The following is a 121,896-nucleotide window of genomic DNA, read 5'->3' as shown; positions in this document are numbered from 1 at the left end:
GTTGCTCTCAACTCTCTCTGACAAACAAATATACCTGTGAGTAATCTCTGACTTGTCTCCATGACCCTTCAATCTCTAACTGCTTCTTTACACCAGAATCGGCACAGATAGAAAAATCGATTATGGAATTGATGAATTCTTTGTTGAAATGTTCAAAACCTTTGGGCAAGTTGATAGAAGTTAGAAATACATTTTCATTACATAAACACACAGAATTGCAGTATTTGAAGTAGAGGAAGCGTGATGCGATGAGAGCACATGCTCAAATAAGTTAAAGGGTTCTTTAGGAAATAGTACTAAGCGCAGATGTGATTAAATATTGATGTTTTCATGTGCAGGCTCTGCAGTTTCATTTATGTGAATAAGTAAATATTGAGCTGTGATGTAGATCAGTAAAACCATATTTTATTTTGAATAGCTTGTGCTTTCATTTATGTCAAATTACCTGCCAACCTACATCTGAAATGATACCTAACACTTTAGTATATAAAAGTATATAAACACAGGCATGCTTAGGTGTATTCTACATTTACACATCATCTAGACTCTAGAGATTCTCCCCATTTACAGAAATTAATTGAGAATTTAAAACAACGAAACATGTTACAGACATTTGAACACGGATATTCAATCTAATAACAGAGCAAAGAAAGAAGAATTTTTTTTACAACAAACAGTAATCTCTTGAATTTAAATAGAACATTTAAGAGAATTCTTGAAATAGACATATCTTCTGATTAGCAAACTCAGATATGATTGTTGCCTCAATGATGTAAAGGAACATTTTTTAAAAGCATAAAGGAGTACCAACTTAAGGTTTAACATGTGTTGAGGTAATCGAGTTGATCGGCTTAATGAGTTTAATAAGTCTGTAGAATTATGGAATACGTTTTCATATCTATCCATTGCCTTGTCTAATGATTCGTAATGTTGTAAGCTCTCGGACTGATTTACAATAACTAGTAATCACAGTAATAGGGGTATAATGTGAGTAATCTTTGCTACTCTCGCAGCTGGTAGGTTTTTGTAACATTTTTTCTTGGCTTGCGTTATCCAACAACTTTGCATGTTTCTCTAGTTTGTCTGTCAAGGTTTTCAACACTAACACCATGAAGTAAGGTACATACTTGGTAGCCATCCCATCATAACAATAACAAACATGTCAGGTGTTGCTCTATCTGCCAGCAATAACTGGGACATGATTTGCTATTAAAGCTTGTGCTTGACACTATTTTTGTATAGCCTATTTTAGTCCGATTTTAGTGTGCTGTTAGACCTTTTAAATTTCCCCTTTGTTTTTAGACTATACAAACTACTGCTGTACGTTTAAAATTTTTGCACAAATGATGTTGAGGGAGTTGTCTATTTAGAAAAACAAAGCAAAGAAAGTAACTCCTTATGTGTTGGCTTTGCTTTCTATTACCGTATATATACAACTGAGCGAACTTCACGTGTCTATGTTTGTATAACCTAAGGCCGTTATTATTCGAGCCAACAGGAGAATTATATATTCTATGTGTGGACCAATGGAGCATTTGGTTTTACGACGACGCATGTGGTTCGCTGATAATTTAGGATCTGACCTTTAGGTTTCATAATAAACAGTTTAGGTCAATCGGCCCTTGTGGGAATTTTGTTATTTCGAGTTTGATCAACAACCGTTCCATCGCAATTATTGTATGTTAACAGTGGTTATGCATTTCAAAGCTCTATGTTATAAAAAAATTATCAACAATAATCGTTATTCATTTTTTTAGTACACTAACAGCTGTTAAAAGCCGATAAAACGTTTGAATATGTTTGAAAAATATAAGATAGTTACTTTTAATTTTTGTTTATTTAAATGCTTGTTTGTTGCTGTGTCTCATATAAATATTTTTTTACGAAAATTAAAACTGCCAGTCATCTTGGCCCACTACCAGGTTGCCTCGACGATAACTCATCCTACTCAGGATTAGCCAATTTAAGTCAGCATATTCATACAATGCATATAACCTGTTATTAAACGTTGTAACTTTATAGCAGCTAGTTTTTAAAACTTCTAGATGCTTCAACATAATGTCAGCCCCTTATTGAAAGATTTATCAAAATAGCAGTGTTATGGGTTGATATGGGAGGATTATGTTATGCATAATTTATTCTAATCCACACACAACATCAGTGTCATACCTGCCAACTCTCACGCATTGGGTGTGAGACTCACGCAATCACCCCAAAGAAAAAATGAAAATGCGTGAGAACTGCGTGAGATTTTTGCCCCATTTTCCGCAATTTTATATATACTATCATTGATACATCAATTGCCCCAAAACAAAACCTCACGCATTGCCCCACTCTTGAGTTGGCAGGTCTAATCAGTGTTGAATTTGTTTTGTCATTTTATTGTGAATATGCTCAATTTTTGCACTTTTGATTAGCTTGTGGGAACTAATTTGATTTTTACTAGTTCAGATACTGGTGAAGGTGTTACGCCATTGTAAGCAATACTAATATTTACCATGAAAAGTTGCTTATTTATTCTATAAGTCAAACAATTACAATTCACAACTAACAGAATTCTAAAAAATAATATTAAAGACAAAAGGTTAAAATAGCCAATAAAAATTACCCCCCCCCCCCCTCGAACAATTATCCATGATTGTTGCTCGGTCCCATAAGGCTGTGAGTCTTGACAGTCAAACGAGGGCCATAACAGTCCATTGATAGAGGGGCTCAGCAGTTGAGATAGTCAAGTAGAAGAAGCTTAGCTGATGATGGAAAAGGAGGCTCCGTAGGTAGGGGAAGGAGAGGCTCTACAGGCAAGGGAAAGAGAGAGGCACAGGAATGTGCCTCAGCAGGCAGTGGAAGAGAAGCAGCCTCTGCAGGTTTTTGGAAACAAGAGAAAGATGCTGAGTCATTGGAGCTGTTCCCTTTTATATATGTCTCTGTTAGCCTGTGAGAATGTGTTTATGTGAGGTTTAGGTGCTCAGGTTCTGCTCGTTATGTAAGCAGAAGGTTAGCGATGAGTGGACATGTCATGAGAGTGTACTGATTGGAAAAGATGACTATGTTTTGGTCATTTTTGGCAGTTCTAATTTCTTTTTGATGGTTTTGTGGCTCTTTCCTCATGAGTTACTTCTTTTGGAGGTTTCTAATCTGCTTGTAGATGAGTATATGATGACTGTCTTTATTGCTCGTCCCCTGTTGTATTAGGTGTCATGTTCATTGTAATATTGCGTATGTCTCCAGTGTTTAGGCATTTATCAATTATGCCAGGGGTTCCCAACCAGAGAGAAATTCCCCCCTAGGGGGAGTTTTGAATATACAAGAGGAAACAGAGAATGTCTGATTTGTTAAATTTTTAAGTTATGTCCTGCAGTCCCGTTGAGTCTGGGTTTCTTGCTTTAACCTTTTGGTTTTATCTATAGCACTAGTTGGTAATAGTGAGCTACTAGTCAGAACCCAGATATACGTGAACACATTCATCCTGATTTTGATTGGATAGTAAGTTAACCTAGTCATAAACCAAGTCACCGCCATGCCGAAGGTCATGTATTGTTGTGTGTTGTATGTGTGCTGTATAAAAATTAATAATATGTTGTTATATGTTTAGATATGTACAATAAAATGGGATTCTAATTTCTATCGGTTGTTTTAAGTCATGCGAGTTCAAAGTGCATGAAGAATCGAATTTATGAAAAGGCATGAGGGGAACTGCATGAAAAAGGTTGGAAACTCCTGCATTATGCTATTTGCTTTTGCTAATACTTCTATACCACAGCAGTAATAAAATGAAATAATAAAACTTGATAACGAAAACATTTTTAGTTGGCAGTAAGTGTGCCTTATGATATCTATTTAGAATATAGAATTCAAGTTTAAAATTGACAAAAATATGCTAAATTGAAACTTAATTTTCTCATTACCTCGTGAAGCATTGAACACTCTGATAACACTGATGGTGTAAAGGTGTCTCGTATGGTAAATGATTTGAGACAGTGTGAGACAGCAATACAGCATGCTTGCTGAGGTTATTTTTGATTAGATGTCACAATCCTCATTTCTCTAACATGCTTGAGAGAAAGCTGTAATAGTATTCAAGGTTGGATGCATATATGGAAGTTAGTTCACCCTTGTAGCTAAAAGGGTTGTCAAGGTTGTGTTGTTTCTGTTTTTAAGCAGTTCATCATAAGCTGAGGAGAGGATGTTAAGCCTATCTTCATCATAGAATATTCTCATCGGTAAGGCTATTCGGTGTGATTTACGTCTATCACCTAGTGATAACAGTTGTAGTTGAGCTTGCGCTTCTGTCAGACTGTAACGTCCTTTAATGTTTTTGATAAAACGGACGGCTTTGTTTTGCACTAATTCTAGCAATTCAACAGTAGTTTTGTTTGCAAGATTCCATAGAGTGTCTTCATACTCAAGAGTAGGTCTGCATAAACTGGTGAGGTCTGCATAAACCGGTGTATCCTAACAGTTTGTGCTTTTCAGGTGCTTTGTGGAGTTAGTACTTAATAGAGCCTAGAACCTTGGAGATGGAGCCAACCTTCTTGTCTATGGGTTTGTCCTATCTCAGGTTTGATTGCATTTGATTACCAAGATATCTAGCTTCTGTTACTACACGGAGTGCCGACTCGCCCAAAGTATAAGTTGGCTTATCAGTTGATTCCTTCCAGAAAACCATAACTACTTATTCATCAACATTGAAGGACATTTTCCATCTAACAGACCTTTTATAGAGCTGATCAATGTCATTTTGAAGGCGTTGCGATTCTCTGTCACTGTTGACATTCGAATAAAGAAACTTATCATCTGCATACAGGCTTTACACGACACAGCATTTGGGAAATCATTTATATATGTGAGAAATAATGTTGGCCCCGGTACCAAGCCTTGTGGGACTCCAGAACTCACTGCCATGCTATGAGATAGCGTCCCTTAAATATCCACTTTTTGACTGTAAGAAAAATTCGTATCTAATTGCATATGATCTTCTCTATACCATCAATCTGTCTAATTTTTTGGATAAGAATTCTATGTAGTACCTTGTCAGAGGCTTTCTTGAAATCAAGAATTACGCTGTGATAAGTTGAGCTTTTTCAAATCTTTTTACTAGATCATAGTAAGTAGCGCTCAGTTGAGTTTTACAGCCAAGACCACTTCTGAATCTGTGTTGCCTTTTATATAGCACTTCATTTTGAGTTTGGTCGAGGTTTGGTCTGCTGTCTATTGATGCCTGGAATATATATGCTAAACATTCAGCTGTTAGTGCAGGGTCTGTTAGGAGTTCTCACTTTCATATCCAGTCAGGTCTGGGAGATTTGTTCTCCATTCAATTATGCAAATAATCTATTAGTAAGCACCTTATATTGATTATCGTCTGCGTTGTTACCTGAATAGCCTTGGCTTTATCTATATGATTTCAAGCTTTTGAAGCATGGTATGTCTGCAAGCTTCTCATCTTTAAAATTAATTTATTAATAACTTCATCGCAAGCTAAATGTATATACTAGATTAACTATAGGCGCTATTAATTTTATCTTGACATATTTTTATTAGTTATTGTTGTATTTAAACTGTTTTGAGCCATGCTTGAGTTGCTGGCTTGATCTTCGAGCTGCATAGAGTTTGCTACTTTCTGATACATTATTCTAATCTAAAGAGAGATAGACTGTCAGGCCAGAGTGTTTTAAGACTGCATTCATTAAATGCAAGGCAAGTATAACAAACTTTAAGAATAGAAATGTTTCTCCAGTGTTTAAGAGCTATTGGGAGCAGACATGTCTCGCCAAGGTATTACTAATGTTTGATGCTGCAGCATAGCTAGGCTAGTTCATTCAAGTCTTTGTTAGTTTTAACAGCACCATCGCGTGTTTAGCCTAGTTCAGATACCGAACATATTAAAATATTTTCGACAGCTTTTTCATATTTTTAAAAAATATATTGACCAATAGTGACAATATAGAAAAGTTGCTTTTTGGCCTGTTACCTAAATATTTATTAGAGTACGGTTAAAAATGAACAAGCCACTTCAACCGAATTTTTTTTCAAGCAGCACATCAACGCAAAGGTCAGTCATACGCAACAAGAAATAATAGTCGCAGTAGTTACACTGCAAGGCTGTAAAATTTCTCCATTATAAAAATATAAACAACTTCAATATGTTCCAAGACTAGAAAACTGTCTCTTAAAAAATTTTACATTATTTTCTACAATCAACCACGAAGAAAGCAGATAATATATAAACCACATTGAATTTCTCATCACTAAACAAAACCAGGCTTTGGAATTTATTGCCTTATCTCTAGCATCCCTAGTATCTCATTTTACCCCAGTATCTCTTTGTACCCCAGTATCTCTTTGTACCCCAGCATCTCTTTGTACCCTAGTATCTCTTTTTACCCTAGTATCTCTTTGTACCCTAGTATCTCTTTGTACCCTAGTATCTCTTTGTACCCTAGTATCTCTTTGTACCCTAGTATCTCTTTGTACCCCAGCATCTCTTTGTACCCCAGCATCTCTTTGTACCCCAGCATCTCTTTGTACCCCAGCATCTCTTTGTACCCCAGTATCTCTTTGTACCCCAGCATCTCTTTGTACCCTAGTATCTCTTTGTACCCTAGTATCTCTTTGTACCCCAGCATCTCTTTGTACCCCAGCATCTCTTTGTACCCTAGTATCTCTTTGTACCCTAGTATCTCTTTGTACCCCAGCATCTCTTTGTACCCTAGTATCTCTTTGTACCCTAGTATCTCTTTGTACCCTAGTATCTCTTTGTACCCCAGCATCTCTTTGTACCCCAGTATCTCTTTGTACCCTAGTATCTCTTTGTACCCTAGTATCTCTTTGTACCCTAGTATCTCTTTGTACCCCAGTATCTCTTTGTACCCTAGTATCTCTTTGTACCCCAGCATCTCTTTGTACCCTAGTATCTCTTTGTACCCCAGCATCTCTTTGTACCCTAGTATCTCTTTGTACCCTAGTATCTCTTTGTACCCTAGTATCTCTTTGTACCCCAGCATCTCTTTGTACCCTAGTATCTCTTTGTACCCTAGTATCTCTTTGTACCCCAGCATCTCTTTGTACCCCAGCATCTCTTTGTACCCTAGTATCTCTTTGTACCCTAGTATCTCTTTGTACCCTAGTATCTCTTTGTACCCCAGTATCTCTTTGTACCCTAGTATCTCTTTGTACCCCAGCATCTCTTTGTACCCTAGTATCTCTTTGTACCCCAGCATCTCTTTGTACCCTAGTATCTCTTTGTACCCTAGTATCTCTTTGTACCCTAGTATCTCTTTGTACCCCAGCATCTCTTTGTACCCTAGTATCTCTTTGTACCCCAGCATCTCTTTGTACCCTAGTATCTCTTTGTACCCTAGTATCTCTTTGTACCCTAGTATCTCTTTGTACCCCAGCATCTCTTTGTACCCCAGTATCTCTTTGTACCCTAGTATCTCTTTGTACCCTAGTATCTCTTTGTACCCTAGTATCTCTTTGTACCCCAGTATCTCTTTGTACCCTAGTATCTCTTTGTACCCCAGCATCTCTTTGTACCCTAGTATCTCTTTGTACCCCAGCATCTCTTTGTACCCTAGTATCTCTTTGTACCCTAGTATCTCTTTGTACCCTAGTATCTCTTTGTACCCCAGCATCTCTTTGTACCCTAGTATCTCTTTGTACCCTAGTATCTCTTTGTACCCCAGCATCTCTTTGTACCCCAGCATCTCTTTGTACCCTAGTATCTCTTTGTACCCTAGTATCTCTTTGTACCCTAGTATCTCTTTGTACCCCAGTATCTCTTTGTACCCTAGTATCTCTTTGTACCCCAGCATCTCTTTGTACCCTAGTATCTCTTTGTACCCCAGCATCTCTTTGTACCCTAGTATCTCTTTGTACCCTAGTATCTCTTTGTACCCTAGTATCTCTTTGTACCCCAGCATCTCTTTGTACCCCAGCATCTCTTTGTACCCTAGTATCTCTTTGTACCCTAGTATCTCTTTGTACCCTAGTATCTCTTTGTACCCCAGCATCTCTTTGTACCCTAGTATCTCTTTGTACCCTAGTATCTCTTTGTACCCCAGCATCTCTTTGTACCCCAGTATCTCTTTGTACCCCAGCATCTCTTTGTACCCTAGTATCTCTTTGTACCCTAGTATCTCTTTGTACCCCAGTATCTCTTTGTACCCCAGTATCTCTTTGTACCCCAGCATCTCTTTGTACCCTAGTATCTCTTTGTACCCTAGCATCTCTTTGTACCCCAGCATCTCTTTGTACCCTAGTATCTCTTTGTACCCCAGCATCTCTTTGTACCCCAGCATCTCTTTGTACCCCAGTATCTCTTTGTACCCTAGTATCTCTTTGTACCCTAGTATCTCTTTGTACCCTAGTATCTCTTTGTACCCCAGCATCTCTTTGTACCCCAGCATCTCTTTGTACCCTAGTATCTCTTTGTACCCCAGTATCTCTTTGTACCCTAGTATCTCTTTGTACCCTAGTATCTCTTTGTACCCTAGTATCTCTTTGTACCCCAGCATCTCTTTGTACCCTAGTATCTCTTTGTACCCCAGTATCTCTTTGTACCCTAGTATCTCTTTGTACCCTAGTATCTCTTTGTACCCCAGTATCTCTTTGTACCCTAGTATCTCTTTGTACCCTAGTATCTCTTTGTACCCTAGTATCTCTTTGTACCCCAGCATCTCTTTGTACCCCAGCATCTCTTTGTACCCTAGTATCTCTTTGTACCCTAGTATCTCTTTGTACCCCAGTATCTCTTTGTACCCCAGTATCTCTTTGTACCCCAGCATCTCTTTGTACCCTAGTATCTCTTTGTACCCTAGCATCTCTTTGTACCCCAGCATCTCTTTGTACCCCAGTATCTCTTTGTACCCCAGCATCTCTTTGTACCCTAGTATCTCTTTGTACCCTAGTATCTCTTTGTACCCCAGTATCTCTTTGTACCCCAGTATCTCTTTGTACCCCAGCATCTCTTTGTACCCTAGTATCTCTTTGTACCCTAGCATCTCTTTGTACCCCAGCATCTCTTTGTACCCTAGTATCTCTTTGTACCCCAGCATCTCTTTGTACCCCAGCATCTCTTTGTACCCCAGTATCTCTTTGTACCCTAGTATCTCTTTGTACCCTAGTATCTCTTTGTACCCTAGTATCTCTTTGTACCCCAGCATCTCTTTGTACCCTAGTATCTCTTTGTACCCTAGTATCTCTTTGTACCCTAGTATCTCTTTGTACCCTAGTATCTCTTTGTACCCTAGTATCTCTTTGTACCCTAGCATCTCTTTGTACCCCAGCATCTCTTTGTACCCTAGTATCTCTTTGTACCCTAGTATCTCTTTGTACCCCAGTATCTCTTTGTACCCCAGTATCTCTTTGTACCCCAGCATCTCTTTGTACCCTAGTATCTCTTTGTACCCTAGTATCTCTTTGTACCCCAGTATCTCTTTGTACCCTAGTATCTCTTTGTACCCTAGTATCTCTTTGTACCCTAGTATCTCTTTGTACCCTAGTATCTCTTTGTACCCCAGTATCTCTTTGTACCCCAGCATCTCTTTGTACCCTAGTATCTCTTTGTACCCTAGTATCTCTTTGTACCCCAGCATCTCTTTGTACCCCAGCATCTCTTTGTACCCTAGTATCTCTTTGTACCCCAGCATCTCTTTGTACCCCAGCATCTCTTTGTACCCCAGTATCTCTTTGTACCCTAGTATCTCTTTGTACCCTAGTATCTCTTTGTACCCTAGTATCTCTTTGTACCCTAGTATCTCTTTGTACCCTAGTATCTCTTTGTACCCCAGCATCTCTTTGTACCCTAGTATCTCTTTGTACCCTAGTATCTCTTTGTACCCTAGTATCTCTTTGTACCCCAGCATCTCTTTGTACCCTAGTATCTCTTTGTACCCCAGCATCTCTTTGTACCCTAGTATCTCTTTGTACCCTAGTATCTCTTTGTACCCTAGTATCTCTTTGTACCCCAGTATCTCTTTGTACCCCAGCATCTCTTTGTACCCCAGTATCTCTTTGTACCCCAGCATCTCTTTGTACCCTAGTATCTCTTTGTACCCTAGTATCTCTTTGTACCCCAGTATCTCTTTGTACCCCAGTATCTCTTTGTACCCCAGCATCTCTTTGTACCCTAGTATCTCTTTGTACCCTAGCATCTCTTTGTACCCCAGCATCTCTTTGTACCCTAGTATCTCTTTGTACCCCAGCATCTCTTTGTACCCCAGCATCTCTTTGTACCCCAGTATCTCTTTGTACCCCAGTATCTCTTTGTACCCTAGTATCTCTTTGTACCCTAGTATCTCTTTGTACCCTAGTATCTCTTTGTACCCTAGTATCTCTTTGTACCCCAGTATCTCTTTGTACCCTAGTATCTCTTTGTACCCTAGTATCTCTTTGTACCCCAGCATCTCTTTGTACCCCAGCATCTCTTTGTACCCTAGTATCTCTTTGTACCCTAGTATCTCTTTGTACCCCAGTATCTCTTTGTACCCCAGTATCTCTTTGTACCCCAGCATCTCTTTGTACCCTAGTATCTTTTTGTACCCTAGCATCTCTTTGTACCCCAGCATCTCTTTGTACCCTAGTATCTCTTTGTACCCCAGCATCTCTTTGTACCCCAGCATCTCTTTGTACCCCAGTATCTCTTTGTACCCTAGTATCTCTTTGTACCCTAGTATCTCTTTGTACCCTAGTATCTCTTTGTACCCCAGCATCTCTTTGTACCCCAGCATCTCTTTGTACCCTAGTATCTCTTTGTACCCTAGTATCTCTTTGTACCCCAGTATCTCTTTGTACCCCAGTATCTCTTTGTACCCCAGCATCTCTTTGTACCCTAGTATCTCTTTGTACCCTAGCATCTCTTTGTACCCCAGCATCTCTTTGTACCCTAGTATCTCTTTGTACCCCAGCATCTCTTTGTACCCCAGCATCTCTTTGTACCCCAGTATCTCTTTGTACCCTAGTATCTCTTTGTACCCTAGTATCTCTTTGTACCCTAGTATCTCTTTGTACCCTAGTATCTCTTTGTACCCCAGTATCTCTTTGTACCCTAGTATCTCTTTGTACCCCAGCATCTCTTTGTACCCTAGTATCTCTTTGTACCCTAGTATCTCTTTGTACCCTAGTATCTCTTTGTACCCCAGCATCTCTTTGTACCCTAGTATCTCTTTGTACCCTAGTATCTCTTTGTACCCTAGTATCTCTTTGTACCCTAGTATCTCTTTGTACCCTAGTATCTCTTTGTACCCTAGTATCTCTTTGTACCCTAGTATCTCTTTGTACCCCAGCATCTCTTTGTACCCTAGTATCTCTTTGTACCCTAGTATCTCTTTGTACCCTAGTATCTCTTTGTACCCTAGCATCTCTTTGTACCCTAGTATCTCTTTGTACCCTAGTATCTCTTTGTACCCCAGTATCTCTTTGTACCCCAGTATCTCTTTGTACCCCAGCATCTCTTTGTACCCTAGTATCTCTTTGTACCCCAATATCTCTTTGTACCCTAGTATCTCTTTGTACCCCAGCATCTCTTTGTACCCTAGTATCTCTTTGTACCCCAGCATCTCTTTGTACCCTAGTATCTCTTTGTACCCTAGTATCTCTTTGTACCCTAGTATCTCTTTGTACCCCAGCATCTCTTTGTACCCTAGTATCTCTTTGTACCCTAGTATCTCTTTGTACCCTAGTATCTCTTTGTACCCCAGCATCTCTTTGTACCCTAGCATCTCTTTGTACCCTAGTATCTCTTTGTACCCCAGCATCTCTTTGTACCCTAGTATCTCTTTGTACCCCAGCATCTCTTTGTACCCTAGTATCTCTTTGTACCCCAGTATCTCTTTGTACCCCAGCATCTCTTTGTACCCTAGTATCTCTTTGTACCCCAGCATCTCTTTGTACCCCAGCATCTCTTTGTACCCTAGCATCTCTTTGTACCCCAGTATCTCTTTGTACCCTAGTATCTCTTTGTACCCTAGTATCTCTTTGTACCCTAGTATCTCTTTGTACCCCAGCATCTCTTTGTACCCTAGTATCTCTTTGTACCCTAGTATCTCTTTGTACCCTAGTATCTCTTTGTACCCCAGTATCTCTTTGTACCCTAGTATCTCTTTGTACCCTAGTATCTCTTTGTACCCTAGTATCTCTTTGTACCCTAGTATCTCTTTGTACCCCAGCATCTCTTTGTACCCTAGTATCTCTTTGTACCCCAGTATCTCTTTGTACCCTAGTATCTCTTTGTACCCTAGTATCTCTTTGTACCCTAGTATCTCTTTGTACCCTAGTATCTCTTTGTACCCTAGTATCTCTTTGTACCCTAGTATCTCTTTGTACCCTAGTATCTCTTTGTACCCCAGTATCTCTTTGTACCCTAGTATCTCTTTGTACCCTAGTATCTCTTTGTACCCTAGTATCTCTTTGTACCCTAGTATCTCTTTGTACCCCAGCATCTCTTTGTACCCTAGTATCTCTTTGTACCCCAGCATCTCTTTGTACCCCAGCATCTCTTTGTACCCTAGTATCTCTTTGTACCCTAGTATCTCTTTGTACCCTAGTATCTCTTTGTACCCCAGCATCTCTTTGTACCCCAGCATCTCTTTGTACCCTAGTATCTCTTTGTACCCTAGTATCTCTTTGTACCCCAGCATCTCTTTGTACCCCAGCATCTCTTTGTACCCTAGTATCTCTTTGTACCCTAGTATCTCTTTGTACCCCAGCATCTCTTTGTACCCTAGTATCTCTTTGTACCCCAGTATCTCTTTGTACCCTAGTATCTCTTTGTACCCTAGTATCTCTTTGTACCCCAGCATCTCTTTGTACCCTAGTATCTCTTTGTACCCCAGTATCTCTTTGTACCCCAGTATCTCTTTGTACCCCAGCATCTCTTTGTACCCTAGTATCTCTTTGTACCCCAGCATCTCTTTGTACCCCAGCATCTCTTTGTACCCCAGCATCTCTTTGTACCCCAGCATCTCTTTGTACCCTAGTATCTCTTTGTACCCCAGCATCTCTTTGTACCCCAGTATCTCTTTGTACCCTAGTATCTCTTTGTACCCTAGTATCTCTTTGTACCCCAGCATCTCTTTGTACCCCAGTATCTCTTTGTACCCCAGTATCTCTTTGTACCCTAGTATCTCTTTGTACCCCAGCATCTCTTTGTACCCCAGTATCTCTTTGTACCCTAGTATCTCTTTGTACCCTAGTATCTCTTTGTACCCCAGCATCTCTTTGTACCCTAGTATCTCTTTGTACCCTAGTATCTCTTTGTACCCCAGCATCTCTTTGTACCCCAGCATCTCTTTGTACCCTAGTATCTCTTTGTACCCCAGCATCTCTTTGTACCCCAGCATCTCTTTGTACCCTAGTATCTCTTTGTACCCTAGTATCTCTTTGTACCCCAGCATCTCTTTGTACCCTAGTATCTCTTTGTACCCTAGTATCTCTTTGTACCCTAGCATCTCTTTGTACCCCAGCATCTCTTTGTACCCTAGTATCTCTTTGTACCCCAGTATCTCTTTGTACCCCAGCATCTCTTTGTACCCCAGCATCTCTTTGTACCCCAGTATCTCTTTGTACCCTAGTATCTCTTTGTACCCTAGTATCTCTTTGTACCCTAGTATCTCTTTGTACCCCAGCATCTCTTTGTACCCCAGCATCTCTTTGTACCCTAGTATCTCTTTGTACCCCAGCATCTCTTTGTACCCCAGCATCTCTTTGTACCCTAGTATCTCTTTGTACCCTAGTATCTCTTTGTACCCCAGCATCTCTTTGTACCCTAGTATCTCTTTGTACCCTAGTATCTCTTTGTACCCTAGCATCTCTTTGTACCCCAGCATCTCTTTGTACCCTAGTATCTCTTTGTACCCCAGTATCTCTTTGTACCCCAGCATCTCTTTGTACCCCAGCATCTCTTTGTACCCCAGTATCTCTTTGTACCCTAGTATCTCTTTGTACCCTAGTATCTCTTTGTACCCCAGCATCTCTTTGTACCCTAGTATCTCTTTGTACCCCAGCATCTCTTTGTACCCTAGTATCTCTTTGTACCCTAGTATCTCTTTGTACCCCAGCATCTCTTTGTACCCCAGTATCTCTTTGTACCCTAATATCTCTTTGTACCCTAGTATCTCTTTGTACCCCAGCATCTCTTTGTACCCTAGCATCTCTTTGTACCCTAGTATCTCTTTGTACCCTAGTATCTCTTTGTACCCCAGTATCTCTTTGTACCCTAGTATCTCTTTGTACCCTAGTATCTCTTTGTACCCCAGTATCTCTTTGTACCCTAGTATCTCTTTGTACCCTAGTATCTCTTTGTACCCTAGTATCTCTTTGTACCCCAGCATCTCTTTGTACCCTAGTATCTCTTTGTACCCTAGTATCTCTTTGTACCCCAGCATCTCTTTGTACCCCAGTATCTCTTTGTACCCTAGTATCTCTTTGTACCCTAGTATCTCTTTGTACCCTAGTATCTCTTTGTACCCTAGCATCTCTTTGTACCCTAGTATCTCTTTGTACCCTAGTATCTCTTTGTACCCCAGTATCTCTTTGTACCCTAGTATCTCTTTGTACCCTAGTATCTCTTTGTACCCTAGTATCTCTTTGTACCCCAGCATCTCTTTGTACCCTAGTATCTCTTTGTACCCTAGTATCTCTTTGTACCCTAGTATCTCTTTGTACCCCAGCATCTCTTTGTACCCTAGTATCTCTTTGTACCCTAGTATCTCTTTGTACCCTAGTATCTCTTTGTACCCTAGTATCTCTTTGTACCCTAGTATCTCTTTGTACCCTAGTATCTCTTTGTACCCTAGTATCTCTTTGTACCCTAGTATCTCTTTGTACCCCAGTATCTCTTTGTACCCTAGTATCTCTTTGTACCCTAGTATCTCTTTGTACCCTAGTATCTCTTTGTACCCCAGCATCTCTTTGTACCCTAGTATCTCTTTGTACCCTAGTATCTCTTTGTACCCCAGTATCTCTTTGTACCCTAGTATCTCTTTGTACCCTAGTATCTCTTTGTACCCTAGTATCTCTTTGTACCCTAGTATCTCTTTGTACCCCAGCATCTCTTTGTACCCTAGTATCTCTTTGTACCCTAGTATCTCTTTGTACCCTAGTATCTCTTTGTACCCCAGCATCTCTTTGTACCCTAGTATCTCTTTGTACCCTAGTATCTCTTTGTACCCCAGCATCTCTTTGTACCCTAGTATCTCTTTGTACCCTAGTATCTCTTTGTACCCTAGTATCTCTTTGTACCCCAGCATCTCTTTGTACCCCAGTATCTCTTTGTACCCCAGCATCTCTTTGTACCCTAGTATCTCTTTGTACCCTAGTATCTCTTTGTACCCCAGTATCTCTTTGTACCCTAGTATCTCTTTGTACCCTAGTATCTCTTTGTACCCCAGCATCTCTTTGTACCCTAGTATCTCTTTGTACCCTAGTATCTCTTTGTACCCTAGTATCTCTTTGTACCCTAGTATCTCTTTGTACCCCAGTATCTCTTTGTACCCCAGTATCTCTTTGTACCCTAGTATCTCTTTGTACCCCAGTATCTCTTTGTACCCCAGCATCTCTTTGTACCCCAGTATCTCTTTGTACCCTAGTATCTCTTTGTACCCTAGTATCTCTTTGTACCCCAGCATCTCTTTGTACCCTAGTATCTCTTTGTACCCTAGTATCTCTTTGTACCCTAGTATCTCTTTGTACCCCAGCATCTCTTTGTACCCTAGTATCTCTTTGTACCCCAGCATCTCTTTGTACCCCAGTATCTCTTTGTACCCTAGTATCTCTTTGTACCCTAGTATCTCTTTGTACCCCAGCATCTCTTTGTACCCTAGTATCTCTTTGTACCCCAGTATCTCTTTGTACCCTAGTATCTCTTTGTACCCTAGTATCTCTTTGTACCCCAGCATCTCTTTGTACCCTAGTATCTCTTTGTACCCCAGCATCTCTTTGTACCCTAGTATCTCTTTGTACCCTAGTATCTCTTTGTACCCTAGTATCTCTTTGTACCCTAGTATCTCTTTGTACCCCAGCATCTCTTTGTACCCCAGCATCTCTTTGTACCCCAGCATCTCTTTGTACCCTAGTATCTCTTTGTACCCCAGCATCTCTTTGTACCCTAGTATCTCTTTGTACCCTAGTATCTCTTTGTACCCCAGTATCTCTTTGTACCCCAGTATCTCTTTGTACACTAGTATCTCTTTGTACCCCAGCATCTCTTTGTACCCTAGCATCTCTTTGTACCCTAGCATCTCTTTGTACCCTAGTATCTCTTTGTACCCTAGTATCTCTTTGTACCCCAGTATCTCTTTGTACCCCAGCATCTCTTTGTACCCTAGTATCTCTTTGTACCCTAGTATCTCTTTGTACCCTAGTATCTCTTTGTACCCCAGCATCTCTTTGTACCCTAGTATCTCTTTGTACCCCAGCATCTCTTTGTACCCCAGTATCTCTTTGTACCCTAGTATCTCTTTGTACCCTAGTATCTCTTTGTACCCCAGCATCTCTTTGTACCCTAGTATCTCTTTGTACCCTAGTATCTCTTTGTACCCTAGTATCTCTTTGTACCCCAGCATCTCTTTGTACCCTAGTATCTCTTTGTACCCCAGCATCTCTTTGTACCCCAGTATCTCTTTGTACCCTAGTATCTCTTTGTACCCTAGTATCTCTTTGTACCCCAGCATCTCTTTGTACCCTAGTATCTCTTTGTACCCTAGTATCTCTTTGTACCCCAGCATCTCTTTGTACCCTAGTATCTCTTTGTACCCCAGCATCTCTTTGTACCCCAGTATCTCTTTGTACCCTAGTATCTCTTTGTACCCTAGTATCTCTTTGTACCCCAGCATCTCTTTGTACCCTAGTATCTCTTTGTACCCTAGTATCTCTTTGTACCCTAGTATCTCTTTGTACCCCAGCATCTCTTTGTACCCTAGTATCTCTTTGTACCCTAGTATCTCTTTGTACCCCAGCATCTCTTTGTACCCTAGTATCTCTTTGTACCCCAGCATCTCTTTGTACCCTAGTATCTCTTTGTACCCTAGTATCTCTTTGTACCCCAGCATCTCTTTGTACCCTAGTATCTCTTTGTACCCTAGTATCTCTTTGTACCCTAGTATCTCTTTGTACCCCAGCATCTCTTTGTACCCTAGTATCTCTTTGTACCCCAGCATCTCTTTGTACCCTAGTATCTCTTTGTACCCTAGTATCTCTTTGTACCCTAGTATCTCTTTGTACCCCAGCATCTCTTTGTACCCTAGTATCTCTTTGTACCCTAGTATCTCTTTGTACCCTAGCATCTCTTTGTACCCCAGCATCTCTTTGTACCCTAGTATCTCTTTGTACCCCAGCATCTCTTTGTACCCCAGTATCTCTTTGTACCCTAGTATCTCTTTGTACCCTAGTATCTCTTTGTACCCCAGCATCTCTTTGTACCCCAGCATCTCTTTGTACCCTAGTATCTCTTTGTACCCTAGTATCTCTTTGTACCCTAGTATCTCTTTGTACCCCAGCATCTCTTTGTACCCTAGTATCTCTTTGTACCCCAGCATCTCTTTGTACCCTAGTATCTCTTTGTACCCCAGCATCTCTTTGTACCCTAGTATCTCTTTGTACCCCAGCATCTCTTTGTACCCCAGTATCTCTTTGTACCCTAGTATCTCTTTGTACCCTAGTATCTCTTTGTACCCTAGTATCTCTTTGTACCCTAGTATCTCTTTGTACCCTAGTATCTCTTTGTACCCTAGTATCTCTTTGTACCCCAGTATCTCTTTGTACCCCAGCATCTCTTTGTACCCTAGTATCTCTTTGTACCCCAGCATCTCTTTGTACCCCAGTATCTCTTTGTACCCTAGTATCTCTTTGTACCCTAGTATCTCTTTGTACCCTAGTATCTCTTTGTACCCTAGTATCTCTTTGTACCCTAGTATCTCTTTGTACCCTAGTATCTCTTTGTACCCCAGTATCTCTTTGTACCCCAGCATCTCTTTGTACCCTAGTATCTCTTTGTACCCTAGTATCTCTTTGTACCCTAGTATCTCTTTGTACCCTAGTATCTCTTTGTACCCTAGTATCTCTTTGTACCCTAGTATCTCTTTGTACCCTAGTATCTCTTTGTACCCCAGCATCTCTTTGTACCCTAGTATCTCTTTGTACCCCAGCATCTCTTTGTACCCTAGTATCTCTTTGTACCCTAGTATCTCTTTGTACCCTAGTATCTCTTTGTACCCCAGCATCTCTTTGTACCCTAGTATCTCTTTGTACCCTAGTATCTCTTTGTACCCTAGTATCTCTTTGTACCCTAGTATCTCTTTGTACCCTAGTATCTCTTTGTACCCTAGTATCTCTTTGTACCCCAGTATCTCTTTGTACCCCAGCATCTCTTTGTACCCTAGTATCTCTTTGTACCCCAGCATCTCTTTGTACCCTAGTATCTCTTTGTACCCTAGTATCTCTTTGTACCCTAGTATCTCTTTGTACCCCAGCATCTCTTTGTACCCTAGTATCTCTTTGTACCCCAGCATCTCTTTGTACCCCAGTATCTCTTTGTACCCTAGTATCTCTTTGTACCCTAGTATCTCTTTGTACCCCAGCATCTCTTTGTACCCTAGTATCTCTTTGTACCCTAGTATCTCTTTGTACCCTAGTATCTCTTTGTACCCTAGTATCTCTTTGTACCCTAGTATCTCTTTGTACCCTAGTATCTCTTTGTACCCCAGTATCTCTTTGTACCCCAGCATCTCTTTGTACCCTAGTATCTCTTTGTACCCTAGTATCTCTTTGTACCCCAGTATCTCTTTGTACCCCAGCATCTCTTTGTACCCTAGTATCTCTTTGTACCCTAGTATCTCTTTGTACCCTAGTATCTCTTTGTACCCTAGTATCTCTTTGTACCCTAGTATCTCTTTGTACCCCAGTATCTCTTTGTACCCCAGCATCTCTTTGTACCCTAGTATCTCTTTGTACCCTAGTATCTCTTTGTACCCCAGTATCTCTTTGTACCCTAGTATCTCTTTGTACCCTAGTATCTCTTTGTACCCTAGTATCTCTTTGTACCCTAGTATCTCTTTGTACCCCAGCATCTCTTTGTACCCCAGCATCTCTTTGTACCCTAGTATCTCTTTGTACCCTAGTATCTCTTTGTACCCTAGTATCTCTTTGTACCCTAGTATCTCTTTGTACCCTAGTATCTCTTTGTACCCCAGTATCTCTTTGTACCCTAGTATCTCTTTGTACCCTAGTATCTCTTTGTACCCTAGTATCTCTTTGTACCCTAGTATCTCTTTGTACCCTAGTATCTCTTTGTACCCTAGTATCTCTTTGTACCCTAGTATCTCTTTGTACCCTAGTATCTCTTTGTACCCTAGTATCTCTTTGTACCCTAGTATCTCTTTGTACCCTAGTATCTCTTTGTACCCCAGTATCTCTTTGTACCCCAGCATCTCTTTGTACCCTAGTATCTCTTTGTACCCCAGTATCTCTTTGTACCCCAGCATCTCTTTGTACCCCAGTATCTCTTTGTACCCTAGTATCTCTTTGTACCCTAGTATCTCTTTGTACCCCAGCATCTCTTTGTACCCTAGTATCTCTTTGTACCCTAGTATCTCTTTGTACCCCAGCATCTCTTTGTACCCTAGTATCTCTTTGTACCCCAGTATCTCTTTGTACCCCAGTATCTCTTTGTACCCTAGTATCTCTTTGTACCCTAGTATCTCTTTGTACCCTAGTATCTCTTTGTACCCTAGTATCTCTTTGTACCCTAGTATCTCTTTGTACCCCAGCATCTCTTTGTACCCTAGTATCTCTTTGTACCCCAGCATCTCTTTGTACCCCAGTATCTCTTTGTACCCTAGTATCTCTTTGTACCCCAGTATCTCTTTGTACCCTAGTATCTCTTTGTACCCTAGTATCTCTTTGTACCCTAGTATCTCTTTGTACCCTAGTATCTCTTTGTACCCCAGCATCTCTTTGTACCCCAGCATCTCTTTGTACCCTAGTATCTCTTTGTACCCCAGTATCTCTTTGTACCCCAGTATCTCTTTGTACCCTAGTATCTCTTTGTACCCTAGTATCTCTTTGTACCCTAGTATCTCTTTGTACCCTAGTATCTCTTTGTACCCTAGTATCTCTTTGTACCCTAGTATCTCTTTGTACCCTAGTATCTCTTTGTACCCCAGTATCTCTTTGTACCCTAGTATCTCTTTGTACCCTAGCATCTCTTTGTACCCTAGTATCTCTTTGTACCCTAGTATCTCTTTGTACCCTAGTATCTCTTTGTACCCTAGTATCTCTTTGTACCCCAGCATCTCTTTGTACCCTAGTATCTCTTTGTACCCCAGCATCTCTTTGTACCCCAGTATCTCTTTGTACCCTAGTATCTCTTTGTACCCTAGTATCTCTTTGTACCCCAGCATCTCTTTGTACCCTAGTATCTCTTTGTACCCTAGTATCTCTTTGTACCCTAGTATCTCTTTGTACCCTAGTATCTCTTTGTACCCTAGTATCTCTTTGTACCCTAGTATCTCTTTGTACCCCAGTATCTCTTTGTACCCCAGCATCTCTTTGTACCCTAGTATCTCTTTGTACCCTAGTATCTCTTTGTACCCTAGTATCTCTTTGTACCCCAGTATCTCTTTGTACCCCAGTATCTCTTTGTACCCCAGCATCTCTTTGTACCCCAGTATCTCTTTGTACCCTAGTATCTCTTTGTACCCTAGTATCTCTTTGTACCCCAGCATCTCTTTGTACCCTAGTATCTCTTTGTACCCTAGTATCTCTTTGTACCCTAGTATCTCTTTGTACCCTAGTATCTCTTTGTACCCCAGCATCTCTTTGTACCCTAGTATCTCTTTGTACCCCAGCATCTCTTTGTACCCTAGTATCTCTTTGTACCCTAGTATCTCTTTGTACCCCAGCATCTCTTTGTACCCTAGTATCTCTTTGTACCCTAGTATCTCTTTGTACCCTAGTATCTCTTTGTACCCCAGCATCTCTTTGTACCCTAGTATCTCTTTGTACCCCAGCATCTCTTTGTACCCCAGTATCTCTTTGTACCCTAGTATCTCTTTGTACCCTAGTATCTCTTTGTACCCCAGCATCTCTTTGTACCCTAGTATCTCTTTGTACCCTAGTATCTCTTTGTACCCTAGTATCTCTTTGTACCCTAGTATCTCTTTGTACCCTAGTATCTCTTTGTACCCTAGTATCTCTTTGTACCCCAGTATCTCTTTGTACCCTAGCATCTCTTTGTACCCCAGCATCTCTTTGTACCCTAGTATCTCTTTGTACCCCAGCATCTCTTTGTACCCTAGTATCTCTTTGTACCCCAGCATCTCTTTGTACCCTAGCATCTCTTTGTACCCCAGCATTTCTTTGTACCCTAGTATCTCTTTGTACCCTAGTATCTCTTTGTACCCTAGTATCTCTTTGTACCCCAGCATCTCTTTGTACCCCAGTATCTCTTTGTACCCTAGTATCTCTTTGTACCCTAGTATCTCTTTGTACCCTAGTATCTCTTTGTACCCTAGTATCTCTTTGTACCCTAGTATCTCTTTGTACCCTAGTATCTCTTTGTACCCCAGTATCTCTTTGTACCCCAGCATCTCTTTGTACCCTAGCATCTCTTTGTACCCTAGTATCTCTTTGTACCCTAGTATCTCTTTGTACCCTAGTATCTCTTTGTACCCTAGTATCTCTTTGTACCCCAGCATCTCTTTGTACCCTAGTATCTCTTTGTACCCCAGCATCTCTTTGTACCCTAGTATCTCTTTGTACCCTAGTATCTCTTTGTACCCCAGCATCTCTTTGTACCCTAGTATCTCTTTGTACCCTAGTATCTCTTTGTACCCCAGCATCTCTTTGTACCCCAGCATCTCTTTGTACCCCAGCATCTCTTTGTACCCTAGTATCTCTTTGTACCCCAGCATCTCTTTGTACCCTAGTATCTCTTTGTACCCTAGTATCTCTTTGTACCCTAGTATCTCTTTGTACCCTAGTATCTCTTTGTACCCTAGTATCTCTTTGTACCCCAGCATCTCTTTGTACCCCAGTATCTCTTTGTACCCCAGCATCTCTTTGTACCCTAGTATCTCTTTGTACCCTAGTATCTCTTTGTACCCTAGTATCTCTTTGTACCCTAGTATCTCTTTGTACCCTAGTATCTCTTTGTACCCCAGCATCTCTTTGTACCCTAGTATCTCTTTGTACCCTAGTATCTCTTTGTACCCTAGTATCTCTTTGTACCCTAGTATCTCTTTGTACCCTAGTATCTCTTTGTACCCCAGTATCTCTTTGTACCCCAGTATCTCTTTGTACCCCAGCATCTCTTTGTACCCTAGTATCTCTTTGTACCCCAGCATCTCTTTGTACCCTAGTATCTCTTTGTACCCTAGTATCTCTTTGTACCCTAGTATCTCTTTGTACCCTAGTATCTCTTTGTACCCTAGTATCTCTTTGTACCCCAGCATCTCTTTGTACCCCAGTATCTCTTTGTACCCTAGTATCTCTTTGTACCCTAGTATCTCTTTGTACCCTAGTATCTCTTTGTACCCCAGCATCTCTTTGTACCCTAGTATCTCTTTGTACCCCAGTATCTCTTTGTACCCTAGTATCTCTTTGTACCCTAGTATCTCTTTGTACCCTAGTATCTCTTTGTACCCTAGTATCTCTTTGTACCCTAGTATCTCTTTGTACCCTAGTATCTCTTTGTACCCCAGCATCTCTTTGTACCCCAGCATCTCTTTGTACCCCAGTATCTCTTTGTACCCTAGTATCTCTTTGTACCCCAGCATCTCTTTGTACCCTAGTATCTCTTTGTACCCTAGTATCTCTTTGTACCCTAGTATCTCTTTGTACCCTAGTATCTCTTTGTACCCTAGTATCTCTTTGTACCCCAGCATCTCTTTGTACCCCAGCATCTCTTTGTACCCCAGTATCTCTTTGTACCCTAGTATCTCTTTGTACCCTAGTATCTCTTTGTACCCCAGCATCTCTTTGTACCCCAGTATCTCTTTGTACCCTAGTATCTCTTTGTACCCTAGTATCTCTTTGTACCCTAGTATCTCTTTGTACCCCAGCATCTCTTTGTACCCCAGCATCTCTTTGTACCCCAGCATCTCTTTGTACCCTAGTATCTCTTTGTACCCTAGTATCTCTTTGTACCCTAGTATCTCTTTGTACCCCAGCATCTCTTTGTACCCTAGTATCTCTTTGTACCCTAGTATCTCTTTGTACCCTAGTATCTCTTTGTACCCCAGTATCTCTTTGTACCCCAGCATCTCTTTGTACCCCAGTATCTCTTTGTACCCTAGTATCTCTTTGTACCCTAGTATCTCTTTGTACCCCAGCATCTCTTTGTACCCTAGTATCTCTTTGTACCCCAGCATCTCTTTGTACCCCAGCATCTCTTTGTACCCCAGTATCTCTTTGTACCCTAGTATCTCTTTGTACCCTAGTATCTCTTTGTACCCTAGTATCTCTTTGTACCCCAGCATCTCTTTGTACCCCAGCATCTCTTTGTACCCTAGTATCTCTTTGTACCCCAGCATCTCTTTGTACCCCAGTATCTCTTTGTACCCTAGTATCTCTTTGTACCCTAGTATCTCTTTGTACCCCAGCATCTCTTTGTACCCCAGTATCTCTTTGTACCCCAGCATCTCTTTGTACCCCAGCATCTCTTTGTACCCCAGCATCTCTTTGTACCCTAGTATCTCTTTGTACCCTAGTATCTCTTTGTACCCTAGTATCTCTTTGTACCCTAGTATCTCTTTGTACCCTAGTATCTCTTTGTACCCCAGCATCTCTTTGTACCCTAGTATCTCTTTGTACCCTAGTATCTCTTTGTACCCTAGTATCTCTTTGTACCCCAGTATCTCTTTGTACCCCAGTATCTCTTTGTACCCTAGTATCTCTTTGTACCCCAGCATCTCTTTGTACCCCAGCATCTCTTTGTACCCCAGTATCTCTTTGTACCCTAGTATCTCTTTGTACCCTAGTATCTCTTTGTACCCCAGCATCTCTTTGTACCCCAGTATCTCTTTGTACCCTAGTATCTCTTTGTACCCTAGTATCTCTTTGTACCCTAGTATCTCTTTGTACCCCAGCATCTCTTTGTACCCCAGCATCTCTTTGTACCCCAGCATCTCTTTGTACCCTAGTATCTCTTTGTACCCTAGTATCTCTTTGTACCCTAGTATCTCTTTGTACCCCAGCATCTCTTTGTACCCTAGTATCTCTTTGTACCCTAGTATCTCTTTGTACCCTAGTATCTCTTTGTACCCTAGTATCTCTTTGTACCCCAGCATCTCTTTGTACCCTAGTATCTCTTTGTACCCTAGTATCTCTTTGTACCCTAGTATCTCTTTGTACCCCAGTATCTCTTTGTACCCCAGTATCTCTTTGTACCCTAGTATCTCTTTGTACCCCAGCATCTCTTTGTACCCCAGCATCTCTTTGTACCCCAGTATCTCTTTGTACCCTAGTATCTCTTTGTACCCTAGTATCTCTTTGTACCCCAGCATCTCTTTGTACCCTAGTATCTCTTTGTACCCCAGCATCTCTTTGTACCCCAGCATCTCTTTGTACCCCAGTATCTCTTTGTACCCTAGTATCTCTTTGTACCCTAGTATCTCTTTGTACCCTAGTATCTCTTTGTACCCCAGCATCTCTTTGTACCCCAGTATCTCTTTGTACCCTAGTATCTCTTTGTACCCTAGTATCTCTTTGTACCCCAGCATCTCTTTGTACCCCAGCATCTCTTTGTACCCTAGTATCTCTTTGTACCCTAGTATCTCTTTGTACCCTAGTATCTCTTTGTACCCTAGTATCTCTTTGTACCCCAGCATCTCTTTGTACCCTAGTATCTCTTTGTACCCCAGCATCTCTTTGTACCCCAGCATCTCTTTGTACCCCAGTATCTCTTTGTACCCCAGTATCTCTTTGTACCCTAGTATCTCTTTGTACCCCAGCATCTCTTTGTACCCCAGCATCTCTTTGTACCCCAGTATCTCTTTGTACCCTAGTATCTCTTTGTACCCTAGTATCTCTTTGTACCCTAGTATCTCTTTGTACCCCAGTATCTCTTTGTACCCCAGTATCTCTTTGTACCCTAGTATCTCTTTGTACCCCAGCATCTCTTTGTACCCCAGCATCTCTTTGTACCCCAGTATCTCTTTGTACCCTAGTATCTCTTTGTACCCCAGTATCTCTTTGTACCCCAGTATCTCTTTGTACCCCAGCATCTCTTTGTACCCTAGCATCTCTTTGTACCCCAGTATCTCTTTGTACCCTAGTATCTCTTTGTACCCTAGTATCTCTTTGTACCCCAGCATCTCTTTGTACCCTAGTATCTCTTTGTACCCCAGCATCTCTTTGTACCCCAGCATCTCTTTGTACCCCAGTATCTCTTTGTACCCTAGTATCTCTTTGTACCCTAGTATCTCTTTGTACCCTAGTATCTCTTTGTACCCTAGCATCTCTTTGTACCCCAGTATCTCTTTGTACCCTAGTATCTCTTTGTACCCCAGTATCTCTTTGTACCCCAGTATCTCTTTGTACCCTAGTATCTCTTTGTACCCCAGCATCTCTTTGTACCCTAGTATCTCTTTGTACCCCAGCATCTCTTTGTACCCCAGCATCTCTTTGTACCCCAGTATCTCTTTGTACCCTAGTATCTCTTTGTACCCTAGTATCTCTTTGTACCCTAGTATCTCTTTGTACCCTAGCATCTCTTTGTACCCCAGTATCTCTTTGTACCCTAGTATCTCTTTGTACCCCAGTATCTCTTTGTACCCCAGTATCTCTTTGTACCCCAGCATCTCTTTGTACCCCAGTATCTCTTTGTACCCTAGTATCTCTTTGTACCCTAGTATCTCTTTGTACCCTAGTATCTCTTTGTACCCTAGTATCTCTTTGTACCCCAGCATCTCTTTGTACCCCAGTATCTCTTTGTACCCTAGTATCTCTTTGTACCCTAGTATCTCTTTGTACCCCAGCATCTCTTTGTACCCCAGCATCTCTTTGTACCCTAGTATCTCTTTGTACCCTAGTATCTCTTTGTACCCTAGTATCTCTTTGTACCCTAGTATCTCTTTGTACCCCAGCATCTCTTTGTACCCTAGTATCTCTTTGTACCCTAGTATCTCTTTGTACCCTAGTATCTCTTTGTACCCTAGTATCTCTTTGTACCCCAGCATCTCTTTGTACCCTAGTATCTCTTTGTACCCTAGTATCTCTTTGTACCCTAGTATCTCTTTGTACCCTAGTATCTCTTTGTACCCTAGTATCTCTTTGTACCCCAGTATCTCTTTGTACCCTAGCATCTCTTTGTACCCTAGTATCACTTTGTACCCCAGTATCTCTTTGTACCCTAGTATCTCTTTGTACCCCAGCATCTCTTTGTACCCTAGTATCTCTTTGTACCCCAGCATCTCTTTGTACCCCAGCATCTCTTTGTACCCTAGTATCTCTTTGTACCCTAGTATCTCTTTGTACCCTAGTATCTCTTTGTACCCCAGTATCTCTTTGTACCCCAGTATCTCTTTGTACCCTAGCATCTCTTTGTACCCTAGTATCTCTTTGTACCCCAGTATCTCTTTGTACCCTAGCATCTCTTTGTACCCCAGCATCTCTTTGTACCCTAGTATCTCTTTGTACCCTAGTATCTCTTTGTACCCCAGTATCTCTTTGTACCCTAGTATCTCTTTGTACCCCAGTATCTCTTTGTACCCTAGTATCTCTTTGTACCCTAGTATCTCTTTGTACCCCAGCATCTCTTTGTACCCTAGTATCTCTTTGTACCCCAGTATCTCTTTGTACCCCAGCATCTCTTTGTACCCTAGTATCTCTTTGTACCCCAGCATCTCTTTGTACCCCAGCATCTCTTTGTACCCTAGTATCTCTTTGTACCCTAGTATCTCTTTGTACCCTAGTATCTCTTTGTACCCCAGTATCTCTTTGTACCCCAGTATCTCTTTGTACCCTAGCATCTCTTTGTACCCTAGTATCTCTTTGTACCCCAGCATCTCTTTGTACCCTAGTATCTCTTTGTACCCTAGTATCTCTTTGTACCCCAGTATCTCTTTGTACCCTAGTATCTCTTTGTACCCTAGTATCTCTTTGTACCCTAGTATCTCTTTGTACCCTAGTATCTCTTTGTACCCCAGCATCTCTTTGTACCCTAGTATCTCTTTGTACCCTAGTATCTCTTTGTACCCCAGTATCTCTTTGTACCCCAGTATCTCTTTGTACCCCAGCATCTCTTTGTACCCCAGTATCTCTTTGTACCCCAGTATCTCTTTGTACCCTAGTATCTCTTTGTACCCTAGTATCTCTTTGTACCCTAGTATCTCTTTGTACCCTAGTATCTCTTTGTACCCTAGTATCTCTTTGTACCCCAGCATCTCTTTGTACCCCAGCATCTCTTTGTACCCCAGTATCTCTTTGTACCCCAGCATCTCTTTGTACCCCAGCATCTCTTTGTACCCTAGTATCTCTTTGTACCCCAGCATCTCTTTGTACCCCAGCATCTCTTTGTACCCCAGCATCTCTTTGTACCCTAGTATCTCTTTGTACCCTAGTATCTCTTTGTACCCTAGTATCTCTTTGTACCCTAGTATCTCTTTGTACCCTAGTATCTCTTTGTACCCTAGTATCTCTTTGTACCCCAGTATCTCTTTGTACCCTAGTATCTCTTTGTACCCTAGTATCTCTTTGTACCCTAGTATCTCTTTGTACCCTAGTATCTCTTTGTACCCCAGCATCTCTTTGTACCCTAGTATCTCTTTGTACCCTAGTATCTCTTTGTACCCCAGTATCTCTTTGTACCCTAGTATCTCTTTGTACCCTAGTATCTCTTTGTACCCTAGTATCTCTTTGTACCCCAGCATCTCTTTGTACCCTAGTATCTCTTTGTACCCTAGTATCTCTTTGTACCCTAGTATCTCTTTGTACCCCAGTATCTCTTTGTACCCCAGTATCTCTTTGTACCCTAGTATCTCTTTGTACCCCAGCATCTCTTTGTACCCCAGCATCTCTTTGTACCCCAGTATCTCTTTGTACCCTAGTATCTCTTTGTACCCTAGTATCTCTTTGTACCCCAGCATCTCTTTGTACCCTAGTATCTCTTTGTACCCTAGTATCTCTTTGTACCCTAGTATCTCTTTGTACCCTAGTATCTCTTTGTACCCTAGTATCTCTTTGTACCCCAGCATCTCTTTGTACCCCAGTATCTCTTTGTACCCTAGTATCTCTTTGTACCCTAGTATCTCTTTGTACCCCAGCATCTCTTTGTACCCTAGTATCTCTTTGTACCCTAGTATCTCTTTGTACCCTAGTATCTCTTTGTACCCTAGTATCTCTTTGTACCCTAGTATCTCTTTGTACCCCAGCATCTCTTTGTACCCTAGTATCTCTTTGTACCCTAGTATCTCTTTGTACCCCAGCATCTCTTTGTACCCTAGTATCTCTTTGTACCCCAGCATCTCTTTGTACCCTAGTATCTCTTTGTACCCCAGCATCTCTTTGTACCCTAGTATCTCTTTGTACCCTAGTATCTCTTTGTACCCTAGTATCTCTTTGTACCCTAGTATCTCTTTGTACCCCAGTATCTCTTTGTACCCCAGCATCTCTTTGTACCCTAGTATCTCTTTGTACCCTAGTATCTCTTTGTACCCTAGTATCTCTTTGTACCCTAGTATCTCTTTGTACCCCAGTATCTCTTTGTACCCTAGTATCTCTTTGTACCCTAGTATCTCTTTGTACCCTAGTATCTCTTTGTACCCTAGTATCTCTTTGTACCCCAGCATCTCTTTGTACCCTAGTATCTCTTTGTACCCTAGTATCTCTTTGTACCCTAGTATCTCTTTGTACCCCAGTATCTCTTTGTACCCCAGCATCTCTTTGTACCCCAGTATCTCTTTGTACCCTAGTATCTCTTTGTACCCTAGTATCTCTTTGTACCCCAGCATCTCTTTGTACCCCAGCATCTCTTTGTACCCTAGTATCTCTTTGTACCCCAGTATCTCTTTGTACCCTAGTATCTCTTTGTACCCTAGTATCTCTTTGTACCCCAGCATCTCTTTGTACCCCAGCATCTCTTTGTACCCCAGTATCTCTTTGTACCCTAGTATCTCTTTGTACCCTAGTATCTCTTTGTACCCTAGTATCTCTTTGTACCCCAGTATCTCTTTGTACCCTAGTATCTCTTTGTACCCTAGTATCTCTTTGTACCCTAGTATCTCTTTGTACCCTAGTATCTCTTTGTACCCTAGTATCTCTTTGTACCCTAGTATCTCTTTGTACCCTAGTATCTCTTTGTACCCTAGTATCTCTTTGTACCCTAGTATCTCTTTGTACCCTAGTATCTCTTTGTACCCTAGTATCTCTTTGTACCCCAGTATCTCTTTGTACCCCAGCATCTCTTTGTACCCTAGTATCTCTTTGTACCCCAGTATCTCTTTGTACCCCAGCATCTCTTTGTACCCCAGTATCTCTTTGTACCCTAGTATCTCTTTGTACCCTAGTATCTCTTTGTACCCCAGCATCTCTTTGTACCCTAGTATCTCTTTGTACCCTAGTATCTCTTTGTACCCCAGCATCTCTTTGTACCCTAGTATCTCTTTGTACCCCAGTATCTCTTTGTACCCCAGTATCTCTTTGTACCCTAGTATCTCTTTGTACCCTAGTATCTCTTTGTACCCTAGTATCTCTTTGTACCCTAGTATCTCTTTGTACCCTAGTATCTCTTTGTACCCCAGCATCTCTTTGTACCCTAGTATCTCTTTGTACCCCAGCATCTCTTTGTACCCCAGTATCTCTTTGTACCCTAGTATCTCTTTGTACCCCAGTATCTCTTTGTACCCTAGTATCTCTTTGTACCCTAGTATCTCTTTGTACCCTAGTATCTCTTTGTACCCTAGTATCTCTTTGTACCCCAGCATCTCTTTGTACCCCAGCATCTCTTTGTACCCTAGTATCTCTTTGTACCCCAGTATCTCTTTGTACCCCAGTATCTCTTTGTACCCTAGTATCTCTTTGTACCCTAGTATCTCTTTGTACCCTAGTATCTCTTTGTACCCTAGTATCTCTTTGTACCCTAGTATCTCTTTGTACCCTAGTATCTCTTTGTACCCTAGTATCTCTTTGTACCCCAGTATCTCTTTGTACCCTAGTATCTCTTTGTACCCTAGCATCTCTTTGTACCCTAGTATCTCTTTGTACCCTAGTATCTCTTTGTACCCTAGTATCTCTTTGTACCCTAGTATCTCTTTGTACCCCAGCATCTCTTTGTACCCTAGTATCTCTTTGTACCCCAGCATCTCTTTGTACCCCAGTATCTCTTTGTACCCTAGTATCTCTTTGTACCCTAGTATCTCTTTGTACCCCAGCATCTCTTTGTACCCTAGTATCTCTTTGTACCCTAGTATCTCTTTGTACCCTAGTATCTCTTTGTACCCTAGTATCTCTTTGTACCCTAGTATCTCTTTGTACCCTAGTATCTCTTTGTACCCCAGTATCTCTTTGTACCCCAGCATCTCTTTGTACCCTAGTATCTCTTTGTACCCTAGTATCTCTTTGTACCCTAGTATCTCTTTGTACCCCAGTATCTCTTTGTACCCCAGTATCTCTTTGTACCCCAGCATCTCTTTGTACCCCAGTATCTCTTTGTACCCTAGTATCTCTTTGTACCCTAGTATCTCTTTGTACCCCAGCATCTCTTTGTACCCTAGTATCTCTTTGTACCCTAGTATCTCTTTGTACCCTAGTATCTCTTTGTACCCTAGTATCTCTTTGTACCCCAGCATCTCTTTGTACCCTAGTATCTCTTTGTACCCCAGCATCTCTTTGTACCCTAGTATCTCTTTGTACCCTAGTATCTCTTTGTACCCCAGCATCTCTTTGTACCCTAGTATCTCTTTGTACCCTAGTATCTCTTTGTACCCTAGTATCTCTTTGTACCCCAGCATCTCTTTGTACCCTAGTATCTCTTTGTACCCCAGCATCTCTTTGTACCCCAGTATCTCTTTGTACCCTAGTATCTCTTTGTACCCTAGTATCTCTTTGTACCCCAGCATCTCTTTGTACCCTAGTATCTCTTTGTACCCTAGTATCTCTTTGTACCCTAGTATCTCTTTGTACCCTAGTATCTCTTTGTACCCTAGTATCTCTTTGTACCCTAGTATCTCTTTGTACCCCAGTATCTCTTTGTACCCTAGCATCTCTTTGTACCCCAGCATCTCTTTGTACCCTAGTATCTCTTTGTACCCCAGCATCTCTTTGTACCCTAGTATCTCTTTGTACCCCAGCATCTCTTTGTACCCTAGCATCTCTTTGTACCCCAGCATTTCTTTGTACCCTAGTATCTCTTTGTACCCTAGTATCTCTTTGTACCCTAGTATCTCTTTGTACCCCAGCATCTCTTTGTACCCCAGTATCTCTTTGTACCCTAGTATCTCTTTGTACCCTAGTATCTCTTTGTACCCTAGTATCTCTTTGTACCCTAGTATCTCTTTGTACCCTAGTATCTCTTTGTACCCTAGTATCTCTTTGTACCCCAGTATCTCTTTGTACCCCAGCATCTCTTTGTACCCTAGCATCTCTTTGTACCCTAGTATCTCTTTGTACCCTAGTATCTCTTTGTACCCTAGTATCTCTTTGTACCCTAGTATCTCTTTGTACCCCAGCATCTCTTTGTACCCTAGTATCTCTTTGTACCCCAGCATCTCTTTGTACCCTAGTATCTCTTTGTACCCTAGTATCTCTTTGTACCCCAGCATCTCTTTGTACCCTAGTATCTCTTTGTACCCTAGTATCTCTTTGTACCCCAGCATCTCTTTGTACCCCAGCATCTCTTTGTACCCCAGCATCTCTTTGTACCCTAGTATCTCTTTGTACCCCAGCATCTCTTTGTACCCTAGTATCTCTTTGTACCCTAGTATCTCTTTGTACCCTAGTATCTCTTTGTACCCTAGTATCTCTTTGTACCCTAGTATCTCTTTGTACCCCAGCATCTCTTTGTACCCCAGTATCTCTTTGTACCCCAGCATCTCTTTGTACCCTAGTATCTCTTTGTACCCTAGTATCTCTTTGTACCCTAGTATCTCTTTGTACCCTAGTATCTCTTTGTACCCTAGTATCTCTTTGTACCCCAGCATCTCTTTGTACCCTAGTATCTCTTTGTACCCTAGTATCTCTTTGTACCCTAGTATCTCTTTGTACCCTAGTATCTCTTTGTACCCTAGTATCTCTTTGTACCCCAGTATCTCTTTGTACCCCAGTATCTCTTTGTACCCCAGCATCTCTTTGTACCCTAGTATCTCTTTGTACCCCAGCATCTCTTTGTACCCTAGTATCTCTTTGTACCCTAGTATCTCTTTGTACCCTAGTATCTCTTTGTACCCTAGTATCTCTTTGTACCCTAGTATCTCTTTGTACCCCAGCATCTCTTTGTACCCCAGTATCTCTTTGTACCCTAGTATCTCTTTGTACCCTAGTATCTCTTTGTACCCTAGTATCTCTTTGTACCCCAGCATCTCTTTGTACCCTAGTATCTCTTTGTACCCCAGTATCTCTTTGTACCCTAGTATCTCTTTGTACCCTAGTATCTCTTTGTACCCTAGTATCTCTTTGTACCCTAGTATCTCTTTGTACCCTAGTATCTCTTTGTACCCTAGTATCTCTTTGTACCCCAGCATCTCTTTGTACCCCAGCATCTCTTTGTACCCCAGTATCTCTTTGTACCCTAGTATCTCTTTGTACCCCAGCATCTCTTTGTACCCTAGTATCTCTTTGTACCCTAGTATCTCTTTGTACCCTAGTATCTCTTTGTACCCTAGTATCTCTTTGTACCCTAGTATCTCTTTGTACCCCAGCATCTCTTTGTACCCCAGCATCTCTTTGTACCCCAGTATCTCTTTGTACCCTAGTATCTCTTTGTACCCTAGTATCTCTTTGTACCCCAGCATCTCTTTGTACCCCAGTATCTCTTTGTACCCTAGTATCTCTTTGTACCCTAGTATCTCTTTGTACCCTAGTATCTCTTTGTACCCCAGCATCTCTTTGTACCCCAGCATCTCTTTGTACCCCAGCATCTCTTTGTACCCTAGTATCTCTTTGTACCCTAGTATCTCTTTGTACCCTAGTATCTCTTTGTACCCCAGCATCTCTTTGTACCCTAGTATCTCTTTGTACCCTAGTATCTCTTTGTACCCTAGTATCTCTTTGTACCCCAGTATCTCTTTGTACCCCAGCATCTCTTTGTACCCCAGTATCTCTTTGTACCCTAGTATCTCTTTGTACCCTAGTATCTCTTTGTACCCCAGCATCTCTTTGTACCCTAGTATCTCTTTGTACCCCAGCATCTCTTTGTACCCCAGCATCTCTTTGTACCCCAGTATCTCTTTGTACCCTAGTATCTCTTTGTACCCTAGTATCTCTTTGTACCCTAGTATCTCTTTGTACCCCAGCATCTCTTTGTACCCCAGCATCTCTTTGTACCCTAGTATCTCTTTGTACCCCAGCATCTCTTTGTACCCCAGTATCTCTTTGTACCCTAGTATCTCTTTGTACCCTAGTATCTCTTTGTACCCCAGCATCTCTTTGTACCCCAGTATCTCTTTGTACCCCAGCATCTCTTTGTACCCCAGCATCTCTTTGTACCCCAGCATCTCTTTGTACCCTAGTATCTCTTTGTACCCTAGTATCTCTTTGTACCCTAGTATCTCTTTGTACCCTAGTATCTCTTTGTACCCTAGTATCTCTTTGTACCCCAGCATCTCTTTGTACCCTAGTATCTCTTTGTACCCTAGTATCTCTTTGTACCCTAGTATCTCTTTGTACCCCAGTATCTCTTTGTACCCCAGTATCTCTTTGTACCCTAGTATCTCTTTGTACCCCAGCATCTCTTTGTACCCCAGCATCTCTTTGTACCCCAGTATCTCTTTGTACCCTAGTATCTCTTTGTACCCTAGTATCTCTTTGTACCCCAGCATCTCTTTGTACCCCAGTATCTCTTTGTACCCTAGTATCTCTTTGTACCCTAGTATCTCTTTGTACCCTAGTATCTCTTTGTACCCCAGCATCTCTTTGTACCCCAGCATCTCTTTGTACCCCAGCATCTCTTTGTACCCTAGTATCTCTTTGTACCCTAGTATCTCTTTGTACCCTAGTATCTCTTTGTACCCCAGCATCTCTTTGTACCCTAGTATCTCTTTGTACCCTAGTATCTCTTTGTACCCTAGTATCTCTTTGTACCCTAGTATCTCTTTGTACCCCAGCATCTCTTTGTACCCTAGTATCTCTTTGTACCCTAGTATCTCTTTGTACCCTAGTATCTCTTTGTACCCCAGTATCTCTTTGTACCCCAGTATCTCTTTGTACCCTAGTATCTCTTTGTACCCCAGCATCTCTTTGTACCCCAGCATCTCTTTGTACCCCAGTATCTCTTTGTACCCTAGTATCTCTTTGTACCCTAGTATCTCTTTGTACCCCAGCATCTCTTTGTACCCTAGTATCTCTTTGTACCCCAGCATCTCTTTGTACCCCAGCATCTCTTTGTACCCCAGTATCTCTTTGTACCCTAGTATCTCTTTGTACCCTAGTATCTCTTTGTACCCTAGTATCTCTTTGTACCCCAGCATCTCTTTGTACCCCAGTATCTCTTTGTACCCTAGTATCTCTTTGTACCCTAGTATCTCTTTGTACCCCAGCATCTCTTTGTACCCCAGCATCTCTTTGTACCCTAGTATCTCTTTGTACCCTAGTATCTCTTTGTACCCTAGTATCTCTTTGTACCCTAGTATCTCTTTGTACCCCAGCATCTCTTTGTACCCTAGTATCTCTTTGTACCCCAGCATCTCTTTGTACCCCAGCATCTCTTTGTACCCCAGTATCTCTTTGTACCCCAGTATCTCTTTGTACCCTAGTATCTCTTTGTACCCCAGCATCTCTTTGTACCCCAGCATCTCTTTGTACCCCAGTATCTCTTTGTACCCTAGTATCTCTTTGTACCCTAGTATCTCTTTGTACCCTAGTATCTCTTTGTACCCCAGTATCTCTTTGTACCCCAGTATCTCTTTGTACCCTAGTATCTCTTTGTACCCCAGCATCTCTTTGTACCCCAGCATCTCTTTGTACCCCAGTATCTCTTTGTACCCTAGTATCTCTTTGTACCCCAGTATCTCTTTGTACCCCAGTATCTCTTTGTACCCCAGCATCTCTTTGTACCCTAGCATCTCTTTGTACCCCAGTATCTCTTTGTACCCTAGTATCTCTTTGTACCCTAGTATCTCTTTGTACCCCAGCATCTCTTTGTACCCTAGTATCTCTTTGTACCCCAGCATCTCTTTGTACCCCAGCATCTCTTTGTACCCCAGTATCTCTTTGTACCCTAGTATCTCTTTGTACCCTAGTATCTCTTTGTACCCTAGTATCTCTTTGTACCCTAGCATCTCTTTGTACCCCAGTATCTCTTTGTACCCTAGTATCTCTTTGTACCCCAGTATCTCTTTGTACCCCAGTATCTCTTTGTACCCTAGTATCTCTTTGTACCCCAGCATCTCTTTGTACCCTAGTATCTCTTTGTACCCCAGCATCTCTTTGTACCCCAGCATCTCTTTGTACCCCAGTATCTCTTTGTACCCTAGTATCTCTTTGTACCCTAGTATCTCTTTGTACCCTAGTATCTCTTTGTACCCTAGCATCTCTTTGTACCCCAGTATCTCTTTGTACCCTAGTATCTCTTTGTACCCCAGTATCTCTTTGTACCCCAGTATCTCTTTGTACCCCAGCATCTCTTTGTACCCCAGTATCTCTTTGTACCCTAGTATCTCTTTGTACCCTAGTATCTCTTTGTACCCTAGTATCTCTTTGTACCCTAGTATCTCTTTGTACCCCAGCATCTCTTTGTACCCCAGTATCTCTTTGTACCCTAGTATCTCTTTGTACCCTAGTATCTCTTTGTACCCCAGCATCTCTTTGTACCCCAGCATCTCTTTGTACCCTAGTATCTCTTTGTACCCTAGTATCTCTTTGTACCCTAGTATCTCTTTGTACCCTAGTATCTCTTTGTACCCCAGCATCTCTTTGTACCCTAGTATCTCTTTGTACCCTAGTATCTCTTTGTACCCTAGTATCTCTTTGTACCCTAGTATCTCTTTGTACCCCAGCATCTCTTTGTACCCTAGTATCTCTTTGTACCCTAGTATCTCTTTGTACCCTAGTATCTCTTTGTACCCTAGTATCTCTTTGTACCCTAGTATCTCTTTGTACCCCAGTATCTCTTTGTACCCTAGCATCTCTTTGTACCCTAGTATCACTTTGTACCCCAGTATCTCTTTGTACCCTAGTATCTCTTTGTACCCCAGCATCTCTTTGTACCCTAGTATCTCTTTGTACCCCAGCATCTCTTTGTACCCCAGCATCTCTTTGTACCCTAGTATCTCTTTGTACCCTAGTATCTCTTTGTACCCTAGTATCTCTTTGTACCCCAGTATCTCTTTGTACCCCAGTATCTCTTTGTACCCTAGCATCTCTTTGTACCCTAGTATCTCTTTGTACCCCAGTATCTCTTTGTACCCTAGCATCTCTTTGTACCCCAGCATCTCTTTGTACCCTAGTATCTCTTTGTACCCTAGTATCTCTTTGTACCCCAGTATCTCTTTGTACCCTAGTATCTCTTTGTACCCCAGTATCTCTTTGTACCCTAGTATCTCTTTGTACCCTAGTATCTCTTTGTACCCCAGCATCTCTTTGTACCCTAGTATCTCTTTGTACCCCAGTATCTCTTTGTACCCCAGCATCTCTTTGTACCCTAGTATCTCTTTGTACCCCAGCATCTCTTTGTACCCCAGCATCTCTTTGTACCCTAGTATCTCTTTGTACCCTAGTATCTCTTTGTACCCTAGTATCTCTTTGTACCCCAGTATCTCTTTGTACCCCAGTATCTCTTTGTACCCTAGCATCTCTTTGTACCCTAGTATCTCTTTGTACCCCAGCATCTCTTTGTACCCTAGTATCTCTTTGTACCCTAGTATCTCTTTGTACCCCAGTATCTCTTTGTACCCTAGTATCTCTTTGTACCCTAGTATCTCTTTGTACCCTAGTATCTCTTTGTACCCTAGTATCTCTTTGTACCCCAGCATCTCTTTGTACCCTAGTATCTCTTTGTACCCTAGTATCTCTTTGTACCCCAGTATCTCTTTGTACCCCAGTATCTCTTTGTACCCCAGCATCTCTTTGTACCCCAGTATCTCTTTGTACCCCAGTATCTCTTTGTACCCTAGTATCTCTTTGTACCCTAGTATCTCTTTGTACCCTAGTATCTCTTTGTACCCTAGTATCTCTTTGTACCCTAGTATCTCTTTGTACCCCAGCATCTCTTTGTACCCCAGCATCTCTTTGTACCCCAGTATCTCTTTGTACCCCAGCATCTCTTTGTACCCCAGCATCTCTTTGTACCCTAGTATCTCTTTGTACCCCAGCATCTCTTTGTACCCCAGCATCTCTTTGTACCCCAGCATCTCTTTGTACCCTAGTATCTCTTTGTACCCTAGTATCTCTTTGTACCCTAGTATCTCTTTGTACCCTAGTATCTCTTTGTACCCTAGTATCTCTTTGTACCCTAGTATCTCTTTGTACCCCAGTATCTCTTTGTACCCTAGTATCTCTTTGTACCCTAGTATCTCTTTGTACCCTAGTATCTCTTTGTACCCTAGTATCTCTTTGTACCCCAGCATCTCTTTGTACCCTAGTATCTCTTTGTACCCTAGTATCTCTTTGTACCCCAGTATCTCTTTGTACCCTAGTATCTCTTTGTACCCTAGTATCTCTTTGTACCCTAGTATCTCTTTGTACCCCAGCATCTCTTTGTACCCTAGTATCTCTTTGTACCCTAGTATCTCTTTGTACCCTAGTATCTCTTTGTACCCCAGTATCTCTTTGTACCCCAGTATCTCTTTGTACCCTAGTATCTCTTTGTACCCCAGCATCTCTTTGTACCCCAGCATCTCTTTGTACCCCAGTATCTCTTTGTACCCTAGTATCTCTTTGTACCCTAGTATCTCTTTGTACCCCAGCATCTCTTTGTACCCTAGTATCTCTTTGTACCCTAGTATCTCTTTGTACCCTAGTATCTCTTTGTACCCTAGTATCTCTTTGTACCCTAGTATCTCTTTGTACCCCAGCATCTCTTTGTACCCCAGTATCTCTTTGTACCCTAGTATCTCTTTGTACCCTAGTATCTCTTTGTACCCCAGCATCTCTTTGTACCCTAGTATCTCTTTGTACCCTAGTATCTCTTTGTACCCTAGTATCTCTTTGTACCCTAGTATCTCTTTGTACCCTAGTATCTCTTTGTACCCCAGCATCTCTTTGTACCCTAGTATCTCTTTGTACCCTAGTATCTCTTTGTACCCCAGCATCTCTTTGTACCCTAGTATCTCTTTGTACCCCAGCATCTCTTTGTACCCTAGTATCTCTTTGTACCCCAGCATCTCTTTGTACCCTAGTATCTCTTTGTACCCTAGTATCTCTTTGTACCCTAGTATCTCTTTGTACCCTAGTATCTCTTTGTACCCCAGTATCTCTTTGTACCCCAGCATCTCTTTGTACCCTAGTATCTCTTTGTACCCTAGTATCTCTTTGTACCCTAGTATCTCTTTGTACCCTAGTATCTCTTTGTACCCCAGTATCTCTTTGTACCCTAGTATCTCTTTGTACCCTAGTATCTCTTTGTACCCTAGTATCTCTTTGTACCCTAGTATCTCTTTGTACCCCAGCATCTCTTTGTACCCTAGTATCTCTTTGTACCCTAGTATCTCTTTGTACCCTAGTATCTCTTTGTACCCCAGTATCTCTTTGTACCCCAGCATCTCTTTGTACCCCAGTATCTCTTTGTACCCTAGTATCTCTTTGTACCCTAGTATCTCTTTGTACCCCAGCATCTCTTTGTACCCCAGCATCTCTTTGTACCCTAGTATCTCTTTGTACCCCAGTATCTCTTTGTACCCTAGTATCTCTTTGTACCCTAGTATCTCTTTGTACCCCAGCATCTCTTTGTACCCCAGCATCTCTTTGTACCCCAGTATCTCTTTGTACCCTAGTATCTCTTTGTACCCTAGTATCTCTTTGTACCCTAGTATCTCTTTGTACCCTAGTATCTCTTTGTACCCTAGTATCTCTTTGTACCCTAGTATCTCTTTGTACCCTAGTATCTCTTTGTACCCCAGCATCTCTTTGTACCCCAGCATCTCTTTGTACCCCAGCATCTCTTTGTACCCCAGCATCTCTTTGTACCCCAGTATCTCTTTGTACCCTAGTATCTCTTTGTACCCCAGTATCTCTTTGTACCCTAGTATCTCTTTGTACCCTAGTATCTCTTTGTACCCCAGCATCTCTTTGTACCCTAGTATCTCTTTGTACCCCAGCATCTCTTTGTACCCCAGTATCTCTTTGTACCCTAGTATCTCTTTGTACCCTAGTATCTCTTTGTACCCTAGTATCTCTTTGTACCCCAGTATCTCTTTGTACCCTAGTATCTCTTTGTACCCCAGCATCTCTTTGTACCCCAGTATCTCTTTGTACCCTAGTATCTCTTTGTACCCTAGTATCTCTTTGTACCCTAGTATCTCTTTGTACCCCAGCATCTCTTTGTACCCTAGTATCTCTTTGTACCCTAGTATCTCTTTGTACCCTAGTATCTCTTTGTACCCTAGTATCTCTTTGTACCCTAGTATCTCTTTGTACCCCAGCATCTCTTTGTACCCCAGCATCTCTTTGTACCCCAGTATCTCTTTGTACCCTAGTATCTCTTTTTACCCTAGTATCTCTTTGTACCCTAGTATCTCTTTGTACCCCAGCATCTCTTTGTACCCCAGTATCTCTTTGTACCCTAGTATCTCTTTGTACCCTAGTATCTCTTTGTACCCTAGTATCTCTTTGTACCCCAGCATCTCTTTGTACCCTAGTATCTCTTTGTACCCTAGTATCTCTTTGTACCCTAGTATCTCTTTGTACCCTAGTATCTCTTTGTACCCTAGTATCTCTTTGTACCCTAGTATCTCTTTGTACCCCAGCATCTCTTTGTACCCCAGCATCTCTTTGTACCCCAGTATCTCTTTGTACCCTAGTATCTCTTTTTACCCTAGTATCTCTTTGTACCCTAGTATCTCTTTGTACCCTAGTATCTCTTTCTACCCTAGTATCTCTTTGTACCCTAGTATCTCTTTGTACCCCAGCATCTCTTTGTACCCCAGCATCTCTTTGTACCCCAGCATCTCTTTGTACCCCAGCATCTCTTTGTACCCCAGTATCTCTTTGTACCCCAGCATCTCTTTGTACCCCAGTATCTCTTTGTACCCTAGTATCTCTTTGTACCCTAGTATCTCTTTGTACCCTAGTATCTCTTTGTACCCCAGTATCTCTTTGTACCCTAGTATCTCTTTGTACCCCAGCATCTCTTTGTACCCCAGTATCTCTTTGTACCCTAGTATCTCTTTGTACCCTAGTATCTCTTTGTACCCTAGTATCTCTTTGTACCCCAGCATCTCTTTGTACCCTAGTATCTCTTTGTACCCTAGTATCTCTTTGTACCCTAGCATCTCTTTGTACCCTAGTATCTCTTTGTACCCCAGTATCTCTTTGTACCCTAGTATCTCTTTGTACCCTAGTATCTCTTTGTACCCTAGTATCTCTTTGTACCCCAGCATCTCTTTGTACCCTAGTATCTCTTTGTACCCTAGTATCTCTTTGTACCCTAGCATCTCTTTGTACCCTAGTATCTCTTTGTACCCCAGTATCTCTTTGTACCCTAGTATCTCTTTGTACCCTAGTATCTCTTTGTACCCTAGTATCTCTTTGTACCCCAGCATCTCTTTGTACCCCAGCATCTCTTTGTACCCCAGTATCTCTTTGTACCCTAGTATCTCTTTTTACCCTAGTATCTCTTTGTACCCTAGTATCTCTTTGTACCCCAGCATCTCTTTGTACCCCAGTATCTCTTTGTACCCTAGTATCTCTTTGTACCCTAGTATCTCTTTGTACCCTAGTATCTCTTTGTACCCCAGCATCTCTTTGTACCCTAGTATCTCTTTGTACCCTAGTATCTCTTTGTACCCTAGTATCTCTTTGTACCCTAGTATCTCTTTGTACCCTAGTATCTCTTTGTACCCTAGTATCTCTTTGTACCCCAGCATCTCTTTGTACCCCAGCATCTCTTTGTACCCCAGTATCTCTTTGTACCCTAGTATCTCTTTTTACCCTAGTATCTCTTTGTACCCTAGTATCTCTTTGTACCCTAGTATCTCTTTGTACCCTAGTATCTCTTTGTACCCTAGTATCTCTTTGTACCCCAGCATCTCTTTGTACCCCAGCATCTCTTTGTACCCCAGCATCTCTTTGTACCCCAGCATCTCTTTGTACCCCAGTATCTCTTTGTACCCCAGCATCTCTTTGTACCCCAGTATCTCTTTGTACCCTAGTATCTCTTTGTACCCTAGTATCTCTTTGTACCCTAGTATCTCTTTGTACCCCAGTATCTCTTTGTACCCTAGTATCTCTTTGTACCCCAGCATCTCTTTGTACCCCAGTATATCTTTGTACCCTAGTATCTCTTTGTACCCTAGTATCTCTTTGTACCCTAGTATCTCTTTGTACCCCAGCATCTCTTTGTACCCTAGTATCTCTTTGTACCCTAGTATCTCTTTGTACCCTAGTATCTCTTTGTACCCTAGTATCTCTTTGTACCCTAGTATCTCTTTGTACCCTAGTATCTCTTTGTACCCTAGTATCTCTTTGTACCCTAGTATCTCTTTGTACCCTAGTATCTCTTTGTACCCTAGTATCTCTTTGTACCCTAGTATCTCTTTGTACCCTAGTATCTCTTTGTACCCCAGTATCTCTTTGTACCCCAGTATCTCTTTGTACCCCAGCATCTCTTTGTACCCCAGTATCTCTTTGTACCCCAGTATCTCTTTGTACCCTAGTATCTCTTTGTACCCTAGTATCTCTTTGTACCCTAGTATCTCATTTTACCCTAGTATCTCTTTGTACCCTAGTATCTCTTTGTACCCCAGTATCTCTTTGTACCCCAGCATCTCTTTGTACCCTAGTATCTCTTTGTACCCCAGCATCTCTTTGTACCCTAGTATCTCTTTGTACCCTAGTATCTCTTTGTACCCTAGTATCTCTTTGTACCCTAGTATCTCTTTGTACCCTAGTATCTCTTTGTACCCCAGTATCTCTTTGTACCCCAGTATCTCTTTGTACCCTAGCATCTTTTTGTACCCCAGCATCTCTTTGTACCCCAGCATCTCTTTGTACCCTAGTATCTCTTTGTACCCCAGCATCTCTTTGTACCCTAGTATCTCTTTGTACCCTAGTATCTCTTTGTACCCTAGTATCTCTTTGTACCCTAGTATCTCTTTGTACCCTAGCATCTCTTTGTACCCTAGTATCTCTTTGTACCCTAGTATCTCTTTGTACCCCAGCATCTCTTTGTACCCCAGCATCTCTTTGTACCCTAGTATCTCTTTGTACCCTAGTATCTCTTTGTACCCTAGTATCTCTTTGTACCCCAGCATCTCTTTGTACCCTAGTATCTCTTTGTACCCTAGTATCTCTTTGTACCCTAGTATCTCTTTGTACCCTAGTATCTCTTTGTACCCTAGTATCTCTTTGTACCCCAGTATCTCTTTGTACCCCAGCATCTCTTTGTACCCTAGTATCTCTTTGTACCCCAGCATCTCTTTGTACCCTAGTATCTCTTTGTACCCCAGCATCTCTTTGTACCCTAGTATCTCTTTGTACCCTAGTATCTCTTTGTACCCCAGCATCTCTTTGTACCCTAGTATCTCTTTGTACCCTAGTATCTCTTTGTACCCCAGCATCTCTTTGTACCCCAGTATCTCTTTGTACCCTAGTATCTCTTTGTACCCTAGTATCTCTTTGTACCCTAGTATCTCTTTGTACCCTAGCATCTCTTTGTACCCTAGTATCTCTTTGTACCCTAGTATCTCTTTGTACCCTAGTATCTCTTTGTACCCTAGTATCTCTTTGTACCCTAGTATCTCTTTGTACCCTAGTATCTCTTTGTACCCCAGCATCTCTTTGTACCCTAGTATCTCTTTGTACCCTAGTATCTCTTTGTACCCTAGTATCTCTTTGTACCCTAGTATCTCTTTGTACCCTAGTATCTCTTTGTACCCTAGTATCTCTTTGTACCCCAGTATCTCTTTGTACCCTAGTATCTCTTTGTACCCTAGTATCTCTTTGTACCCCAGCATCTCTTTGTACCCTAGTATCTCTTTGTACCCTAGTATCTCTTTGTACCCTAGTATCTCTTTGTACCCTAGTATCTCTTTGTACCCTAGTATCTCTTTGTACCCTAGTATCTCTTTGTACCCCAGTATCTCTTTGTACCCTAGTATCTCTTTGTACCCTAGTATCTCTTTGTACCCTAGTATCTCTTTGTACCCCAGCATCTCTTTGTACCCTAGTATCTCTTTGTACCCTAGTATCTCTTTGTACCCTAGTATCTCTTTGTACCCTAGTATCTCTTTGTACCCTAGTATCTCTTTGTACCCCAGCATCTCTTTGTACCCTAGTATCTCTTTGTACCCTAGTATCTCTTTGTACCCTAGTATCTCTTTGTACCCTAGTATCTCTTTGTACCCTAGTATCTCTTTGTACCCTAGTATCTCTTTGTACCCCAGCATCTCTTTGTACCCCAGTATCTCTTTGTACCCTAGTATCTCTTTGTACCCTAGTATCTCTTTGTACCCTAGTATCTCTTTGTACCCTAGTATCTCTTTGTACCCTAGTATCTCTTTGTACCCTAGCATCTCTTTGTACCCTAGTATCTCTTTGTACCCTAGTATCTCTTTGTACCCCAGCATCTCTTTGTACCCCAGTATCTCTTTGTACCCCAGCATCTCTTTGTACCCTAGTATCTCTTTGTACCCTAGTATCTCTTTGTACCCTAGTATCTCTTTGTACCCCAGTATCTCTTTGTACCCTAGTATCTCTTTGTACCCTAGTATCTCTTTGTACCCCAGCATCTCTTTGTACCCTAGTATCTCTTTGTACCCTAGTATCTCTTTGTACCCCAGTATCTCTTTGTACCCCAGTATCTCTTTGTACCCTAGTATCTCTTTGTACCCTAGTATCTCTTTGTACCCTAGTATCTCTTTGTACCCTAGTATCTCTTTGTACCCTAGTATCTCTTTGTACCCTAGTATCTCTTTGTACCCTAGCATCTCTTTGTACCCTAGTATCTCTTTGTACCCTAGTATCTCTTTGTACCCCAGCATCTCTTTGTACCCCAGTATCTCTTTGTACCCCAGCATCTCTTTGTACCCTAGTATCTCTTTGTACCCTAGTATCTCTTTGTACCCCAGTATCTCTTTGTACCCCAGCATCTCTTTGTACCCTAGTATCTCTTTGTACCCTAGTATCTCTTTGTACCCCAGCATCTCTTTGTACCCTAGTATCTCTTTGTACCCTAGTATCTCTTTGTACCCCAGTATCTCTTTGTACCCTAGTATCTCTTTGTACCCTAGTATCTCTTTGTACCCTAGTATCTCTTTGTACCCTAGTATCTCTTTGTACCCCAGTATCTCTTTGTACCCTAGTATCTCTTTGTACCCCAGTATCTCTTTGTACCCCAGCATCTCTTTGTACCCCAGTATCTCTTTGTACCCCAGCATCTCTTTGTACCCCAGCATCTCTTTGTACCCCAGCATCTTTTTCTCAGAATTTTGTGTAAAGTAAATGTGTAGTAATTTTAGGTCTTATTTTATCCTAGAATAAAAATAAAATATTACACTGATACACTACGCAAAACACAAGATATAGTCAATATGTCGTAAACTAAAGCAAACTCTTCTGGCTATAATGGTTAAATACCAAAGGAGAGAGAATGTGAGTAGGCAACTGAGCGTCATCTGGGTTTCTCAGCTTATCTCCGGAGTTGGGCGTAGTGTGTTTGAGGCCCGAGTTTTTTTGCATGTGAAGCATCTATTCTAACTTCTGCTTCAATTTGTTTGAGATCTGAGATATTCAGAAACTGGGGTTGATCCAAACTTATTGCTTCAAGCTGCATACAGTTATAATAAATAAAAATTAAAAATTAAGGTTTTTACAAAATTTGTTCCATTTTGCATAGACATTTAATTTATCATCTACGGATTTTGCATAGACATTTAATTTATCATCTACGGATTTTGCATAGACATTTAATTTATCATCTACGGATTTCATGTCCGTAACCACTCTATTGCCTTCATTTTGTTACCCATTTTCAGGTCTTTGATTCACACATCTCTACTCGTTGTTGTACCGCTACTATTTATCTTGTTGTAGATGTTTGCTAGAGTTGCTCACCAGCTGGTAAAATCCATTGGACCAGACATCTACTTCCCCAGTCCAAGCATCGGGTCTGCTACTAACATTGCTCCTCTTTCTTTGGTCGTGAGGAAGTCTAGCAAATGGTGGCTGGTTGAGGATAGTCATTACCCAACCAATTTTTCTCTGCAGGATGTTCTTGAGGGTAGCCCCCTTTCCGTAAGTTTTGTTAGCTTGTCATTCCTCGAGCCTGAGGCTAACCAATCAGATGATTATTTCATAGTGCAGCACAATGTTCTAGAGACCGACATATTTTAGAGTAACTAATTCCCTGCCTCGCTTTCCAGAAGTTTATATAGTAACTTTATGTACCACAGGCTTTGCCTCTCCGAGGCTCTTCATCTGATGCTTTGAGGAGTATTCAACTAGGAAGTAGTTGTTGAGACATGCATTGATAGTTTGGTATATTTGACTACTGCAAATAAAACTATAAAATTGGTAAAATAATTGAGTAAATATTGTGATTAGTTTGTTATTTGATTATGTTGACTTCTCGTTATTTGTATTGCAGAGACAACTCCCGAATCATTAAGCTTACTTGCCGGTGATCTAATTTCATTTAGCTTTTACCTTCACTTTATAAGTTTCTCTTGTGAGACATCTTCTCACTCCTTATTGTTTCAGACTTACCTTCTGTTTGGCTTTTTTTATTACTTTTTTATTCTTCATCTCCATTCATTTAGAAATATTTCATTTAGAAATATAAAATTTCTTTAATTTGATAGAAATATTTTCTAGGTACATGTCAATAATTCAAGAGAAAGGCTGTGCCCTTCTCAGCTATGCAAGCGTTCTAAGTGCATATCCCATGTAGCTTTTGTGCTTGTTATCATATTTGAAGAGTCCATTCACTCTGATCTTACACGCTGTTAAAGTTCATTTATCACTTGCCCTGTTCAACCTTACCGCAGGTTGATATGGAGGAGGAGAAAGACTTGGTTTCATTTAACGCGTCATCTACAATAAAAATCACGGCCTCTTTGTCAGCTCAGCTCAAGTCCTTTTTTGAATCAGAGCTTAAAGATGTGGATAACATCGGACTGGAAGCTAAGCTCGGAGACCTACACATTTCCCAGGTCAATGAGCAGTCTCTCATTGACCAGCTGCGTACTAGGTAACTCTATGTATGATGAAGATGTGACTCCCTCTATTGTTTTGTCGTTAGCCTCTTTACTATTCTCGCAATAGTTATGCAAATATTTCAATTAGTCTAGAAGTGTCTTTGTCACACTGCAAAATTATCATGTGAACGCCGTTGACACACATAAAACTCCGTGTAGTTGCATTCTAATGACGCTGGTTTACTGCATCTTTAGTTATGAGATTGATTTATGGTAACATTCTTCGATGCATAAAAATCCAGAGATCTATGACTATATGACCCTTTGAAGCCCAAAAAATTGTTTCACTACTGAAAAATGTAATCATCAAAGATTTTAACTGTTGCTCGCAATATCCTGTTTGTCTTCAACATCATGCATTGTAATTTCTACAGTGGACGTTCAGCTCAGTTCACTATTAAAATGAATTATTTTAGTTTTAAATTAAGATCAGTTTGTGAAGACCTGATGACTACTAAACTTTTAAATGTAAATAAGCTAATATAAAGAGCTCACCCACTTTTATATTGATAAACAATCAAAATAGGTTGTTGGCCGTTGTTAGTTTGCCTACCAAGTTTGGTTTCAGAGCAAAAATCCTCGGAAAGCTAGGAAATTTAGTTACACATGATATTTTTGACCGTATGGCCCACCTGCAGGTATTTCTTCAAAGGAATAATGACTCATGATGGATATCTCTGTAGTGCGGAGGTTTAGTGATTGTGGTGTTGTCTTTGCTATATTCTCTTATTCTAGCATATCTCTAGCCTGTTGTGTTGGGTATTGTAGAAAATTGAACATGAATCATGAGTTGGTGAAGGAGCTGGCTGGAAAGGATAGAAGGGCTCTTTGCATAGTGACTGCTGTCGTTAAGACTGCAGCTCCTGCTTCCATCAATAGCACGTTGAACATTGACGTGAGCGGAGATGAGGATGTATGTATATAGTGTTAGAGACATACTCTCTCTTTGTGTATGTAAGAGGCCAGTTTTCTATTAAGCAAAATTAGGTCAACCTTAAAGATTTAATCCTGCTGAAGCTGATAATCAAGCACATTGTTAAAACTGTATCAGCCGATCTGCCAAATCAATTTTGGATTATTGGCCAATTACAAGCTGGCCAAATTACCATTCTTAATTCAGATTTTTTATGGTTCATTTTCATATAATCATTTGTAAATCTGGTTTCATTCAATCGCATACAGACAGCTTCACTTTAAAATACTTTCAGTTGTATTTTTGAAATTTATGTAGAAAGTACCACAAAGTACTTGAGATCTTTATGATTACGAACAACTATTGCAATTACCAAATTATAACATTTGTCTTTTAAACATCATCTGGACTAAAAATACTTTATGCAACTCAGAGCTCTGTCATATGCTACAAGATTTGATCTGACATTACATTTAATTGTTACCTTCTAGGTAAAGGTAAATGTTCCAGTAAAAGTAATCACCGTAGTTGGCATTTTCAAGTAAACATTGGATGAGTACATAACACAAAGCTTGCAAAAATTACAGTTTTATTCTAATGTATCTTAATACTACTGAATGCCCGGTGGCGCAATAAAAAAGTTATTGCATAAAATTTTTTATGTTTAATCAAAATATACAGCAACATTTACCATCCCAACTTTTAAATGAAGGTATTTGTTTATTTCTTTGTGTCTCTGGCCAATGTAACATTTGTCATACTCGAGGCATAGCTAAAACAGATCGTTACAAAACATTTCTTACTTTGTTATGCTACACTTTTGCTCAAGATTTAAAACAGATGGCGGGTAATTTAGTTGCCATTGGCTAAGTTCTCTTACCCAATGAATTGGAGTAACTTAAGCTAGTAACTCAAGCTAGTCTAAATCTTTACTATAATAAGAGCTGTGACTGTCCAAGCCAGCTACAAGCATTAGAAAAAATATTGCATCTGAACCCGTACAGTTGGATGTAAAGCCAAGCGCACTACCAATAAACTATGCAGCCACCTTGCCGCATTGCGGAATAATTATGAATGGAATCATTATACATGATCTCTCACCGTGCACGGCACTGCAAGCGTGCAAGGGTGTGTATTTTAACCAATTGCGACTAACTGAATATGTGAATGACAACAGGCTGACAAATACTTGATTTTATAAATATTTAGATGGCCGTAGCTTTGCTAATGGAAAATGGCTGCCAGCATAATTGGCTGTTTTCGCATGTCTTTGATGTGGACCAGTTCAAAAATCCCTGACTCATATAAGACTGGTTATTCGTAAATTTTTAAGTAAATATTTGCTAAAAGGTTAAAAGCTATAAATTCAGAGTGACAGTTTTCATTGTAAGAGAAGCTGATTATTCTATCGATTATTCTCTTGCAGCAATAATCTAAAGATATTTAGTAGGTTCCAGGCATTGAAAACAATTTCAAAGGTATTTTCACTCATTTTTACACTGTATGCTGAGAAGAGGTAATATAAAATATAAAAAATACCTTCTCATGCATACTCTATTAATCAAGTAGTCTAGGGCGGCTAGTGTTGTATCTGTAGTAGTCTATGGCAGTTAGTGTTGTATACGTAGTAGGCTATGGCAGTTAGTGTTGTATATGTAGTAGGCTATGGCAGTTAGTGTTGTATCTGTAGTAGGCTAGGGCGGCTAGTGTTGTATCTGTAGTAGGCTATGGCAGTTAGTGTTGTATCTGTAGTAGGCTATGGCAGTTAGTGTTGTATCTGTAGTAGTCTATGGCAGTTAGTGTTGTATATGTAGTAGGCTAGGGCAGTTAGTGTTGTATCTGTAGTAGTCTATGGCAGTTAGTGTTGTATATGTAGTAGGCTAGGGCAGTTAGTGTTGTATCTGTAGTAGGCTATGGCAGTTAGTGTTGTATCTGTAGTAGTCTATGGCAGTTAGTGTTGTATATGTAGTAGGCTATGGCAGTTAGTGTTGTATCTGTAGTAGGCTATGGCAGTTAGTGTTGTATCTGTAGTAGGCTATGGCAGTTAGTGTTGTATCTGTAGTAGTCTAGAGCGGTTAGTGTTGTATCTGTAGTAGGCCATGGCAGTTAGTGTTGTATCTGTAGTAGGCCATGGCAGTTAGTGTTGTATCTGTAGTAGGCCATGGCAGTTAGTGTTGTATACGTAGTAGGCTATGGCAGTTAGTGTTGTATCTGTAGTAGTCTAGAGCGGTTAGTGTTGTATCTGTAGTAGGCCATGGCAGTTAGTGTTGTATCTGTAGTAGGCCATGGCAGTTAGTGTTGTATCTGTAGTAGGCCATGGCAGTTAGTGTTGTATCTGTAGTAGGCTATGGCAGTTAGTGTTGTATCTGTAGTAGGCTATGGCAGTTAGTGTTGTATCTGTAGTAGTCTAGGGCAGTTAGTGTTGTATCTGTAGTAGGCTAGGGCGGCTAGTGTTGTATCTGTAGTAGGCCATGGCAGTTAGTGTTGTATCTGTAGTAGGCCATGGCAGTTAGTGTTGTATCTGTAGTCGGCCATGGCAGTTAGTGTTGTATCTGTAGTAGTCTAGGGCGGTTAGTGTTGTATCTGTAGTAGGCCATGGCAGTTAGTGTTGTATCTGTAGTAGGCCATGGCAGTTAGTGTTGTATCTGTAGTAGGCTATGGCAGTTAGTGTTGTATCTGTAGTAGGCTATGGCAGTTAGGGTTGTATCTGTAGTAGTCTAGGGCAGTTAGTGTTGTATCTGTAGTAGGCTATGGCAGTTAGTGTTGTATCTGTAGTAGGCCATGGCAGTTAGTGTTGTATCTGTAGTAGGCCATGGCAGTTAGTGTTGTATCTGTAGTAGGCTATGGCAGTTAGTGTTGTATCTGTAGTAGGCCATGGCAGTTAGTGTTGTATCTGTAGTAGTCTAGTGCGGTTAGTGTTGTATCTGTAGTAGGCCATGGCAGTTAGTGTTGTATCTGTAGTAGTCTATGGCAGTTAGTGTTGTATCTGTAGTAAGCTATGGCAGTTAGTGTTGTATACGTAGTAGGCTATGGCAGTTAGTGTTGTATCTGTAGTAGGCCATGGCAGTTAGTGTTGTATCTGTAGTAGTCTATGGCAGTTAGTGTTGTATCTGTAGTAGGCTATGGCAGTTAGTGTTGTATGTGTAGTAGGCTATGGCAGTTAGTGTTGTATCTGTAGTAGGCCATGGCAGTTAGTGTTGTATCTGTAGTAGTCTAGTGCGGTTAGTGTTGTATCTGTAGTAGGCCATGGCAGTTAGTGTTGTATCTGTAGTAGTCTATGGCAGTTAGTGTTGTATCTGTAGTAGGCTATGGCAGTTAGTGTTGTATCTGTAGTAGGCCATGGCAGTTAGTGTTGTATCTGTAGTAGTCTATGGCAGTTAGTGTTGTATCTGTAGTAGGCTATGGCAGTTAGTGTTGTATCTGTAGTAGTCTATGGCAGTTAGTGTTGTATATGTAGTAGGCTAGGGCAGTTAGTGTTGTATCTGTAGTAGTCTATGGCAGTTAGTGTTGTATATGTAGTAGGCTAGGGCAGTTAGTGTTATATCTGTAGTAGGCTATGGCAGTTAGTGTTGTATCTGTAGTAGTCTATGGCAGTTAGTGTTGTATCTGTAGTAGGCTATGGCAGTTAGTGTTGTATCTGTAGTAGGCTATGGCAGTTAGTGTTGTATCTGTAGTAGGCTAGGGCCACTAGTGTTATATCTGTAGCATCTCATACCCCAACTTTGTTTTCTTAGATTTTCTTGTAAAGAAAGTGTGGAAATGGCTTGTGTAATTTTCAAGATATCCTATCAAAAATTGTGTAATATACTATTTTTTTATTTGTAACATCAAAATCATTAACACGCTACAGATTGTTTATCTTAAAGGAGTGCTTGCTGTTAGTTGAACAGCTGATTTGAGTAGAGGGATCCGGGTGTCAGCCTTAGCCCAATATATTTGATCTCCTCAAGTCATTCATAGCCTGTTAGAACTAGTATTTAGTTTACAGTGGGAAACAAAAGAAAAGAACACTTGATGTTTTTAAAATGCTAACAAATACATTGAAAACCTTAAAATAGTTTGAATCTTAGACAAATAGCCCAGATTTCTTTTGCTAAAACTTCTCGTTTAGTGAATTCCAAGTTTTCATATTGTAAGGAGATAATATTATATATGTACCATTGTCCTTTTATTCTAGTACTAGAAACATTAAATTCATTTCCTGTTGTTGAAAATGGAGGTACCGCTATGAACATTTTATTTTTAAACATAACTCATATGGTAAATGTTCATGTAGACAATACACATTTATTGGTCAGTTATACCCAATGAGCTTTTATGCTTAAAACATAAAATGGTTAAATTATGTAATCTTTAAACAATACCCTAGTCCAACAGATGGAAGCGTGTAAGTATGTTTTTAGAAAACGTTTTCTCAACAACTGCTTTGACAATATCTTAATTCTATTGTCAATACGGACATTAAATGAGATGGCAAAGTGTAGCCTATACTGATGTCTCATGCAGGTGAAACTGCCTGCAGTTGGTGAGGAGGGAAAAGGAGAGGTAACTAAAGGTCGTACTAGGGCTCTCATTCTACCTGTAGGCACAGTTCTGGCCTATGAAATCGTTGAGCTAGCTGTCAGCTCGCAAGGTACATACCTCACAGGTCTTTGTAGCCACCTAGACATTGTTTTCATCTCCCGGATGTGTCATCAAGAAGATTTTCGTGTAGCTGAATGGCTAACTTAGCCTGTGAGCATAACTAACATAGCCTGTGAGCATGACTAATATAGCCTGTGAGCATGGCTAACATAGCCCGTGAGCATGGTTAACATAGCCTGTGAACGTGGCTAACTTAGCCTGTGAGCATGGCTAACATAGTCTGTGAGCTTTGCTAACATAGCCTGAGAGCATGACTAACATAGCCTGTGAGCATGCTAACATAGCCTGTGGGCATGGCTAACATAGCCTGTGAGCATGACTAACTAGCCTGTGAGCATGACTAACATAGCCTGTGAGCATAGCTAACATAGCCTGTGAGCATGGCTAACTTGGCCTGTGAGCGTGGCTAACATAGCTTGTGAGCATGGCTAACATAGCCTGTGGGCATGGCTAACATAGCCTGTGAGCATGGCTAACATAGCCTGTCAGCATGACTAACACTGCCTGTCAGCATGGCTAACATAGACTGTGAGCATGGCTAACATAGACTGTGAGCATGGCTAACATAGCCTGTGAACATGGCTAACATAGCCTGTGAGCATGACTAACATAGCCTATGAACATGGCTAACATAGCCTATGAGTATACTCAGACAACTTCAATCATTATTGTTGTCTTTCATTACTCATCGGGATATCTAAGTGTAATGGTAGTTGTCTGTCTACTGTAGTTTTCGGTTAGTTGTTAAACGTGTAGTCAGTCACAAGTTTCAAGCTAGTAATGTGAGGCAGGGATTAAAGAACTGGTCACACACTCATAAAAACTAGCAAGAAACGCAAAGAAGCTGTCAGATGAAGAGGTGCAAGGTGTAAATAACTCCTACGTCATTTGTCCCTCGCTCATCTTGTCGGGTTGGCAGCTCACTAATTGGTTGACTAGTCCATTTGCTGTTATCAGTGATAGTACACTGTGCTAATAAATTAATTTTAAATAAATAAGTTGAACCAAATTCAATTAAATTATGTTATAAAATGGTATGTGATATGATTTATTAAACTATTCAAGTGACTAGATATGGATTGACAATCATTGTTAGAACAACGCAATAAGCTGTGAGAGCAAAGACTACCTCATTTGGCTGACATCTGAGGTTCTCATTTCTTCATGGTTCTCTTATTGCTTAGTACATCAGTAAACATTGAGGTAATCTCCGAGCTAGTTTTTGCTTGACCAATTGAATTTCTAGCGCCTAAAGAAACAATTTCATGACTTCCTGGATTTACATCATTGTGTTTTATGTCTATAAAGGTCAGAGATATGTAATTGGTGACAAGACAAGGTAAGCTTACAGGACAAGTGACTTAACAGGGCACTCATCAATCACAAGCAGTACACAAAGTCATTGAAATATGCAACATAACATAATGTATATCTTAGATTCGTTGGTGTAATACAGCTTGTCTAACTCAGCTATTTTTTTAGACTATTTTCCTGACCTATTTTAAACTTTCTTCCTATTGTACCTTCAGCTATATTTATCATCAAGCGTTAATTTACTATGTTGTATAGGCGCTTCTCGATTGAAAGGGCCTTTCTTGCTGCAAAACTAGACATCAGCTCAATACTTTAAATTGAGAGTTGTCTTACTACTAAAATTATCTAAGTTTTTTCACTACATAGTTTATTTATGTTCATAATCTAATTTTACCTTTTCCATAAATAGACTCGCCTGACATCTTGACGGATATCTGCAAATGAGTCTGTGCAGTTACCATTTGCAGATTCCTAGGGTTTTTCAAATGTAAAACAAACAGCTATCCATAAGACTGAACATGTGACATCACAGTCATGTGACTTCATGCAGTCCTGTAGAAACAATTGCTGTTCGACTTTTTTGTTTCATCATCTCACATTAACATCAAACAAATCTGTGATTACTGCGAAGCTCCATTGAACTGCAGGTGCCATGAGAGTTATGGTTGCGCGAAGTGGGAAAGGAGGTTTCAATTCTGAACTGCTAGATGAGAGTGACAGCGTTGCGAGTACATCGGTCAGCACCGAGTCTCTGGCGAATAAGCTTGAAGGTGAGTCTGTGCATGAGATGCCAGCAGTTATGCGAGTGTTTGAGAAAATCAAACAAGCGTACAGATAGAAAGAACAAAAGTGTGTTGAGATCTGAGTTGAAATGTAGCGCACTTCGTGCTTATCGCTTGGCTTGTCAACTAGCTAGGCAGTGCTGTATTTACTGTATCAGACACTGCCTTTCTACCAGCATTCAATTTTCAGAAAAAACCCAAGCAGTCACTATTCCCAGGCTGCTAGCTCTGAGGAAATTAAGCATCAACCACAATTGGTCAATGCGCAGCTGCGAGTCTCTATTCAGTGTGGTAATTTATTCAGCCTTAAGCTGTGCTTATTTCAGGTAATTTATAATACTACACACCTTACTTTCTTGAAAGCTTCGCATCACTATTGTTATCTATAAATTGTGAGATAACTTACCAGACACTGTATTATCTAATAATTGATCCTTACTTTGGTTCTCAAAATACTGAAGTTTCCAAAACCTCTCACATAACCTTTACTCTCAAACTGCAAAAAATACTGTTGAATTCGGTGAAACATTTCTGGCAGTGGACAAGAGGTGAAAAATATATAACGAGACAGGAAGGCTGTATATTTTGTTCTTTAAATGTGATACATTTGAAAGAAAATACATTTAGCAATTTGATAAAGATATTTTTTATCGGCTTTCAGAGATAAATACTTAGTGCTTCTCCTAGAATTTAATTCTAGGAGAAGCACTAAGTATTTATCTCCGAAAGCTTTATGAAAAGTTTGACAGTATGTATGAGGCATCATTGCAATGGCACCGATAGAGTTAACATCTTGTACTATCACAACAGCTTACTTTGCTCTGCGATTAATATATTATTATGCTGTTATAGTCCCAGACAGACAAGTCCTGTTTGAGAGAGTGCTGAGCTAACTTTTACTGATCTTCATACTAGATACTGATATAAGTGGTTATATACTGATATAAGTGACTAGATACTGATATAAGTGGTTATATACTGATATAAGTGACTAAATACTGATATAAGTGACTACGTACTGATTTAGGTGATTCACTGGGACTCATCTCCACCCATTGCATAAATTCCAGGTCTTTCTCTCCTGAACGAAGCTTCAAGAAAGGCCCTCGTGGTACACCTGCTTGAACTCTGTGCTGACCCTCTGCTCCTTAAGCAGCTGTCAAAAGCTTTAAAGGGTGCTGCAGGAGACTCTGTAGACAGCGCAGTTGAGAGAGTGTTGGCCTGCTTGAATGGCGCTAAAGGGGATGAGACTGCTAACTCCCTGCAATTCCTCTGTAAACTCCTCAGATCTTTACCTCTAGATGTGAGTTTCTGTTTGAGCATTGCTCTAAATGCTCTTGCTTTTCTCTCTAGTCTACAGGTATTTGATAGTCACATTTTAGTTTATACTATAAATGTGACTATCCTTATGATATTAAAGTTATTCCTTATGATATTAAAGTTATTCCTTATGATATTATAGTAAGTTATTCCTCATAATATTATAGTAAGTTATTCCTAGGTCAATGATCTCAAGCACTCATCTACTCTTGCTATTCTATGCTTTCAATTGCTTAGTTTATTCTGTTTATGTTGGTTATTTTGTCTTGGAAGGCTTCAACCAGGATTCAAACAGAGAATGTCTCTCTCATATCTTGTCAGCCCATTTGGTAATATTATGGCGCTGTTCCTGATGCTGACTTTTTGACTAGCAGATCAAAGAGCAGCGGGTGCTGAACTCTGATACAAGAGTAGGCCTAAATTGAATGCTTATCTATTGTATGCATTGCTGAAATTGTTTACCAGTACAGACGGTTCCCTACTTACGAACAGTCGAGTTACAAACAACGGTACATACCAACGTATGTACCGTTGTTCGTAACTCGAATAACTTTCGAGTTATTTGTTTGAACTTTGTTTGAACTTTACATACGTATTGTAAAGGGATTTTCCGACCTTTACTTGGCACGATCTATACTAATAAATAAAGAGAAGAGAGTGCATGTAGTTTCATTCAGCTTTTAATTAGCGAAGGAAATTTCACTAGCCGAGGAGCGTAGGGCTATCTGCTCTGCTCAACTAAATGAGCGCACTCATTTATATACAATAATATCAACCGTTCCGGCTAACGGTAAAAACATCGGCTAACAAGGTGAATAAATAGGACTGCTAGCCGTTGGTATGACAACCATAAAAGTGACGATAAGTGATAGTGTTATGACAGTATATCAGATATAACAATAGCATAACGAGTGAAACAACGATATAATAAACGGACAACACATGCAAAAATTAAGGCATTAACCATAAGTGATAGCATAACGATTAAAACAACAATATAATAAAAAGGACAAGACATACAATAAATAAGAAATGCAGTGTCATGGCCCGGCGTCCACCAAAGTATTATCTCCATTTTGTTAAATATTTTTTCAGTACAAACCAATACAGGTTACTTATACAAGCCTTAAACATACTTATATAAACCTTCAATATACTTATATAGGCCTTAAACATAAATTATAATACAAAATATAGCACTGAAGCAACTTACGAACAAATTCACCTTACGAACAATCGTTCGGAACGTAACTCATTTGTAGGTTGGGAACCGTCTGTAATATTATACATAATTGGATGAGAGAGGCTTTCAGTCGACTTCGCTTAGTCTAAGCCTTGCTCTCTGAATAGCTTGTTGCCATTTGGTTTCATCAAACGATGGTTGTCATTTGTCATTTTTTTCTGGCAGCAAATTGATGCGTTGTCGAAGCTTGAACCTACTGACCTGCCCATTCTCTCTGCTGTTCTTGAGAGAACATATACTGGGAGTTGTCTCGCTTACACCCGAGGCAAAACTCAGCAATTCGTTACTGATAAAGGATCTGCGCTTGACTTCCTCATCGCTGGTTTGGGATACACACTCGGCGAGGAGGGGATTACTCCGCCGGACTACTCCGTTCACCTTCTCCAAACAGTCTTTGCTGTCATCTTTGCACTCTCCACTTGCTACGACAGTGACAATGACTTTGTATTCGAATAGTAAGCAAGGTCATCACGATGTTAACTCTTTAATTCGGTTTATTATAAATTAGTAAGCTGTTTGCTCACCTGTAGTTGACCTTCAACTTCTGTTGCCCTTGATACTTAAATTTATTTTGATGGATAAAGGCAATCTACAAGAATATATATTTTCTTATGTTGGTAGATGCCTTTTTTGTTAGTAGCGATCTGGTTATTACATGTCTATGCTAACTAGTCTAAGCATATTGTATGTTTATTATATTTGTTTGATGTTAGACCTCAGATAACTTTCCTTCCAAGAGCTTATAAATTGCAGACTAACATAATTTTTATAGGACTCTATTAGCTCTATTACAAGGTAGTGTATTATGTTCTGCATTCGCTGTTATACATCTAATAAGATGATTAATATATCAAAAACTATAATATATTACAGCAAACTGCTTTAATTTGAGTTTGTTTTGCAGACACACTCGATTGGTTCTTCTGGCTTCTTTCATCTGTTTCTAAAATCCTCTGTGATATTTTATAAACCTCTATCTGCTCACGCAGTGTTTTTTCAAGCATCTGCAACTCGATGTCACATTTGTTCTGTGTAGCTGCATGGTCATCAAGTGTCATGCCAGCCATCGCTTTATTGAAGATTGGAACGGTGGAACCGTCAGAGCTGAGCTTATGCTGATGATCGCCACTCGTCTTACTCATAGGCTCGCCTGTATGATAATCCACCTTGTCACACACACCTAAGGCATTGTTATTGTGTTGCAGTATGATTGTCTGATGTTCATTCTCCATCTTCTTGCTCTGGACATTTTTATCAAAGTTTTTTTCAGTTTGTAAATGAGTCACTTGTAAGGCATTCTGTACTTCTCGCACCAGTTCCTCTGTTCTTATCCTTCCTTCAACCTGCAATTCTTCTCGGGCAGCGCTGACATCTGTCAAAGGCCTGCTCTGGTTTGTGAAGCTTGAATGGAGGCTGGATACCACGCTGTCGATCCAGGAGAACTGTGCAGGCTTTTGGTAACTGCTGTCAGCATATTCATCGATGCCAAATGGCCTTTCTGGTTTCTCATCTTCATTTGCTGATGCTACTTCCAATTTCTCTTGAACTTTTTGCTGTTCGTAGATGGCTTGTAACTGCAAAATTTCCGCTACCCTCGATTTCTTCTGCCTCTCTGCATATTGTTTGTGCTGCTGTAGTTCAACATCTCGTTTCCACCGGTCATCATCATTTTCTAAACCCTCCCTCTGCATCTCGCCTGCTTTTGTGTCAGGGTTTGAAGATCTCGTTGCACTAGTGGTTCTGTGACAACTGATTTTTGTATCCTTTCCCATACCTTAAACATACATTAAAAACAAAAATGTACAAATCTAAAAGTTTCTATGCATTTAGTAACATCAGTTAGTAATTATTAGTTAGCATGTGTGTGCTCAGCATTTAGACCAGGCACATGTTTATACTACACAAAACTCACCTCGACTTTTTATGAAATTTTGATAAAAGATGAAATGGAACAAAGCTATAGCTCTTACTGATTATTTAGCTATTCCTACCTTCAACGCTTGAACTAGAAACAGAGAATGACAAGTCTACGCCTATAGTTACTATTCTAATCACTTCTTAATCCTACAAGATCCTCACGTCAATGAACAGCTAGCTCTTCCCTTCAACAACAATTGGTTGCATTATTTGACATGCTAACACTGTCCAGGTACGTATTGCTACATGCTTTCTCATGAAAAACTGATTCTGTACAGGCTTTTGTTTCGCTAAGCCGTATTATTGTGCACAAATATGTTGACAAGTTCCGCTACTTGTTTCCTATTGTCAAACGTATTAATAAAACGGTTTTGTTTTAGCTTTTCATACCGCTCGTCAGATATTAACAATTGAACGACTCCATATGTGGGCCAGGGATAGACAAGTGGAATGACCATCTATCATTAAGTCTTTCAGTATCTGTGACAGCTGTCATGCTCTCAAACTGAAGTGTTCCATGATTTTCGGAACAACTGCCTGGTTCTCAAGCAAGCACCGACTTGTGCTGCTCCTGCACAGTTAGGGCACCTTGAAGCAGCGATATATCTCACAAGAGCTGTAATGTTAGTCAGATAAGAAAGGAATTCTTAGGCTTAAGTAGAAGGACGTGGTCTGGCAGCGTGTGAGATGATATATAAAGGCAGCGCTCAGGTATCTTAAACTACAATCAGGATTCAATTCTAGTTCAAGATGTTGGCTTTTGCTCTTCTTTCCGTTCTCGCAGTGCAAGGAGTATTTGGTAAGCAAATGGATTAAATATTGTGCATGTGATAAGGTATAGTAGGAGGTAGCAGCTAACAGGAATACTCCTAATGCGACAAAAGATTTCAAAGTTTTAGTATATGATACCGATTTAAACTTGAATAAAAATTTCAAATTTGATCTGACTTTTGAAGTCTGGTATCGCATCATAACTTCCAAGTTAACTTGAATGCTGTTATGAAAGATGTGTACTTTAGCTAGTTGCATTCTCCTGTCTCATATTCATAGACTGTGAACTCACAGACAACATGTATATGTTCATGCAGGTAGCTGTGGTCAACGTGGAAGCTCCACTCGCATCGTCGGAGGACGCGAGGCAGATCCACACAACTGGCCATGGCAGGCTTCACTCAGGTCAACTAGCTGGTTTGGAAGTTCTCACATCTGTGGTGCAACTATCATCAGCGAAAGATATCTTGTTACCGCTTCGCACTGTGTTGATGGGTATGTCTATGAATAACTCTAGTAAAACTTTCAGACATCATCTGTCGCATTAGGCCTTTCTGAGTCATCTTAACTTTGTTGAGCAAAATTGAAATTGAGACATTAAAATACTGCAGTGAACTACCCTAGTAGGTACCTAGAATTAAAAATAAACTGCACGTATACCTCCCTCTCACTGGTTAGCGATATCTACGACTATTTGTCACCTTGTGTTGTCATACACTGTCGATGCAAAGTTTAATAGTCTTGCTATTTGGCTCTTGGTCCGTGTCTTGTTTTTGATGTAGGCTCTATGAACCTCATGCTATATAATATACAGTATTTTATGTTTCGTACCCTCTATGTTTTGTTCGTACTGGTTGCTATGTATCCTTCAGTCTCTCTCTTATATGATGTTTCTATTGCATATATAGTGTACAATGTTTCGTATACCTTACGTAGTTGATTTCTTCTTTGTATTTTAACATTGTGTTTTTACTCTTTATGTATGAAGTATATATTATCTGGTTCTTTACGTTTAAATAAATCATGCTCTTTATTAAGTGTTTGAATTCATTTTCGGAAGTATGTGTATCTTATGCGTTATATATTGTACACTTTGTGTATCACTCAGATGTCTTGTACATTTTCTGTATCAATCATGTGTCTTGTACACTTTCTGTATCATATATTTTGTGTATTGTACACTCCGTTGCACACTTCTTGAAGGCTCTTTTTCAGGTTACATTCTTTGTTGTATTGTTGTGTTCCTCATGTGTCTACGTTTGCATTTTAAATATAGTAAATCTATATACACAGACTGACTGCATCTATATAAGTGTTTTAAGGTGTCTATATGTTGCACAATCTATACACCCTTCGTCTTATTCGTAGAGTTGTTGCTAGTGTGCTGTACATATTTTAGTATATTTGCGTTATGTTGTATATTATAAGATATTCCATAGCTGTACACCATAATTTTTGTGTAGAGAATACTATATGCACATTTCTTCTGCCGCAGCTCTTCAACAAGAAGCTTGACCATTGTGGTTGGTGACCACCACAAGGGCAATACCCAGGCATCTGAAGTGACTCACACCCTCGCCAGGATTGTCATGGTGAGCAATAAACCCTTAGTAAGAGGATTACCTATAGTCGGGATTAAGTCATTATTACCTCCCCAGTCGGAGAGTATTATCACATACTTTGGCTTAAGTGTTTGTAAAGTCAAAATTGTCAGTCTGTCTATTTCAGCATCTTACAGTTAGACTGAGTGGAAAGCGTTTGCTAGAGACGATATCAAATAATCTAGTAAAATCTCAGTCTAGTTAAATATAAGATAATATAGGTAATCTATATCTTCTTGTTGAACTGTTGAAGAAATTGTTTTGTCTTAATTTCATAGCGGAGTTCATCGTAGAGAAATGGCTGCTGAGTCTTGATATTCGATGTTATAAATGATAGTCTTGTAAAAGCTCAGTGAAGAATGCATTGCTGATATTTGAAACAGAGCATTAGTTAGACACAGACAACATTGCATAGGAGTGACAACTTCAAAATTGTGCTGATCAGCAATGTATTTGAGTTTTTGTTAAATCAAGATGATTTCTCTATTATTATGGTGCTCAAGTCTTTAGTAAACAGTATATTATTTTGTATTATTTTAGAAATATTCTGTCAACATGAATTCAGTTTACACTATGTTGCTAAAGCCTGTGCCTTGTTTCCAACATCTCTAACCTGCTGCTTAGACAATAGAAGATATTGTGGCTATTTGTTTGTTAATAATTATAGCTAAAGTTCTTAACTTTTAATTTAGCATGAGCTCTATGATGGCAATAGTCTGTCCACTGAAGGACTTCCCTACGACATTGCCTTGCTCGAGGTGCAGTCTCCAATGGAATTCAATGAGTATGTCCAGCCCGCTTGTCTTCCTGGAAGTGAGAATCTTGACCTTGTAGGCAATGATGATTGTTGGATCACCGGCTGGGGACTGACCAAAGGTGAGCAACATGCACAGCTTTTTAGCAAAAACATCAGCTTTATCCTTGGCTATAGTTTTGCTTTTTGTTTTTGTTTGTTTAACAATTGCTGTTATATTTAGAATAGCAAACTACAGAGTAGCGCTTGCCTGGTAGACATGTACAGTATATGCCACACTCAGGGATCAGAGAAATAGTTTTAAAATGTGTCCAGCCATTGCAGTCATTTTTAAGACACTCAAAGCTTTTAACAGTCCATGAGTCTTTTAGCCAAATACCTCATGAGCGTACTTCTGCACAGCATTCATTTATTCATGCTGCAGGAAGTAACATTGCTAAATTTAAAAACTAAAGATTTAAACTAAAACTAAAAACGTGCAGCAATAGTATGTTACAACAATTGCTCCGTGTAAGAAGAACAGATGTGCTAGTCAATACATACATGTAGATATCCGTGTAAGAAGAACAGATGTGCTAGTCAATACATACATGCAGATATCCGTGTAAGAAGAACAGATGTGCTAGTCAATACATACATGTAGATATCCGTGTAAGAAGAACAGATGTGCTAGTCAATACATACATGCAGATATCCGTGTAAGAAGAACAGATGTGCTAGTCAATACATACATGTAGATATCTTAGCACCTTGCTTAGATTGTTTTCTCTTTTTATCTAAACTTTTTGGCTATTCATTTGAGTTATTTTACATCCAAAAAGACTAAAGATTGTTTACTGATAGTACAATGTTTTGTCATTGCAAATTTAAATCTAACCACAACTTTATTAATTTCATTTATTTTAATTTTATTTATGTATGCAATACTATCACCACTCATGGCTCAGCTTACTGTTAGATTAACATGAAATTCAACAGGATCACAGGATGAGAATGTGCTGCAAGAGTTGAACATTGAGGTGAGGACCAATAGTGACTGCGCCAACATTTGGGGACAAGAAATGATCCATGACAGCCATGTCTGCCTTGGGCATGGTCAGACAGGTGCTTGCAACGTAAGTGTTTTCACCTACTAGTCATGACACCTATGACCATTGGAGTGTACAGTATATGGCAGGAGCTAGAGAAATCCATCATATTACTCATCAAGCAAACTTAAAATGTGATGAGTTCATAAAACTAATGTTCATTTGAAAATGTATATTGAAGTTTAAAAAACTTTGAAATATTTTTAAATTGCTCGCATCACTAAGAAAACGAAGTGTCTCTTTGATGCAAACTTTGCTAAAAAACATTTTTCCTGCAGCCAAGCAAAATTTTTCCACAATTGTTTGTATGTTAGGCTATACATATTGTATTGATATTTCATAGATGGTTAGCTTACCCAGTCGTATCACGGACTAGCAAAAGCTATGGAAGTGATGGCAGCAGCGCGTTACAGAAAATAATAGTCTTTGTAATGCTTATGTAGATGCTAATGTTTTAATTTAAGGAAATAAATTCATTATCTCATCTTTTCAAATTTTTCAGTTTCCTGAGTTGCATCAGATACTGCGCCTAATTATTATACTACATATATAATAATATATATTATATTATAATATATACGGTATATACTGGTTAAATATGGCGGCTCCAAAATGTATTACAGAACCCAACTGTGGTATTTTTTAAAAACATGGGTCTGGATAATAGTCTAATTTTGGTGATAGCATAAGAGAAGTGAGATGTCACAAAGGGTATTTTATTACAATTAACTGCTTTCCTAAAATCTCTGACAAATATTACAACTAACTCAATAAGAAAAAATGGCTATACCAAGCTTCATCTTTAATAGAATACTCGCTGCTTCTTTACTTAAGAAATGCTTAAAAAATTGGAACAGTTGTTAAGTGAGCTAGATTAAAATACACCATGGACAATTGTCAACTTGTACACACTAAATTAAGAATTGTATTTTCTATTATCCTAACAAGGAGATAAAAAGTAGACAACTCTTTATATTAAATAACCTATTTCAAATACTTGCCCCAGTCCGATTCTAGCATTCAATGATCAAGTAACTAAGTTGAGGTCTGCCAGCTATACATTGCGTAGTAATGGCTATCGATAGAGGGATGTTCCTCAATGGTCTAAGGAGCTTCTATAGCACAATTGGGACATCTTAAAGATAGGCATGGCACCGTATTAGCTGTGCAAATTAGCAAGTGAACCACCACAGCTAATTAATTTGTGTACATTTCTAAAAACCTTCAAGCTTTTTCATTTTTTCGTTTTATAGTCAGCAACTGCAAAAAAAACATTTCCAGCTTTTTATTTAATTTGGTTGTAATGAATCATTGCAGTCGCTGTCTTATAAATGGCTGACAGCATCAATGTCCCACCTAAACTTACATTGAATTGCTGGTTTGTTAACAATAAAATATTTGTGATTAAAAACCTTTCTGACAGTCTTTATGATTCAGAGTTTGAGAAGGATTTTAAGTGTTTTTTATCTCTAGTCTCCTTAGCAGTTCATGCAACGCAGTGTTGATGTGAGTCAATTTATTCTGCAGGGTGACTCTGGTGGACCTCTGGTGTGCCGAGTAAATGGAAGATTTGTCCTTGCCGGAGCAACCAGCTGGGGAAGGTCTGGATGCCAGACAGCCGGTTACCCAAGTGTCTACACAAGGGTATCCAAATACATCGACTGGATCGCCGACAACGCCAACTAACTAACTAACAGAAAATATTTTTCGGTTCTTTGTTGTGCCTTTTGCTTTCATGGACATCATTTTGACTTTTGGGCAATAATAAATAAACGCATGACTCAATGATTTCTGAAGTGGGATCTTTATTAGCGTAGTAATGGTAGAATCATGGCCACCATAAGGGAGTCAATCAGCTCATGTTAAGAGACAACCTCATCAGTGAAACCGCTTGGTTTAGCCATGAGAAGTGAAAGATGGGAAGCATCGTTTGACTGCTGAAGTTTTAGTGAACACCCTCCATTAGATATACAGTTTGTGCTGGATTAGAGCTGGCAAAGTAATCTTGCTGAGATGTGCCGATAGGTAGCAATTGTTTTTAACATTAAATATAAAGTCCAGCTCTAACAACATATAAAACAGGAGATAATTAAAAACATTTTAATGAGTAAAGCTGATTAATGATTAGTATAAAAACTTTGATGCTTATTGTGTATGTAGGCACAAGAGATCGGGATGAAACAATCCTCCGCTTCTCTAGTCAGCTGTGTCACTAATAAAGACCTAAGACTAGGGCTTTTATAATTTGGTGCAGTTCATGTAGAGATGTTGGATATATCACACACTTTATGAGATATTTTGACAATACTCTGGTGAAACAGAACACAGAAAAATTACTTACATGTATATATGATGATTAAGTACTATGTTAATACCAAGTCTAGCAATCGCACGCAAGTAGACAGTTGTCTACTGAGATACTATCCTAAGGTACCAAGTCTAGCAATCGCACGCAAGTAGACAGTTGTCTACCGAGATACCATCCTAAGATACCAAGTCTAGCAATCGCACGCAAGTAGACAGTTATCTACTGAGATACCATCCTCAGATACCAAGTCTAGCAATCGCACGCAAGTAGACAGTTATCTACTGAGATACCATCCTAAGATACCAAGTCTAGCAATCGCACGCAAGTAGACAGTTATCTACTGAGATACCATCCTAAGATACCAAGTCTAGCAATCGCACGCAAGTAGACAGTTGTCTACTGAGATACCATCCTAAGATACCAAGTCTAGCAATCGCACGCAAGTAGACAGTTATCTACTGAGATACCATCCTAAAGTACCAAGTCTAGCAATCACACGCAAGTAGACAGTTATCTACTGAGATACCATCCTAAGATACCAAGTCTAGCAATCGCACGCAAGTAGACAGTTGTCTACTGAGATACCATCCTCAGATACCAAGTCTAGCAATCGCACGCAAGTAGACAGTTGTCTACTGAGATACCATCCTAAGATACCAAGTCTAGCAATCGCACACAAGTAGACAGTTGTCTACTGAGACACCATCCTAAGATACCAAGTCTAGCAATCGCACGCAAGTAGACAGTTGTCTACTGAGATACCATCCTAAGATACCAAGTCTAGCAATCGCACGCAAGTAGACAGTTGTCTACTGAGATACCATCCTAAGATACCAAGTCTAGCAATCGCACACAAGTAGACAGTTATCTACTACCATCAGATACCATCCTAAGTTACGCAGGATAAGAGGAAACAATTTAAATTAATTTTAAGCATTAATCTGCAAAAGAAATCTTGCTTCCCAAACGCTGTAAACATCTCTTTAAATTTTGTAATTATGCAGAAGAAGCCTTCGCAAGCTTTTCTGTTCAACATTTCAAACTGGTGCTCTCTTCTCCATTGTTAATAACCTGAAATTTGTTCAAGTTGGGGCAATGGGAATTGGCATAATGGTTGTGTTTACAAATTTAATCCAAACAGATAAAGCTCTGAGATCCTTTGGCAGGTACCTACTTGGATATATAACACCGCAGACCTCACTGTCAACTGTTACATGAGGAAAGCTATTTTCGTATAAATACATCTAGCGATTCTCAGCTACCAAAACCGCCTCTGGTTATCATGAATTACGCTGTATACCAACTCTTCTCTAACAAATTATAAGAAATGCTGCTTGTTAATGATATCTTTACAAACATCATTTCTGGAATGAAATATATGCATGTAATCACATTATCATTCATGAATGACTTCTACTGACTTCTACTGAACTGTAAGAAAGTTTACATAATCAGATGTCAAGACATCAGAGGAGACACGAGAATATAGCCTCAGCTACAAAGGTCACATTTTACCCAAAGCCACTAGTATAAACCTGAGCCTACCTCGTCATCTGCTTTAGCTTTCCATGAAATGAAAACAAGCATTTGTGAAATAAACAATCCGGCATGACTATTGTGTGACACACCGCACTCTAGCAATAGTAAAACATTGCTATTGATCAGCCAGTGGGTTTTGCATGTTGTTTACATCAATAGGTTTGCTGTTGCGTTACCTAGTTGGTAATTATGAAATGGAACTCTCAATAAATAACAAAGTATTTGCAATTTATTTGTGGCATTACTCAAACTTCTAGGAATTTTCATAATGAGGACGCATGATCCAGAAGAGAATCTGTGCTTAGAAGTATACATTCAGCTATATGAATATTATTTGGTGTCTGAGAAGTACACAAACGAGATAAGATGGCTGCAGTGGCCCAGCACTTATATTACTGCCTATGCTGGCCAATCATTCGCTATCCAGGGAACAGTTTCTCTTTGACTGTACAGGGAAAAATGTTTCTTGGACTGCAAAGGGAACAGTTTCTCTTCAACTGTACAGGGAACAGTTTCTCTTTGGCTCTAAAGAGAATGGTTTACATTATGAGATCACTTTGGTTAATAGAGATTGCAACAAAAAGGTGATTTTACTAGAAAAAAGGCAAAAGGTGTTATTTTGCATATCTAACTATATGCTTGAAATTTGATTCAAATTGCAGTAAGTAGTTATTTTCAGGCTATAACTTAAGACCTCAAGTAATTGTTGGCTACAGTTGGTGATGTACTCAAAGGTTTAGCACTAGTAAACTAGGACCACTAGAGAGAGCGGCTATAAAAGTTTAGGGTATTGTTCAAACTATTGTAATACATAGTTCAATCCTATTTGGTTATTTCAACGTCAGGTGACAACTTGCTGTGTTTATGATTTGTGTTCAACTGTGTTCTTCTATTGCCTCAAATTGCAACTGTTATATACGTGTACATGTAACAGTAAACTGGGTAGATTATGAGTGAGTTTTTGTATACAGTCTCACCTCGACATAGAAGTACCCCAACATACGAAAATAGAGTTACGAACAAAATTTTGAGCAAGTTACTGCTTTGAGATATGAGAAACCTTTGAGATATGAGTATACAAGCAAGCCAGTTATCGGTGGCTACTAAATGGCCAAGTAAGCGATAGGCCTCTTTCGAGAACAGCATCACTCGGTCTTTTTTATCGAATCAGTTTGAAAGAAGTTTTACAAAGGTCGGCTAAAGTGAAAGCGCAGCAAAAAGCCCCAAGCCAGAATCTGATAATGAAAAATTAAGACGAAAACAAAATTACAGTCAAGTTTAGTAAAGGATCTAAACTTAGCTTTAAGTGTGTGTTCAGTTAGCTAAATTAATTTAAGTTGAATTCAAAGTTTATGTTGAGCATCTCTCACCTAACAGCGTTGCTGTTAAGTATCTCTCACAACACCACTTTGAGCCACTGCGTCTGTCTCTAAGGTAGGAACTCCATACAGTACTGTACATAATAATGTTACATTTTATTGCATATCACAACCACTAAATAGGTATTTGTTACTTTGTGATCGTAAGTACTGAATTACAACAATTAAAAACATGGTTCTTCATCATAATATCCTGTTTTATGTGGTTTTTCATTGAATGGAAATGGATTAATTTGTATTTAGTTATTTTATATAGAAAATATCGCATTGAGATGCGAGGGTATTGACATCCGAGCTTCGTCCTTGAACACATTAAGCTCGTATCTCGAGGTGTGACTGTAGTATGATCATGCTCAAACGAGCTGTTTACCCACTTGGTGTAACCCAAGTTCAACTAGTTGTAAAGAGTGCTCCTGTACCCGTACTATGGCAAGTGTGAACGGACCAGAGGTGACAATATTGTTGTTGATATTATGGCCCAATCAGAAGTCTCTACTTAGGAAAAGACTGAACTAAGCTCCGCCTCCCTCATATGGACAAATGCCAACACTAAAGTTGTCCGTTGGGAGGTAATGGAAACTACATAATGCGTAGAATTGTTGTCGGTACGTTAGATAAATATTGCACAGCAAGGAAAGAATAGGTGCTCGTGAGTTTAAGGTAAGTGATTATTAGCCAACTAGAATAGTTTGAAGCCTCTCATGCCATCTGTATATCTACATGTTTTACTAAATATGTTTGTTGAAATCATTTTAGATAAGAAAACTGCAACTCATTGACATCTTGTTTATGGTATATTGCCACAAACATATCAGACAACAAAATAATGCTGAAAAAGTTTTTGCTAAGTTTTATGCTTCAAAAAACTAAACTTGGAATTCATTAGAAATGAACAAAGGCAATTTATTTCTGTTCAAAACAGAATTGCATACAACCACTAACAATTATTTTGAAAATATTACTGCCAGCTGCTTAGAGAAAGGCATTTTAAACACTATTTGTTAAACTAGTTATTCGATTGTAATGGCTAATTGTTGCCCTTTTTTTACTATTGTTGTATGGCCTAATTTGAACAACATTTATATTTTTGAAATGAAATAATTGCCAATAAAGTATATATATATATATATATATATATATATATATATATATATATATATATATATATATATATATATATATATATATATATATATATATATATATATAATATATATATATAATAAACAGATGCCACACAGTCCTGTTTTTTTAAATTTATTAAAGGATGTTTAATGTTGCCGTGAATAACCTAGTGGAGAGTATTGGAGCAGATGTATATTTACCCAGTCCTAGCACAGCTGCCTCCAAGAACTTAGCTCCGCTCTCATTGGTCGAGAGAAAGCAAGGAATCCTCCCATTCAGCCGCTACACTGACTACCACACGACTGATTTCACTCTAAACGATGTGCTCACTGACCAAAGTGTAGAGGTGGGCAAAAGTAATACCTTTTCTTCTAAGTTATGAAATGATCCATATGCACATAAGAATAGATGGTATTTGACCTTTGACCTGAGTACTTACTAGGAGGTGCATGCATATAGGTCTGGATGTTTGGCAAATGAAGGTTATCATAGGTTCTGAGGTTATCATCTCTAAATAATCGCTCTATACCTAGTTAGTCAATAGTACACAGTGTCTAGCTGGTTAGTCTCACTCTATACCTAGTTAGTCAGTAGTACACAGTGTCTAGCTGGTTAGTCTCACTCTATACCTAGTTAGTCAGTAGTACACAGTGTCTATCTGGTTAGTCTCACTCTATACCTAGTTAGTCAGTAGTGCACAGTGTCTAGTTGGTTAGTCTCACTCTATACCTAGTTAGTCAGTAGTACACAGTGTCTAGTTGGTTAGTCTCACTCTATACCTAGTTAGTCAGTAGTGCACAGTGTCTAGCTGGTTAGTCTCACTCTATACCTAGTTAGTCAGTAGTGCACAGTGTCTAGTTGGTTAGTCTCACTCTATACCTAGTTAGTCAGTAGTGCACAGTGTCTAGTTGGTTAGTCTCACTCTATACTTAGTCAGTACTGCGCAGTGCTTAGCACCTACTTGGTCTACCGTGTTTGAGAACATTCCGATGTGGTGTCAGTACAAACATATATGCCATATCTCGTCTACAGATGTTTTTCTGACAGTCTTGAAAGTTTGAAAAATTCGCCCAACTCCTAACTGAGACAAACACTAGGGAACATAGTGTTGCTGTTTCAACACAAAAATGTGTACTAAGTTATAGTTCTATAAATCATTTGTAGCGATTCATTAGATGGTGCATCATACGGACATGTGTTATTCAGTATTAACAAATATCGACGTGTGTGCTTGGCTTGCATAGCCATGAAGAACGTGATCCTGGACTCTTTGTCGAACAGCCGTGTCTGACAAAATCGACTTGCCTTTACTTGGTGTAAACCAACATCCTTCATGTACATGCCTTAAAGGATGATAATGCCTCAGCTAAAACTTCTATTGAGAACAAGTGATTTTCTAATCTCAAAGATATCTGGATATAACTTTATTGTAATACAGCATTTTTATAATAAAAGCGCTTCATCTTTTAGTTCAAACTAGAACCAGACCAGCCTTTTTGCACGTTCAACAGAGAGTCAACAGTCAAAGTTGATGGAGAGCTGCAAGGCTCTCTCAAGGGAATATTTGATGCCGGTGTACAGCTAGTAGATTCTATCACCATCAAAGCCATGTTTGGAGCACTCAGTATTACCGAAGTTGATCTGCAGTTCCTTCTCAACGAACTTGCTAACAGGTAGTTTTGGCTTACATGGCGCAGCTTTAGTGAAACAATGTTTAATCAAAGGAGCTAGTACTGCTGAGCTTGTAGAGGGATGAGTCAGTATAAGAACCTGCCAAAACTTGTCATACTCTGTTATCGCAATGAAGCGCCAGTATCATTTTCAGGCACCTACTTTACTGTTAACTTATCTCTGAAAGACGTGTCTACTACCATTATTGCTATGCTCCTGTTTTGACCTGGGATGGCATCGAAGGTTTGAGTCATTGTACTTCTACATATAATTCTTGTTTATTGCCGCAGGAAACTAAATATGAGCCATGGACTCGTAAGCCAGCTCGCCTCTAAAAAGAGAAAGGCTCTCTGTGTGGTCACTGGGGTGGTGAAGACAATCGCGGATACGTCCATCACAGCTCAGCTCAACCAATCAGTTCATATGCATTTGGCTGACTCTGACAATGAGGAAGAAGAGGTAGGAATGAGCAGAACATGCACTCCATATGCGTGATCGTATGTGAATGCGATTATTGCGTGTTTTTGCTGCAACAGATTTGATGAATAACAATTACTATTTATATACTGGAACCCTTGTGACAAAGTTTTTTTTGCTTTCATAGTTCTAATTTCTAGTGTTGTGGTGTATGAGTGGGACTGACATGTGAAGATTACATTTAATGTTATTGTTTTCCATGAAGGCAAAAGGCGCACCTGAGAAAAAGAGCCCTTTAACAGATATATTGTCATCCGACATAGTAGAGGGAGAGCTGAGGGGAGTTCACGAGGAGGAAGGTACTCGATCATTGAGTCTACCGGCAGGCACTGTGGTGGCCTACGAGATTGCAGAGTTGGCTGTCAGCGAAAGCGGTAGGAAGTTATGCCACAGTCACTTATATTTTATTCATTTTCTCAAATGCTGGCACAGGCCAAATTTAACTGCCAAAATGCTAGTACTATCTTGTACACATTAAAGTTAATATGTCAGGCGTTGAGCATCAACTATTATAGAAAGGCGTTTCTTAGTACTTAAATTTAGCTAGATTAATTTGAATCATCTAAAATATTTCAAACTAAATTACATTGTATATTATAGAAAGAGCATGAGTTGTATCACCCTTGCAATATTATTGCAATTCATCACATAACTATACAATCACTGAGTTATGAATAATAATTAGCGGTAATGCATTGAATTAAAACAGAAAACTAAAGTAAAATTACATAGTCTAATGTAACTATGTACAATATCTATTAAAGTTTTTAATAAACCAACTTGGTAATAAAATAATTCAGAATAAACTTTTTTTGTTTAAAGCTAAATCAATTAAACTTAAGATCATATGTATATTTGTCAATAACACTGTATTGATGATGTAGAGTGAAAGGTCTCTATGTATTAATAGCGTAAATTGAAAATATTAAATGGTCACATAGAATAATTCTCTTTTCCCCTTCTCAGCTGCTGTGCTCTAAAAAGTTATGCATTCACTTGCATTGCTGAAACTGTAAAACGTACATGACACTTTACGGTAGCTGAAAAATAGTAAACTATTTTACATTTGATTATATTTATAATAATCTTTACTATAATAAGAGCTGTGTCCGTCTGTCTGTCCAAAGCTGTGCTAAGTGCGTTAGAAAAATTATGTGTCTTACGAGAATTCAACTCCGATACTCCATTTTGCTGACTAATGTGCTAGCCACTGTGCTAGCATGCGGAATAATTATGCTCATACTTCTTACACATGATGATCTTTTACAGCGCATGAGACTGGAAGTGTTGTGGTACAATATAATAATAATATGGATGTTACAATGTTAAATATGACCACTGGTTTGCTATTTACATATTATTAAAGATTATCGAATATAAGGGTTACTTATTAATAATCAATAACTTTGTATCTTTTCCCGATAGTATATAGGATATAACAATACAAACAGGTTCAACTGCTCTTGACCTGGTAAACAAACTCTCTTGTTTTTGTTAACTGCTTCTCAGATATGTTGCACTGTTTCACAGGAGCTCTTCAACTTATGCTGTCTCATGGTTCCAAGGGAGGATTCCACAAAAAGTTGCTAGGAAATAAATTATCTAATACTTCTTCCTCTGTCAAGAAATCTTTGAAACATGGTATATAGCACTAGTATTTCATTGTATTGCAAAGAGCAGCGTCTCTGCTTTTTATAAGCCATTAAAACATGAGAATCACCGCAGGTTGTGGATTGGTTGGTCAGACACACTTCTATACATATATTTTTCTATAACTTCTAATTGATATTGTATTTTGTATCAGTGCCCTTCACTTGATCGACAAGAAGTGGACTGATCGTGTGACTAATTATGTGATGTACGTTATGCCAAAGAATTATTCTCCTCAATGCTGTTTCTTTACATCTATTTCTTCTTTACATTCTATTTCTATTACATCTTTACATCTATCACCATACTTTGCATATTCACACTAGAAATAGATGTAATACATGCGTAATACACTAATCGTATACAATGCATAATGCGGTTAATAATGTCTCTGCTAAAATAATCCTATGATTAAACTGCGTGTCTCAACGCTAGCTCTATATGTGTCATGTTGTTCCATATTTGCTCACGATGTATTTTTATCTGCTGACTTAAAATGGTAGCACAAGTAACTATTATCTATTTGACATAAGATGACCATATTTTATTTGTTATTAAGCTTTTTATTATTCACTGATATTGTTTTCTATATCATATTCTATATTCTACTTGGTAACACTCTTGTGTATGTGAAAGTAATTTTTGAGAGTTTTGAGATTGGTTCTTCAAGATGATAATTTGACAATATATTATATAATTATTGTGAAACGCACATCGAGTTGATGCCTTTATGACTGTGGTCTTGACTCTCCAGTACGCCTGCCCAATTTCATCTTGCTGACACCACGCAAAATCATAATGGACGTCACCGTTCAGGCTACAGCAGAAAAAGGCCATCCAAATTGATTAGCTTAGAATCCAAATAGATTTCAAACAGATTCTTAGAATACAAATAGATTTGATTAAAATCCTTTCAAACCGCAAGCCACATTTTCCAAAAGCTGAGACAGTTTGAAAATGGATCTGTTCAAAGAAGACACTTGGAAACACTGATACAGAAAATTGAATATATAAAAACTAGCGGAGATCTGCCACAATAGGTGTTAATGAAATTCTTGCAGCAAAACTCTGATGACGATATTGATAAATTCTCTGGTTGCACAAATAATCTATAGCAGAAACAGTTTCATAGTGCCCTGTTCAACACAGACAGTCTCCATGTGCTTTGTTCAACACAAACAGTCTCCATGTGCTCTGTTTAACAGGCGCAGTCTCCATGTGTTCAGTTCAACACAGACAATCTCCATGTGCTCTGTTTAACACAGACAGTCTCCATGTGCTCTGTTTAACACACAGTCTCCAAGTGTTCTGTTCAACAGGCGCAGTCTCTATGTGTTCAGTTCAACACAGACAATCTCCATGTGCTCTGTTCAACACAGACAGTCTCCATGTACTCTGTTTAACACACAGTCTCCATGTGCTCTGTTCAACACGCACAGTCTCTGTGTTCAGTTCAACACAGACAATCTCCATGTGCTCTGTTCAACACGCACAGTCTCTATGTGTTCAGTTCAACACAGACAGTATACTTTTTGTAGTCAATACTTTTTGTAGCCAAGCATTTAGTTATATTAATTTTGTTGATTTGGTGAACATTCTCTCTATATGTAATATTTGTTTACTTTTATTAACAAAGTGAAGGCATAGAGCATACAGATCTACTGTTTACAACTATTCATCTGCCAGGACTTTCTAGGCTGCCAAGCTCTGTGTGTTTATGGAAATGAGTTAGTAAAATTTCTAGCAAAATTAATTCATACCTTTAGCACTAATAATAATTTCAGAATGGGGAAAAAAGTACATGTACATTAGAAAATAATATTATGAGAAGTTGCATTTCCACTGTGAGATATGATTAAATATGTTATTAATTTGAGTTAGCCACCTGACAACTGGTTGTATTCCTCACTTAGCTGAATGCCTGGCGTTGCACAGGTGTTAAAATAATTACCCAATAAATTTGAGTAACCTGAGCTAGTAACTTACTAAAATAAGAGTTGTGTCATACGTCTAAAGCCAGCTTGTTACGTGACGCGTAATGATCTATCACACAATCATGATTTTCAAGCGCGCTAGTCGTAACCAACAATATTTTCGCAAGAGCTGCGTATGTGCACAATTACTCCATTGTACAACAATGTAGCTGCTTGGTCTAGTGGATAGACTCGCCTGTTTGCAGACTTGGAGGTTCTGAGTTCAAATCCAGCGTGAAGTAGATTTTTTGTAGCTATAAATTTATCGCCGTAACTGAACACGCACACAGAAAACAATCAATGACAAACACTGAGATTTATATATATATAGATAAACCAGTTCTATTCTCTAGTTTAATTGCTGTAAGTTATATCTTCTAAAAAAACACAACTTACAATACAACAAATTTTTTTCATATCATTGATTTCAGATTGCGGTAAAGTGTGTATTATCTCACAAAGTAAAAAAAGAATTAATTGGATAGAAAGATGAGAGAAACTATTTCAGTTGATTTTTGTAATTTTGATTTGATCAGTAAAGGATCGGATGATTACAGAATAATGTTAGGAAGTTGATGTCACGGGAGATTGTTGAAACAATCTACAGAACAATAGTTTAGGTCAGTCTTGAGTTGAATAACTAAAGAAATGATCTATATTTGCAGCCTCAGACCATTCTTTAAGTGTTGTACTATGGAGATCATGCATAGCAACTAGGGCTTATTTCCTTTGAAATCTTTTAACCCTTTTTGGCCTCTCAAGCTGCAACATAACCTAGTGTATGTATTGTAGATTAATTGAAATTTAACTTAGTGTATATATTGCAAGTTAAGTGCAATGTAATGCGGTGTGTATAATTATTGCAAGTTTAGGCAATTCACAAGTTTCTGCAATTCATAAACTACAACAGCTTAAACTGGAGCCTTTGACCTACTTTAAAATTCACACGGCAGCTATTTCACCTACTCAGTCTTTTCAGAAATGCAAGTATATCTAATTTCTAGTCTACAATCAAAGAGAAGTCTAAACCAGCCAGCAACAAGTGTACAAGGAAACTCTTCTTAGTGTTGACGCTCAAGAAGAGCATCATTGCAAAGGTTCACACGCAGCTTTTTTTAGAAAAGTTAAAGTGAGCAGTGATAAAATGAGAAATTTTTATAAAACTTTTTATTACCGCCTTTTCTATTATACATACATGCTGGCTGAAATGTTTAGCATGAAGCCATGAAAGAGTGTAATGTGTACGGAGCATGTGCACAATTTATTCCATAGTATAGCCAGTTGAACAGTTGCAATGGCAACTGCCAATTACAGTTGCCATTTGGATAACTGCACGATTGCAGAACTAGAGTTTAAAGTCCGAATCCAGAGCACAGTAGATTTTTTAGTCCTAAAACTTTGTTGCTATAACTGGACACACGGACAGACAAACCAACAAAAGAGAAATATTGAGATTTATATGTATGGATGTATATAAATTTACCATTTGCTATAAATTAGCATTTAGATAACATATAAGGTCCTTTGTCCTGCTTTAGTTTTACTTTGTTCTTGTCACTTGTTTTTATTAAATAACCATATCTAAAATCAATAAAAGCCATTTTATGAACTCTTGACTGTTTCGACATGTTGTCCGTGTTGTTCTATGTGGCTACTTTAATAATTTATTCAATGTTTCCTCGAAGATTTACATTTCAATTGAAGCCTTAAACCTTTGCAAAAAGAGTAATTGCATTTTTATATTATATGAAGTAGCAAATTGATGAATGTTTTTAACTGAAGCTCCACAAAAAGCTATAATTGGCCACATTCATTGAAAAATACATGTATGCAACATAGGGCCTTGCATAATCGAAACTAATTTCTGTTTCTCCTAAGCATGATGATTACTTTTTCATGCTATTTTTTCTCCCTTTTTTCTATCATCCATGAAAACCGCTTTAGCAATCACTATTTCTCAAACGACATTTGAAAAACAATTGTTGCGTCATTAGGCAAATAGGATGCTATCATTTTGTGAGTAAACATCGTTTGTACTGAATAACACAATTTTGTGTGGTACTACAAAGTACAAACACAGAACAATGAAGGGCTGTTGCTCAAGTTGGCATTTTATGTCGCAATAGATTTCCATGTTTGCGCTTGTGGCTAGATCTATGCAGCGTATTAATAATTCCTTATAAAGTACGAATTAGGCATACGAAAGCGTCAACACGGATGTCAAGAACCTGCTGGAAGTTTTGCGTACAACGATCGCTCGACCAATTAAACAAGCTTCGATCGAGCTAATTATTTTTTGCAACGCTGTAACGGGGCGTGATGGCTGCACAGTATATATGGCTGCGCAGGCTATGCGCGAAGACCGGAAAACACATGCGAATTCCCACAAAAACTTACTGCTATAAAGTACGATAAACAACTCGTTACTGACCATATACAGTTTGTGTATTTATAGTACCATCGTGCAGTGGCGCTAAAGGCAAATAAAGAGATAAACATAGTATAAAAACGTAAGAAGTCTAAAGCAAAACACTAAATAGTTACATGAAAAGGTAAGGCTCATAACGAATCCAGTCGATATCTAGCCAAAAACAGATATCAATAAGGTAAGTGGGGAGTAGGTAGTATGCGGTCATTTTTTTTAGTTCAATTACCTAAAAAAGTGTCGCTTATTTTATATCTGCGTGGTGTATATGTACTAAATTGTACCGATGTGCTGTGTACTCTTTGCTGATGATTTTTAGTCATCAGTAAATAGTTAGGCTATGAAGGCCATGAAGGCTGCCCTTTATTGTTCATTTGCTAACTTTAGCAACCGTCATCAAAAAGTCAAATGAAATTAGTGTGATAGTTCAATGAGTTTGTATTAATATAGATTCTGCTTTCATCGGTCAGAAAATGCCGTATCCGACCATCTACTTTGTGGAATTGAACTTCATTGGTTCACAAAATTGGTGATGTTTTGCTGTTTTCAATTGCAGATGTTTAATATAGCAGTGAACAACTTGGTCCAGAGTATTGGGGGAAACGTTTATATACCCAGTCTAAGCTTGGCTGCCTCTAAAAACTTGGCTCCTCTCTCATTGGTTGAAAGAGAAAGTGGCTACCTACCTCTAAGCACTTTTCGAGACTACTATACGACAGAATTTAATTTGAACGATGTATTACAAGATAAGGGTGTTAAGGTTAGTGAGTGTAGGTTCAGATTGTACAGTAAAATATTTTAAGTTGATCTAGTTCTTAAACTTGGCAGGTAAGTTTGTGAGTTTTCTCAAAATATTCAGGCACATCATAATTCTTACTAAATAAAACTTACTCGAGGTAGAACTTACTCACTGCTGTGGTTGCGGAGCAAGAGCTGTCAATTACAGATGAATTGAGTACACGATAACAAGTGAGTAGACTGATGCCACAGCTAGTTGCGTAGCGGGTGGAGATACTCAGCCTCCAATGATTTACATGTTGGTAGGATTTGTATGTTAGCCGTTTATAACCTACAACTAATGTTTCAGCTATTCTAATTGGAAGCGTTTTATAAAATATTAATTACATATATGTCATTATAAGTCAATAGCATATTTCTCATTTTCCTTATGCATTCACTCAATCAAAAAACCGAAGTAATTTTTATCATAGTCTTATAGAATCACACTTGTTCTATGCTTATAGTTTGATATCGAGGCAGATCAGCCATTCTGTACATTCAAGAGAACATCAACAGTTAAAACTGGCAGGAAACTTGAAGGCTCGCTCACAAGACTTTTTGATGCTGGCGTGAAAAGTGAGAGTGAAGTGATAATTAATGCTCCATTTGGTGCAATCAGCAGCTCAGAAGTGAACCTGCAATCTCTTTTGTCTAAAATTCGTCTACAGTAAGTTTCTTTAGTGATGTTCACAAGGATTTTTATATAATCAACTAGCTAAGTTTTGTATATATGTAAATATATAGGTCAGTTTAATAAAATTTTATTTTTTAATTCATAATACTTGCTAGAAGAAAAGGCAAACACTTCATTGTTCTGGCTCTTCATTGATGTAAGCAAGGACTGTAATAACAAATTCCTATCCGAAACTAAGCTGCTGAAAACTCTTTCTAAGAATAATAGATTTTTTGTGAGATATTATGGCAGTCATCAGTACATTTAGAAATGGTAACTCTTTCCATAATTGTGGTTATATGAAATGGCTTTTTGCTCTAGACTCTTACAAAGAGAAGTCTAAGTTGCTCAGACTAATGTGATGCCCTGTTTCTAAGGCTACAAAAAAGCTAAAGCTTGAGGAATGTTTTGCGTCAAATTTACAAAGTTTGTCACTCATCGCTACATAGAATTCCACAGTTTACTAATTTTCTGAATAGCGTGCGCGCTATTGGCCAGTGTTTATTTAATGAGCGCGCTATTGACCAGTGTTTATTTAATGAGCACGCTATTGGCCAGTGTTTATTTAATGAGCCCAAATACATGGTTCAAGTATTCAGCTAGCACCATTTGCTTAGTTTATGCTTTGAAATTATAAACAACATGTTTAGGGTGAAAATTTTAGTTTGTTGTTTTCGTAATTGGATTTGGATATCTTTGACGCACATGCTTTGAAATAAAACTGACTTATCAATTATTCTTTATGGTAGCCTGTTTGTATACGATGACATATGTTTGTGTATGATGACATATGTTTGTGTATGATGACATATGTTTGTGTACGATGACATATGTTTGTATACGATGACATATGTTTGTGTACTATGTCATGTTTGTGTATGATGACATATGTTTGTGTATGATGACATATGTTTGTGTACAATGACATATGTTTGTGTAAGATGACATATGTTTGTGTACGATGACATGTGTTTGTGTACGATGACAAGTTTGTGTGCGATGACATATGTTTGTGCATGATGACATATGTTTGTGTACGATGATATGTTTGTGTACGATGACATATGTTTGTGTATGATGACATATGTTTGTGTACGATGATATATGTTTGTGTACGATGACATATGTTTGTGTATGATGACATATGTTTGTGTATGATGACATATGTTTGTGTATGATGACATATGTTTGTGTACGATGACAAGTTTGTGTGCGATGACATATGTTTGTGCATGATGACATATGTTTGTGTACGATGATATATGTTTGTATTCGATGACATATGTTTGTGTATGATGATATATGTTTGTGTACGATGACATATGTTTGTGTATGATGACATATGTTTGTCATTTGCTTCAAAATACTTCATTTTAGCAAATTGAACATGTGTCATGAGCTCATTGGAGAACTTTCAGGCAATAAATGGAAGGCGCTGTGCGTGGTTACAGGAGTGATCAAGACTACTACGGATACAGTCATAACCGCTAATCTTAACAACTCTAGAGACCTTGACCTCGGCGAGGATGATAGTGACGAAGGCGAGTCTGATGATCGCAAGGTTTGTCAATTGATTTGAGCTTCGGGTTACACTGTAACTTAGTTCGGAGTAGTCCTACTGCTTTTGGTGTGCCAGGAATTTCAAACCAAAATTTTCCTAATTATAAAAAGCAAAGCTTTCTAAAGGTACTATTTTCAACTTCTATTAAATTGTAAGGACCGTGGCTTGGTATTTCTGTGATGCAATAGCTGGGAAATAGATTTGATAAACAAAAAGACGATTATGTAGTTTGGTTATTTAAGTGTAAATGTATAGCTTTTATTTATTTTAGTTTTTCGTTAGTGATAAGATTCAGCGAAAAGAAGGCAAGAAATATGAAAAAACAGTAGTACATTTGAGATAGGCAACATTTCTTTGGTGAGTTAGATCGGACAATTCAACTACAGTCATACCTCGACATATGAGTTTAATGCATTTTTAGACCGAGCTCATATATCAATTCTTTCGTGTATTATTGTAGAGATATATGAGTCTTAGTTCCACTTGTCATGTGAATACAAGTGTGTCATATCTGAACCTGCTAATTATTGTAGAGATATAAGTACCTCAGTTCCACTTGTCACATGGATACAAGAGTGTCATATCTGAACCTGCTGATTATTGTAGAAAATCTCAACCATAGGGACTGTAGTGGAAGCAATAGTTGGAAGTGTGGCTGATGCAGGTATATCAACTGATCATGAGACAACTAGTGAGAGGACTCTGCAGTTACCTGCAGGCACTGTTCTGGGCTATCAGGTGATGGAGTTGGCCATTACTGATGAAGGTTAGAGATTAGGAATATTAGAGATGAGATAGTTCTCTGGCTTCAGTTACATAACATGTCTCCGTGTAGGTCATTAATCCTCTCATATTATCTGATGACTATACACACACATGTGTCTAGTTCTTTATTCATGTCAACATTGCCATCAAAGTTGTCCTTCATCATTGCTATCATTGATTAGCTAATGCTTGAAAACTTAACCGTGTAGATTTTACTATTAGAAATTTTACCGCGGCTTCCTTATTTTTTCAAGGTAGACCAAAGATTTGTTAATTTTTCAAGTTAGCCCTAGAACCTGTAGAGCTTGTAGAGTAGCCCTAGAGTCTGTTGAGTTGGAAAGGTAGCTTTAGGGTAAATGGTTTGAATTTTGTTTATCCATCAAATTTATATATATGAGTAGAAGCATATTAGAGGATATAGATATTCTCTCTGACTGTTCATTAATATATGTTGATCCTTTAGTTTTTAATTGTTAAATATGTGGCAAATAGATTGAGTTCTTAAATGGCAAGGAGGCTCGAAAAGTAAAATTAAGGCATTCAATAGATGGAAACTAGACAGAGGGCAACTACCTGATGATCACTGGTATCCTTATGACTGCTGATGCCTCCTAATGTAACAGTAGTTAGTGCTGCCGTAATGCTGATCTTTGTAACTGCAGCAAACAGATCTCGATATGTTTTATCCTTCAGCAAATATATCTTGTATTTCATTTAGGTGCTGCTAGACTAAGAGTTTCACATGGATTGAAGGGTGGCTTTCACCTCAAGTCTTTAGCCGTTCAGCAGGTATGTAGCAGTAGCTGAACTATCTTGAGAAGGCATGCTAGACATAAGCCTGTGTACCCACTGCTTGATCAATTATTGCCAACAAATAATATATTAATAAAGTATACATACATATATATACATAGTATATACATTATTATATATATTATAATATATAATATAATATTATATATAATATATATAGTTAGGATCATTTTTATACTTCAAGTTTTCAGCTTTTTGATGTTTGTTAACATTATTGCAGGCTAACAGCTCATACTCAGTGAAATCGTACCTCGCCATGCTCATCTTAAGTATGGGCTTGACACTGATCGCAGCAGGGTATTCGTCAGGCAAACTCAAGTGGAAAGAACCATAACAGTTTCTCTGGCTGCATTTATTCTGGTGCTTATCAAGATGGTCTCCATATCTTAGCGCTGACTCAGCACAATCGAATGGCAAAAAAAACTATGCTTAGTCTATCTCTTTACCTATTGTTGAGATATTGCTAGTTGGAGTCTGCTAATCTAAAGATGTACTCACTTCATGAGTGTCCTTTGATAATCTTTTGTTATATTTTATCACCGTGTCAAAACCACCTTTATTTTCATCCATAGTCTTGACCCTCTCTATTCTTAGTTGTATACTCTTACTTCTGTTATGATTTTGCATTTTTTTATATTTGTAGTTTTTTTTGTAAAACTGTGATGGTAGAGATTTATTTATGGGTTTTGCTCAGCAACTTTTTCAATGTTTGATTATGGTGTATTGATTTCAATTTTAGCAAAGCAATTATTATCCTTAGTATTCTACATGTACTATGGTATATTTTTGATGGTGTTTCAACTGATGAACAATAACATAATCGAGCGTAATCTAGGTTCTTTTACCATTTGGGGTACAAAGGTTTTTATATCATGTTTACAATCTATGACTCTCTGCTCTCAGCGATTGTTCATTAGTCACATATAGAATAGCCAAGCCTTTTGCTCTTCCTGTTGTCCTTTGCACTCTGATTATTTTTCACTGACTCAGTTATATGTTGACAACAAAGATGACGCACGATTGTTTGGAGTCGTGTATAATACGTTGTGTCCATATGTTATCTCATTTGGAAGTTCCATGATGAAATACAAATAGATACTCATCACAATTATTAGCAGTCTTGTTGAAGTTTGAACATTGAAAGTCCATCCATAGATGCATTCATGGTGGTATTATAAGGACAACGATCAGTAAGTGATTATAATCAGCTTTGCTGCCCTTTATAAGGGAAAACAACTACTAATCTGTGGAGAGTGTGTGCAGCAGTAGCTCATTTGGTTTTTCAAATTTATTTTGCATCACGTTTATGAGCATTCTGACTAATTGCAAATCTAAACCATATTCTAGCATATATTATTCCAGTAAATGTTCCTTCCAAATCTTTGCATCTTCTCACACTGCCTGTGCTAAATGCTTATTTTACTTCAATTAAAGGTTTCAAGATTTTTCATGGTTTGTGTCCTCATTTTTACACGACAGTTACAGGTTCTCAACTCATTTCAACTTACGTGATATGAACTAATTGCATACACCATCTAACTATTATTTTGAAAATATCATTGCTAGAGCCTTTAACAATCTTCCACCTAATATCAGTTCTCTTAGCAGAGAAATGTATTTTAAACACCATTTGTCAAACTGTTTATGTGATTTTTGTGGCCTAATGTTACCCTTTATTGTTTTATGGTTCTTGTAAAGCGTAATTTGAAAAACATTTTTGTTTGAAATTATATATAAATTATTAGAAAATTAAATAGTGTGCTTATCTTTTGTCAGCTACTGGCAGTTTCTTGTCCACACAGTATTGTGGTTAATTAATAAACCACAATACTGTGTGGGAAGCTCCTGATAAGGTCAATGAGAATGATTGCCCACTAAGGTTTTCTGGGACTTTTACATCCGGACTGACAAGCATGTCCTAGCGAACCAATCAGATATAGTGGTGGTGGACAAGGAGAACAAGAGAGCTACTATAATAGATATAGCAGTACCCAATGACTACAATATAGCCAGCAAAGAAAAAGAAATACTGGAGAAACATCTCCCTCTTGGAGAAGAAACTGAAAAACGCTGGGATGTAAGAACAACTGTAATTCCAGTAGTCAGTGGGGCACTGGGCGCAATAACACCTGTGCATAAAATGTGGCTTGCCCAGATACCGGCAGCAATAAACTCAAGGGAGTTGCAGAAAAGTGTGCTATTGAGAACAGCTAAGATCTTGAGGTGAGTGCTCAAACTCCCAGGTCTCTGGTAGACCACAGTTAGAGCAGAAATTATCATCTATATGGATTAACCTATATATATATATGTATATATATATATATACATATATATATATCTGATGAAACTTAATATCAGATTGCCTTTGCGAGGCAATCTGATGATTGCCTCGCAAAGGCATGAAACTATTTAGTAATAAATTGATTTGAACTCAGACACATGTTTTTACGGTAATATTTTAGTTAGAGCTCTGCTTTATGCATTGAGCACTCTGATTTCAGTTGCACAAGTTTACTGTATTTATATATATATATTTAATATATATATATATTTAATATATATATTTAATATATATATTTAATATATATATTTAATATATATTAAATTATATATTTATATATATATTTATATATATATTTAATATATATTGAATTATATATTTATATATATATAAACATTTATATGCTGTTTATATACTATATTTACTACTTTTTACTGTGAAAGCCTGAGAAAAAATGCCTTTATACTTATTTTATTGCCAGAATATTTGCAAAGGTGGGTAGACATTTGCTTCATATTTTTTGCAATTGTTAGTGACCTGTAGCAGGTACTTGTTGCAGGTACTTGTAGTAGATACTTCAAGGTAGACCTTGACCAATGAATCCGTCAGTATCTGTTAAATGTAAACAAGAATGTACATAGTTAGCAGGTGGCATGTGATGCTTGTATGAGATTGCTTGTTCTGCATCAGCCAGTCATGTTCAAATACCACTGCACCATGTTTCAATTATTTTGTACTAAGAAAAAGTTACAAAATCCAAAAATGATATAGCAAGGTTGTGTAATCACAAAAGCGTGACAACAAATGCCTCAATATTTCAGAATATGCACTTACATTTACACCAATATTTGCAACTTCCCGGTTTCTTCATTGCTTATGCATGATTGCCTTGGTAAACAAAGCAATGCTATAACATGACTGATGTATCATGCCACTGCTTCACCAACCACAAGCATGGTGGTGCAACGCAGAGATGTTCCTCATTTAAAACCTTGTTTTACTTGTGCTTATCAAACAACAATAATGCCAGTTATGCTACAAATAATATTTTTGTACAATGTTGTTGTTCTAGCTCAGGTTTTTTTTTGTCAAAACAGTCATGATGCAACAAACTATATGACCCAGCTGTTATGTAGTCAGCAACCTTCACGAAAAATTAATGTTAAAAACTTAGTTCACTAGAATAAGTCATGTTTACTACTGTTACAAATATTCGAGGCATTTATTCCATAGCTTAAAGGTTGACTTGCTACAAAATTCACATTACTGTTATTTGGTATCAAAAGGTTCACCATGTCTTACTCTTCTGTGTTGTAGGTGCAAAATATGTGGAAATGTGATTACAAGCTCTTAAAAGCTAAAAAACGAACAGTTAATCGCAGCCATCATGAGAACGCCGTAGGTTAGAATTCCTCTCCCAAACAGCTCAAATTGAACATAGTTCAACACGATGTGCTTCTGTTTACACTTTCAAGCAACCTCATTCGTCGAAATATTTTTACAAATATACTTCACGCGTTTAATAAAACCATGTCTATTGTCTTTACGCACCCATTTCATCATCGTTGTAAGGCTGTCACTTTGAGCACTGATATCAAAAGCTAGACTAAAAATTAGTTTAATTTTTTAACCTCAGCTTGAAGGAGTGCATATATCATCTTCTGATAAACATGATGAGCTTGTTGGTCACCTGTGATAGTCGAAAAATGCTGCAGAAATTGTTTGCGCTATTTGGCAGGAAGTATGGTTCCAGGATTAGACCAACCTGAAACGAAACTATAAAGTAGCGAGCGCACATATTTGATAAGGGCTTTCCGGTAGAACCCGAAGTGTTTGTCATAAACTAGTGCGATGAGACATTTTATATTGAGCCTTTTATTGGCCTTTCAATTCACGTGATAACATCACATGTCAAAACAATAACGACGTAATCACAATAATACAATTGTCACATGACAGGTTGAAAGTCTTGTAATTACATGAACAGGCATTTACTGAATGGACATTTCCACAAATTCAAATTTTAGATTTGAAATTGAATATTTTAGCCAATGTGGCATAAAAAATGAATTTTCAGTCACTATTTATTTATTGACTTAATGAAAGGTGACTTTTCCTCACACCATCCCAAATTGACACTTGTTGCAGGTATGTGCTATAGTCCTATATAGAAATTATAGATTTTAATCATCGCTTACTGAATTGAATGACAGGTGGATAATTTTAATAAATTCTCATGTCAGGCTACACGTATATTGATACTTGCAGCAGGTACTTCGATACGCAGCCTCTAGCTTACAAGCCAAATGAGCTAGCATAGATAACGGCAATGTTTCAACGAGGCTCTATAAGTAATGCTTTGCTCAAAAAGAATGCAGAAAGTTTCTTTTGCAAATTTTTATAGTTTTTATAAAACACTCCATAAATGCTAAATTATCAAAAGAGAAATTTTCATTTGCATTTTGATATTTTTAGCCATACTACCATAGCACTAATACTATCAAACCATTGTAATACATGCCTGCTTATTGTACAGTAAATGCATCCGTTTAACTGTAGATTGTTTGTTGTATCTTTGGGGTAAACACCAGCATCAAGTTTTGCAATTTTGTCATTGAGGTACATCCTGTTTATTTGGCTTCTCTCCAACAAAATGTCACAGTAGCACTAGAATCTCATTGGCCAGTGTACTGAGTACATCGCATCTTCATTTGCGCATATAAATTGCATGGTTAGCTTTTAGGACTTCATACAAGATAACAAGTAATAACGAGTTACACTTTTATACTTATTGGTTGGTTTACACTTTATAGTTTTTTAAATGCTACTTTATACGTATACCATTACACGCAAGTATTATTTAATCTTCACTGTAATATTCTGTTGCAGGATGTTTAAGATCGCAGTGAATAACCTGGTGCAGAGTATTGGTGGAGATGTTTACCTACCGAGTCCCAGCACAGCCGCTTCAAAAAATTTGGCACCTCTCTCATTGGTTGAAAGAAAAAACAGTGTTTTACCATTAAAGCAAAGCCACTACTATACAACAGACTTCATTCTGCAAGATATAGTAACTGGCAAGCATGTTGAAGTGAGTTTTTGAATGAGAGGTAAGAGTGATGCAAGCAGGCCTAATGGGTCAGGTTTAGGCGCTCCAATAACGAGTTTGTAGGTTCAACACCAGAAGAAATGTGCCTTATTATGAGGGTGTTCATTTCAGCCTTGCTCAAGCACCTGCTGGTTTTTTAAAAGAAATTGGAACTAAGTTGAAACATCTGAAACCAGTCAAACTTTCTTTTGCCTCTAGATAGAAATTTACAATAGAGTTATCTAATCAAGATATGAACTGCTTGTTTCATTTCAGCATTTTTTGTGGGTGATGCATAAGCTCTATGAGCAGAAGCGATAGGAATTTTTCTAGTAAGTCATGCCATTACAACTACGAGATCTGAAGCCATCTTGTCATAAATGTTTCATTATCAATGTGTGAAATGCTTGGACTGTTATAATTGTTCTAAGTCTTGCCAGTAGCAACTACAGTAGTTACTAGAGATATGTCTTTGTCCCAACAACACTGTATATTAACTACAAAATATTTGCTGTTCTTTCAGGTAGAGGCTCAAAAAGCGGAAAAGTTTTGTACTTTTAACAGAGAGTCTAGAGTCAAGGTTGAAGGAATGTTACAAGGGCATATCAAAGGCATATTTGATGCTGGTGTACGTCTGGTAGACTCGGTGGCAATAAAGACAGAACTAGGGGAACTTATCATAGAGGAAGTTGATATTCAGTCTCTACTTAATGACTTGAATGACAGGTGAGTCTTTTACTGAAGTCTCATATCTATATACATATATAAATCTCAAAGTGAGTCTGTCTGTCATTCGTCTGTCCAGTTATTGTGATAAAGTTTTAGCAACGAAAAATTGTCTTCCGAGTGGATTTGAACTCCCGACATTCAAACCACAAGTTTACAATCAAGTGAGCGTAACCACAAGATTAAGCTATTCTTATCATATGGAAAGAGCTCTTACCATATACTGTACATTTTTCACAATTGCACCCGCTAAATGTGCACATATTAATTAAATATGCACCCTCAGGTTGTGATGACCACGTTATACGATTCTTTTTGCCTTACAAAGTGGAACACGATGTATTTCGTCCTCGGCAAAACTTCAAAACGAAGACAAAACTTTTTTTGACTTTTTCCACCATGCGACATCAACAAAAATTTATCTCGAAATTAAAGATTTGGCAGTCGGTGGCTGATTACGTCGTAATAAAGAAGATGCCGATATGTTATTTTTCAAAATCCTTCTCACATTGCTTGAAAGAAATATTTATCTTTCATAAATTTTCGCTCTTTATCTCAGTGAAAATGAAACCAAAACAGATAGGCTATAAAATTGTAGCTGATATATGTGCAACATTTATTGTGGTAAGCAATAGTCATATTTTACAAGGTGTTTTCTGCAAATGACAAAGTTGAAGTTTAGTTTAGTAAAATACAAACTAAAACTTAGGTTTAAGTCTGTTTAGTAAGTTAAATTCATTTAAGTTAAATTTAACATTTATGTTATACGTCTGTCTCAAAGGTAAGAACTCCCTATGGTATATACTGCACGTAGTACATTGTAATGTTACATTTTATTGCAGGTCATAACTACTAAATACACTAAAGTTCCTGTATAGTAACTTTTTTCTTACACACACTTCTATGCACTAAATTGTTATTATTAATTCAACAAACTCAATGTTTTTTTATTTTGTTTTCTCAGTTTGTATTAATTGTATCATTACCAAAAAACTTTTCATTGTAATTGTAGCAAAACAGACTTTATTTAGCCAGTACTCTCTACTTGCTAATCATGTTACATTTAAACATCTTTACAGTCATTTTATTTTTTCCCTAATTTATTTCAACTGCACAAAACAATTTTTTCATAATACAAAACTTAAAAGTTACAGCTGTTTGAAAAAGTTAAAAAACCTTTACAGTTGTTTTATTTTTTCTCTTAATTTATTGAAACTGCACAAAACACTTTTTCCATGATATTAATTTTGAAAGTTACAATGGCAAATGTTGTTATATATTAAATAAAAATAAATTTTCTGTTCAGACTTTTATTCCCCGGGCAACGCTGGGCATTCACCTAGTCATACTGTATAAATACTTATAACGGGTTGGCGTTTCTGTTTTGTAGTAGTGGCATCTACAGGCATTAACTGTTCTCTCACAGAATAATTGCTTGCATGTGTCATGCAATTCAAATCTTTTTTGTAATCTCCGCTGATAGCAGTTAGAGATCCTTTTGTTGCTTTTAAGGTCGAGGCTAAACTGATCCAAGTTTTATTTTCCCTTTTTCAGTTTTTTCATGTTCGTTACGTCTAATTCCACTGTTTTCCAGAGTTTTCTTGATGATTAACCTACTGCTGTGTTTACGTAGAGAGCTAAAAATGTGCCATGAACTGGTGAGAGAAATATCAGCTGGTAAGCGGAAGGCATTGTGTGTTGTGACAGGTGTGGTGAAGACAACTTCTTCTGCTTCCATTTCTGCTAAACTTGGAACTGAAGCTGCAGGTCATTTAGAGGTATGCTAAGTGTTTGCTAATATTTTGAAATCAGTAAGTTTTAAACTTATGTACTAAGTAATGTTATATTCTAATGGTCTGATAAATCTTACCCAGCGCCTTGACTTTTATTAGCTGGAAAGAGACGCTTAAAGTTGGAGTGACCTTGAATCTTTAACGATAACGATTTTGTTGAGATTGTTTGTTTTACCTACAGATTAGTCAGACCTCATCATTCCTATCTAAAGGTCGTATAGTTAGTGGACGATTAAAGGGCAGTCACGAAACTGACAGCACTAGAGAGCTTAACCTACCCGCTGGTACTGTGCTAGCTTACCAGCTGTCCGAGCTTGCAGTAAACAAACAAGGTATGGAAAAATCTGTCAATCCAGTTTGAAGCTTTTATCGTATTATTATATGTATATATAATATTATTATCATATTATTATCATTTGCTATTGCTACTTTTTACTGCCAACTGTCTAGTGAGTCACACCAATGATATAAAGCCTTGTATATCATTGGTCACACAATGAAATTCCTCGAGTTACATATACATATATAAGTACATATATATATATATATATATATATATATATATATATATATATATATATATATATATATATATATATATATATATATATATTTATTTATTATTATATTTATATATATATATATAAATATAATATTATTATTGTATTACTATTATTTGCTACTTTTACTGCCAACAGATATCAGCCCTAGTGAGTCACACAATGAAATTCCTCAAGTTATGTAGCACTCAACATGCTTTCATACTTGACCAAACAGTTTGAAAAAGTATTACAATTGCAATATAAAATATTACAAAAATACCTTGTATATAGCATAATATATTGCAATATAATGCTATATTAATATAATATGATATAATACAGAACACTTTCATTAAAAATAATAATATAGGTTAATACAGTGCATTATAATGTAATATAATACAGCATAATCAAATTTAATGCAGTATGTTAAAATATTATGCAACACTGATAAAATATATGACATTATTTATTATGTTATGATTAGAATTTGAATATATTTTTAAATGTATGTAATATATTAATGTGTAATATATAAAGCGAAACATAAGATCTCACCAAATGGCATAGCATTGTAAAGTAACAGTAATCAAATATCATAAAGTGCATAAGGTAATATGTAATGTAATAAAGGTAATATATAATGTAATAAAGGTAATATATAATATAATAAAGGTAATAATTAAAATTATAAGGAACATTCCAGTTTATAAATTGTAATAAACTCCCAGATGTCACAAAATATACAACTCGTATTATATTATCTCACATGCCGTATAACATTTTTCTTGTTGCAGGTAAAGTGCAGATAATGGTAGCCCATGGCTCGAAAGGAGGATTCCACTTAGCTTTTTAGTCTCTAAACTTGTCGTGATGACGTTATGTCACAACCCCGCACATCTTTATATCCTTTGTCGTTTATCCACAATTTATTTCTACCTCAGACCTTTGTGCTATGAAATTTAGCTTTCTTCTTAACTGCATATTTATTGTGCTTTCTTGTCTTGTCTGATTTATGAGACTATTGTGCTTTCTTGTCTTGTCTGATTTATGAGACTATTGTGCTTACCCTTGAAATAAAACTTGCTACAACTAATAATAAACAATGTTTATTATTTGTGTAAACATATCTATGTCTATGTACATATCATGTCTATGTACATATACATGTACATATACATATATAAGTATATGTAGGCCTACATACATGTGTACTTATAGATGTACATGTATGTATACATGTATATGTATGTATATACATACATAAACATGTATATATGAGGGATATGTATATATACATGTCCCTCACATCATCAACACTCAAATCATCAACACCCACATCATCAGCACTCACATCATCAACACTCAAATCATCAACACCCACATCATCAGCACTCACATCATCAACACTCAAATCATCAACACCCACATCATCAACACTCACATCATCAACACTCACATCATCAACACTCTCATCATCAACATTCACATCATCAACACTCTCATCATCATCATCACATCATCAACACTCACATCATCAACACTCACATCATCAACACTCACATCATCAACACTCACATCATCAACACTCACATCATCAACACTCACATCATCAACACTCACATCATCAACACTCTCATCATCAACATTCACATCATCAACACTCACATCATCAACACTCACATCATCAACACTCACATCATCAACACTCTCATCATCAACATTCACATCATCAACACTCACATCATCAACACTCACATCATCAACACTCACATCATCAACACTCACATCATCAACACTCACATCATCAACACTCTCATCATCAACATTCACATCATCAACACTCACATCATCAACATACACATCATCAACACTCACATCATCAACACTCACATCATCAACACTCACATCATCAACACTCACATCATCAACACTCACATCATCAACACTCACATCATCAACACTCACATCATCAACACTCACATCATCAACACTCTCATCATCAACACTCTCATCATCATCATCCCATCTTCAACACTCACATCATCAACACTCAAATCATCAACATTCACATCATCAACACTCACATCATCAACACTCACATCATCAACATACACATCATCAACACTCACATCATCAACACTCACATCATCAACACTCACATCATCAACACTCACATCATCAACACTCACATCATCAACACTCACATCATCAACACTCACATCATCAACACTCACATCATCAACACTCACATCATCAACACTCACATCATCAACACTCACATCATCAACACTCACATCATCAACACTCACATCATCAACACTCACATCATCAACACTCACATCATCAACACTCACATCATCAACACTCACATCATCAACACCCACATCATCAGCACTCACATCATCAACACTCACATCATCAACACTCACATCATCAACACTCACATCATCAACACTCACATCATCAACACTCACATCATCAACACTCACATCATCAACACTCACATCATCAACACTCACATCATCAACACTCACATCATCAACACTCTCATCATCAACACTCTCATCATCATCATCACATCTTCAACACTCACATCATCAACACTCACATCATCAACACTCACATCATCAACACTCACATCATCAACACTCACACCATCAACACTCACATCATCAACACTCACATCATCAACACTCACATCATCAACACTCACATCATCAACACTCACATCATCAACACTCACATCATCAACACTCACATCATCAACACTCACATCATCAACACCCACATCATCAGCACTCACATCATCAACACTCACATCATCAACACTCACATCATCAACACTCACATCATCAACACTCACATCATCAACACTCACATCATCAACACTCACATCATCAACACTCACATCATCAACACTCACATCATCAACACTCACATCATCAACACTCTCATCATCAACACTCTCATCATCATCATCACATCTTCAACACTCACATCATCAACACTCAAATCATCAACATTCACATCATCAACACTCACATCATCAACACTCACATCATCAACATACACATCATCAACACTCACATCATCAACACTCACATCATCAACACTCACATCATCAACACTCACATCATCAACACTCACATCATCAACACTCACATCATCAACACTCACATCATCAACACTCTCATCATCAACACTCTCATCATCATCATCACATCTTCAACACTCACATCATCAACACTCAAATCATCAACATTCACATCATCAACACTCACATCATCAACACTCACATCATCAACATACACATCATCAACACTCACATCATCAACACTCACATCATCAACACTCACATCATCAACACTCACATCATCAACACTCACATCATCAACACTCACATCATCAACACTCACATCATCAACACTCACATCATCAACACTCACATCATCAACACTCACATCATCAACACTCACATCATCAACACTCACATCATCAACACTCACATCATCAACACTCACATCATCAACACTCACATCATCAACACTCACATCATCAACACTCACATCATCAACACCCACATCATCAGCACTCACATCATCAACACTCACATCATCAACACTCACATCATCAACACTCACATCATCAACACTCACATCATCAACACTCACATCATCAACACTCACATCATCAACACTCACATCATCAACACTCACATCATCAACACTCACATCATCAACACTCACATCATCAACACTCACATCATCAACACTCACATCATCAACACTCACATCATCAACACTCACATCATCAACACTCACATCATCAACACTCTCATCATCAACACTCTCATCATCATCATCACATCTTCAACACTCACATCATCAACACTCAAATCATCAACATTCACATCATCAACATTCACATCATCAACACTCACATCATCAACATACACATCATCAACACTCACATCATCAACACTCACATCATCAACACTCACATCATCAACACTCACATCATCAACACTCACATCATCAACACTCACATCATCAACACTCACATCATCAACACTCACATCATCAACACTCACATCATCAACACTCACATCATCAACACTCACATCATCAACACTCACATCATCAACACTCACATCATCAACACTCTCATCATCAACACTGTCATCATCATCATCACATCTTCAACACTCACATCATCAACACTCAAATCATCAACATTCACATCATCAACACTCACATCATCAACACTCACATCATCAACATACACATCATCAACACTCACATCATCAACACTCACATCATCAACACTCACATCATCAACACTCACATCATCAACACTCACATCATCAACACTCACATCATCAACACTCACATCATCAACACTCACATCATCAACACTCACATCATCAACACTCACATCATCAACACTCACATCATCAACACTCACATCATCAACACTCACATCATCAACACTCACATCATCAACACTCACATCATCAACACTCACATCATCAACACTCACATCATCAACACTCACATCATCAACACCCACATCATCAGCACTCACATCATCAACACTCACATCATCAACACTCACATCATCAACACTCACATCATCAACACTCACATCATCAACACTCACATCATCAACACTCACATCATCAACACTCACATCATCAACACTCACATCATCAACACTCACATCATCAACACTCACATCATCAACACTCACATCATCAACACTCACATCATCAACACTCACATCATCAACACTCTCATCATCAACACTCTCATCATCATCATCACATCTTCAACACTCACATCATCAACACTCAAATCATCAACATTCACATCATCAACACTCACATCATCAACACTCACATCATCAACATACACATCATCAACACTCACATCATCAACACTCACATCATCAACACTCACATCATCAACACTCACATCATCAACACTCACATCATCAACACTCACATCATCAACACTCACATCATCAACACTCACATCATCAACACTCACATCATCAACACTCACATCATCATCACTCACATCTCGACCAGTTAATGTAAAAACTATGACAATAACACATAGGGCTCATTTGGTCCTGTCATTCGTGCGTTTGCTGATTTGGCACGCTGGCAGGTTTATTCATGTGGTTATTCATGTTGATTATTCTAGATTTTGGCAATGTAGACGGTTGAGATAAAGCCACTGATGCATTTCAAGCTGGCCTTTAAACTAGCAGCAGGACCTATTAATTGATTCTTGTTCTCAATTTTTTGGGATCACTAATCTCTATTGGCTAAATGTGAAAACAGCGAGACCACTACTTGCATTTTGAGAAGTTACTCATAGAACTGAACAGAGAGTTAATTAACCATTAGCTCTGAGTTAGTGAAGGTCTTGAGTAGATAAAGATTTCGCCAGTTATATTACACATATAATAGAAGACTGCCCCAGCTATATCACACATATAATAGAAGACTGCCCCTGTTATATTACACATATAATAGAAGACTGCCCCAGTTATATTACACATATAATAGAAGACTGCCGCTGTTATATTACACATATAATAGAAGACCGCCCCAGTTATATTACACATATAATAGAAGACTGCCCCAGTTATATTACACATATAATAGAAGACTGCCCCAGTTATATTACACATATAATAGAAGACTGCCCAGTTATATTACACATATAATAGAAGACTGCCCCAGTTATATTACGCATATAATAGAAGGTTGTGCCAGTTATATTACACATATAATAGAAGAATGCGCCAGTTATATTACACATATAATAGAAGATTGTGCCAGTTATATTACACATATAATAGAAGATTGTGCCAGTTATATTACACATATAATAGAAGACTACCCCAGTTATATTACACATATAATAAAAGACTGCCCCAGCTATATTACACATATAATAGAAGACTGCCCCAGTTATATTACACATATAATAGAAGATTGCACCAGTTATATTACACATATAATAGAAGACTACCCCAGTTATATTACACATATAATAGAAGACTGCCCAGTTATATTACACATATAATAGAAGACTACCCCAGTTAAATTACACATATAATAGAAGACTACCCCAGTTATATTACACATATAATAGAAGACTACCCCAGTTATATTACACATATAATAGAAGACTGCCCCAGTTATATTACACATATAATAGAAGACATTTACATATAATAAAGAGGAGATGAACAAACTGATCCATGCTTAGCCTGCAGTTGAGAATCAACCTGATGGCCCTCGCTTAATTTTAGTGACTTGCGCTGCCGCTCACCATCCTCTCCTCCCACCATCCTAGTCATGGCTGTTAGTCAATGGGAAAGAGGTGAAACTGGAATTTTAAAAGCATCTGCTGTTGCCAACTAACAATTGACTGTAGTATGTTTATTACTTAGTACCTTTTGAAACTTTGAGTGTCATAGTTACTAACGCATCGGTGTGACACATACTTGCTTCAAACGTGCTTTTTAATGTGTGCTTGTATACGTTGTTATATATTTAAAGTATACAGACTGGCTCACTTTGCCTCCTTGTTGCTATCAACCACCAACAGGGTGAACATTGTTAAACTGACACTAATGTATAGATCTGCTGAGAAGATGAACTGCAGGTGCGGTCTGTGTTACAAACTATTTACAAAGAAACACTAATAGAAAAGAAGTTGTTATTAGACAACATTGTAAATAGACAACTGTGTTGTTAAGAATTATTACAGGTCCTGTTGCTGTGGTTGATGTTACCAATCAACTAGATGCACATTTCAATCAGCCACATGACTTGTTATTCTCAGAAACAAATGCAATACTTTTATGGACAAGGAGTAAGTGGCCTTTATATCCATTGAGTGGCATGATGCCATAGCGCACCAGGAACTGTATATCTTCCCTTTTTCGTTCAGTGTGACCTCAGGATCTTCAAGATTGTATGGTAATTGATTCAGGCTGCCAAACGTACTTAACTCAATAATGCTATTTTAGGCAATCTATTTGTAGAACCTGTTGCAAAACAATTATGCAGCAATATACTATGAAGAAATGATAATTTTCTGTGTTGTTATTGGCCAGTCAATCTTGCAACCCTGCGGGTCGTGCATAACACATTCAAAACACTGAGCAAACAAGAACTGTCTTCATCCACCTCGTCACGAGTATTAAGTATGAGCATAATTATTCAGGAAAGTAGTGTAGCGGTAGGTTTGTAAAACGGAGGGTGAGAGGTTAACACCCATGCAAGGCAATTTTTTTTAACTTTTTTAGCATGGTTTTGAACCGATAGACAAACAGACAGATAAACACTGCTCTTATTACAGTAAATATTTTTGCTGCATTGCAATGTTTTTTTGTCACAAGGAATGAGCAGCGCTTTTGATAATCTATAGCATTAAACCGTCACGTTTATTCTTTGTTTGCGTTTGTTCTAAGAAGAAAGCGTACTTTATCCAGGCTCGAGAATTTTAAATAATTGATTAGAGCTAACATTTAACTTAATTTGAAAATAAGCTTTTAATTACAACATAGCTAAGCTTGTGGAATTTTTACAACTTTTAGACCATTTTGGGGGAAAAGGTAGCAGAATTATTACCATCATTGGAAGTTCGTCATTGATGACAGCTCCACTAGTAATAGTTTTCAGATTATGGCCTCCTGGCTGACCAACCCTGAACTAGGGGTTGACAAATGGTCAGCCTCATGCCCTTCCAATGTAGATTTATTTTTAATTTAAACCATTAAGAAAAGAAGTTTGTCTAAGACCGATTTTAATATCAAATTAAAAGTGGTACAAAATACTCAGTTGTACCATTTGTACCAGTTATACCAATTGTACAATGTAGTCTCAAGCTTATTCAATACAACATTGCTGTCAGTATTTAGATTTACAGCAAATATATTGTAATATTAAGCTTATTTTTTCTTATTGCAGTAACCTTAAATATGTGTGACATCAAATAAAATGAGTATAATGGTGTGACAGCTATAAAAACCAGACTTGTAGAAAATGGATGTCGAGTTGTCAAACCAAAAATTGAAAACAGTTAAACTTCGACATAATTATCCAGTCGGGTAAAGATTAGAGGGCTGCAGGCAGCTTTATACCAATAAGTTAATAAAGCATGCTGAGTTGCAATACCTTGGTTGAGATGTACCGAGTTACAATACCTGGGTTGAGATGTACCGAGTTACAATACCTGGGTTGGGATGTACCGAGTTACAATACCTGGGTTGAGTTATACTGAGTTACAATACCTGGGTTGAGATATACTGAGTTACAATACCTGGGTTGAGATATACTGAGTTACAATACCTGGGTTGGGATGTACCGAGTTACAATACCTGGGTTGAGATGTACCGAGTTACAATACCTGGGTTGAGATATACTGAGTTACAATACCTGGGTTGAGATATACTGAGTTACAATACCTGGGTTGAGATATACTGAGTTACAATACCTGGGTTGGGATGTACCGAGTTACAATACCTGGGTTGAGATGTACCGAGTTACAATACCTGGGTTGGGATATACTGAGTTGCAATACCTGGGTTGAGATGTACTGAGTTACAATACCTGGGTTGAGATATACTGAGTTACAATACCTGGGTTGAGATATACTGAGTTACAATACCTGGGTTGAGATATACTGAGTTACAATACCTGGGTTGAGATGTACTGAGTTACAATACCTGGGTTGAGATGTACTGAGTTACAATACCTGGGCTGAGATATACTGAGTTACAATACCTGGGTTGAGATATACTTAGTTGCAATACCTGGGTTGAGATGTACCGAGTTACAATACCTGGGTTGGGATATACTGAGTTACAATACCTGGGTTGAGGTGTACCGAGTTACAATACCTGGGTTGAGATATACTGAGTTACAATACCTGGGTTGAGATGTACTGAGTTACAATACCTGGGTTGAGATGTACTGAGTTGCAATACCTTGGTTGAGATGTACCGAGTTACAATACCTGGGCTGAGATGTACCGAGTTACAATACCTGGGTTGAGATGTACTGAGTTACAATACCTGGGTTGAGATGTACCAAGTTACAATACCTGGGTTGAGATATACTGAGTTACAATACCTGGGTTGAGATGTACTGAGTTACAATACCTGGGCTGAGATATACTGAGTTACAATACCTGGGCTGAGATGTACCGAGTTACAATACCTGGGTTGAGATGTACTGAGTTACAATACCTGGGTTGAGATGTACCAAGTTACAATATCTGGGTTGAGACATACTGAGTTACAATACCTGGGTTGAGATATACTTAGTTGCAATACCTGGGTTGAGATGTACCGAGTTACAATACCTGGGTTGGGATATACTGAGTTACAATACCTGGGTTGAGGTGTACCGAGTTACAATACCTGGGTTGAGATATACTGAGTTACAATACCTGGGTTGAGATTTACTGAGTTACAATACCTGGGTTGAGGTGTACCGAGTTACAATACCTGGGTTGAGATATACTGAGTTACAATACCTGGGTTGAGATTTACTGAGTTACAATACCTGGGCTGAGATATACTTAGTTGCAATACCTGGGTTGAGATGTACCGAGTTACAATACCTGGGTTGGGATATACTGAGTTACAATACCTGGGTTGAGGTGTACCGAGTTACAATACCTGGGTTGAGATATACTGAGTTACAATACCTGGGCTGAGATGTACTGAGTTGCAATACCTGGGTTGAGATGTACCGAGTTACAATACCTGGGCTGAGATGTACTGAGTTACAATACCTGGGTTGAGATGTACTGAGATACAATACCTGGGCTGAGACATACTGAGTTACAATACCTGGGTTGAAATATACTTAGTTGCAATACCTGGGTTGAGATGTACCGAGTTACAATACCTGGGTTGGGATATACTGAGTTACAATACCTGGGTTGAGGTGTACCGAGTTACAATACCTGGGTTGAGATATACTGAGTTACAATACCTGGGCTGAGATGTACTGAGTTGCAATACCTGGGTTGAGATGTACCGAGTTACAATACCTGGGCTGAGATGTACTGAGTTACAATACCTGGGTTGAGATGTACGGAGTTACACAACCTGGGTTGAGATGTACTGAGTTACAATACCTGGGCTGAGATGTACTGAGATACAATACCTGGGCTGAGATGTACTGAGATACAATACCTGGGTTGAGATGTACCGAGTTACACAACCTGGGTTGAGATGTACTGAGTTACAATACCTGGGTTGAGATGTACTGAGATACAATACCTGGGCTGAGATGTACTGAGATACAATACCTGGGTTGAGATGTACTGAGATACAATACCTGGGCTGAGATGTACTGAGATACAATACCTGGGCTGAGATGTACTGAGATACAATACCTGGGTTGAGATGTACCGAGTTACAATATCTGGGTTGAGACATACTGAGTTACAATACCTGGGTTGAGATGTATTTTATATATTGTAAACTTATAAAGTTGTAAATTTATTTTCATTTAACCTACAAAAACATTTACCATTCTAACCTTCAAAGTTGATATTATGAGGAAAGGGTTTTGAGCAGTTCAAATGAATTAAGAAAGAAAAATGAAACAATTGTAAAGATTTTAAAACTTTTTTAAACAACCGTAACTTTTACACTTCATATCGTGAAAAAAAGGTTTTGTTCGAAATAAATTAAGAGAAAAAGTAAAACAACTAGGAAGGTGTTTAAATGTAAGTGTGAAATAATTAGTAAGTATTGCCTTAGTAATGGCTAAATAAAATTTGCTTTGTTAGGATTACAAAAAAACTATTTGGTATACAATCATATGATTTTAGTTCATTTCAGTGGAATCATAAGGCAGAATTGTTGTACAGAGAGGAATAGAGACCAATTTATATAAACTTATATGTGTTTATACAAACTTATATTAACCTATGTAAACTTACATGTGCTTATATAAACTTATATTTACTTGTTAGCCTGCACATATATAAATGATTGCACTGAAAGTCTTCAAAAAACCTAATTTTCATCAGAACCAAGCAGCCTCTCGCATCATGAACAAACTAAATAGTTCGGAGAAAAGACCATTTATTAATGTATGCTCCTGTTGGTTACTGCTCTGTTGGTACTTGTGTTGGTTCTGACTGTTGGTACTGCCAATATGACGGCTATGTCTACCTGTAATATAATAAAATATTTCTTCTAACCATAAAATTTAGGTTTGATGCACAAGCAGATGAATTTGGATGCTCTTTTGCCGCCCTAACAGAAGATTGAAAATAAACTTACTATGTTTTGGAACACACGCTAAACCATATCATAATGACCATTCCTTAGGCTTCTAGAAAGTTCCGAGTGTAATGAATAAAACAAGAGTATGATGGCGCGAAAAATAATGTAATACTAATAATAATAAGAGGAGTGGTAAGGCAGATGCCGAGGTATTTAGAGTAGTTATACCGTCAACCGGAATAGAGCAGATGAGCACTACGATGAGTAGATGATCTACGCAAGTTCTCTGGTTCAGTAAGTTTGTAGTAATACGTATGTACATGCTAATTGAACATAGTTTCCTCAGTGAGAGATAAGTGGTAATATGGTACATCAGCGAGCGTCATATCATTCTAATCAAGCCTTCTATAGAATATAATACGCAAGTAGAGCGTTGTAGAATCTGATTGGTCATTAGCCAATAAGATGAGCTATATAATACCAGGAAGACAGCAGTTTAAGCCTATGTGTCCGCTATTGGAACAGATACTGTAATTACATATTAGCTATCAGATATTATCAGCATCTAGCAATACAGGTTAGTTGTTTTATCAACTATTTGTTGAAACGTAGATAGTAGGTCTGTTTCATAAAAGTGTATTAAAAAAGAAAATCATTTTACACCTGTGATTATAATAGCATTGGTGTAAGACTGATTGTCTTAATTGCTTTGTTCATTGCAGGATGTTTAAGGTAGCGGTAAACAACCTAGTACAAAGTATCGGAGGTGAAGTTTATTTACCGAGTCCAAGCATGGCTGCCTCTAAAAACTTAGCTCCTCTCTCATTGGTCGAACGGAAAAACTCCTGGTGGCGAATAAATCATAGTGACTATTACACTACAGACTTTGTGCTTGAAAATGTGCTGGAAGAGACTCACCTCGCGCAGAAGGTTAGCTATCTATATAACTCTACTGGTATAGAAAAAACGTAAATCATCATTTCTTTGCAGCCGCAGCAAGATCCATTTTTAAATGTATTTTCCTCTAACCATTCCCAATATTGCGAAGGATACTCAAAACATTAGAACAACAAAAACTGGATAAGGTAGACACCATTATATTCTATAAATAAGAAGTATAATGAGAAAGCCTTAAGTATAGGTGATGTTTGAACAAACCCTAGATTAAAGCTATATTATTATACGGTGTAACATCTGTATTATTTTGTATATCATACACGTATATCTGCATATATTCTGTAATTGCAACGAAATACAGAATATTTGGTCATTAGATTGTCAAAACATCTCCTAGAATTATATTCACACAAATTCATTGAATGAAACTGGCAGCTTACGCTGCTGCTGCCAGCTGATGTATAAAGTTGAAAGTTTTTAATGAGACTTTTGTTTGCATGTAAATAATGATAAATTTATTTTTAACCATTGTAACTCAGAAATGTTTGTGAACCATATAAAAAGTTCTTCAAGAATGATATATCTTGTATTAAGGTAGAGATGGCATCAACTCAGTCATTCTGTACCTTCAATAGAGAATCAACAGTTAAAGTAGATGCATTGCTGAAGGGATATGTCAAGGGCATATTTGATGCTGGGGTCAGTCGGCTAGACTCAATGAAAATAAAGACCGAACTAGGAGAACTCATCATAGTGGAAGTGGATATTCAGTCTCTTGTTGACCATATTAACGAAAGGTAGGTTAGAGCACACTTAATAAGTAGCAGATAGACCCACAACAATTACAGGCTAGGTTATTGCCAGCTATTACAATATGGTTTATAATGAGCTGAGTTAACAACTTAGAGATTGCTTCTGTGTTGTTAGCATCACCCATATTTGCATAAAAAAGCTTTATTGACTCCACCATTGGTTGGCTCTTGTCAAATTGTCTTGTTTAGTGAGAGATTATTTCAAGCCAAGTTGGAATGACAATGCATTTTCACTAGCATCAAACCTTTTTGACATACGTGACAAGAGACTTTGACACTCATGACAGATGGTCTTACGCTATACTGCATACCCAGAAGTGACAGGTTATTTCATGAGACAATGCATAGAAAGTAGCAAAAGGCCGCTTCGTGCCAGGCTGCCTTAGCTCATGCAGATATCTGTTGTATGATTATGTCATAAAAGATCATATCTAAATTGCTCACCAGGGATTCAATGATAAGACTGTTCCTACAGCTGTATACGAGTCATCTTTTGGCCGAGTGTTGTACTTCTCTTGTATATTTTCATATCATGCATTGATGATTTAGATAGCTTTGTGTTTGGTAATACTCTCCAAAAGTTTGCTCGTTTATCATCCTGCTATTGTATACTGATGTCTAACAGTTTATCATCCTGTTACTGTATACTGAAGTCTAACAGTTTATCATCCAGTTACTGTATACAGAAGTATAACCGTTTATCATCCCGTTACTGTATACTGATGTCTAACAGTTTATAATCCCGTTACTGTATACTGAAGTATAACAGTTTATCATCATGTTACTGTATACTGAAGTATAACAGTTTATCATCATGTTACTGTATACTGAAGTATAACAGTTTATCATCCAGTTACTGTATACTCAAGTATAACAGTTTATCATCCCGTTATTGTATACTGAAGTTTACCAGAAGCCGGGTTAGTTAAACTTAAGCAGTAAGATTCTTGAAAAAGCCTAAACCGTAATCAAAGTTCAGTCAGTCCAAAGTCAGGCTTTTGTTTTATTGCGCAATACAGGAAACTGAGAATGAACCACCAATTGGTCAAAGAAGTCTCTAAATCTAAACGGAAGGCTCTATGCGTTGTGACTGGAGTGGTGAGGACGGTCTCATCAGCCTCAATCTCTATTGAGCTAGGAGCTGAAACTAGGGCTCATTTGCAGGTAGGATACATAATGTACATGTAGATCAATAATCAGTATTAATGTTAATTATTCTGTTAATTAGTTCTTACAATTTCTTGGTGTTGAGCTCTAAAATAGTTAATAGGCTCTGCTTATTATTAATAGTGGCAACCTCTTTTAAATAGAGTCAAAGGCTTGAAAATGCATTGGTTTCATCTATGTGCCAGCTACCAGTATGTATTTGATTGGCATGAGCCGGAGTGACTCTAATAGATTGTCAAATTCGATAATAATACAATGATACAATAATATAGTTAGAATATTACAATATATTATGATCTATCTATGATATTACAAGCTTTACTTTGTGCAAAGTATATAATTAATTTACTTCAAGTCTACTACTGTTGTCTGCAACTGGTGCTCCCGATTACAGACAACCAAAAATGCTTTTAGATATTAAAACACCCTGTAATAAAATACTAAATCTTGAATGGTTCATTTTAGAAGCCTGACACATCTAGCACCTAAAAACTCTCAAACAGCATAAAATAAATAAATATTATTTGCAAATATTAACGTTGGCTACTTTGAAGTAGTTATAATACTCTGTACTTGAGATAGTCCCAAGGAGGAATTGAACTTTCCACCATAAACCATTAACTTTATTGCTTGCAGATGTATAAATAAACGTCTTTTAATGAATACAAATTACTGTTAGGTTCATCTGATGGGCCTCCACCATAATTATTAACATGTGATGCAACAAAAATATTAAAGAATAATCTTTGAAAAACATGTTGCTACTTGATTTGTTGATAAAACATAGATCTATATTTTTGTCAGTTGCCAGGATTGTAAATCTAAAACATAGATCTATATTTTTGTCAGTTGCTAGGATTGTAAATCTAAAACATAGATCTATATTTTTGTCAGTTGCCAGGATTGTAAATCTAAAACATAGATCTATATTTTTGTCAGGTGCCAGGATTGTAAATCTAAAACATAGATCTATATTTTTGTCAGTTGCCAGGGTTGTAAATCTAAAACATAGATCTATATTTTTGTCAGTTGCCAGGATTGTAAATCTAAAACATAGATCTATATTTTTGTCAGTTGCCAGGATTGTAAATCTAAAACATAGATCTATATTTTTGTCAGTTGCCAGGATTGTAAATCTAAAACATAGATCTATATTTTTGTCAGTTGCCAGGATTGTAAATCTAAAACATAGATCTATATTTTTGTCAGTTGCCAGGATTGTAAATCTAAAACATAGATCTATATTTTTGTCAGTTGCCAGGATTGTAAATCTAAAACATAGATCTATATTTTTGTCAGTTGCCAGGATTGTAAATCTAAAACATAGATCTATATTTTTGTCAGTTGCCAGGGTTGTAAATCTAAAACAATAGATCTATATTTTTGTCAGTTGCCAGGATTGTAAATCTAAAACATAGATCTATATTTTTGTCAGTTGCCAGGATTGTAAATCTAAAACATAGATCTATATTTTTGTCAGTTGCCAGGATTGTAAATCTAAAACATAAATCTATATTTTTGTCAGTTGCCAGGGTTGTAAATCTAAAACATAGATCTATATTTTTGTCAGTTGCCAGGATTGTAAATCTAAAACATAGATCTATATTTTTGTCAGTTGCCAGGATTGTAAATCTAAAACATAGATCTATATTTTTGTCAGTTGCCAGGATTGTAAATCTAAAACTAATGAAAAAATTAGTAATAAAGTAATAATAACAGCAGCACATGTAAAACTTTGTGTTTTATGATATAAAGTTACTTACATAGCCTAGTCTCGACTCAGTATTGTTAGTTATGCTATAAATTCTTTTAAACAAAAACCTTCATATTAAAGATCTTAGGTCTGAGATCAGATAGGAACTGAGCTGACATATCAGTACATTACACATTCGAAGCTATCAAATAAAGTTAAGAATCGCAGTTGCTTTGTAGACGGACAAGACTATGCTGGACACACTCTCGAGTAGCTACGTGATAAAAGGTAAAATAACAGGAACACATGAAACGGAAAGTCATCGAGAACTAAACTTACCAACCGGAACAACTGTAGCCTACCAGCTCTCAGAACTATCCATCAGCAAACAAGGTATAGCTAGCTTACCAGCTCGCGAAGCTGTCTATCAGTAAACAAGGGATAGCTAGCCTACCAGCTCGCAAAGCTGTCTATCAGCGAACAAGGTATAGCTAGCCTACCAGCTCGCGAAGCTGTCTATCAGTAAACAAGGTATAGCTAGCCTACCAGCTCGCGAAGCTGTCTATCAGCAAACAAGGTATAGCTAACCTACCAGCTGTTAGGGCTGTCTATCAGCAAACAAGGTATAGCTAGCCTACCAGCTGTTAGGGCTGTCTATCAGCGAACAAGGTATAGCTAGCCTACCAGCTCGCGAAGCTGTCTATCAGCGAACAAGGTATAGCTAGCCTACCAGCTGTTAGGGCTGTCTATCAGCAAACAAGATATAGCTAACCTACCAATTTTCTGTAGGTACATGACCAGCATTATTAAGACTAATCCAACTTATTATGTAGCAATAAACCTTCTGTAGATCTAGGTTAGCGTCATGCAATTAAATCATTGACTCGTTTGTTTACTTAGTAATGACATACCACTAAACAAAATAACTCATTTCAGACCATTTGAAGTATATTCATTTGTATATAAAATTAATTGTGAATGAATGGGTCTGCTATATTGTCTTTGAGTTGTAGTAATAGGAAGCTGTCTGTGGAACTAGCTAGTTAGCTATTTGGAGGGCTGCTAGTAACGAACTTTAAAAAAAACTCAAAACACATTAGACAGCGCTTTGTGTGAGTGGGTTTTACCGATACTTATGCTAGATACATACACATATGATAGTACTCGGTGTAGGTAGGATCAACTGATACTTATAGTAGATGCATATCAAATAAATATACCAGTAAATGACATTTACTGAAAGAAACAACTTGCAAGATGTACATGTATATAAAAATATTAATTATAATAGTTAAAGTAATCTTTCAAATTCTGTTTATTCTCTATTACATACAACCTTTTTTTTTAATATTTCAAATAAAAAAATAAATAGATTTTAGTTTGGCCTTTGGATACAAGTATAATATCTGCTTTGCTTGCGTACATTGTTGTAAAAACATTAGCTTGCTTGGCCCTGTGATCTTGGCCTCACATGCATGAGCTTTGTAGCTCACAGAGGGTTGGCTGTAGTAAAATGTTAGCTGTAGTGGAGGTTTGGTTGTAGTAAAGGAATGACTGTAGTAGAGGGTTGACTATAGTGGATGGTTGGTTGTACTAGAAAGTTGGCTGTAGTGGAGGGTTGGCTGTAGTGAAGAGATGACTATAATAGTGAAGGGTTGGCTGTAGTAGAGAGTTGGCTGTAGTAGAGGGTTGGCTGTAGTGAAGAGATGACTATAGTGGAGGGTTGGCTGTAGTAGAGAGTTGACTATAGTGGAGGGTTGGCTGTAGTGAAGAGATGACTATAGTGAAGGGTTGGCTGTAGTAAAGGGTTGACTGTAGTAGAGGGTTGACTGTAGTAGAGGGTTGGCTGTAGTAGAGAGTTGGCTGTAGTAGAGGGTTGGCTGTAGTGAAGAGATGACTATAGTGGAGGGTTGGCTGTAGTAGAGGGTTGGCTGTAGTAAAGGGTTGACTGTAGTAGAGGGTTGGCTGTAGTAGAGGGTTGGCTGTAGTAAAGGGTTGACTGTAGTAGAGGGTTGGCTGTAGTAGAGGGTTGGCTGTAGTAGAGGGTTGACTGTAGTAGAGGGTTGGCTGTAGTAGCCATGCAACTCTGATTTAAAATAATCTTTGTAAAGCCTCTTTACCTTTCAATTTAGAACTATTAAACCAAAATATGTGATTGTGTTTTAGCTGAGGTGGAAGTTATGGTTGCTCACGGGTCAAAAGGCGGATTTAGAAAGGCCACATAGGGTAGCCATAGCTGCTGCGTCAAGTAAAAGGAACTGCTGCTCACCTGCATCTATTATGGTAATGAAATCGGTACAAGCCTCATTTTGTAATGATAGAAGTGGGTGAAGTAAACTTCACCCAATTCTATCATTACATCATCTTTCCTAGGTAATGTCTTATGATTGCTTTGTTGAAGAATATAGCACATTATGCACTAATTTTTTAATGAATTACAATCTTTTACAGAAACTGACTCTACAAAAACCTATACCTACCTCAATAATTACAACGCTTACACGTGACACTGCAGATGTATCTATTCTACCATGATAGTGGACTCAGATAACACCACATTTCAAAACTCAACATTTCTTGGTGACTATTAAATTCATGGCTAGTTTTAATCTCTATAGCTATTAAAGGGCCGTATCAACTCCATCAACCTTATATTCGAGTCCAGTTATTTTATTCGATCATTTTGTTTTCTCAGTTTAATTCGTTCTATGACATTTTATTATCTGTATTATATTATCAAAGTAGAACTTGTTATACATGCAAAATCTTTATGCTAAATACACTGATCTATGCGCAAAGGCTTTATACTAAACTCGCAGCCCATTAGACTAAGGACAGTCCATTGTTGAAACTTGAAGTCAATTATTATCAAGGTGATTATTGAGAATAAAACTAAGGCTATATAGGCCATTGTTGAAAGCTCCACTAAGAATGTGTCAATCATACCAAGGTCATACTTCTAATTGAAAGAATCTGGTAGTGTGTTAGCCACTATTAAATTTTAAGTGAGTCATTTGAATAACGCAAATGTAACCTACTTTTTCTAGGAGCAAGCATTGCAGCTCAAAGCACCTTAGGTCGTTTCATAGGTGTCTAGTGTTCAGTCATAACTACATGGTATCATAGGTGTCTAGTGTTCAGTCATAACTACATGGTATCGTAGGTGTCTAGTGTTCAGTCATAACTGCATGGTATCATAGGTGTCTAGTGTTCAGTCATAACTACATGGTATCATAGGTGTCTAGCGCTCAGTCATAGCTACATGGTATCATAGGTGTCTAGTGTTCAGTCATAACTACATGGTATCATAGGTGTCTAATGTTCAGTCATAACTATACATGGTATCACAGGTGACTAACGTTCAGTCATAACTACATGATATCATAGGTGTCTAGTGTTCAGTCATAACTACATGGTATCATAGGTGTCTAGTGTTCAGTCATAACTGCATGGTATCATAGGTGTCTAGTGTTCAGTCATAACTACATGGTATCATAGGTGTCTAGCGCTCAGTCATAGCTACATGGTATCATAGGTGTCTAGTGTTCAGTCATAACTACATGGTATCATAGGTGTCTAATATTCAGTCATAATTATACATGGTATCACAGGTGACTAACGTTCAGTCATAACTACATGGTATCATAGGTGTCTAGTGTTCAGTCATAACTACATGGTATCATTTGTACAATAACTCTTCTACATAACCAGCTCTATAAAGGTACTTCACCAGTTCAACACCTGATAATGCCATAATATGACACCTTATCTACATTTTACAGCTTACCTTGACTCATAATAGCCTCTCAGTAAAAACACTCAAACACCACTCTAAATTGTTTTACCAGCAGACCAAAATTCTTTCTGACTGCAAATCCAATTTACGCAACATACGCATACAATCATAATGAATATTTAGATTTGTTCCCCTGGTTGCATGACATCATTGCATAGTTTGGTACGAGACTTCTTAAGCGCTATGTTAACTTAGTCAGCATCTATAAAGGTGTCTTCATGCAAAAGGAATTCTGGGTAAAAAATTGTCCATATGACTATCACTGATCAGACATAATTATGACTGTCACTGATCAGTTGTATGGCTGTCACTGATCAGTCGCATGAGTGTCACTGATCAGTCGTATGATTATCACTGATCATACATGACTGTCACTGATCAGTTGTATGACTATCACTGATCAGACATATGACTGTCACTGATTAGTTGTATGACTGTCACTGATCAGTCGTATGACTGTCACTGATCAGTCGTATGACTGTCACTGATCAATCGTATGACTGTCACTGATCAGTTGTATGACTGTCACTGATCAGTCGTATGACTGTCACTGATCAGACATATGACTTTCACTGATCAGTAATATGACTGTCACTGATCAGACATATGACTGTCAATGATCAATCATATACCGGAGTAAGAAGACTCTATCGGTGTCCCGTAGCTGTAAAGCGTGTGTTCTTCCAATAACTTTGCGCCACTGCTAATCTTTCCCTAGTGCAAATAGTTACTATTCAATCAGTAATTGCCAATAAACAACTGACTAAATAGAGATATAACAATTCAAGAATAATGACAGAGGGTAAAATACTTGTTTCCATATTGCCAGTGCTCCCAAATTTTGTTTTAGTTGGACCTATATATACATTGTATTTATGCTACAGACTGTTAAGGCTATTGAAGCCTCATCAGCGCAGCTCAGAGCAAGTAAGGGACACAAATCCCATTACCAATGAGAGTTGATTTCCTGCCATGAAACAACTAAGTTGCCTTACAGACTTAAAAAAATCAATGTGCTTACCAGGGATCGCTAAACATATTATGGAAATTTTTACTTTTCCATATCCATTTCCATAAACATAAATATTTCCATAATTTTATGGAAGTGGATATGGAAAATCTATTTTAGAAATATGGAAATGTTATGGAAATGGAAATAATATGGAAATGAATTATGGAAATATTATGGAAATGGAAATAATATGAAAATAAATTATGGAAATGGAAATAATATGGAAATAAATTATGGAAATGTTATGAAAATGGAAAAAACTATGGAAATGTTATGGAAATGTTATGGAAATGGAAATAATATGGAAATAAATTATGGAAATGTTATGGAAATGGAAAAAATATGGAAATGAATTATGGAAATGGAAATAATATGGAAATGAATTATGGAAATATTATGGAAATGGAAATAATATGGAAATAAATTATGGAAATGTTATGGAAATGGAAATAATATGGAAATAAATTATGGAAATGTTATGAAAATGGAAAAAACTATGGAAATGCTATGGAAATGTTATGGAAATGGAAATAATATGGAAATAAATTATGGAAATGTTATGGAAATGAAAAAAAATATGGAAATGAATTATGGAAATATTATGGAAATGGAAATAATATGGAAATAAATTATGGAAAGGGTATGGAAATGGAAATAATATGGAAATTATAGAAATGGAAATAATATAGAAATGAATTATGGAAATTGTAACATACACGTAATCCAAGATATAAACAGAGGGGTGTTATATTGTATAGACTAGGCTACATGAATAGACAATGGTAATACACAAACAGCTAACATCAGTGGTATTGCAGAAACTATTAAAGGGGTCTGGAAGAAACTAATTCAAATTGTCTCTTGCTCGGCTACATGTATAGACAATGGTAACACACAAACCCAGCTAACATCCGTGGTATTACAGAAACTATTAAAGGGGTCTGGAAGAAATTAACTCAAGTTGTCTCTGGACTTGGCTACATGTATAGACAATGGTAACACACAAACCCAGCTAACATCCGTGGTATTACAGAAACTATCAAGGGAGTCTGAAAGAAACTATCTCAAATCGTCTCTGGCTTAATTATAGGCAATGGTAGCATACAGCTTTGATGTTGCCTGGACCCTAAATAAAGTATATTAGCAAGCAAATATCATATTCATATTATGTATAAATTAATCACATGTTCGGGAAAAGTTGACGATTGCACACCCACGCTCATTTGACACGCAAGCGCGCACACATACATACACACCAGGGATCACTAAACATATTATGGAAATGTTTACTTTTCCATATCCATAAACATAAATATTTCCATAATTTTATGGAAATGGATATGGAAAATCTATTTTAGAAATATGGAAATGTTATGGAAATGGAAATAATATGGAAATGATTTATGAAAATGGAAAAAATATGGAAACGGATTAAGGAAATGCTATGAAAACGGAAATAATATGGAAATGAATTATGGAATTGTTATAGAAATGGAAATAATATGGAAATAAATTATGGAAATGTTATGGAAATGGAAATAATATGGAAACGGATTATGGAAATGTTATGGAAATGGAAATTGTGACAAACACGTAATCCCTGGTGCTTACACCAGAGTGCTTAAATCACAAAAGTGATGAGCTATGCACAAAGGCTACTAGTGCCGCACATCTCATAGAGAGCTCAACCAAACTGAAGTGAGGGAGCATATACTCATGCTACAGACAGTTCTGTTTAGGCTATTGAAGCCTCATCAGTGCAGCTCAGAGCAGGACAGGGAGACAAATCCCATTACTAATAAGAGTTGGTAATAGGTACAAATTTTTAGTATAAATGTAGGTACAAACCTACTAAGTTTTACAAAATAATTTGAAAAACAATTTTGTTTGAATTATATATAAATGTTTAAAAAAAGATTTATATATATACTGCATACATGTATATATTTGACATATATATATACACATATACATTGTATATGTGTATATATATAAGTATATTATATATTTATATTATATATATACTATACATAATGTATATTATATACTAGCTGTGCTACCCGGCGTTGCTCAAGTAATAAAAAAGTTTTCGGGCAGAAAATTGATTTGTATTTAACATATAACAACATTTGCCATTCTAACTTTCAAACTAAATATCATGGAAGAAGTGTTTTGTGTAGTTGAAATAAATTGAGAGAAAAATAAAAATGTAAAGGTGCTTAAATGTAAATGTGACATTATTCGCAAGTAATGAGTAAATATAGTATAATTCGCTACGATTACAATAAAAAATTGTTTGGTATACAATTATTTGATTTCAGTTTGGTTCAGTGTTGGCATGCAAATATTGTAAAAAAAGTCTTTAGAAAAAAATTGATTCGTATTTAACATAAAACAACATTTGTCATTTTACCTTGCAAACTACATACCATGGGAAAAGTGTTTTGTGTAGTTGAAATAAATTAACAGAAAACAAAAACAACTTTAAAGATTTTCAAGCTTTGTAAAACAACTGTAACTTTCAAACTTCTTACCATGAGGAAAAAGTTTTGAACTGGTCAACTAAACTAAAAATAAATAAATAAAACAACTGTAAAGGTTTTCAAACTACTGTAAATTCAAAATTTTATAACTTGAAAGAAGTGTTTCGTTGAAATAAATTAGAAGGAAAATTAAAAATGTAAAGGTGTTTAAATGTAAATGTGAAATCATTAGATAATACAGTATAGATATGAATATCACTGTATGTGCATAGTTCTGATTAAACTATCATTAACATCACTTGTTGCATGTGACGTTAATTAAAAAGTAACTATTAATTTATACAAAAGGCCATTGTCTTCCAATCTTGAAAGCTATGATTCAACTGTATGACTGTAAGAGTATATTTCAGGTCAAATTACTAAAAATAGAACAGCTAAAACTGTTTAACAAATAAAAAGCCGTGTCTAGATTATTGGTTTGGGCAGATGTTTAGGCAACTTTAGGAACTAAGATAAAATAATGCTATATAAGTACAGTTGTTTATCTGTTTTTCCGTTTTAACTGAATTCTAGACAGGCATTGCTTCCTAATGGCTTAAATAGAAATAGACAGCCATTGGCATCTATTTACAAATTATTCATAAAATTTCTACTTTATTTTGAGAAAAAGTTTTGTGGTTTCCATATTGTTCAGACCAAATGCTTTAGTAAAGTTTATATAACATATATATTTATATATATGACATATGTTGATGAACTTTATTAAATTGTTCAAATGGATCCATTCGAAATACCAATACTATTTTCACGAATTAAAGTTACTGCTTTATAAACAGATCCCCAATACATTGCGAGCAATTGTCTATTGAGTGCCACACTGTAGAATTGGCAGTTGTCTCCTCCTTTTTTAACAGTCCAGAATCTACTTATACTATGCAGCAGATATGGAGTCAGATGTCAATTAACAAGTTATAAAGCATTGATGATGCAATCAGCTCTGTATAAAAATTGCGTCTTGGGTTCAAGTAGATATTATGTCAAAGAAAAATATACTTTGCGGCATCTGCCTCAACAAAGTATGTAAAGGAACAGATTTAAAATTCATGACCAGCATAAACCAGTTAATCAACCAAAGCCAAAGAATAATTATGGATGACAAAATAGCAAGGATTTTGAGTTTTCTGTTTGGTCTATTGAATTAATATGCGCTCATTAGATCAACCCTCGAGACAACGTGAAGTGGTTTAAACCAGTGACAGAGCTAATGTTTGTAGCACATTCCATCATGCGTACGTTTGAGTATGTATTGTGCATTTTTAAACAATAGCTTGGCTATATGCAAACCGTGGGTACTATAAAATTGTTTGGTGCTAACTACGAGTACAATAATATTGTAGTTAATTATCTGAATCAGAATATGGAGAGTAAATAAGTGGGCTATTTGAAAATGCATCAACAAGTCATGTGTACACATACGCATATACCTGCCAACTCTCACGCATTGGGCATGAGACTCACGCAATCACCCCAAAGAAAAAATGAGAATGCGTGAGAAATGCGTGAGATTTTTGCCCCAATTTCCACAATTTTATACATACTATCATTGATACATCAATTGCTCCAAAACCAAATCTCACGCATTGCCCCACTCTTGGGTTGGCAGGTCTGCATAAGCAATATGAACAAAATGTGGGCAAAAATTGCTACAACGATTCGAGTCACAACATAAACAAAGTAGTACCATTTTTGGGCCGGCCTACTATAACAGAGAATTTTAATTTTTGTTTACTGATGGCCACTGTTTTATTTGAACTACCAATTGACGTAACAACACGCGAATCATAAATACTTGACGCAGACTTGTCTACTCTCTTTTTTAATTAGTCTGTGTACCATAAAATGATTGTTTTTATACAGTTTCATTAATAAATTATCGTCATACGGCGTGTACGCTAAGGCATTCGTAGCTATTCCGCGTTATGTCGCATTCTTCAAAGGTTTGTCTTCATGTTCGAATGCCTAATTGCATGCACACATTGACTATTTTTTTGTAAAAGCTTAGTTACCTTGCTAGCAAAATAACATTGAGAGATGTTGTTTTTCAAAATTTATTGGTAAAATGTAACAACGTTTACTTACGTTTACTGTACTCAGCGTACTGCAAGTTGTGCTATTTCTTTTATTTAAATGTTTTGTGTTCCGGAAACTTCGCATTTTAAATGCTCACCATCTGTCAATTTTTCGATTTTTAAATTGAAAGAGTTATTTTTATTTTCTGAGTGTTCAGTAAATTCATGAAGATTCGAGTGCTAATTAGACTTATTACGCTTCTGAAATTGAAGTGTCTGATAAGAAACATTCTGAATAAATATACCGTACTTCAAAAATAATAAACAGTTGGTTAAATTGTGTTACTTGTGTATCTTATAAAAAATAAGCTTGGTTTGCCAAGCAGTCACAATCTCTGGTAGCAAAGTTATTTTTTGCTCTTTCTAGTCATGAATTAAACTTATTAGGAAGAGCAAGACTTTTTACTTTTTTTTTGCTTTTTTTCACTAATTTAATGGCTCGCTAATGGATTCTTAGCAAGCGCAATGAAGCGTTTCTAAACGTGTGTCATTGTTGGGCGTTTCGTGTGACCATTTTGAAAATAAAAAGCGAATGTGTAATTGAATGTCAACGGGTATGTTGGATCCAGACCTGCCAACCCAAGAGTGGGGCAATGCGTGAGATTTGGTTTTGGGGCAATTGATGCATCAATGATAGTATATATAAAATTGTGGAAATTGGGGCAAAAATCTCATGCATTTCTCACGCATTTTCATTTTTTCTTTGGGGCGATTGCGTGAGTCTCACGCCCAATGTGTGAGAGTTGGCAGGTATGGTTGGATCTCTCAAGATTGGCGAGGGCGTTTATGTGACTCTGGCCTCTTTTTTGGCCACGTTTTTGTGTTTCTGTCTGCATATCTTCGTCTTTTAGTGTCGCTTTTCTGCACCTTTTCCTCTTTTTATGTCTTCCTCTCTCTTGCTTTTGATTTGCAACAAAATTCACATTACAGTTATTTGGTATCATAAGATTCACCATGTCTTACTCTGTTGTGTTGTGGGTGCAAAATATATGGGAATGTGATTACAAGCTCTTAAAAGCTAAAAAACGAACAGTTAATCGCAGCCACACGAGACCGCCGTAGTTTGGATTCGCTTTCAAAAACAGCTCAAATGGGACGTAGTTGTTACAGGATGGTTTCTGTTTACACATTCATGCAACCCCATTCGTCGAAATATTTTCACAAATATACTTCACTCATTCACTAAAACCATGTCTATTGTTCTTGCGCGTCAGTTTTATCATCATTGTATTGCTGTCACTTTTAGCACTGATATCTTATAACTTACCGTAAAAAATTGTTTAACTTTTTAACCTTAGCTCGAAGGAGTACATATCAACAATGATATACAGCCCCCAAGGATAGCCGACGGCGCTCATATGGGCGGGGTTTAATGATGAAGCTCTGTTGGGATTAACCCGAACACGGCACCCGAACAAACAAATATGCTGAATAAAGCACCTTGTAAATTTACGAATATTATGAACTATAGTGGTTATTTTACTTATCTGTTAAATTCATTTTGTTGTCAAATAAATATAGTATCCCAATATTGTCACCGTTATGATCCGTCAGTTGCCATTCACAAGCATTCGTGATATTAATAGTCACAATCGTAAAATAGCTCAAATTCGGTTTCGCATTTAGATTTTGAGTATGAAAACTACATTGCACAGCTTTGCCTGCTGTCCCATCTTATTGGCAAGGTAAAACAATGTGAAACCGATGAAAGACTTTGTCATTTTATATTAGGGGTGGCAAAATATTAATCAAAAACTAGAAAAAAAATGCCGTTGTTCGGGTAATTATATTTAACTTTAGGCATATACTACGACCTTTACCAATTTTAAAATTACTAAAAGTAGGTAATTTGAAATGTTTTATTTTGAATAAATACATAATTTTGGTTAGGTATTACCCCTACATTGCAGAAATTCAATGTTTGCTATTGTGACCCGCGGGGTCTACTGGCTGAATAAGCTAATGAAACGATAACAGCGATTCGTGTTTTCTAAAACCTAACAAAGCAACGCGACCGCCCCTCGAGAGTTGTGTTTGCTCCGAAACCCAGGCTAGCACAATCCTAATAGAGCTCCATCATTAAACCCCGCCCATATGATAGCTGTCGGCTATCCTTGGGGGGCTGTATATCATTGATATCATTGTCTGATAATTATGACAAGCCTGTTGGTTACCTGTGATAATTGAAAAGTGCTGCAAAAATTATTTGCAAAGTATTGGGTCACGTGATCAAATTACGACTTGACGATTGAATAATGCCAAAACAAAACTGTAAAGTAGCGAGCATCTATATTTAATACGGGGACTTCGGTAAAACCCGAAGTGTTTGTCATAAACTAGTGCTACAATATGTTATATAGTGAGCTTTTTATTGGCCTTTCAATTCACGTGAGAACATACGTGACAAGACGATAACCAAACTGTAATGACAACGCCAAATAAATAAAGAGATTCCAATCTACAGCGGCTTTTCGTTTTTGAGCTTTTCAGGGTTTGTAATCACATTTCCACGTCTTTGGCACCTACAACACAACAGAGTAAGACATAGTGAATATTTTGATACCAAATAACGGTAATGTGAATTTTGTTGCAAGTCAACCTTTAAAACCATGATTTCTTCCCAACCATGAAGTTGATTAATATTCTAAAGATATTTGAAGGTCTAACTTTGTGTGTAATATGGCTAAGAAGTCTTTTACATTTGATAAATGATTTTTTTTGTGCATAGTGGACAACAATCAAGATCATATAAGGCTCTAATCACTCTACATGATTCATTAGTAAATTCAAATGCCGTCAAGTTAATGATCACAATGACAGCTAACTAATGTGTGTAGTGTGTGTTAACTAATGTTAACTAATGTTAACTAATTCAGAGGTGCACTTCACCTCTAAATTAGTTAACACATGTGAGCTAGTAAGATACCTCCGAGTTAGTTAACACATTTGAGCTAGTAGGATATCTCTGAATTAGTTGACACATCTTAACTAGTGGGATACCTCTGAATTAGTTGACACATCTTAACTAGTGGGATACCTCTGAACACCTTAAGTTTGGGGACAGAAGTACTAGCTTGCGCTGGGGGAGGAAATACAGAAGTAGATGTATGCTTGTGCAGCATTTGTTGCAGATGATTTATAGCTTAATTAAGCCTAAGTGTTCATATTCTGCTATATCTATATTGTTAGCAAGGTACTAAAATATCATGTCTGCTAATTTTATTACAGATAAATGATCCTAGCTTGAAACAGTTGAATGCAACTAGTATTGTAATGAATAGCATAACATCAAATCAGTATCATTCAAAAATTACCAGGACTTTATTTTGGATGAAATATATCTAGTCATAGCATCTAAAATTTAAATTGAAAATCTAAATAGAATAAGTAAAATAATAAAAATACTAATCTTATCATTGCAGAAATACTCTTTTTTGCTAAATGCTTGTAGTGTAGAACATTCCTTTTGATGACCGCGATAATAACAGTGTCAATGTAGTTTTGTGGAAATAAATAGCGTAATAGCTTGCATAAACGTGCTATGTGCTCGGTAGCAGAGACAAATAACATGTTTACTATGATCGCTACGATATTCACTGGAAATTTATTGATCAGTTCGCAAAATGCGTATTTCATTGGATAAGAATGTATCATGACGATAACTTCAGCCAATCAATAGTTTACATACACCAGCTTCTATAAAGACTATCACTCTTTGTTGGTTGGTTAGACATGAAAGTGAACTTTACCATTGAATAGCCCACAGGGCGAGCTTTCAGTTAGTATATTGACTTGCCAGCTTATCACTAAATTTACTACATTTCTACATTTCGTTATGCGAATGAAGAGGCTGTAAAGATTTTTTTTATAAAATTTTTATTACATTGTTAAATAGAATTAAACAATAAAAAATTTTTTGTATTGAGTTTGCATTGGTTTCCTTCAATAAAATTTGTACATTCTAAAAGAGCACATTCTGCTGCACACAGTGGTAAGTAAACAAAGCAATATTTCTTAAAATAAAACAAATATTCATAAATTTTGTTTATTGTATCACCATAAATCAAAACTTATAGCGCTAGCATTATAAAAATAATTTTCCCAAACTTCTTAGTTTAGGGCACTGCCAACTATATCACTCGTGTTTGCTCAAAAATTTATTTTGTGTATTTTTTTCTGAAGCTATTTAATAAGTGTTATCTTCTCAAGTACACTATTTATTTTATGAATAATGATATCATACAAGTCTAGGTCTTATACGATACAATATTTATCCTGATAAAGCAACGTTCTCAATGTAACTAAAATATATTGAGTAAAATGTTATTAATACATATCGCACTCATGTGGCCGGTTGATGATTCCGTGTAGACTGACTGCTTCAAGAGTCAATGCTTCAATCTCACTGGCTCCTGCAATGTTTGTGATATTCATAACTGTTTTTGATTTGTACTTGTTGCTCTGTTAAGATTTTGTATAATATTCATTGATAACTGCTGGGATAAGTTGCTCCAATCATGCATGATGCTGATACATGCTAACAACTCATATTTAATTAGCCTTTTGCACAATTTTCTTTTTATAACTTATGGCGAAAACTCGGAATGGGACTTGTCTGCGAAAGCGTTCTGGCGCAGGACATTTTGACCCAGACATTCGGATGCAGGTTACGAGTTCAGAATTGATCCAACTTTCGTTGTGATTTATTACGGCTCAACAAATTTTAAGCAAAATGAACAAGAAACATTGTACATAGCGGCTACATATACGTATTTGATGGATTAAGCTCACAAGAACCTTTGATCAAATTTGGCAATGTGATTGTAAACATTCAGGAATCAACGAAATAGCAGCTAAAAGTGACAAAAGTGTTTAGCAAAATGAACCAGCATGGCCACGGTTCATCAGCTGCATCAATTGAAGCTGCTCATGTTAAATGTGCAATAAAATGTTGAGTGAAATACTGAACTGAATGAATAAAATACACCGAACTGAAATAAAAGCGCAGTTTATTTTATCTTATTTATATTCTCGTGCATGAAGCTTCATAAATAAAATGTTTTTTTGTATTTTTTTGTAATTATTATTGTATTATTTATTTACTGTAAATAAGCATAAATAATTTCCATTATGTAAAAATAGCTCTGCTAACAAGTCTGGCGCCAAAAAGTTTGCGTCAAAAAGTGGTAGATCGATGAAAACTATTGGACATATGGGTCAGACAACTCCTATGTTTGGCTGATGGCTACATTGACTTGTAGCAAATATTGGATCTTTCATCATTGTCTTTTAAACAGCGTAGCAACAGTCCTGTACTCACCCATCGCTGCTTGTTCGTTATGGTGGTAGTATTTATGGCAATCATATGCTGCAGTATTATCGGTAATATTAGCGCGGCTCATATGAACGCAGTTTGCTAATCTTTTCTCAGTTTTTCAGTTATCAAGGAATTTATTGATCATAAAGTACTTTGTTGATCATTAAAAATTTTCAATGTCGACAATTGTCAGAGAAGTTATTCATTGAATAAATCCTTACTTATTGACTAGGGCTGAAGATGATTTTGATCTAAGCAGTTTGTAAATAGTTCTAGCGAAGCATCAATTTTACCAAGCGGCTAAAAATTATGTGGCTTCACTCTCAGCTGGGTTTTGGGACAAATTACATGGCAATCTTTTGCTGTCTTTTATTAAAGTAGTTGTTATGCTGGTAGTTGTATGATTGCATTATGTCTAGCTTTAGTTCATCACCTATCCACAGCCAAGTTGGCAAAATTAAACTTCTGTAAAAGCAGGGAAACAAAATTTATTACACAGAATTTTATATTTCATTTCTTGTTTACCAGTTGCTGACTACTGATTGTCTTTATTATCGAGGTTACGTAAATCAGAAACGATTTTGTAGGTAATAGGTACTTAGGAACTTTCCTACCAACACTGGGTTTATTACAAGTAACTTGAGAATGTTTTTGTAATATTGCCAAGTTCATATGCAGAGTATTGGTTTGAGAATGGTTATTAAAAGATTTATCTAGAATTTATGACATAACAGTTGCAAGTTTTAAAAATGCCAGTTTATTTGCCGCGCCTATTGCATTTTTAATAGGGGTTGTTTTTAGGCTTTTTATGTACTATTCGAGATGCATTTCAAATATGATGTTTAACAACAGAAAATGGTCAGAATTAGTATTACTTATAATGGTTGTCAAAGAGCTTACA

The 121,896-nt window shown here is 37.8% G+C and overlaps 7 protein-coding genes across 7 annotated transcripts; 6 read left to right on the top strand and 1 right to left on the bottom strand.

Moving 5' to 3' along the window:
• Nucleotides 1-1,605: 1,605 nt before the first annotated feature.
• On the top strand, nucleotides 1,606-57,577 carry LOC137393391 (pejvakin-like). The gene is made up of 8 exons (XM_068079926.1): nucleotides 1,606-1,677; nucleotides 45,334-45,534; nucleotides 46,287-46,489; nucleotides 47,265-47,409; nucleotides 51,916-52,042; nucleotides 54,015-54,137; nucleotides 55,220-55,452; nucleotides 56,878-57,577. Exons 2-8 carry the CDS (start codon nucleotides 45,334-45,336, stop codon nucleotides 57,166-57,168), a joined length of 1,323 nt encoding a protein of 440 aa, XP_067936027.1. The 5' UTR covers nucleotides 1,606-1,677; the 3' UTR covers nucleotides 57,169-57,577.
• LOC137393392 (uncharacterized) lies at nucleotides 57,570-58,787 on the bottom strand. Its single transcript, XM_068079928.1, has 2 exons — nucleotides 58,704-58,787; nucleotides 57,570-58,486 (listed from the first exon to the last, which is right to left on the bottom strand). Exon 2 carries the CDS (start codon nucleotides 58,482-58,484, stop codon nucleotides 57,570-57,572), a length of 915 nt encoding a protein of 304 aa, XP_067936029.1. The 5' UTR covers nucleotides 58,485-58,486; nucleotides 58,704-58,787.
• A 535-nt stretch (nucleotides 58,788-59,322) lies between these two features.
• LOC137393478 (elastase-1-like) lies at nucleotides 59,323-64,570 on the top strand. The gene is made up of 6 exons (XM_068080051.1): nucleotides 59,323-59,428; nucleotides 59,718-59,895; nucleotides 60,896-60,992; nucleotides 61,694-61,877; nucleotides 62,734-62,870; nucleotides 64,371-64,570. The coding sequence occupies exons 1-6, from the start codon at nucleotides 59,380-59,382 to the stop codon at nucleotides 64,527-64,529; spliced, it is 804 nt and encodes a 267-aa protein (XP_067936152.1). The 5' UTR covers nucleotides 59,323-59,379; the 3' UTR covers nucleotides 64,530-64,570.
• Nucleotides 64,571-68,611: 4,041 nt separating this feature from the next.
• Nucleotides 68,612-73,700, top strand: LOC137393626 (pejvakin-like). Its single transcript, XM_068080263.1, has 6 exons — nucleotides 68,612-68,729; nucleotides 69,336-69,540; nucleotides 70,665-70,867; nucleotides 71,156-71,324; nucleotides 71,548-71,716; nucleotides 72,873-73,700. The coding sequence occupies exons 2-6, from the start codon at nucleotides 69,337-69,339 to the stop codon at nucleotides 72,989-72,991; spliced, it is 864 nt and encodes a 287-aa protein (XP_067936364.1). The 5' UTR covers nucleotides 68,612-68,729; nucleotide 69,336; the 3' UTR covers nucleotides 72,992-73,700.
• A 3,665-nt stretch (nucleotides 73,701-77,365) lies between these two features.
• Nucleotides 77,366-83,090, top strand: LOC137394569 (pejvakin-like). The gene is made up of 7 exons (XM_068081299.1): nucleotides 77,366-77,517; nucleotides 77,947-78,150; nucleotides 78,635-78,837; nucleotides 80,221-80,404; nucleotides 81,011-81,170; nucleotides 81,888-81,958; nucleotides 82,203-83,090. The coding sequence occupies exons 2-7, from the start codon at nucleotides 77,947-77,949 to the stop codon at nucleotides 82,314-82,316; spliced, it is 936 nt and encodes a 311-aa protein (XP_067937400.1). The 5' UTR covers nucleotides 77,366-77,517; the 3' UTR covers nucleotides 82,317-83,090.
• A 3,937-nt stretch (nucleotides 83,091-87,027) lies between these two features.
• On the top strand, nucleotides 87,028-91,438 carry LOC137394928 (pejvakin-like). Its single transcript, XM_068081705.1, has 6 exons — nucleotides 87,028-87,057; nucleotides 87,153-87,354; nucleotides 87,875-88,077; nucleotides 89,711-89,855; nucleotides 90,052-90,202; nucleotides 91,210-91,438. The coding sequence occupies exons 2-6, from the start codon at nucleotides 87,154-87,156 to the stop codon at nucleotides 91,266-91,268; spliced, it is 759 nt and encodes a 252-aa protein (XP_067937806.1). The 5' UTR covers nucleotides 87,028-87,057; nucleotide 87,153; the 3' UTR covers nucleotides 91,269-91,438.
• Nucleotides 91,439-98,123: 6,685 nt separating this feature from the next.
• On the top strand, nucleotides 98,124-108,483 carry LOC137394163 (pejvakin-like). Its single transcript, XM_068080884.1, has 6 exons — nucleotides 98,124-98,167; nucleotides 102,412-102,619; nucleotides 103,181-103,383; nucleotides 104,418-104,562; nucleotides 106,498-106,651; nucleotides 108,425-108,483. The coding sequence occupies exons 1-6, from the start codon at nucleotides 98,124-98,126 to the stop codon at nucleotides 108,481-108,483; spliced, it is 813 nt and encodes a 270-aa protein (XP_067936985.1).
• Nucleotides 108,484-121,896: the final 13,413 nt, after the last annotated feature.

This window comes from Watersipora subatra, chromosome 4 (assembly GCF_963576615.1).
Source record: "Watersipora subatra chromosome 4, tzWatSuba1.1, whole genome shotgun sequence".
Taxonomy (NCBI): Eukaryota; Metazoa; Bryozoa; class Gymnolaemata; order Cheilostomatida; family Watersiporidae; genus Watersipora; species Watersipora subatra.
Note: the sequence above shows the minus strand (reverse complement) of the source record. Positions and strands in the feature narration are given on the sequence as shown.

What these genes read in the sequence shown, in the direction of transcription:
- LOC137393391 (XM_068079926.1), top strand. Translation starts at nt 45,334, where the DNA reads ATGTTTGCTAGAGTTGCTCACCAGCTGGTAAAATCCATTGGACCAGAC. An exon ending in GCTAGCTGTCAGCTCGCAAG is followed by an intron (nt 52,043 to 54,014) that starts GTACATACCTCA and finishes ATTGAACTGCAG; the next exon opens with GTGCCATGAGAGTTATGGTT. An exon ending in TCTGGCGAATAAGCTTGAAG is followed by an intron (nt 54,138 to 55,219) that starts GTGAGTCTGTGC and finishes CATAAATTCCAG; the next exon opens with GTCTTTCTCTCCTGAACGAA.
- LOC137393392 (XM_068079928.1), bottom strand. Translation starts at nt 58,484, where the DNA reads ATGGGAAAGGATACAAAAATCAGTTGTCACAGAACCACTAGTGCAACG.
- LOC137393478 (XM_068080051.1), top strand. Translation starts at nt 59,380, where the DNA reads ATGTTGGCTTTTGCTCTTCTTTCCGTTCTCGCAGTGCAAGGAGTATTT. An exon ending in GCTTCGCACTGTGTTGATGG is followed by an intron (nt 59,896 to 60,895) that starts GTATGTCTATGA and finishes CTTCTGCCGCAG; the next exon opens with CTCTTCAACAAGAAGCTTGA. An exon ending in CCCTCGCCAGGATTGTCATG is followed by an intron (nt 60,993 to 61,693) that starts GTGAGCAATAAA and finishes CTTTTAATTTAG; the next exon opens with CATGAGCTCTATGATGGCAA.
- LOC137393626 (XM_068080263.1), top strand. Translation starts at nt 69,337, where the DNA reads ATGTTTAATGTTGCCGTGAATAACCTAGTGGAGAGTATTGGAGCAGAT. An exon ending in CTGACAATGAGGAAGAAGAG is followed by an intron (nt 71,325 to 71,547) that starts GTAGGAATGAGC and finishes TTTTCCATGAAG; the next exon opens with GCAAAAGGCGCACCTGAGAA. An exon ending in GTTGGCTGTCAGCGAAAGCG is followed by an intron (nt 71,717 to 72,872) that starts GTAGGAAGTTAT and finishes ACTGTTTCACAG; the next exon opens with GAGCTCTTCAACTTATGCTG.
- LOC137394569 (XM_068081299.1), top strand. Translation starts at nt 77,947, where the DNA reads ATGTTTAATATAGCAGTGAACAACTTGGTCCAGAGTATTGGGGGAAAC. An exon ending in TACAAGATAAGGGTGTTAAG is followed by an intron (nt 78,151 to 78,634) that starts GTTAGTGAGTGT and finishes CTATGCTTATAG; the next exon opens with TTTGATATCGAGGCAGATCA. An exon ending in AGTCTTTAGCCGTTCAGCAG is followed by an intron (nt 81,959 to 82,202) that starts GTATGTAGCAGT and finishes ACATTATTGCAG; the next exon opens with GCTAACAGCTCATACTCAGT.
- LOC137394928 (XM_068081705.1), top strand. Translation starts at nt 87,154, where the DNA reads ATGTTTAAGATCGCAGTGAATAACCTGGTGCAGAGTATTGGTGGAGAT. An exon ending in TAACTGGCAAGCATGTTGAA is followed by an intron (nt 87,355 to 87,874) that starts GTGAGTTTTTGA and finishes CTGTTCTTTCAG; the next exon opens with GTAGAGGCTCAAAAAGCGGA. An exon ending in AAGCTGCAGGTCATTTAGAG is followed by an intron (nt 89,856 to 90,051) that starts GTATGCTAAGTG and finishes TTTTACCTACAG; the next exon opens with ATTAGTCAGACCTCATCATT.
- LOC137394163 (XM_068080884.1), top strand. Translation starts at nt 98,124, where the DNA reads ATGGCCTCCTGGCTGACCAACCCTGAACTAGGGGTTGACAAATG. An exon ending in GAACTAGGGGTTGACAAATG is followed by an intron (nt 98,168 to 102,411) that starts GTCAGCCTCATG and finishes TGTTCATTGCAG; the next exon opens with GATGTTTAAGGTAGCGGTAA. An exon ending in ACTATCCATCAGCAAACAAG is followed by an intron (nt 106,652 to 108,424) that starts GTATAGCTAGCT and finishes ATTGTGTTTTAG; the next exon opens with CTGAGGTGGAAGTTATGGTT.